General features: G+C 37.7%; 12 protein-coding genes and 1 non-coding gene across 27 annotated transcripts; 6 read left to right on the plus strand and 7 right to left on the minus strand.

Moving 5' to 3' along the window:
- Window positions 1-1,229: 1,229 nt before the first annotated feature.
- On the minus strand, window positions 1,230-5,759 carry LOC130997659 (protein REVEILLE 8-like). 3 transcript variants are annotated; one of them, XM_057923062.1, is made up of 8 exons: window positions 5,325-5,759; window positions 5,088-5,145; window positions 4,602-4,725; window positions 4,355-4,456; window positions 4,099-4,224; window positions 3,591-3,700; window positions 2,526-2,585; window positions 1,230-1,843 (listed from the first exon to the last, which is right to left on the minus strand). In XM_057923062.1, exons 1-8 carry the CDS (start codon window positions 5,465-5,467, stop codon window positions 1,766-1,768), a joined length of 801 nt encoding a protein of 266 aa, XP_057779045.1. In that variant the 5' UTR covers window positions 5,468-5,759; the 3' UTR covers window positions 1,230-1,765. The 3 variants fall into 3 exon arrangements, with proteins under 3 accessions (XP_057779045.1, XP_057779044.1, XP_057779042.1); XM_057923061.1 differs by having other exon boundaries at window positions 4,355-4,513; window positions 5,325-5,724; XM_057923059.1 differs by having other exon boundaries at window positions 1,230-2,585; window positions 4,355-4,513; window positions 5,325-5,666.
- A 10,379-nt stretch (window positions 5,760-16,138) lies between these two features.
- On the minus strand, window positions 16,139-17,687 carry LOC130998313 (uncharacterized). The gene is made up of 3 exons (XM_057923742.1): window positions 17,241-17,687; window positions 16,968-17,131; window positions 16,139-16,888 (listed from the first exon to the last, which is right to left on the minus strand). The coding sequence occupies exons 1-3, from the start codon at window positions 17,685-17,687 to the stop codon at window positions 16,261-16,263; spliced, it is 1,239 nt and encodes a 412-aa protein (XP_057779725.1). The 3' UTR covers window positions 16,139-16,260.
- A 14,573-nt stretch (window positions 17,688-32,260) lies between these two features.
- Window positions 32,261-36,722, plus strand: LOC130997660 (protein REVEILLE 8-like). 3 transcript variants are annotated; one of them, XM_057923065.1, is made up of 8 exons: window positions 32,261-32,619; window positions 32,799-32,856; window positions 33,219-33,342; window positions 33,488-33,589; window positions 33,722-33,847; window positions 34,246-34,355; window positions 35,361-35,420; window positions 36,103-36,722. In XM_057923065.1, the coding sequence occupies exons 1-8, from the start codon at window positions 32,477-32,479 to the stop codon at window positions 36,178-36,180; spliced, it is 801 nt and encodes a 266-aa protein (XP_057779048.1). In that variant the 5' UTR covers window positions 32,261-32,476; the 3' UTR covers window positions 36,181-36,722. The 3 variants fall into 3 exon arrangements, with proteins under 3 accessions (XP_057779048.1, XP_057779046.1, XP_057779047.1); XM_057923063.1 differs by having other exon boundaries at window positions 32,281-32,619; window positions 33,431-33,589; XM_057923064.1 differs by having other exon boundaries at window positions 32,291-32,619; window positions 35,361-36,722.
- Window positions 36,723-41,316: 4,594 nt separating this feature from the next.
- LOC130997639 (uncharacterized) lies at window positions 41,317-45,037 on the minus strand. Of its 2 annotated transcripts, XR_009093134.1 has the most exons (3): window positions 42,904-45,037; window positions 41,888-42,830; window positions 41,317-41,818 (listed from the first exon to the last, which is right to left on the minus strand). XR_009093134.1 is itself a non-coding variant. In XM_057923032.1 (2 exons), exons 1-2 carry the CDS (start codon window positions 43,675-43,677, stop codon window positions 42,048-42,050), a joined length of 1,557 nt encoding a protein of 518 aa, XP_057779015.1. In that variant the 5' UTR covers window positions 43,678-45,037; the 3' UTR covers window positions 41,317-42,047. The 2 variants fall into 2 exon arrangements, 1 of the variants encoding a protein (XP_057779015.1); XM_057923032.1 differs by having other exon boundaries at window positions 41,317-42,830.
- A 1,327-nt stretch (window positions 45,038-46,364) lies between these two features.
- On the plus strand, window positions 46,365-48,473 carry LOC130997643 (60S ribosomal protein L4-1-like). 2 transcript variants are annotated; one of them, XM_057923036.1, is made up of 3 exons: window positions 46,445-47,607; window positions 48,093-48,226; window positions 48,280-48,473. In XM_057923036.1, exons 1-2 carry the CDS (start codon window positions 46,492-46,494, stop codon window positions 48,204-48,206), a joined length of 1,230 nt encoding a protein of 409 aa, XP_057779019.1. In that variant the 5' UTR covers window positions 46,445-46,491; the 3' UTR covers window positions 48,207-48,226; window positions 48,280-48,473. The 2 variants fall into 2 exon arrangements, with proteins under 2 accessions (XP_057779020.1, XP_057779019.1); XM_057923037.1 differs by having other exon boundaries at window positions 46,365-47,607; window positions 48,093-48,473.
- Window positions 48,474-58,050: 9,577 nt separating this feature from the next.
- Window positions 58,051-61,618, minus strand: LOC130997651 (zinc finger CCCH domain-containing protein 11-like). 2 transcript variants are annotated; one of them, XM_057923046.1, is made up of 8 exons: window positions 61,451-61,618; window positions 61,231-61,315; window positions 60,853-60,993; window positions 60,648-60,745; window positions 59,688-59,876; window positions 59,410-59,540; window positions 59,203-59,302; window positions 58,051-58,547 (listed from the first exon to the last, which is right to left on the minus strand). In XM_057923046.1, exons 1-8 carry the CDS (start codon window positions 61,616-61,618, stop codon window positions 58,347-58,349), a joined length of 1,113 nt encoding a protein of 370 aa, XP_057779029.1. In that variant the 3' UTR covers window positions 58,051-58,346. The 2 variants fall into 2 exon arrangements, with proteins under 2 accessions (XP_057779029.1, XP_057779028.1); XM_057923045.1 differs by having other exon boundaries at window positions 59,200-59,302.
- A 164-nt stretch (window positions 61,619-61,782) lies between these two features.
- Window positions 61,783-66,343, minus strand: LOC130997624 (DEAD-box ATP-dependent RNA helicase 42-like). Of its 2 annotated transcripts, none has more exons than XM_057923009.1 (3): window positions 66,143-66,343; window positions 65,656-66,064; window positions 61,783-65,466 (listed from the first exon to the last, which is right to left on the minus strand). In XM_057923009.1, exon 3 carries the CDS (start codon window positions 65,384-65,386, stop codon window positions 61,943-61,945), a length of 3,444 nt encoding a protein of 1,147 aa, XP_057778992.1. In that variant the 5' UTR covers window positions 65,387-65,466; window positions 65,656-66,064; window positions 66,143-66,343; the 3' UTR covers window positions 61,783-61,942. The 2 variants fall into 2 exon arrangements, with proteins under 2 accessions (XP_057778992.1, XP_057778993.1); XM_057923010.1 differs by having other exon boundaries at window positions 65,656-65,970; window positions 66,143-66,302.
- An 8,565-nt stretch (window positions 66,344-74,908) lies between these two features.
- On the plus strand, window positions 74,909-77,221 carry LOC130997678 (uncharacterized). 2 transcript variants are annotated; one of them, XR_009093144.1, is made up of 3 exons: window positions 74,909-75,422; window positions 75,984-76,822; window positions 76,931-77,221. XR_009093144.1 is itself a non-coding variant. In XM_057923091.1 (3 exons), exons 2-3 carry the CDS (start codon window positions 76,310-76,312, stop codon window positions 76,938-76,940), a joined length of 390 nt encoding a protein of 129 aa, XP_057779074.1. In that variant the 5' UTR covers window positions 74,910-75,422; window positions 75,984-76,309; the 3' UTR covers window positions 76,941-77,221. The 2 variants fall into 2 exon arrangements, 1 of the variants encoding a protein (XP_057779074.1); XM_057923091.1 differs by having other exon boundaries at window positions 74,910-75,422; window positions 75,984-76,689.
- An 11,389-nt stretch (window positions 77,222-88,610) lies between these two features.
- LOC130997656 (uncharacterized) lies at window positions 88,611-91,971 on the plus strand. 2 transcript variants are annotated; one of them, XM_057923055.1, is made up of 4 exons: window positions 88,611-88,677; window positions 89,636-89,714; window positions 89,799-89,937; window positions 90,068-91,971. In XM_057923055.1, the coding sequence occupies exon 4, from the start codon at window positions 91,029-91,031 to the stop codon at window positions 91,929-91,931; it is 903 nt and encodes a 300-aa protein (XP_057779038.1). In that variant the 5' UTR covers window positions 88,611-88,677; window positions 89,636-89,714; window positions 89,799-89,937; window positions 90,068-91,028; the 3' UTR covers window positions 91,932-91,971. The 2 variants fall into 2 exon arrangements, with proteins under 2 accessions (XP_057779038.1, XP_057779037.1); XM_057923054.1 differs by lacking the exons at window positions 88,611-88,677; window positions 89,636-89,714 and having other exon boundaries at window positions 89,721-89,937.
- A 14,237-nt stretch (window positions 91,972-106,208) lies between these two features.
- Window positions 106,209-106,315, minus strand: LOC131002094 (small nucleolar RNA R71). The gene has a single exon (XR_009094172.1). It is a non-coding gene; the product is annotated as a small nucleolar RNA R71 (small nucleolar RNA).
- An 11,428-nt stretch (window positions 106,316-117,743) lies between these two features.
- LOC130998315 (uncharacterized) lies at window positions 117,744-118,997 on the minus strand. Its single transcript, XM_057923743.1, has one exon. The coding sequence runs from the start codon at window positions 118,995-118,997 to the stop codon at window positions 117,744-117,746; it is 1,254 nt and encodes a 417-aa protein (XP_057779726.1).
- Window positions 118,998-119,786: 789 nt separating this feature from the next.
- On the plus strand, window positions 119,787-122,597 carry LOC130997661 (L-ascorbate peroxidase 2, cytosolic). 5 transcript variants are annotated; one of them, XR_009093142.1, is made up of 8 exons: window positions 119,787-120,034; window positions 120,648-120,822; window positions 120,945-121,010; window positions 121,448-121,496; window positions 121,573-121,655; window positions 121,741-121,820; window positions 121,911-122,138; window positions 122,394-122,597. XR_009093142.1 is itself a non-coding variant. In XM_057923068.1 (8 exons), exons 1-8 carry the CDS (start codon window positions 119,916-119,918, stop codon window positions 122,115-122,117), a joined length of 717 nt encoding a protein of 238 aa, XP_057779051.1. In that variant the 5' UTR covers window positions 119,787-119,915; the 3' UTR covers window positions 122,118-122,597. The 5 variants fall into 5 exon arrangements, 3 of the variants coding, with proteins under 3 accessions (XP_057779051.1, XP_057779049.1, XP_057779050.1); XM_057923068.1 differs by having other exon boundaries at window positions 121,911-122,013; window positions 122,076-122,597; XR_009093141.1 differs by having other exon boundaries at window positions 121,741-122,138.
- A 9,823-nt stretch (window positions 122,598-132,420) lies between these two features.
- On the plus strand, window positions 132,421-140,343 carry LOC130997626 (probable LRR receptor-like serine/threonine-protein kinase At1g67720). The gene is made up of 15 exons (XM_057923012.1): window positions 132,421-132,868; window positions 134,054-134,585; window positions 134,676-135,181; window positions 135,495-135,627; window positions 135,832-135,903; window positions 135,997-136,065; window positions 136,146-136,217; window positions 136,511-136,579; window positions 137,530-137,681; window positions 137,777-138,015; window positions 138,586-138,712; window positions 138,780-138,848; window positions 139,017-139,203; window positions 139,434-139,569; window positions 139,716-140,343. The coding sequence occupies exons 1-15, from the start codon at window positions 132,790-132,792 to the stop codon at window positions 140,049-140,051; spliced, it is 2,778 nt and encodes a 925-aa protein (XP_057778995.1). The 5' UTR covers window positions 132,421-132,789; the 3' UTR covers window positions 140,052-140,343.
- Window positions 140,344-141,925: the final 1,582 nt, after the last annotated feature.

A 141,925-nucleotide genomic window follows, 5' to 3' on the forward strand; every position in this document is an offset into this window, starting at 1 on the left:
TCTAACCAATAGTGGATCAATACATTATTGCTAAACTCCACTACAAATTTAATTGTTTAGTACTGTTAAGAGATGATCTAAGCTGAGATTTGAGAGAGATGAAGATGAAATGCTGTAATTTGTAATTTCATTATCATAAAATTGAAAAACTGATTTTACAAAAGGTGTTCTAAGCTATATATACATCAGCTGAAGAGAAGAAAATACAAATGAAAAATATCTCTAACTGTTTCTATTCTAACGGTAACAAAGGAGAGAGAAACCGCTTCTTCAACAAACTGCAACTGACGTGGCATAACAACTTTCATAAATATTCCAATACACCCCCAAGAATCTAACGAGAATCAGCAGCTGTAAGATTTAAACGATCACGAAGAAGATGAAACCGTGTATCAGCGAGTGGCTTGGTGAAAATATCATCCACTTGATCAGCAGAGGGAACATGACCAACATCAACTGTGCCATCTTTGATTTTTTCACGAACGTAGTGCACATCCACCTCGATATGCTTTGTGCGGGCATGAAAAACGGGATTCCCGGCTAAGGCAAGAGCACTCACATTATCACACCATAACTGGTGAGGGGAGTGAAGAGATATACCTAGTTCAGTACACAGGCTGTATAACCAAACTATCTCCGTCGTAGCGTTGGCTAGGCTGCGGTATTCGGATTCGGCACTACTCTGAGAGACCACCTCCTGTTTCTTGGCAGACCATGTGATAAGATTGGATCCAAGATAAATGCAATGACCGCCGGTGGAGCGACGATCATCAGGGCAACTAGCCCAGTCCGCATCAGAGTATCCAACAAGCTGGGAAAATGATGGAGGATGAAACTGAAGTTGGAGAGAGGCTGTGCTTTTAATATACCGGAGTAAGCGTTTGCAGGCAGTCCAAGGTGTAGCAGTTGGAGCATGTAAGAACTAACTAAGCTTGTTGACACAAAAAGTAATATCGGGCCTGGTGAGTGTGAGGTATAGACGTATACTAGTTATATGAATTTTGCCAAATTTTGACAGATAAGGTGAAATTATCGGATAATTTATACATAGCTTGTGTCGATGATATTAAAAATTAGAAATAGCAATCCAGCAGCGTCGTCAGTTCAAGAGATTGCTATTCGAAGAAAAACATGACTCATAGATACATGAGTTTACCCAGTAAACACCAAGCATATAATTGATTGCAGATTTAGATGAAAAAGACATAATTAATATCCACGATTATAAGTTTGGTTGAGGCAATCATATAAACACAAAGTGCAGCACTCACCTTCGTGTTAAAATCAAGGCGCACTGTCAATACATGAAAGTTTACAGCAAGAACTGAACTACAATCTCACTTATCTACATGGGAAACTTGGAATGACACAGCACTACAGCCACTACTATGTCAAGGAATTAACCACAACAGCTGCTGCGGCACCAAAATTGGGAAAAAAAAATACAAGTTACAGGTGAGAAAGGTATCATGCTTTATACCTAAACAGATTTATACAACAGGGACAAAAAGGTGTGCTCTACATAGTGGTAGAGCAAGCACAAATCAAGTGGATGATTCTTGTCATCTCCGGTGTCATTTTGGCTGCTGCTTCTACCTTGTATATAAAGGTCTTGCTATTGGATTCTCTTGTACAGTGCCTTTGAAGAGAGAATCAGAGGACATATATATGCTTCAGTTATTGCTCGGGGTGATGATGGCGTGTGCTGCTTACTTACTTTATACGGATCAAAAATAAATCTGTCCTTTCTGAGAAGTGGTGAAGCTCATTCAGCACTGATCACAGTTCCGGGGGAAACTTGTACTTCCTTCACCTGGACATCATATGATGATAGGACCTCTTTCTGCAAACATACATGTAAACCGCTTCAGTAACCGGACATTTCGGGAATGCATGCAAGGGAACTTTATAATTTAGGCATATAATGCCTTATGTTCAAATAATAGGCCGGAACTCCAAAACTAGTGCAAAATGTAACTGGAAGAAGTGTAAAGGAATAGCAGGCTTCTATTAACAATACTTGCTTGGAAATGCAACAACAATCTAATGTTATGTGGAAACCATGGAAAATTAGATCATTGATGTGAAGACACAACAATGAGACGAGAGCAAAGGGAAACGGATGCAGATCCATGGCATGGAAAAATTAAAGAGTCACAGAATTAAAAGGTCATTGTTTGGTAAAGGAGTCAGAAACTAGTGATTTATGATTTGTCCATAAAATAGAACTTTCTCATTGGTGTTATTCTGTTCCATGAAGCCAAGGTGAAATCCGATGTTTGATCAAATCTTGTGTATCAAGTTAGACATTCCCAAGTTTGGTGGATGGGTACAAGCAAAGGTGCAAGATTACAAGTGGTCCGTCGTCGTTAGTAGTGGGATCAATCTACATATATTAATCTACAGAGGTTCTATTGCATTTACAGCGATCAATCAAACAGAAACCACACGAATGCACTTGCTGTAGGCAAGATAGAAAATTCAACACAAAATGTTGGGGCAACCAGATGAGGCAGAGCACTTACAATTGGCTCGAACTCAGGACTGGACAAATTTAAGGTCAGATTTCTCATCAATAACAAGACCTGCAAATCAATGTGAAGCAATCAATCTTTTATACATACATTTTTTCAATAAACATGATGCAAAGTGATTCTCCATCAATTGGTGCAAATCATAATACCAAATAATGAACACAAACCAAGCCTGGCTATAGCTATAAGCATCTGGGAGCAGACAACAGACCCAGCCCTCCCTCCCTCCCCACACACACCCCCACCCCGCATGAGGAAGAAAAGGAAAAATGATCTACCACATTATAAAGTTTGACAGATTACAATCTCCTTGATTATGTGAATTTTGTCACTGAGCCTGTTCTGAGGTAGAGAATTTAAATGCCTTATTACCAAAAACTAAGAAATCTATAACAAAATCAAATGTCTTGCCCTTGAAGTTGGTCAAATGAATCATATTTTCCCAAATAAAGACATTAATTGATATGAACATCCTGGTTCAAGAATGAAGTGATTCTCTTCTTTTCGTATCTATTAGTATGTCCATAATTTTACTTTGACTAGACGCTACTGTAATATCTTTACTATAGTATTGATCGTCTTCTCTTCCTATGTAAAATCACTGAAAAAGAAAAATTTAAGCTGAGTAAGGACATTTACAAGAAGGTTATTACATATCAGTGACTCAATTGAATTGGTTATGTATCTGCGTTAAATATCAAATTCATCTCAGAAAGAATACGCTGCCCATCTGTACACTTGGAAAGAATACACTCAACCAAAAGTTCAGGTTACTGAATGAGAAGGGAATGGGGAAAGGAGAACCACAGGAAACACGGCATAGTTAAAGTTTGTTTTATTTGTATATCATAGTAACATAGAATTAGTTGCACCTCTTGTTATAGGTATAGATGTCATAATTACACTTCTCAACCGTATATTTTCAGTGGTAAGTATCGTCATTTTGACATGGAATTTTATATATATTGCAAGTAGGAATACACGACCGTCTGACTTCATTATTCAAGAAGATAACTGCATCATTAGTTCACGAGAAAATGACCCATATGAGCTTACAGTTTCAAAATTAATGGGATCCATCTCCTTGAGTTTTTGCACATGATCTTTACTTTCTGGGTCAAAGACACTACCGATGAAGCCATAAACTTCAGAAAAATCTGGAATACCTGAAAAGACAAATACAAACCACAACCCATTAATCCCATATATCGATAAAACTACAGGCGGGTCATATGATACTGTATGATGCATTCATTTATCCATTTGTATGTTCACCAAATAAATATTTTTCTCTAGTATTGTATACCAAGAGCCCAAAGGTTGATTTGATTGAAAAAGGTAGCTGTACATATATGTTAGTATTAGATTCCCATATCCAAAATTTATCTAAACCTCCTATGAAGCAGTACTGACTAGAAATTTCTCACAACAAAAATAACCAACTGAAAGTGAATCGGTACTGTCCGCAACAAAGCATGAGTTGGGATAACGAAGTATAGAGGTAATTGAAACAAAACCCATGACAGCAACAAAAATCCGAAGGCCAAAAGGTCCTTAAGTTTACCATGAACAACAGAGTCTTGCTTTCCCTGATTTGGTAACTCGGAAGTTGGTGTTGTTCTTGGCGAACTTCCAAAGGCATTCATACTGCAGTTGCTAATAGTTGAAACCCCCTTTGATCCAATATCAGCTGAATCAGTAATGTTTATTTGTCATAATAAGAGCATAAAAATTCCCTTGATAAGTAAATAGCTATTTCCTTTTTTTTTTTTTTTTTTTGTTTTTGTAATCACACGCACATAAATAAATTATAGACAAACCTTCAACGCCAAGATAATTATATTCATTTTCAGATGGCATGCTTCCAGGCACCGCATTGTTCACAAGCACCGAAGCCTCTTCCCATGTCGGATATCCATGTGCTATAGAATTCACAGAAGAAGACTGATAAGCCACTGATGCTTGCAGGGGCACCAAAACTACCAAGAACAGTAATGAGAACAGGATTTCAGAAATACAAACTTCAGGCTCAGTAATACTCTCTTATCTTATCATATAGGAACCAACCATTTTTGGGTGCTTTCTGTGGATATGGATGAGAAGCTTTCCGCTTGGGACGAGGTGGAGGAACATGAGCCACTGTTCCGTTCTTCTGAACCTTCAGAAAGTACTTCTGAGCATGACTCCGAATCTGTCAAAAAAACATTTCATAATCCTTTTATGTGTGCAGAACATCAATGGAGAAAAACCCGCATAATATAATTCTCCACTAAAGCAAACAATGAGGTATAAGATTTCTTAGTTCAGATGAAGTCATGTTGAGCACCTAGAGCCCAGCCAATCAGCATTCAAACCAAAATTCTTAGATGTGTGATATCCAAAAGCTCAACCTCATACAGCAAGATGAGGCTACGAAATTCCAGAGATCTTATAAATTAATTTCAGAAAGATTACTATCTATTCTGAAATATCATAAGGATGTAACTAAATATAGAGAAGTACGGAATACAAAGAGACTGAAAATCTGCAAACTAGGGAAAACGAAATAGGCACCTGAATTACTGTCTTTGAGCCAACAAAATCTTCAATTTTCTTCCAATCACGGTCGAACCTGAATTTCACATTGGAAACAAATCACAAGCATGAACGTCGGTATATGGTGAACACGGCATGCGTTTTAGACATTAACTAATATCACTCGTACACAACCACATGCCGAAACTACTCTAACACCAAAGATGCGTAGATGACATACTAAAGCAAAATCGTGAGAGAGAGAGAGAGAGTTACAGTTGGAGTGCTTCGAGGAACTTGTCGTGCTCTTCTTCCGTCCAGCTTTCTCTGGACTTGGTAATGGTGTAGGGCTTTCGGATCTTCTTGCCGGAGGCGTCGGACAGCTGAGACTGAGGTGGAGGCGGCGGATTGGAATTCATCGTGTTTGGTGCGATTGATTATGGGTGAGATAAGCCAATCAACTTGGTAGGCGCACGATTAATCGGCTCATTGGTGGCCCCCCGTGTGAGATGAATCACATGCGCCCAGCCTTTTGGGTTCGATTATGTAGGTCCTTGATTAAAACTGCTTGAAAGTGACGACGCAGCAGGCAAGCCACATATTAAGTCGTACCCAGTTTCTCCAAACATTAAAACTTCAGTTTAATAAATCTATAGAGTTTTTGAGGTATACATTTTCCCACCATATTTTCTCTCTCCTCTTCTTATTTTTGGTTTTCATTCTTTCTAGATTTAATTTAATAAAATATTTTAACTTAATGATCCTAACAAGATCTTTAATTTAATGTAAAAATCATCAAAACAAATTTAAAACTAATAAATTATGATAAATTTAAATTTTAAAATATTTTATTTTTTTTCTCTACATTAAAATTTTAAAACTTTTTTCCCTTTCTTTCTCTTAATGTTGAACACACAGTCTTTGTTTCCTTTTCAATATTAGTTTTATATATGTTTTCTATACTTTTTTATGTTTTTTTTTTTTACATATGTTTTGAATTATGGAATTATAATTAGTACTGCAACTTAGAACAATGAGAACAATGGGATTATATTCGTTCATTTTAGTATTATTTATTTTTAAAAATAAAATTTGAAATAGTAGAATCTAAATTAATGTTAATACAAATTTGTAGATGAATAATCAATTATATATTTAAATAATAAAATTTCTTATTTGGCTTAAATTTATTTAATTTGCAATATGTCTATGAATCATTTATTTATTTATAGAAACATATTTCCTATTTTTTTATTTCAATTTAATTTTTAGTTGATATTTATATATATTGAAATAAAGATATGATTTACTTTTGCTTTTTTAATTTAAATTTTTCAGAGACATGTTAAATTTTGATACATGATCGAAATACTTGTGTGATATAATAATTATTTTACCGTTAGTTGCATATAAAATAGATTGTATACTGTAGAGGCTAAAATCTACAATTGAGGATGGCGTCTGCACGTCCGGATAGATTGAGCACTAGCAACCTGTCAACACAAGAACACGTAAGAGCCCTAGGTTGAGCACCGGAAAGGGGTGTCGACCGTAGAGCCTCCGACGCTCAAGTCGATAACGAAATAGCAAAATAGAATGACAAATGAATTGAAACAAGAGAGAAAGACAGGTTGGAATGCATGGTTATTCCAATGTGTCAGCGGCGTCGGAGGGTGGAACCGGTGATAGCGAGTTGTGATAATGGAAGGTGGGAGGCAGAGATATATGGGCCAAGTTGGCTATTTCCGACTTGAAAGAGCAATCAGCATGTTGACAGGATAGAGAGAATTCAAAAAGTAGAGAACAAGTAGGATTTTCCGTGTTATATAGAGAACATCCAGCCGCTAGGGTTTCTACAGTCTGGCCTCGTCAAAACCCTTATCTTCTAGGTTGTTGCGATTTTGACGGGATCATAAAAAATTTTCTTCTGACCGCGCCAGCTTGGTGCGAGACGTGTTTTAGGGTTTGACGACTGGGATACGTGTTTTAGGGTTTCACGGTTGGGCCTTGTAACTTCGTCAATCTAGGTTGACAACAACTCTTGGGCCGAATGTGATATATTCAGCTTGGTTGTCACTTCAAGCTTATCTATAGCTTTCTGGGCTGGATGGGCTAGTCTGTTCGACTATTTGGACTTTTCAGGGTCGCGCTAGATTGGCGAACTAACTTGTTGGACTAGTTTGATGGGCTCAGGCTGAATGAGAATTATTCAGCCTGACTGTTTAGACAAGTTGGACTTGAAGTGGGATAGTCAACCTGGGTTGGTCCAGGTTGATCTTACAATAAGTATAACTTAACTTATCGGGCTGGACCTCGTTATCGATCCAAGTTGGTTCGAAGTTTGTCGGGCTGGACTGACCGAGTTGTTTGGCTCATTGGTCCAGCTTGAAATGTTAATTAAGCTTGAGCCAAGTTGACAAATTTTGTCACGCCCCAATTCCTGAAGGAAGGCACGAATGCCGAAACGTGGCTAGGGGTTGGATTTAAGAAGCGGGGAAAGAAAGGAGATAATAATAATAATAATAATAATAATAATAATAATAATAATAATAATAATAATAATAATAATAATAATAATAATAATAATAATAATAATAATAATGGGTAACTTAATTAAGTAGCAACATATTTAATGTTAAAGTCGGAAAGTTTGGCTCAGCACGCTGGTGGTTTAGAATCAGTCTACAAATACGTGCGGCTAATTAGTCGGGCATTTAATAATTTAATAAAGCAGTAAATGATGGAGTAACCGAGTCTGGCTCGCCAAAAGGAATTGACCGACCAGCTCACTCATGAGGTTGTCATAGCACCAACATATTCATGAGGGCTTTGGTCAAGCGTCCAAGAGGGGCCGACTACATACACTCTCCATCGAACGATAAATAAATAAATGAATAAATTGTGTGCAAAGAAATAATAATATCATATGGAGTATTATATATATAATCTTTGACTAGCATTTTACATACTCAAAATATATAACATACTTTCTAATATATTAGCTATTTCAAAATATTGCGGCCAACCCGTCGTAGCTGCTTCCATCTCCACCATCTTACTAACCTGAAGAGATTGGAATGATTTGTGGGCTGAGTACTAGTGTACCCAGTGGGTCGTGTATTTTTAAAATTATCATTTTCATGTGATAGTCCATGCATATACGTGAATTATAGAAGGTTTTAAAAATAAACATTTAACTTCTCTAATCACAAAATATTTTCATTCATTTGCGCGCGCCATACCGTAGCACCACTGTTACCCTTATCCTTTTCATTCGTAGTCCCTGGGCGACCCCTGGGAAGTAATCATTCATTCATTCATTAACTAGATGGGACCCCGGGACTAACCCACGTCAGCTACACCATCTAGCCGGATTAAGGGCGAACCCAAAATCCTCCTTTCGTCTATAAGGCTCGTGGGGATCAATTCACTACCTTAAGACAGTGCGCACAACTTTTAATTGGTGTGTTAGACCCATTAAAAGCCATAATTGTTAACATAAAAGCATTAAATAGTGGGAGAACGTGAAAATATTTTATGGACATACCACGTTTCATTCAATAAGATCAGAGCTTAATATATAACTCAAACATATACTTCGGAAAATATAACCCACCTTAATCTTATGAGGCTCGTTTGTCACTTATTCGTGATTTTCCTCGAGAGTCAAGCCACTAATGACATACCACAAAATTTCTTGTGTCTTTTATCAAAAGCCTTAATATACTCTACTTTGATGACCGAAACAATACTCAAGTTCACCTATTTATACTATTCCTTAATTAGTGTCAATAGGTACGATGAGTCATACCACTAGAATAGGTATAGGTATGCTTAGTTTTTTTTTTTTACTTGGGGGAGTTGGGGAGGGAGAGTAGTGAGATTTGAATCTGGGACCTCACTGTTCACAAACATGAGATCGCACCGCTTGGTGTCCTCTTGGGGACTATAGGTATGCTTAGTTAATCACTTAATATTGCTACATATCTCTTTTTTTTTTTCCATGCATGCATTTTCCTTTGCATAATAATTTAACTATTTACTATTACATCTTATTTTAATTTATATATATATAAGGTAGGCACGTATGTCTATATATGTAATCAACCTATTTTCATTAGTTAACTATTTATATATATATAGGAAGAGGTTCTAATAAAAACCTCTGTTAAAATGAGAACTAGGAACCTAATCTTGACCTTTTAAATATTAGATCTAATGGTTAGGATTTAGTCAACAAAAGAAACTGTGCATCTATTATATTTTACTGTGCAATTAAAAAATATGCAATTTATGCAATTGAAACCAACAATGCAAAATACTCAAGCAAATCGAAATTGTGCAACTATGCAATTGAAACTGTGCATCTATGCAATCGAAATTGTGCATCTGTAGTTTAATCTCAGCCCTCTATTTTATTTAAATCAATGGTTTTAAATTGGTTCCTAGTTTTCATCTTAAGAGGGGTTTTTATATTAACCCTACCCTATATATATATATATATATATATATATATATATATATATATATAGGGTGCGGTTATAGTGAGAACCACACTTATCGTGAGAACATAAGAACCATTAAAATCAATGCATCTACTATATAAATTAATGCATTCGCTATTAAATTTAATGCATCCGAAAATAATAAATTTTTTGCTCCCTTCAGGATTCGAACCCAGGATCTGCATTCATCCACCAAGATGATGCATCCACCGTAGATCTTGATGATCGAATTGTTTAAAATGGTTCTCTGTTCTAATTTTATTTAGTGGTTCTTATTTGAACCTCTCCCTATATATATATATATATATATATATATATATATATGTTATACGCCTATACATATATATTTATTTGCATATGTACTATTACACACACGCATATATATATATATATATATATATATATATATATATATATATATATATATACATGGATATTTATTAACTAAAGCTTATTTATTAAGTATAGTTATATATATACGTACTGTTATATATACATATTTATATAAGAATTTTTTATAAGAATAGGTAATTATATATATATAATCCATAAATTCTAAATAGAGTTTTAGGTAAAATATATCTTCTAGTTAGAAAAAAAATAAAAATGACAATATAATGCAGTTGAGCTCATGTTATGAAAATGCCTAAGGGAGTATCAATGCAAATTTCTAAATATAACGAGAAGTGAGTAACGGTATATTATTCTCAAATCTAATTCATTCTAAATTTAAATAAATCCTAAATTCCTTCAAATATTCTAGAAAATAATCTAATATTATTCTTAAGAAAAATCGGGGTGCTACATTCCTCCATCCTTATAAAAATTTCGTCCTCAAAATTTGCGTACCTTGGTCATTCAACTCGGAGAACTGGGCTCATTGTTGTTTACTTCATTTTAACTATTTTCTATTGGTGCAATCTTTAACCATATGTCCCGGTCTTCCATATTTAAAGTAAACATTTGTCCCCATTCGACATTCTCCTAAGTGAGGTTTGTTACACTGGGGACACACAAGTTTTTGTCCCTGAAATCCCCACTGTTGAGGGTATTGTTGATTTTGCTGCTGCGGTTGTCGAAGTTGTTGCTGAAACTATGGTTGTTGTTGTTGTGATTGTTGTGGTGGTGGTTCTCTAAAAAATTTTCTTTTCGAATTTCCTTCTTCGAATGATTCGTCTTTCCATTTTCTCTTTTCCATATTTCCATCAAATTGTTGTATAGGTTTCTTCTCTCTTTCTTTTGGTAATAATGACCCAATGTTCAAAGCCCTTTTTAGTGATTGGGCATAGGTTAGTGTTCCTTGACTAACCAATGATATTGCAATATCAGGATGCAGTCCTTTTCTGAATTTGTCTGCTTTCTTTTCATTAGTATCCACTAGTTGTGGATAGTATCTTGACAATCGATTAAATTCACGATCATATTCTGTTACCGTATTCTTTCCCTGCCTTAAATTTTAAAACTCATTTTGGAATAAACTTTTCAAATAGCTTTTCCTTAAAGCTTTTCCAAGTCAAAGTGTCCCTTTGTGCCTGAGTCATAGTCCTTTCTACTGTCTCCCACCAGAAGTCAGCCTCATCGGTTATTTGGTATTTTGCACAAATTACCTTCTCTTTATCGTCACACCTTATATAGGCAAAAATTCTTTCTACTGTTCTAACCTATTTTTCGACGTCTACAGGATCACCTAGGCCATCAGAAGTCGGAGGGTGTTGTTTCCTGAACATATTTTCGGTATCACGAATTGGGATATGATTAACTAGTTCCTCATTCTCAGGGTTTCCGTTGTTTCTACCTCGGGTTCTAGTTGCCATCTGTCATAAAAGATATCCTTAATAAGTCTATCTATCAGCTAACACAACTAAGTCCAATGCAACACTTGGATTATTCAATGTCATCATTTCATTATATCATTTTCTTATCACTTTCTTTTGTCATAAAAGTAATCACATGTTTTCCAACCATTATGCATAGAAGAAATCATCCATGATATCGAAGCATATCTTGAATGCATAACAATATATGCATAATCCATTTCTTGTGAGAAACTCATATGAGAAACTCAAATAAAATATTCCATCAAATATTTCCCGAATAATCATTTTTGCGCGCATTTATGAATATGCAATTTAAACACATACAATTTTTAATTCATGCTTCTTATATAAATAACATACCTCAAAGGAGAGATAGCTAGCTGGGGGTTGCTGCATTTTAATAATTAATCACATATACCATAATTTATTCATTTATTGATTAATTCAAAGTCAAGAATATTACTTTGATACTAATCGGGTACCAAACTAGGAGCGTAGATCCGACAGGATCCTGCTCTGATACCACTCTGTCACGCCCAAATTCCCAAAGGAAGACACGAATGTCGAAACGTGACTAGGGGTTGGATTTAAGGAGCGGGGAAAGAAAGGAGATAATAATAATAATAATAATCATGATGACGATGACGATGACGATGACGATGACGATGATGATGATCATCATCATCATCATCATCATCATCATCATAATGATGGGTAACTTAATTAAGTAGCAACATATTTAATGTTAAAGTTGAAAAGCTTGGCTCAGCACGCTGGTGGTTTAGAACCAGTCTACAAATACGTGCGGCTAAACAGTCGGGTATTTAATAATTTAACAAAGCAGTAAATGTCACAGCCCGACCTAAGCTAGTGAATAGTTAAGTCGGGAAAAAGTGTGACTGAAAACAAAATAAGAAAATGAAAAAGAAAATAGATCTCAATAAAAATCATTAACCTGCTTAAACAATAACTTACCAAAATATTTGGTAATCATAAACAATCTTTTCGAAAACTCAAAAGCATACAACTCGCAATACATAACGACAAGTTGTCTAAGTATCAAGTGACATAATTCTGTAAGCTATTAGTTTGAAATCTTTGCAACACATCAATAAAGTAAAACGCACTAAGCGTTGCAACGGAATAGCTTAAGTGGATTACATGTATGAAGACATGGAGTCTTGAGCCTAATTTAGTACTCCCTCCGTCCGCCAAGATTATGACAATTTGCTTGGGCACGAGATTTAATAAAATTGGTGATGATTTTGATGTAGTGGAGAAAGGGTCCCACCACTTTATGAGATGAGTGGTTGAGATTGAATTTTGAGTGGTTTTTTTGTAAATAAAAAGTGTTAGTAAGGATAAAATATTAAAGAGGATGGTGGGACCATTGCCATAAAAGGAAAGTGACATAATCTTGGCGGACACCCGATATAGTAATTGTGACATAATCTTGGCGGACGGAGGGAGTACTTATATATCAAAAGCTTTGCTCTGCTGACATCCATCTGCATCATAGCTTAACCTGCACATTTAGAAAACATATGCAGGGCTGAGTACTCAAAAGCACTTAATGGTCACATGCCAAAATAACTTGAAAGCTTGCTCTTAGAGCTATATATTGAACTTGCCATTTCAAGCATCACACATGAGTTTTATTTAAATAACCTGTGCACGCCAAAACTGTAAAACTTCTATATATATCATCATAACATCATATACGTCTGTAGACAATTAACATGTATGTACCATAACTACGCATCGTGTAACCTTGTGTTGAGAAGTAGGCCTCCTTCTCAAACACAGTAATCGGCCCGAAGGCTCCCGATCACAGTGACCGGTCAACCCGCTCGATGACTCACGGTCACAACTATGTGCACAAACCCTTATTGACATCTCGCTTCAGCATAGGGCCGATATCAAACCCTTACTGACATCTCGCTTCAGCATAGGGCTGATATCGTCTATCTCTCGTAGATGGTAACATACAAGCTCATAAAATAATTTGGCAAGTCAATAACTTTAATATAACTTCATTCATATAATAACATAATTAAATAGTGCGCACGTCAAATTATGAGTTTAGAAAGCCCACCTGATACGCTTAATGAAGTAAAAGTCTGTGCTTGTTCACTTTATGTAGCCACACAAACCTTCATTATAATGAGGTTCCCAAGGTAAGATTGGATAAACAGCCAAAAAGAAATAGAAATGACATCCTATTTAAACCTTTAGTCTTTGGGAAGTTAGGATTGCATCAACTAAACTAAAATTAGCTCAATTACATCAGGAAGATATATAACTAATATTCTTTCTTAAAGGACTTTCTCTACTTGAGAAAGTTTAGTAATCAATAATCCTCAATAGGTAAATTAGAACAATAAAGCCTTAGCTCGAGTTTAGTAGTTTAAGATCTCAATTAACTACCAATCACAAGTCTAAGAAACATACACATTTGAATCATAACTTTGAAAAATCATATAAAATCAACCACTTTAAGGACAAATACGAGATTTACCTTTTTATAAAGCTATTAAAATCTATCTTTAATGGAAATTTACAAAAATGCAATATCTCAAGTGTACAAGAAATTATCTCACAAAAGGCAGAATCTGATATAGAACTTTGCTGCTTCACGCAGTACTTTTGAGGAAATTGTTTGACCTATCTAAAGGTTTCGGATTCAGTTGAAATTTTGTAGAGATCTAATACTCATAATGAAGTTATCACTGTAAAAATTTCAAGTGATTTGGACTATGGGATCATCATCAAAATCATCCCGCAAGACACTGTTCTGTTAAGTCAAAAATTGACAGCAATGTATTTAAATAAAGGATTAATGGCATGTAAATTACTAAACTATAGGCAAATTCTGGTTTAAATACCTAAATTCAAAGTGTATTAAGGAAATTTCTAAACAATTGATTTGATCTGATTTCGTAACTCCGGCCATATTGCCGGAGACTAAATGATCACATGGACCTCCGAAAAATCCTACGTGGTCACGGCGGGATTAAACCGAAACACAGTTGCTTTGTGTTTTAAAAATGTCGTCGTTTGGATTACCAAACGCAACAAGGTGTCAGCGCAACAAAAATAAGCCACATATGTACATTACCAAAAATACCCTTGTCGGAATATGGCCGAAGTTACGAAATCAGATCAAATCAATTGTTCAGGAATTTCTTTAATACACTTTGAATTTCGGTATTTAAATCAGAATTGGCCTATTGTTTAGTAATTTACATGCTATTAACCCTTAAAATAAATCTCACAGTTGAAATTTGAACTTTGAAAGATTAACTGTGAGAATTTCAAAGTTCATATCCTACCCGCGCCGCACCTAGTCAGTCAAATTCAAATAATATAAATGCCTAAATGTATTTGAAAATAATTTAATGCTTAGGGACTCATTAAAATCAAAAGCCCCAACATGAGTTTAAATTAAATAAATCATAGTCCAACTAAACAAAATTCAGCCCATTACTGAATTAAAGGCTTAGCCCATAACTGGAACCCAATTCCTTTCTCCCTAAAATTCACGTTCCATCACTATTTTCTTTTCACATTCTCTCTCAAATTCACGCTCCATCGCTCTGTTCTCTCTTTCTCTCCCTGAATCTGCAGTCGCAGCTGCCGCCTTCTTGTCCGGCGAATTCGCTGCCGGCCGCCGCCGACTCCTATCGGCGTCTCCCTCTCTGTCTTTCTCCTCTCTCTCTCTATTCTCACCCAATTTTAGAAAAGCATCTTCTTTCCCAAATCAAAATACAAAAACCCTAAAACATCTCCCTCCCTCTCAACTCCGGCGAGCAGCCGCCATGACCACAGCCGGCGTTGTCGCGCTTCCTCTCCTTCTTCTCCTCTCAACTCTCGCTCTCCCTTCCTGCCACTAACAGCCACGGCAGCAGCGTGACAACAGCAGCGCCACAACAGCAGCGCCACACTAACTGCCTCCCTCTCCGTCGGCCATCGTGGCGCAGGCGGCGCCGTCCAGCCGGCCCGGCTCCCTCTCTGTCTTTCCGGCTGTCCAGCAACCACTCACCCACTCTTTCCCCTTTTTCTTTCACTTCTTTTTATTCCTACTTTCCCTTTAATTACCCATGTAAAAGAGATAGACCATTGCAGAGTATAAAATAAAATAATTATGCTTGTGTATTTTCTTGAATCGCAGAAAATTGGGGTGCACTGACTTTGGTGATTGTTGGTTTGCTTTTATACTCCTACATAAAAGTGGATTAGAAGAAAATCTAGGAAGCACCGGTACGAATACGATACGAGATGAGTACGAAAATACGTCAATATCCCAAAAATCACAATACGAATACGTTAAAAATACGTTTTAGTTTTTTAAATTTTTTATAAATAATATTAGTATATATATATATATATATATATATAGGGTGTGGTTATAATGAGAACCACACTTATCATGAGAACATAAGAATCATTAAAATCAATGCATCTACTATATAAATTAATGCATTCGCTATTAAATTTAATGCATCTACTATATAAATTAATGCATTCGCTATTAAATTTAATGCATCCGAAAATAATAAAAATTTTGCTCCCTTCAGGATTCGAAATCAGGATCTGCATTCATCCACCAAGATGATGCATCCACCGTAGATCTTGATGATCGAATGGCTTAAAATAGTTCTCCGTTCTAATTTTATTTAGTGGTTCTTATTTGAACCTCTCCCTCTATATATATATATATATATATATATATATATATATATATATATATCATAGAAACTCATTCATAACCAAATAGAGCAAATAACTACTTAATTATTAAAACTTAGAAGTCAGTTCACAAATCCAAATAAAACACACAAATATTACTAAATAAAGTCTACTTCCAATTCAATACACACTAGCAAGCTACTAAGTCATGAAAGCTTCCTCATCCTCATCCTCTTCCCCATCTGGTATATCACCACCGCCCTCTTCAGTGAACACAACACTCTCTAACTCCGGCTCATCAAGTGATAACTCCGCAATCTCTAGATCTCCAACATCCTGAAGTGTACCAAAGTTGTCTCCTCCAATATCCCACAACTTTGTCTCTCCTTTAGAGTATTCAGGAGTTCTTCTAGATAGCAAACGAAGATTGCTATGAATGTAAACCAAATCTTCAGCACGTTGGGGAGCTAACTTGTTCCTTCTTAACGAGTGAATGAAAGAGTATGTGCTCCAATTCCTTTCGGCACATGAAGAAGATGAAGGTTGGACAAGGAGTTTCAAAGCTAACTTTTGAAGTGTCGGAGCACTTGGACCATATGTCACCCACCAACTCTTAGGGTCCAACTCGTAGCGTTGCTCAATTGAGTCAGAATCAGCAAAATCACCCGCCATGCTAGCAAAGTTAGCAAATTCCCTTATCACAATCCTCCTTTGAGCAATATCTGGAAAGTACTTCTTCAAACATTTCATTCTCTCCTTTGCAACTTCATTATCCCTATGTGGAGGGACTCGAGAGGTGTCTTCTGAAAGCCACTGATCACTATAATATCTAAGAAAGGAAAACTTTGTATTAATAAACTAATAATAAGACTAACTTAATTGTAGATAAACTAAATTACAGTTGATACCTTGGATTTAGCGAATGGGCCAAACAGTGGAGATAGGTGTTGTTTTTGTTCCATCGACTTACCAAGATGGTATGGACCACTTCATAGAAAGGAGATGAATCTTGAGCTTGGATTCTTTCATGCTTGTATATTGCAGCCTTCACTTTTTCTATCATTGTATTTTTCTATCATTGTATCCCACAAGTCGTAGACCAAGTGAAGACACGGCTTATCGGTGTCATATGCTCGAAGCATGTCATATATAGGAGCCGTAAAAGAAAGTATGTAATTAACCTTATCCCACCAAAGATCGTCTAATACTTTCATTTTCACTAAGCTTGCCTTCTCCACATCATCCTCTCGATAAGAATCCCATTGCTCACTTATCACCATGGTACTTAAGCTTCTCTTAAGAAGCTTAAGTCGCTTCAACATCACAATGATAGAAGCAAATCGAGTTGCAGCAATTGAAAGCAACTTGAGAGAGAAAAATTGATTAAAGATTGCTAACCTCATCCTATGATTCATGATGAAAATCTTGATCATACTAGCATCTGCTGCAACATCGGTGATCCAAGAACATAATGCATAAGTTTCTTGATTGTTCTCTATGTTCTTCGCAGCACATATATTTTGCAACGCTAAGTTGAGTGTGTGAACAACACACGACGTCCAAACAATGGTAGGGTACAATCCCTCCACTAGGGCTCCAGCAGCAGCACAATTCCTCGCATTATCCATGATTACTTGAACCACGTTATGGGGGCCAACTTCTTCGATGACTTCTATCATCAAATTAAAGATAAAGGTTTTATCTTTAATATCTCCTTAACAGTCAACAGCTTTCAAGAACATAGGTCCACTTTCTGTCACGGCCATGAAGTGGATCAATGGTCGTCTCTGTGAGTCACTCCATCCATCACTGACAATGCTAACTCCTTTCTCACGCCAAGTGCTTTTAATGGGTTGCAAGAGGCGCTCCACATTTGCCTTCTCTTGCTGGAGTAAGGATGTCCTCAAGAGGTTGTACCCAGGTGGCACAAATCCCGGCAAATTGTGATTGGCGGCGTAGGCGTAGCTAGCAGCGTAGTAAGGACTTCTTGCCAAATGAAATGGCAAGCCCGATGCATAAAAGAACCTTGCAATCAATGCATTCAAGGTATTGCGTCATTGAATGTTGAAAGCTTTGCCAAGAGAGGACGACGAATCATTGTCACTTCCCTTTCTCTTCTTTGACGATGACGAATCATCATGTCCCTTGTAAACATCCGACATAAATCTTGTAGCAGTAGGTGGCAATGGGATATTTTTGGGAGTGTTGACAATTTGTCTTTTCTCCTCTTCCTCTATCAGTTTACGCATCTCATCTATATCTTGTTGTGTTACTTCGGGACAAGCCTTGATCCCCCCCCACCTTGCTTCAATAAGTGTTTCACAACTCGGGTGTATGTTGTCTTCTTTTGCGTGTGGCAAAAATTACATTCCCAATTCACATCACCACTGTTGCCTCCTCCGGTATTAGATATTTTGACATATCTCCATAAAGGCTTACGTCCACGTTCGGAATTTGAACTCGAAGGTGATGGTGATGTAAGAGATGCCGATGATGAACTATTGGTGGCCATTATACTCACTGCCCAAGCAAATAAATAACAAAATTAAACTCTCTGCACATAATTAGCAATCTGCCTAATTCACCCCCAATATACCCACCGCCAACCTCATTCCAATTCACAAATAATCTGCCACCCACCTCCAATAAATAACAAAATTAAACTCTCTAGTCTCTACACAAAATTAGCCTAATTAGGCAATCTGTCACCCAGCCCAATATCAAACCAACCGCCAATATACCCCAATACCAATAAACAATCAATTATTAATTAACCCACTCACCCTACCTCACACAAATCAAAGATTCAATCCCAAAAAATACCCATTGTTGTCTTACGTTAAATACCCACAAAAATTAGATAATCTTAGCAATTCTAAACGTACCACGAATTGGTCCTAAAGCAGCGGCGGCGCGGCGGTCCACAATAGTTGCTGTCACGACGACAGTCCAGAAGGCGGCGGCGGCGGCGATCCAGACCGGTGGCGGAGAACGGCGCTGCCTTGTCTTCTTGCGCAGGGTGGGTGAAGGTTTACGCGAGAAATGAGAGTGAGTCTGTCTAATTCGTAACTGACGCAGGTTAGGGTTTTCTCTTTTTTTTTTAATATGGTCAAACGTATTTTTTTAGTCAAAAAACGTCTCCAAAACGTATTAAATACGTATTTCCCAACCCTAAAAGTAAGTCAAACAAAAAATATGAAATAAATGTATTAAATATGTCTTTTAGACGTATTTAAAACGTATTGGTATTTTGGAGTATTAATACCAGGACGCTGGAGCCACAAACGTACCGGTGCTTCGTAGAAGAAAATAGATGATGTATTTGAGTTGAAAGCAAGAATCTTTCTCTCCAAAAGTTATTTACTGTTTCCGTTCTAAATGAATGGAAAACAAGAGGGAATATACAATTGTTGTATTAAGAAAACAAAGCTGTAGGAATAGAGTCAGTAGTTATTACCATTTGATATACTGCAGTGAGAGGATAAAAACTTGGTCTGTGAATTACAGAGATGAGGAAATAAACTGAATGCACATAGGCTGTGGAAAGATAAAGAAAAGTATGGCGGTGTGATCCGTGTGAATATGGCGGTGGTAGATTTGGTGGCTTGGAGGCTACGTAAATATAATATCCGAATTGTTGATAAAATGTAAGATTTGAGAATTGCTCAGTACTCAAATCCTCTAAAGAAAAACAATTACTAGCAAATAGCAAAAATATTAATAACAGGTAAATAATTGATGTCTTCAAATATTTAAACTTAAATAGTTCTTCAAGGTCATCTCAAACAAAAATTTAAGCTCAACATTTCACTTGAAGTTAACTAGGCCCAATATAAAAAGAATCATGTAATTACCTTATTCATGACTCAATGAATATTTTCCATTGCAAAAAGCATAATTTATAATTCAAAATTACTCGTCTAACTAGAGGCGCGACTAGAAAATTCACAATCTTGACATAAGAATATTTCTCAATAACTTTATAATTTAAAATTTAAATGCTGAAATTTTAGATAATTAAAAATAAATAATTTGGATTCAAAATTCTATTTCCATAAAATAAACTCTAATTCTAAAATAAATCGCTAACTATCTTAACTTTCTTATTTAACTTAATGATGCAACCCTTATAATAAAGAATACTAGAGAAAATGGCGGGGTATTACAGTAAATGATGGGGTAACGAATCTAGCTCGCCAAAAGGAGTTGACCGACCAGCTCACTCATAGCACCAACATATTCATGAGGGCTTTGGTAAAGCGTCCAAGAGGGGCCGACTACATGCACTCTCCATCGAAAGATAAATAAATAAATGAATAAATTGTGTGCAAAGAAATAATAATATCATATATTATATATATAATCTTTGACTAGCATTTTACATACTCAAAATATATAACATACTTTATAATATATTAGCTATTTCAAAATATTGCGGCCAACCCGTCGTAGCTGCTTCCATCTCCACCATCTTACTAACCTGAAGAGATTGGAAAGATTTGTGGAATGGGTACTAGTTTATCCAGTGGGTTGTGCATTTTTGAAATTATCATTTCCATGTGATAGTCCATGCATATACGTGAATTATAGAAGGTTTTAAAAATTAACATTTAACTTCTATAATCACAAAATATTTTCATTCATTTGCGTTCGCCATACCGTAACACCATTGTTACACTTATCCTTTTCATTCGTAGTCCCTGGACGACCCCTGGGAAGTAATCATTCATTCATTAACAAGATGGGACCCCGGGATGAACCCACGTCAGCTACACCATCTAGCCGGATTAAGGACGAACCCAAAATCCTCCTTTAGTCTATAAGGCTCGTGGGGATCAATTCACTATCTTAAGACAATGCGCACAACTTTTAATAGGTGTGTTAGACCCATTAAAAGCCATAATTGTTAACATAAGAGCATTAAACAGTGGGAGAACGTGAAAATATTTTATGGACATACCACGTTTCATTCAATAAGATCATAGCTTAATATATAACTCAAACATATACTTTGGAAAATATAACCCACCTTAATCTTATGAGGCTCGTTTGTCACTTATTCGTGATTTTCCTTGAGAGTGAGTCAAGCCACTAATGACATACCACAAAATCTCTTGTGTCTTTTATCAAAAGCCTTAATATACTCTACTTTGATGACTGAAACAATACCCAAGTTCACCTGTTTATACTATTCCTTAATTAGTGTCAATAGGTACGATAAATCATACCACTAGAATAGGTATAGGTATGCTTAGTTTTTTTTTTTACTTGGGGGAGTTGGGGAGGGGGAGTAGTGGGGTTTGAATCCGGGACCTCATTGTTCACACACAGGAGGTCGCATCGCTTGGTGTCCCCTTGGGGACTATAGGTATGCTTAGTTAATCAGTTAATATTGCTATGTATCTCTTTTTTTTTCCATGCATGCATTTTCCTTTGCATAATAATTTAACTATTTACTATTACATCTTATTTTAATTTATATATATAAGGTAGGCACGTATGTCTATATACGTAATCAACCTATTTTCATTAGTTAACTATTTATATATATATGTTATACGTCTATACATATATACTATTACACACACACACATATATATATACATGGATATTTATTAACTAAAAGCTTATTTATTAAGTATAGTTATATATATGTACTGTTATATATACATATTTATATAAGAATTTTTTATAAGAATAGGTAATTATATATCTTATATATATATATATATATATATATATATATATATATATATATATATAAAATCCATAAATTCTAAATAGAGTTTTAGGTAAAATATATCTTCTAGTTAGAAAAAAAATAAAAATAAAAATGACAATATAATGCAGTTGAGCTCATGTTATGAAAATGCTTAAGGGAGTGTCAATGCAAATTTCTAAATATAACGAGAAGTGAGTAATGGTATATTATTCTCAAATCTAATTCATTCTAAATTTAAATAAATCCTAAATTCCTTCAAACATTCTAGAAAATAATCTAATATTATTCTTAAGAAAAATTGGGGTGCTACAAATTTTGCCCACTACATATACAATAAAAAAAATCTAAAATTTTGTTACTCTTATCACAGTTCTAATTTTTGCTTTATAATTTAATTATTTATATAGGATACTCATTGAATTTAATATTATACTCATGAGTTGATAATAATATATTATTATTATTATACAATACATCAAATAAAATAATATTTAAATAAGTAATTTTATTATTAATCGATCGAACTCATAAATGATGATATTTTTATATATTTTAAAATTTTAAAGAATTATGAAATCTAGCATGACTCATGCATCGAACGGGAGGGCATACTAGTTTTAGTAATTCGTTAGTACATTACATAAGCAAAGTTTTCCTTTTGCAACTTTTATAATGATGCAATTTTATACTTCATTCGTCTATGATGAGTGTAGTGTGAATAAGAGGATGCACGTTTTAAGCAAATATTGAGAGATGTGTATGAAGTAAAAGGGTAAAAAGTACACTTATTATAGACGAACGAAAATGACAAAAATACCACACTTATCGTGGACGGAGAAAGTAATACATATAATAGAAATGCCAGCTAATACATCTATTAATGTTGAAAGATATATATTTTAAAATCCTAAAAATAATCCTCAAAACGAGGTCCAAAACATAAGGTAACGTCTCACAAAATAATAAATAACGTAAAACTAGATATCCTTAAAATAAAACTAGTAAATGTCTTTAATTCCCAACTGAAGATTCTTAGTAAGGTTTCTTGCTATAAATTGGGTTGGAGCCTAGGCTTTCTTCCATGACCTTCTTCCCATAAAATACAGTTCTCAAGTTAGTGACGAGGATGTTTATGAAACGCTCAAATGAAATTTGTTAGATGTACTTCCCAGAGTTATCAAAACTCGCTTCAAAGACCTCCAAAACAAATTATTTCAATCAAACATCAATAATTTCTACCACTTTGTTCATTGCTTCCAAATCACTGGACACTCATCCCTCGGAAACGTAATCATCCCACAACAACATGGTTCAAAGGTTATCTTCAACACCTTCGTTATGCTCCCATTGATACGAAGAGAATCAGCGTCCCAACTTTTACATATGTGTTGGCACCGTTGTGCTTATCTTAACCATCTAAACAAGTAATCTCCAAGACATGAGAATTACAAATCTAACTTCATCATGAAAAAAAAATTAAAACATCATAAATATACTTTTGACTTTTTACCTTACTCGAAAGCAATGCAGCGGTTGCGATGATGGTCATTTTTCTTTTAAAAAAAAATGCTCCATCCGTCCACCAATTCGTGTCCTACTTATTTTTAGTAACTATTTTCTCAACAAATAAATCATTTTTTCTTAAAAGACGTGCCCTTTTTTCCATTCAACAAATAAACAATACATTTTTTCTTAAAACTCGTGTCCCCTTCTCCTAAGACACGAATTGGTGGACGAAGGGAGTATTTTATTCCATGTCTACAAAAACGTAGACCTGCTCTGATACCATATTGTAATGCCTCAATTTTCTTATTAAGTAATAAAAGGTGCATTGAATGAAATAATAAGATTCTAACATTAGAATAACTTAAGTAGGACTGTAAACGAGTCAAGCTACTCGTGAGCTATTCGACGTTTGACTCGATAAAAGTTCAATCGATAATTTAATGAACAACTCGTTTAGCAAAACAAGCCAAGCTTGAGCATGACGATAATTTAATGAACAACTCGTTTAGCTAAATAAACCAACTTGGATCGATAACGAGGCCCAGCCCGATAAGTCAAGTTATACTTATTGCAAGATCAACCTGGACCGACCCAGGTTGACTATCCCACTTCAAGTCCAACTTGTCTAAACAGTCAGGCTGAATAATTCTGTTAGGTCCGGAGGGTCTCGAATAGGTGTATGGGGGGGGGAATACACCTATAGGCTATTTTTGTCAAGATCTCAATATAGAGATCAAAATGAAACTTTAAACACAAACTCAGACACCTGTTTACTGAAAAGAGTTTTGACCAAAACAGGGTTGACGACTAATATTGAAAGATTCTTCAGTAAGGAGTTATCAGTTAAGTCACAAGAACTTAACTGATGCACGTAAGACTTCAGTCGAGTTTGATAAACAGAGATGTTATAAATCTCACTGACTATCAGAAGATAGATCAGTCAGACTGATAACACACGCAGCAGAAATCTTTTGTTTCGCAATAGCCTTTTGAGTTGAGCACGTTGTTAGTCTTAAGTTTCTCTTTGCAATTAATCAGTTTTCAGTTTAAGAAAGGAAGAGCACAAGTAATAATTAAATACTGAAAGCTGTAAATAACACAGAGATTTTTACGTGGTTCGGAAAATACTTCCTACATCCACAGTCGGTTGATCAGACCAACAACTTCACTCTGCAAGTGCTTACGGGTGCACTGCAAACTGATGCTAGTGCTTACGGATGCACAGCAAACCGAACTGTGTGCTTGCGGGTGCACACAACCGAAACAACTGAAGATCCAATCTTCAGTACCAACACACCTTGTTGGATTTCTCACTCGTAGCATGAACTGGCACTAGAACCTCACGGAGACAGAGTACCTTCCTGAACTCCTTTGCAACTCAAACACTCGATTCTATCGGTCGAAGGGAGGTTTGAAATCTTGCCAACTAAACTTCAAAGAACAAGTTCTTTGGAGTTAGTTTGACCTAGGCTTTGGATAACCAAGGTTTGCCTAAGGTCTAAGAGAATTTATGTAATCAGCAGTGACTGATTTTTGGCTTTGAGATTCTCTTCTTCGATTCAAGCTTTGGAGAGTTTAAGCTTATGTCGTTGAATCGGTGAAGATTGAAGTGATCCACGAGCGCTATTTATAGATGAAGTCTTGAATAGATCCATTGGCGGAGAAGGTCTTCAAGATTTCTTCCGTTAGAGAGTAATTTGAATTTGGGCTGAGGCTTCAATCTTCGAGGTTCCTTGTTTGGTGAGAACGGCTATGTTGAAGAGCAGGAGATGCGACGTCTCTGATAAAGTAGTCACCAAATAGGAATGACCTCTGCAGAGAAAGGACAATCCTGAGGTCTCTACATTTAATGCGGTTGTACTTTTTGAGTACGTGACTTCTTTTAAACGTTGGAGGTTCAGTCCGAGGAAGAATGTTTAACTGATACTTGACTTTAGTATCAGTCCGTTGTTTCCACGTGGCACGCATTAAGTAATCAGTTCAAGATAGATACTTCAGTCGGCAACTTCAGTCTTCAGTCTTCAGTCCTTCGTTCTTCAGTCTTCAGTCTTCAGAACAGCAACTAAACTAGAAATGAACTCTAACACTTGAGTTCGAACAGTTCTAGTCTATTACAAACAAAGCCTAAGGATTTTGATATCATCAAAACAAGGATTATGATATTCCATTAAGTTCTCAACAAATTCTCATTCAGCTTGAACCCATCAAACTAGTCCAACAAGTTAGTTCGCCAATCTAACGCGACCCTGAAAAGTCCAAATAGTAGAACAGACTAGCCCATCCAGCCCAGAAAGCTATAGATAAGCTTGAAGTGACAACCAAGCTGAATATATCACATTCGGCCCAAGAGTTGTTGTCAACCTAGATTGACGAAGTTACAAGGCCCAACCGTGAAACCCTAAAACACGTATCCCAGTCGTCAAACCCTAAAACACGTCTCGCACCAAGCTGGCGCGGTCAGAAGAAAAATAATTTATGATCCCGTCAAAATCGCAACAACCTGGAAGATAAGGGTTTTGACGAGGCCAGACTGTAGAAACCCTAGCGGCTGGATGTTCTCTATATAACACGGAAAATCCTACTTGTTCTCTACTTTTTGAATTCTCTCTATCCTGTCAACACGCTGATTGCTCTTTCAAGTCGGAAATAGCCAACTTGGCCTATATATCTCTGCCTCCCACCTTCCATTATCACAACCCGCTATCACCGGTTCCACCCTCCGACGCCGCTGACACATTGGAATAACCACGCATTCCAATCTGTCTTTCTCTCTTGTTTTAATTCATTTGTCATTCTATTTTGCTATTTCGTTATTGACTTGAGCGTCGGAGGCTCTACGGTCGACACCCCTTTCCGGTGCTCAACCTAGGGCTCTCACGTGTTCTTGTGTTGACAGGTTGCTAGTGCCCAATCTATCCAGACGTGCAGACGTCATCCTCAATTGTAGATTTTAGCCTCTACAGTATACAGTCTATTTTATATGCAACTAACGGTAAAATAATTATTATATCACACAAGTATTTCGATCATGTATCAAAATTTAACATGTCTCTGAAAAATTTAAATTAAAAAAGCAAATGTAAATCATATCTTTATTTCAATATATATATAAATATCAACTAAAAATTAAATTGAAATAAAAAAATAGGAAATATGTTTCTATAAATAAATAAATGATTCATAGACATATTGCAAATTAAATAAATTTAAGCCAAATAAGAAATTTTATTATTTAAATATATAATTGATTGTTCATCTACAAATTTGTATTAACATTAATTTAGATTCTACTATTTCAAATTTTATTTTTAAAAATAAATATGGTTAATAGCCAAAAAATACATGAACTATCATCAAATTTGCAAATTGCACACGACCTTCAAAATTAGCCCCAGAATACACCACCTTTCGATTTAATTGTAATTTGCACATGCGTTGACCATCATCTTAAACGTTGTTGACGTGGCAACCAGAAATTGCAGACGTGGACTAACCGCCGAGCACGTAAAACGACGTCGTTTTATAAAGTTTTTCTAAATAAAAAAAATAAAAATAAAAAGGAAAAAAAAAGTTGCTGCGTCCCGCCTCCTTTCTGCTCTCTCTCTCTCTCCACACAGAGACGTCACTCCCTTCTTCCTCACCGGCGTTGCCGGCGTCGTCACCGGAGTCGTCGCCTCTCCTTTCTCTCGTCTCTCACCCTCCCTCTGTAACACACGCACAACCCAAAAAGACAAGGAATTCAAACGAAAATCAGCCCAACAAAACCCTAGATCTGTGCAAACTAAAATAAACCACCGCAATCCCGATGAGGTTGCGCCTCGCCTCCGATGCCACTCACACTTTGAGGCATGAGTCGAGCCCTAGCCCTCTCGGCTATGGTGAAATCGATGCCCTGGTTCAAGGCCGCCGTGCCGTTCTTGACCAGAGGTCTCCGCTCTGCTGAGTCCGTCTTCATCTTCGTTCGCGAGTGGGAAACTCGCTGGTCGCCGTCGTTGCTCTGGTCCTCGCTGTGGTTCGCCTGAGGCGAAGGGAGAAGCTATGTTCATGGGAAATTCGGCGGGGAAGAAATCCACCCCAATCCATCGCCTGATACTCAATCACCCCAATCCACCGCCTCGACACCGCCAGATCTGCAATCCACCGCCTCGCTACCGCCAGATCTGCAATCCTCCTCTGCCTCTGAAGCCTCTCGGTTCGCGTGGAGGATGAAGGCTGCGTTGAGGGAAGAGGACACAGAGGCGACTTGGCGGAGGAAGATGGAGTAGGTGAGATGGGGGGAGGTGGCGGCGTCGATGAGGAATGGCGCCCCAGATCCGCCGACGGTGGTGGAAAGCTTGAGGAATGGCGCCCCAGATCCCCAGATCCGCCGGCGGTGGTGGATGAGGAATGGGGAGAGGAATGGCTTGGTGGAAAGCCTCTGATTTTTTGTTTTTTTTTTTAAAAAAAAAAAATTAATAAAAATGACATGTGTATTGCCAAATCAATTAAATTGCCACGCGTATTGCCACATACAATAAAATGCCACGCGTATAGTCCACGTCATTGCCGGTCAACTTTAATTATGGCCGGAGTTCTCGCCGTGTGCAAATTACAACAAAATCAATAGCTCATGTATTCTTGGGCTATTTTTGAAGGTCATGTGCAAAATGCAAATTTGGTGAAACTTCGTGTATTTTTTGGCTATTAACCCAAATAAATAATACTAAAATGAACGAATATAATCCCATTGTTCTAAGTTGCAGTACTAATTATAATTCCATAATTTAAAGCATATGTAAATAAAAAAAACATAAAAAGTATAGAAAACATATATAAAACTAATATTGAAAAGCAAACAAAGACTGTGTGTTCAACATTAAGAGAAAGAAAGGGAAAAAAGTTTTAAAATTTAAATTTATCATAATTTATTAGTTTTAAATTTGTTTTGATGATTTTTACATTAAATTAAAGATGTTACGATCATTAAGTTAAGATATTTTATTAAATTAAATCTAATGATGTTTAGAAAGAATGAAAACCAAAAATAAGAAGAGAGAGAAAATATGGTGGGAAAATGTGTACCTCAAAAACTCTCTAGATTTATTAAGGGTTAATAGCCGCTAAATCCTTCAACTATTTTCATTTTCGCGTTTTGCATCGTTCTCAGATATTCTGCCTCAGTATCTCACAACTAATTAAGGAATCGCGATTTGCACCATGCGAAGTTTTCCGGCAAAATTGAAGATGACTTGGCAGCCGGACTAATCTACGTGGCATAGAATTCCGATAGGCAAAATGACGTCATTTTGCCTTACGTTTATTTAATTTTATCAATATCAAAACGATGTCATTTTTCTTCTTATAATTTTGGATTGAAGCTCATAATTTTAGAGTTGAAATTAGGGTTCATAAGATTGTTTGAAATGGCGAATTCATCGTCATCCTCGCAATCATCCCGAAAGATTCTTCGTAAATCCGGCAACACTAATAATCCTGACGGTGAGTTGAGATGCGACCATAATCTTCCCGTAGAGTATTTCACATCGAAGACCGAGTTGAACCCTTTTCGAAGGTTTTACTGCTGCCGATTTCATCATCGATGGGATGATTGTGGTGTTTGGCAGTGGATAGATCCGGAGCTCACTTCGCACTACAAGGCTTGTTTTCACAATATGCTGGTTCAAAGGAACAAAGCTCGTGAGCTTGTTGACTTAAATGGCATGAAGGCACAAGTTGAATCTTTGATGTTGGAAGCTTCTACGTTGAAGGAAGAACTTGCCCTTCAAATTGAAGCTTTTAGAGATCTCCAGAAGGCGAATGCTGCAATGGAGGTGACGATGACCAATCTACAGTGGAAGAATAGGATTTTGTTGATTTTCATGGTGTTGTTGAGTGTGTGGATTTTCTTTTGAAGTTGATTCTTGCATTATTAGGATTTGTATATGGTATTAAGCATTGGGCTTTTTGTATCTCAAGTTTGATGTAATCAGTTTTCTATGTTCATTTCAATGAACAATTTTTTCTTAGAACAATGAAAATTAAGAGTTCAAATGACAATAAAAAACATATCTTCTTCATATATCTTCACCAAAAGGCATGTTTCAAACATCCACAAAACATGTAATAAAGTTCAACACCATAATAAAAGTCATAATATTGAGGCAGTCAGTTTACAAAACAAAGTTCAAATCTTGCAAAGCCTACATCTAAGTGTTGGTTGATTCTTGAGTGTTGCCCACTTCTTGCACAACTTCACTTGTTGCATCATGGCTAGCAGCCGTCTTTCTTGCACCTCCACCTCTTCTTGGAGCTTTGAATTTGGCATAAGAACCTCTTCCAGCTGTGTATACTCCACTTCTCAGTCCAGATCTTGTTGCTTCAGACACAGTAGGTACAACACTAGTTGAAGTCCCTGCAGCTTCTCCAGTTGTTTCAGACCTTGCTTTCTTTGGCCGACCCCTTTGCTTCTGAAATACAAAGTTAAAACATACAATCCTCTAAGCAAGTGTTCATTAAAGAATAAAGTACAATGCAGAGACTCTAACCTTCTCTGGAACCTTGCTTTGGTCATTGGATGGCAATGTCAAGTTTTGGCAATTCCTCATATTGTGGCCTTCTGTGCTCAGCCCTTGGTGCAATGGAGTGCACTGCATTCTCAAGTCCCTACAAGTTGGATGAAAATTCACATTAGTATGGTATTATGTTAACAGAAAATTAACTGAAAGTAATGCATTACCTTCTGTTGGTCCGATATGAAGCTCCACCCCTCACCTTCTCCAATTTCAAGATCTTCACAGAGTATCTTCAAAAACCATCTCCAGCATGATTCATTCTCTTGTTCCACTACAGCCCATGCCACATGAAACATTTGATTGTTTCCATCATTTCATGTGGCACAAAGTAAGATACCACCTAGATAGGTCTTGAGGAAACACCCATCTAACCCAAGAATAGGTCTACAACTCTTCTTGAAACCAATTCTCAAAGATGAAAACCCAACATACAATCCTCTGAAAACATTACCCTCTTTCACAATTAATTGAAACTTACCCTGAGGATCAACTCTTTCCAGTTCAGCAAGATACTTAGGAATTGTTCCATAATGTACCTCTATAGACCCCCTCGCCATCTCTTGAGCCTTCTTCTTAGCTTTATACAGCCTATCTCTATACACATCTGTCTTAAATCTTACCAAAATGTCATCCCTCAACTCCTTGATACTCATATCATATTTAACCCTGAAAACATTAAGGTACCTAGCAGCAATCCAGTTGGATGACACCATCTTGTTCCTGGTCTGCCTATTACAAGTGTGATCACCTGCATATTTTGTAATTCTGAATATTCTCTCTTTCCTCTGCATACTACCCAACACCCTCCATGGACAGGGAAGAGTACACTTAGCTAGGCAACACTTCTTACTCACCTTTCTAAAATGAATAAACCTGCTTGTTTCTATGGCCACATTGGTCAATGCACTCCTACATTGTATGCCATCTTCAAATTGCATCCCTAAAATAATTTGCATGTCAGCATGGCAACACCTAGGGTCATAGATTACCCTTTTCTTCCTGTGCCTCTCACCCTCTAACTCCTCATTAGTTTCAGATGATTGCACATCATCCTCACTGCCCTCATATTCAGAAACCTTCTCTACACCAGTGTCAAAGTCTTCTATAGCCTCTGCAGTGTTAGCAAGATCAAACAAGTTTTCTAAATCTGCTAGATTAACCCTTGATTGGATAAATTCTTCATCTGAGATATAATCTAAGTCATCTAGACTAACCTCGGAGTCCACATTACCCTCAACTTCTGCATTCCACTCAGTCTCATCACTATCATCCTCCTCACTACCCTCTGCCCCTTCCTCATTACCTTTTGCCCCTGCCTCATTATCCACAACACCAACATCATTAGCCCCTGCCTCATTATTCACAGCACCACCATCATTAACCCCTGCCCCAGCATCATCTCCCCTACCAATGACATCAGCTTCTGTAAGTTGATCTAATGTCACAACACCTTCCACATAAATGCCTATAACCCTCATTTTCTGATGCAACATATCTAACATTGCCATCACTTCCCTATCTCCATTTATGTCCATGTAAACATCTGTCTCTGGGATTCTATAGGTTATTATACTCCATTTGTGTATCCCCAAGCTCTTAATTTCATGTTCTAAGTCGAAGTACCCAAACCTATCTGCATCTAGGGGCATCCTAAGATTAAAGGCACCTCCACAATACAAATACCTTCCATTCTGTTTTGTCTCAAACTTACCACCCCAACTAATATTAATGGCGAATTGGGTACTGCAAAAAATAAAATAAAAAAGCTATTAAGAACTGACACCAACAATAAACTAATGTCTAACACTACCCAACACTTCGGAAAACACAACAACAGGTCCTACCACATACAATATACTATACATACACAAGACCCTATGGAATAACACATGCACCAGTGACAACATATATTAAAGAACACAAGAAATATTAAATAAAGCAAAAGACCTACCACCGAGGCGCCATTAAAAGCACCAACTCCTGCGAATGCGACAACTCTTGGAAGAAATGGTAGGGCCAAGAACAGTAGAAGTCAATGGATTGAAAGAGGGGAGACCAGACGAAGAAATGGTGAAAGTGAAAGTGAAAGTGAAGAAATTTCTGTTTAACCCTAATTATCGACTAGTTTTACCGCCAAGTGAAACGGCGTCGTTTTGTGCAACACAAAACGACGTCGTTTCAATACACGTCATTTAAAAATAATAATTAACAAATAACTAATTGCCATGTAGATAATACTCACCCTTGTCAGCAAATAAAATGCCACATAGATTAATTTATGTTGTCGGAAAAATTCGCCGAATGCAAATCGCGATTCCTTAATTAGTTGTGATATACTGAGGCAGAATTTCTGAGAACGATGCAAAACGCAAAAATGAAAATAGTTGAAGGATTTAGCGGCTATTAACCCATTTATTAAACTGAAGTTATAATGTTTGGAGAAACTAGGTACGACTTAATATGTGGCTTGCCTGCGTCGTCACTTTCAAGCAGTTTTAATCAAGGACCTACATTAACGAACCCAAAAGGCTGGGCGCATGTGATTCATCTCACACGGGGGGCCACCAATGAGCCGATTAATCGTGCGCCTACCAAGTTGATTGGCTTATCTCACCCATAATCAATCGCACCAAACACGATGAATTCCAATCCGCCGCCTCCACCTCAGTCTCAGCTGTCCGACGCCTCCGGCAAGAAGATCCGAAAGCCCTACACCATTACCAAGTCCAGAGAAAGCTGGACGGAAGAAGAGCACGACAAGTTCCTCGAAGCACTCCAACTGTAACTCTCTCTCTCTCTCTCACGATTTTGCTTTAGTATGTCATCTACGCATCTTTGGTGTTAGAGTAGTTTCGGCATGTGGTTGTGTACGAGTGATATTAGTTAATGTCTAAAACGCATGCCGTGTTCACCATATACCGACGTTCATGCTTGTGATTTGTTTCCAATGTGAAATTCAGGTTCGACCGTGATTGGAAGAAAATTGAAGATTTTGTTGGCTCAAAGACAGTAATTCAGGTGCCTATTTCGTTTTCCCTAGTTTGCAGATTTTCAGTCTCTTTGTATTCCGTACTTCTCTATATTTAGTTACATCCTTATGATATTTCAGAATAGATAGTAATCTTTCTGAAATTAATTTATAAGATCTCTGGAATTTCGTAGCCTCATCTTGCTGTATGAGGTTGAGCTTTTGGATATCACACATCTAAGAATTTTGGTTTGAATGCTGATTGGCTGGGCTCTAGGTGCTCAACATGACTTCATCTGAACTAAGAAATCTTATACCTCATTGTTTGCTTTAGTGGAGAATTATATTATGCGGGTTTTTCTCCATTGATGTTCTGCACACATAAAAGGATTATGAAATGTTTTTTTGACAGATTCGGAGTCATGCTCAGAAGTACTTTCTGAAGGTTCAGAAGAACGGAACAGTGGCTCATGTTCCTCCACCTCGTCCCAAGCGGAAAGCTTCTCATCCATATCCACAGAAAGCACCCAAAAATGGTTGGTTCCTATATGATAAGATAAGAGAGTATTACTGAGCCTGAAGTTTGTATTTCTGAAATCCTGTTCTCATTACTGTTCTTGGTAGTTTTGGTGCCCCTGCAAGCATCAGTGGCTTATCAGTCTTCTTCTGTGAATTCTATAGCACATGGATATCCGACATGGGAAGAGGCTTCGGTGCTTGTGAACAATGCGGTGCCTGGAAGCATGCCATCTGAAAATGAATATAATTATCTTGGCGTTGAAGGTTTGTCTATAATTTATTTATGTGCGTGTGATTACAAAAACAAAAAAGAAAAAAAAGAAAAAGGAAATAGCTATTTACTTATCAAGGGAATTTTTATGCTCTTATTATGACAAATAAACATTACTGATTCAGCTGATATTGGATCAAAGGGGGTTTCAACTATTAGCAACTGCAGTATGAATGCCTTTGGAAGTTCGCCAAGAACAACACCAACTTCCGAGTTACCAAATCAGGGAAAGCAAGACTCTGTTGTTCATGGTAAACTTAAGGACCTTTTGGCCTTCGGATTTTTGTTGCTGTCATGGGTTTTGTTTCAATTACCTCTATACTTCGTTATCCCAACTCATGCTTTGTTGCGGACAGTACCGATTCACTTTCAGTTGGTTATTTTTGTTGTGAGAAATTTCTAGTCAGTACTGCTTCATAGGAGGTTTAGATAAATTTTGGATATGGGAATCTAATACTAACATATATGTACAGCTACCTTTTTCAATCAAATCAACCTTTGGGCTCTTGGTATACAATACTAGAGAAAAATATTTATTTGGTGAACATACAAATGGATAAATGAATGCATCATACAGTATCATATGACCCGCCTGTAGTTTTATCGATATATGGGATTAATGGGTTGTGGTTTGTATTTGTCTTTTCAGGTATTCCAGATTTTTCTGAAGTTTATGGCTTCATCGGTAGTGTCTTTGACCCAGAAAGTAAAGATCATGTGCAAAAACTCAAGGAGATGGATCCCATTAATTTTGAAACTGTAAGCTCATATGGGTCATTTTCTCGTGAACTAATGATGCAGTTATCTTCTTGAATAATGAAGTCAGACGGTCGTGTATTCCTACTTGCAATATATATAAAATTCCATGTCAAAATGACGATACTTACCACTGAAAATATACGGTTGAGAAGTGTAATTATGACATCTATACCTATAACAAGAGGTGCAACTAATTCTATGTTACTATGATATACAAATAAAACAAACTTTAACTATGCCGTGTTTCCTGTGGTTCTCCTTTCCCCATTCCCTTCTCATTCAGTAACCTGAACTTTTGGTTGAGTGTATTCTTTCCAAGTGTACAGATGGGCAGCGTATTCTTGCTGAGATAAATTTGATATTTAACGCAGATGCATAACCAATTCAATTGAGTCACTGATATGTAATAACCTTCTTGTAAATGTCCTTACTCAGGCTAAATTTTTATTTTTCAGTGATTTTACATAGGAAGAGAAGACGATCAATACTATAGTAAAGATATTACAGTAGCGTCTAGTCAAAGTAAAATTATGGACATACTGATAGATACGAAAAGAAGAGAATCAATTCATTCTTGAACCAGGATGTTCATATCAATTAATGTCTTTATTTGGGAAAATATGATTCATTTGACCAACTTCATGGGCAAGACATTTGATTTTGTTATAGATTTCTTTGTTTTTGGTAATAAGGCATTTAAATTCTCTACCTCAGAACAGGCTCAGTGACAAAATTCACATAATTAAGGAGATTGTAATCTGTCAAACTTTATAATGTGGTAGATCATTTTTCCTTTTCTTCCTCATGCGGGGTAGGGGTGTGTGTGGGGAGGGAGGGAGGGCTGGGTCTGTTGTCTGCTCCCAGATGCTTATAGCTATAGCCAGGCTTGGTTTGTGTTCATTATTTGGTATTATGATTTGCACCATTTGATGGAGAATCACTTTGCATCATATTTATTGAAAAAATGTATGTATAAAAGATTGATTGCTTCACATTGATTTGCAGGTCTTGTTATTGATGAGAAATCTGACCTTAAATTTGTCCAGTCCTGAGTTCGAGCCAATTGTAAGTGCTCTGCCTCATCTGGTTGCCCCAACATTTTGTGTTGAATTTTCTATCTTGCCTACAGCAAGTGCATTCGTGTGGTTTCTGTTTGATTGATCGCTGTAAATGCAATAGAACCTCTGTAGATTAATATATGTAGATTGATCCCACTACTAACGACGCACCACTTGTAATCTTGCACCTTTGCTTGTACCTATCCACCAAACTTGGGAATGTCTAACTTGATACACAAGACTTGATCAAACATCGGATTTCACCTTGGCTTCATGGGACAGAATAACACCAATGAGAAAGTTCTATTTTATACACAAATCATAAATCACTAGTTTCTGACTCCTTTACCAAACAATGACCTTTTAATGCTGTGACTCTAATTTTTCGATGCCATGGATCTGCATCCGTTTCCCTTTGCTCTCGTCTCATTGTTGTGTCTTCACATCAATGATCTAATTTTCCATGGTTTCCACATAACGTTAGATTGTTGTTGCATTTCCAAGCCAGTATTGTTAGTAGAAGCCTGCTATTCCTTTACCCTTCTTCCAGGTACATTTGCACTAGTTTTGGAGTTCCGGCATTAACCAGCCTATTATTTAAACATAAAGCATTATATGCCTAAATTATAAAGCTCTCTTGCATTCCTGAAATGTCTGGTTACTGAAGCGGTTTACATGTATGTTTGCAGAAAGAGGTCCTATCATCATATGATGTCCAGGTGAAGGAAGTACAAGTTTCCCCCGGGACTGTGATCAGTGCTGAATGAGCTTCACCACTTCTCAGAAAGGACAGATTTATTTTTGATCCGTATATAGTAAGTAAGCAGGGCGCGCCATCATCACCCCGAGCAATAACTGAAGCATATATATGTCCTCTGATTCTCACTTCAAAGGCACTGTACAAGAGAATCCAATAGCAAGACCTTTATATACAAGGTAGAAGCGGCAGCCAAAATGACACCGGAGATGACAAGAATCATCCACTTGATTTGTGCTTGCTCTACCACTATGTAGAGCACACCTTTTTGTCCCTGTTGTATAAATCTGTTTAGGTATAAAGCATGACACCTTTCTCACCTGTAACTTGTATTTTTTTTTCCAATTTTGGTGCCGCAGCAGCTGTTGTGGTTGATTCCTTGACATAGTAGTGGCTGTAGTGCTGTGTCATTCCAAGTTTCCCATGTAGATAAGTGAGATTGTAGCTCAGTTCTTGCTGTAAACTTTCATGTATTGACAGTGCGCCTTGATTTTAACACAAAGGTGAGTGCTGCACTTTGTGTTTATATGATTGCCTCAACCAAACATATAATCGTGGATATTAATTATGTTTTTTTGATCTAAATCTGCAATCAACTATATGCTTGGTGTTTACTGGGTAAACTCATGTATCTATGAATCATGTTTTTCTTCGAATAGCAATCTCTTGAACTATGTATAAATTATCCAATAATTTCACCTTATCTGTCAAATTTGGCAAAATTGCCAAATTCATATAACTAGTATACATCCTTTGCTTGTTACTTCTGTTTTTAATACTCTTCATGAGAAATTCTCTGTCAAAAACATTGGCAATGTTCGTTATTTTTTGGGCATCTCTGCAGGTATTTTTCTCTTGGGCCAACACAAATATATCCATGAGTTACTTTCCAAAACCAAGATACTTGATTGCAAAAACTGCTCCACTCCTATGACACAAGCTACAAAGTTGTCTCGAGATATGGGTGTTCCTTTTGATGATCCCACACTGTACCGCAGCACAGTAGGGTCCTTGCAATACCTCACACTCACCAGGCCCGATATTACTTTCAGTGTCAACAAGCTTAGTCAGTTCTTACATGCTCCAACTGCTACACATTGGACTGCCTGCAAACGCTTACTCCGGTATCTTACAAGCACAACCTCTCTCCAACTTCAGTTTCATCCTTCACCATCTTCCCAGCTTGTTGGATACTCTGATGCGGACTGGGCTAGTTGCCCTGATGATCGTCGCTCCACCGGCGGTCATTGCATTTATCTTGGATCCAATCTTATCACATGGTCTGCCAAGAAACAAGAAATGGTCTCTCAGAGTAGTGCCGAGTCCGAGTACCACAACCTAGCCAACGCTACAACGAAGATAGTTTGGTTACACAGCCTGTGTACTGAACTAGGTATATCTCTTCACTCCCTTCACCAGTTATGGTGTGATAATGTGAGTGCTCTTGCCTTAGCCGAGAATCCCGTTTTTCATGCCCGCATAAAGCATATCGAGGTGGATGTGTACTACGTTCGTGAAAAAAAAATCAAAGATGGCACTGTTGATGTTGGTCATATTCCCTCTGCTGATCAAGTGGCTGATATTTTCACCAAACCACTCGCTGAAATTCGCCTCAATCAGTCGACCTATACTCTAGCTGATCATATGGCTCACTATGTGCAACGAGGAGGTCGCAGCGGCAGAGGTCGCGGTATGATTGGCAGAGGTGTCAAGTTCACTGGCACATCTCCCATTATTTGTCAGCTATGCGGTCGTCCTGGTCATGTAGCACTCAAATGCTACAAGCGGTTTGATGTTCACTTCACTGGAGATGATAATCAATCTGGAAATTCATCACCTCAAGCCTATCTTACTGATTTTCAACTGGTACCTGAGTTTGAGTATGATGAAGATAAAAGTGCGTGGTATGTTGATAGTGGAGCAACAAATCACATCACCAACAATATGAACAATCTTCAGCTTCATTCACCCTATGATGGAACGAAATATCTAACAGTTGGTAATGGTAAGTCCATCCCTATCTCATCTGTTGGTACTGCTGTCATTCCTTCTTCTCAAACCTTAAATAGCCAATTATCTCTTCTTCTAAATCAAATCCTTTTTGTACCTCAAATAACAAAGAACCTAACCAGCATCTCCCAATTTACTAAAGATAATGATGTACTCTTTGAATTTCATGACTCATGTTGTCTTGTGAAGGACAAGGGGACACATCAAGTTCTGCTGCAAGGGAATCTCCACAAAGGTCTGTACAAACTTGATCTCTCCAAGTTGTGCAAACATTCTGCTACTACTACTTCTAAATCTGTTCTGCCATGTACTTCTTCTACTGCTTGCTATACCATCTCATCTATTTCATGTAATGTTTCCTCTGTGAACAATACTAATACTCCAGAATGTACTGTATGTGGTCATTTACTCAATAAAATGGATCTTTGGCATCAGCGTTTGGGCCATCCTCATACTTCTGTTCTTAATCATGTTCTTAAAACAATGAACGTATCTGCACAAGACTCTGTACTTAGTTTCTGTAGTGCTTGTAAGCTAGGCAAACTAAACCAGATCCCACACATCTCTCAACCTCAGAAAACAACAAAGCCCTTTCAACTAATACACTCTGACCTCTGGGGTCCAGCCCACACTGCTACACCTCAAGGATATATGTATTATATACACTTTATAGATGATTTCAGTTGCTTTACATGGATATATCCCTTAACAGTAAAATCTGACACTCCAAAAATAGTTCAACAATTCTTTGCTATGGTCCAATGTCAGTACTCTACTTCTATTAAAGCGTTTCAGTCAGATTGGGGTGGTGAATATAGGAAACTTGTTCCATTTTTTCAAAGTCTAGGAGTACACTTCCAGCACCCATGCCCACACATTCATACACAAAATGGTAGGGCTGAAAGAAAACACCAACACATCACAGATGTAGGTCTCACCTTACTAAGCCAAGCTACACTTCCTCTTAAATTCTGGTGGTATGCTTTTATAGCTGCTACTTACCTAATCAATAGACTACCTACACTTACCCTGTCCATGAAATCACCTTTTCAAACTCTAAATGATAAATTACCTGACTACCCTCTTCTTCATGTGTTTGGCTGCACTTGCTATCCCTACCTAAAACCTTATAACACTCATAAGCTAGCTTTTAGATCTCAACAGTGTGTGTTCTTAGGATATAGCACTAATCATAAAGGTTATCTGTGTCTTAGCTCTACTGGCAGAATCTATGTTGCAGATATAGTCAGTTTTAATGAATATGAATTCCCATACATGACACTTTTCCCACAACTACCTGATATTCCATCACCTTCATATGTATCTGTTCCTCCGCTCTCTCTACCTGCAGTACCTGCACCTCCAGTTCTTCCATCACTATAAGGTCAGTCCCTCCCCCTCTATCACTCCATCAGCCACATCATCTACCACCCCACCATTAGAAGATTCTCCAGTCCCTTCTGCACCAACTTCCTCTTCTCATCCCAATCCACCTGTAAATCCAATCAATACACATGCCATGAGAACTAGATCTAAACAAGGTATCTTTAAACCAAAAGTATATATGGCTATTCTTGATGGCCCTCCCATCCAAACATCTAATTCTGAAATCCCTCCCTTACCATTATCACTTGAAGATGCACTGTCCCATCCAGAGTGGCTTGATGCTATGACCAAGGAATTTAATGTTATACTTGGGAAAGGCACATGGCATTTGATACCACCTGATCCCAGTCAAAAGGTAATATCAAACAAATGGATTTTTCGAGTAAAGCTCAATCTAGACTACACCTTGGATAAACTCAAAGCAAGACTCGTTGCTCGTGGCTTCGAGTAATTAGTTGATGCCACGTCAGTTGCAATTTGTTGAAGAAGCGGTTTCTCTCTCCTTTGTTACCGTTAGAATAGAAACAGTTAGAGATATTTTTCATTTGTATTTTCTTCTCTTCAGCTGATGTATATATAGCGTAGAACACCTTTTGTAAAATCAATTTTTCAATTTTATGATAATGAAATTACAAATTAGAGCATTTCATCTTCATCTCTCTCAAATCTCAGCTTAGATCATCTCTTAACAGTACTAAACAACTAAATTTGTAGTGGAGTTTAGCAATAATGTATTGATCCACTATTGGTTAGATGGACTGAAATTGGTAGGATCGATCTACCTAAATGTCCATTTATAGGGAATTATAGAATATTTTAGTTTAGGGTAAATTCTCTTTATAGCCCCGTATTTAATTATTAATTAAAAATAATTAAAATTTTACTATTTTGCCCTATGCTTCATAGCCCCTAAATTGAATTAATTCACCCTAAGCCAGCCCTCAGCTTCATCGCCGCTGGAGTCCTTCTTACGACAACAACCAACTAGAAGAATAACCACAAGAAGAACAACAACTCTGACTCCAACCCCTCTTCTGATGGCTGCTCTGTGATATTTTGAGGGCCGTTTATTTGAAGGATCGAATTTTGGGGCAAGAGAGAGGGATTTGATTTGGGTTCGTTGTTCCCAAATCTGGTGACATTCAGCAAGGAAATTCCGAATCTCAATCGCGGTGACGCTACTAGTGATGGATGCATTATTACCAAATTTTGTATTGATCGCAGTGCCGCTACTGCCGAGAAGATGCAGCATGAAACTACTCAGATTTTTCAAGTAAATTAATTTAATTTGGGGCTATGAAGTATAGGATAAACTAGTAAAATTTTAATTATTTGTAATTGTTAATTAAATAGAGGGATATGAAAAGTAAATGGGGCTATAAATAGAAGGGTTATTGGCTTCTAAATACATGAACTTTAGGCCCATTTTAGTTTTTCCCACAAACTTTAAAAATTGTCAAAAAATACACGAACTTTATTATTGTAGTAATTTTCCCACAATTTCAAATTGTGCCCAGATTTAACCCGACGTGGCATACCAAAAATCTGACGTGGCATGCCGGAAATTTGACATGGACAAATCATAAACAATAAAAAATCAAAAATCAGGAATTTCATTCGACAAAAAGGAAAAATACGAACCATTGAAAGGTACTTAAATGGCATTGAAAATCCAAATAGTAAGAGCATAGCAGAGACGTAGCAATACGTACCAAAGAGAAGGTTAAATGTTAAAATACCCAAAGTCAAAATGGACCCCATATTTGTTTATCAACTTACAATTAGAACAATACGTACCAAAGACATAGCTAACAAGAGCATCTAACAAAAAACAATAGCATTTCTAACAAAATCATGAGTTGCCTAACATCCAAAGACATAGTAGTTTAGATGCATCTTAATGTATTGCATTACATTATCGATAAAAAATCTTGCACAAGCTGAGCTCTTTAGTTTTTGCTTTCTTGAGTTGACGTGCCAGCATTTAGGCTCGAAGCACATTTCCTTGAAGTCATTCCGAGTGAGGTAGGGGGGTTGACAAATGTGGATTTTGTTTGTGTTGACATTCTCGTATAAATGTTTCCACTGTCACAAATTAATACACCACAACCTTGTCCAGCTTTCTTTTTTTCTTGTACAAGTACAGCTTTGTCTGTTCGTGGCCTTGAATTTGGAGTAGATGCTCTGGCTTTTTCAGCACTTAACAAACCACTTTCTGGTGCTTGTACTTTGCGAGGTCTGTCTCGTTTTCCCTTCAACCAAAAAGAATGAATTGATAGTCAAGTAGATAAAGAATATAACAGTTATAAAAGAATATTTACCTGTGTCGCGGTCGGCTTCTCAATAGGTTGATTTTTGCATCCTCGGCTATTATGCCCTTGTTGGAAACACTTTTGACATGTCATTTTACAAATTTTCCTAAGTCTGTTTGAATTTGAAGGGTTCGTTTCTAACGGGTCTCTTTTTCTCTTTTTCTTTGGCCTACCTAGGCATCTTCTTCACCAAAGGTGGTTTGACAGGATACCCCTCTGCTCTTGGCCACATCTTCTCACCATTCAATGGTGGCAACCCATATGCATAAGCATCCTTATATTTAGCCAAAGAGTAATACTCATGCACATAACCAGCAACATCTTCTTTGAGAAAATTAATCATAGCACATCCATGAGGACAAGGAATGCCTGTTATATCCCATTGTCTACAAGTACATGACCTAGTCCCAACATCAACTACAAATCGATCCTCATTTAAATCTACCTCAAATTTTCCCCCTAAAGCAGGATGTGTGATACAAAATCGACTATCCATATTCAACTTATCAAGTTTCTTTCGAATAGATGGACATAGTAAATCATTGTTGCCCCTGACCTCTTCCAATTTCCTATATTGCCTGTCCATTAGAGATGTTCTAATCTCCTCCAACATGTGAATCAAATGCTTTCCTCTGGCATTAAGTATATAACCATTGAAGGTTTCACTAACATTATTCAGAATCATATCACAAACTACAGCAGGTTCAATGAATGCCTTACAAAATTTCTTAGGATCTCTTCCTATGAAATCTTCATGAGCTACAGCATTTTCCTTCTCCATTTCTTGTAATGCCAAATTATACTCCTCCAAGTATGTAGCCCTAACCACTTTCCAAAGGATATTCTTCAATGTTGCCCCTTTGTGGGTTTTTTTCCAATTAGAATAGACATGACGGGCACAATTTCTGTGTGTAGCAAATGGGGCTAAATCTTGAATTGCATTAATAAGTCCCTGCAAAATAATAGAAATTTATGAGTTAAACATTTAAATTGTGCATAAGATTTGTTTTAGTTTAGCAATGTACCTTTTGTTGATCACTTATAAAAGTGATCCCAAGACCATCTCGCAGGCCCAATTCCTCCATCAAAATCTGCAAAAACCATTTCCAACAGGCTTCATTTTCCACTTCTACCACGGCCCAAGCAATAGGAAACATCTGATTGTTTCCATCTTTCCCAATAGCACATAACAACACTTCTCCCAAATAAGTTTTTAGGAATGCCCCATCCAGTCCAATCACTCTCCTACATCCAACATTAAAGCCCTTTTTCAGTGTACTAAACCCAATATAAATTCCCTTGAAAATAGCCCCAACATCCAACTTTAGTTCAAATCTTCCTTCTCTGTCCACCCTAAGTAACTCTAGTATGTAACTCCTAAGTTTAGCATAGTGTTGCTCCACCGAGCCTCTTAACTGTTCAATTGCCTTATCTTTTGCTTTATACAATTTCCAGATTGTTGTATGGCAAGCATATCTTTCCAGAATGTCCTTCCCTAACTCTTTCACTGTGATCTCCGGCCTAACTCGAAAGACATTGAGATATTTTTTAGCTATCCAACTAGAACTCACCTGTTTATTTCTCATAGCTCTAGGACAAGTATGAACCCCCTCAACAATCTTAATAATAAAAGAGTCATCTAATGTCACCAAGCTCCCATAACACCTCCACTTGCAAGGTGATGTGCAATATGCTTCCATTTGATTCTTAGTTACCCTTTTGAAGTGAATTTGCCATCCATTCTCAATTGCATTAGTTTTTAAAGCCTCTCTAGCTTGATATCCATCCTGAAACTTCATCCCAATTGTGATTCGAAGATTTTTATGATCACATTTGGGATCATAAACAATCCTCTTGATTTTTTGTCTAAACCTTTCTCCTTCGTCATCAGTTGAAGATGAATATATATCTTCATCAGAGTTCTCATAATCAGAGAAACCCCCTTCACCTGTAGAAAATCCTAATACATCATCCAAAAGGAGTTAATGGGCTCAATTAGCCGTTCTTGTATAAGAAAAGGAAAAAATGTCCACCCAAATAAAAATATGGAAAAACTAGTCTTTTCTAACGTAAATGTACAATTATACCCTTAATATTGTTACACACTTTTTCGCAAAAGTGTGTAATAACATAAAGTGTGTAACTGCGAAAAGTGTGTAACAGTGTATTTTACACTGTTACACACTTTTTCACAAAAGTGTGTAATAATGTAAAAGTGTGGGGTTGCGAAAAAGTGTGTAACAATGTAAAATACACTATTACACATGTAATAGTATATTTTATATTGTTACACACTAAAAGGGTATTTTAGTCAGAAATGCTATTATTTCCATATTTTTATTTGTATGGCTAGAATTTCCTATGACTAAAAGGTTTTGGCTAGACTAGGGTGCTGCCTCCATCCAAAATGCCCTTCGTAGAATTACCCCTCACACTTTTAATTGCTTCTAGGTATTCATCATCTTCCGAATAAAGCACTTCTGCACTCATATTATCATCAGTAACTTCTTCGCCATCAGAAAACACATACTCTGAGTCATTCTCTTCCCCACCATTAGATTCATTTTGCAGTTTATTGTCATCTACATTACCCTCAACTTTTTTCCCACCATCAACATATATATCAAGCACTTCATTTCCATTAGAAACATGTGATGGCATTTGCATCACATCTTTATCATCCTTAAGGCTTTTAAACACTTCAAGTCTTGGTACTTTGTAGACTAATCGTTTCCAAGAAACATACCCCAGCTTTTGGATTTCCTCTTCTAAATCTAGAAATCCAAATCTATCTTGATCAAAGTCAAATCGACCAACAAAATTGCCCCCAGCGTACAATTTTGTTGGGCCTAAATCAATTAAAGTCCCTCCATGATGAATGTACAGAGCGAAAAAAGGACTGTGAATGCACAAATTAATCTCGTATCAGCATGTTATTAAAACCACATAAACCCTATTAATACCACATAAACCATCGCTTTAAAAAATTCGAGGATCAAATACAAATTAAAAAAGCATATACCTGTCAACCATTAGTCCACGTTGAGTCTATTTTCCCTCCCCTTGAATAATCCAAAAGCTTGACTATTTCTTGAAGAATCCAAAAGCTTGTCTGCGTGCTTGTGTTTTTTTATGTCTAGTGTGTTTAGTTTAACTAAAGAATTTTGTGGAGTTTGTTTATTTGGTGTATGTGCGATTTGTTTATTTATGCTTTATATAATTTCCATCTCAACAATATGTCAATATATACTTTTGCTTTTTTTCCTGTTTCATTTTAATTTTTCCACGTAATTGACAATTCATCTAATTTTTGCCACGCGGGATGCTATGTCAGCTATAATTTCGCCGGAAATTAAATTGTGGGAAAATTACTACGGCGATAAAGTTCGTGTATTTTTTGACAATTTTTAAAGTTTATGGGAAAAACCAAAATGGGCCTAAAGTTCATGTATTTAGAAGCCAATAACCCTAAGGGTGATTCTATATATAGCCCCATTTTTACTCATTATAGCCACCTAATTAAAAATAATAATAAAAATATTAATAGAATTACTGTTTTATCCCCATAGCCCTAAACTAAAGGGGGCTACGTATACGAAGAAGATTCAAAAAAGAAAATTTGTTCAGGGAAAAATATATACTGAAATTTGAGTTGAACAAGAAATCTTTAATAATAATCTCATTGATATTGCTGCAACTAAAAAAGAAGGGAAAAAAGCGATTCTGCTATGTTTTGTTATGCCGACTCAAATGTGAAATTTATGTGGATTTCTGTTTACCCATATTTTAGTTTCGTAGTAATTGTGATGTTGCTACTATATACAATGCTTTGGGATTCTAAATATGTAATTTTGTATTGAATTGGATGGTTGGAATTCGATCGACCTTGTGAATTCTAACATTCATTGATGAGATATTGGTGGCTGGCTAAGGTTTGTGTAGAATTGGGGTTTTGATTGCTGTTTCCGTGCATTAAGTGATTTTTGTACAAATTGTGGCCATCTAATTTGTGAGAAAACTTGGATGTTTTTGCAAAAAATATTATATTTGGTTGTTCAATTATCTCATGAAATACATTACTATCTCTTGAAACACAATTATTGCCTCTGTGCAGGATCAGAATTTTCATTATCTCAACTTTCGATGTCCTAGACGATTTGATTTATTGAAGAAATGAAATCGTATTTGTAGATTGTATTGTTTGTATATTATAATATTAAAAGTAAATTTATTGATGCCTATGATAGAAGCAGCAAATATATTATCTCATTAACCTTTGATTCAACTCCATCGTAGAAGTTATTTGTTCAAATTTTGGGACTATGATGATTGCAGACGCTACAAGGCTAAAATAGTGATTTTATAAATATTCTTCTTATTATTTTTTATTTAGGGGGCTATAAGGAGAAAAAATGGGGCTATATATAGAATTACCCTAACCCTAAATAGAATCACCTAACTGAACAAGTATGTAAGCCCAATAAAATGGGCCCATATGCCCATTAACGCAGGCCCAATAATAATAATGCAGAATGTCCACTATAAATTTCTCCCTCTCTGCAAACCCTATTTTTTCACTCTTAGTTGTTTTCCCGTATCCAGCCCCCGGGAAAATGGCCGCCGCCGCCGCCCGCCCCCTCGTCACCGTGCAGTCCCTGGAGAACGATATGGCCACCGACGGAGGAGCCGCAGCCAACTGCCTGCCTCTTCCTGACGTAATGAAAGCCGCTATCCGCCCCGACATCGTCACGTTCGTGCACGGCCAGATCTCCAACAACGCCCGGCAGCCTTACGCCGTCTCCAAACGCGCCGGCCACCAGACCTCTGCCGAGTCCTGGGGTACCGGCCGTGCAGTCTCCCGTATCCCCCGTGTACCCGGCGGTGGTACCCACCGCGCCGGGCAGGGAGCCTTCGGGAACATGTGTCGCGGCGGACGAATGTTCGCTCCGACGAAGATCTGGCGCCGCTGGCACAGAGCTGTCAATGTCACGCAGAAGCGCCACGCCGTCGTTTCGGCGATCGCGGCTTCCGCTGTACCTTCTTTGGTCCTTGCTCGCGGACACAAAATCGAGGAGGTTCCTGAATTGCCTCTTGTTGTTTCCGATTCCGCTGAGGCTGTAGAGAAAACTAGCGCCGCGCTGAAAATCCTCAAGCAAATCGGAGCATTGGCCGATGCCGAGAAGGCGAAGGATAGCCAAGGTATCCGCGCCGGAAAGGGGAAAATGCGCAATCGCCGCTACATTTCGAGGAAAGGACCGCTGATTGTCTACGGAAATGAAGGATCGAAGCTGGTGAAGGCCTTCCGCAATATCCCTGGCGTAGACATCGCGCATGTTTCGCGCCTCAATCTGCTGAAGCTTGCTCCCGGTGGCCATCTCGGGAGGTTTATTGTTTGGACCAAATCTGCTTTCGAGAAGCTTGATGAGGTTTATGGCACTTTCGACAAGCCTTCGGAGAAGAAGAGTGGGTATGTGCTTCCCAGGGCTAAGATGGTGAATGCTGATCTTGCTAGGATTATCAACTCTGATGAATTGCAATCTGTGGTGAGGCCGATCAAGAAGGAGGTGAATAGAGCTCAATTGAAGAAGAATCCGCTGAAGAATCTAAATGTAATGTTGAAGCTCAACCCGTACGCCAAGGCTGCCAAGAGAATGGCGCTTCTGGCTGAGGCGCAGAGAGTTAAGGCCAAGCAGGAGAAACTTGACAAGAAAAGGAAACCAATCACCAAGGTACTATTGTCTATGCTCTTGCTTTTTCGGATGGATTCTTACTTATTTGTTGTTGATATTATTGTATTTATATGCTGAATGTTAGATAATCATTGCATGTAATGCTTAGTTTTTCGGTATTCCAAAGTTGAATTGAATTCGTGAGTTCTATTTGCTTGTAGTTACTTGGGCCTGATGGGAAGGCTGATACTTGAATTTTGTCTGTAACAATATGATTGCCTTCTGAAATAGCTGAAATTGAACTACCATAGATTTCCATTGCCTTATTGTTAACTAAATTTGTCACCATCCTCCTCTATTACCATTGCCCATTTCATTGTGACATTTGTATATAATTTTACTCAGTTTATCTAATGAATTGCTGTATATATACCAGTGTATTTGACATTCCTCTCGTGATTAAAATGTATATTCGTCTTACCTTTTCACTTGCATCCAAGCAATGTCTAATCCTTAGTCTGCATTTCCCCCCTTGATCCTAACAGGAGGAAGCAGCCGCAATCAAGAGCGCTAGCAAGGGATGGTACAAGACAATGATCTCCGATAGCGACTACACTGAATTTGAGAACTTCACAAAATGGTTGGGCGTATCTCAGTGAGGGGTTTTTGAGCTTACATTTATGTTTTTTTGAAGCTTAAATGGAGAGTTTTTGTTTAGACTTTTACTTAGAATATGTTTTTTTGAAGCTTAAATGGAGAGTTTTTGTTTAGACTTTTACTTAGAATAATTTCATGTTGCCTTCACACACTCTGGTTGTTTTGAGTTGGATGTATTTGTCATTCGCGAATGAGGTTTCAGTGCAAATCCTAGTTAGTCAGAGAATTAATCTTTAATTTTGGGTAATCCCAATTTTTAGTTTCAAAAATTTTCGGAACAACCCTACTTATGCCTTTTTCTTTATACGTCGCATATCTAACATTTTCCAATCACCATAACTCGTATGCGGCAATAATTAGGTTAAACAACTATTGATTAATTTGCCCCTTGAAAAATCATTAATTAATTAGAGATTTAATTAACTTTAAATTAGAGTTATAAGTTTTCAATAAAGACTAATAAATCTCCACTTCATCCATTTAAATTTAATCATTCGCGAAATAATTATAAAGTGTTTAAGAATTTACTCACTCTGTTCCATTAAAATTCACTTGTATTCCATTTTGGATCGTCCCACTATAAGTGACCTATTTCCATAAATAAAAAAATTTAACACTAAAAAAGATGTAGGCCTTACAACTTTTAATCAATTTACGAGACTTATTTCCATAAATAAAAAAATTTAACACTAAAAAAGATGTAGGATTTACAACTTTTAATCAATTTACGACCTATCACGGAGGGAGTATAAGTTTCTGCAAAGTATCTGTGTTTGGCAAAATAAATGTTTAAATACTTATAAGCTATAAAAATAAGCTTAAAAAACTTATTTACTATAATTTACTTTTTCATAATCTTATATGCAATATAATTATTTAACATGAAATGTTAAACTATGATTTGTCATTTTCATTATATACCCTTTAAAGTTTTTATTTTTTTATTTTTTTCTTTTTAGTAAGAATTTTTTTATTTCTAGTTCAAAGTTTTTTCTCTAGCTTATAAACTCAATTATCCTAACATTATAACATCTTATAAATTCTTGAAATATGTTATTAGAGCATCCACATTGGTGAGGCTTATCGTCTGGCTCGAGTCGACCTTGGTGATGAGCCTCCCCGATGCAGATGGAGGGAGCTCGAGTTGTGGGGTGATGACATGAGCCTGGCTCATGAGAGCAAAAAGTAAGACGCGTATTGCACGTACACTAAATAAAAATAAAAAATAAATTTTTTTGAAAAAGTGTTCCAACGGCAAAAACCGACTAGTCACCCATTTCTTAATTTTTTTCCCCTTTTTTCATCTATAAATAATACCACTCCCCTACATCATTTCTACATCATTTTCTCTCCAATTCACCTTCATTTCTCATTTCATATCTCATTTTACCACATATATAGCAAAATGACTTCATTTTACTCTTCTTCTTCTTCTTCTTGGTCCGATGGAGAAATCAAGAGAATAACGGAAATGGTTGTCAATATGAAAAAGGTTATCACAGAAAATTTGATCAACTAAGCACCCAAAATTATTTTCGATGTTTTGGACGGAACGACGTCATCGGTGATATTTAAAGCAAACTGCAACTATTATCAGATGTGCTACTACATGTGTGACGACATCTACTCTAGGCCAACATTTTTCAAGAGCCCACAAATGGTGAGAAACGAGAAAGATGTGAGGTTCAAGAAGATGCAGGAGGCGGCCCGAAGGATGTTGAACGAGCTTTCAGAGTGCTTCATGCTCAGTGGGGAGCCATCAGAGGTCTGGCCCGTCCTTGGTTTATAAAGCATCTCAGAGAGATCATGATGGCATGTATCATCATGCACAAAATGATTGTAGAGCATGAAAGAGAATGTGTTGTGAACTGGAGACATGGCGACCTAGCAAATGGGGCGTCTAGCAGTAGCTCCGCCGATGCTCGTCAATCATTCTCGCCTTGTTTCGAAGGCTATTTGACGAGAGATTTAACTCTCAGAGATAGACATATGGTTGCAACGCATCAAAACAATTTGATCGAGCACATTTCGGTATGATTTGGACCATTAGGGCCGGAATAGTTATTTCTATGTTTATTTAAAATTTATGTGCGATTTTTTTAATTGATGTATTTTTCTTAATGTAATTTCATGGCATTTTAATTATTATAATTTTGAAATTTAAATTAAATCATAATTTAAAAATTCAAAATTAATTCATATAAGTTAACACGATGTGCCAAATTAATGCAGTAATTGACTCATAAGTGGACTCGGAACATGAATTAGTCAATTAAAGGCTCAACCAATATTGATACTCTTAAAATTTATAAGTTCTTTACAATAAATTTACCCAAACATCCCAAGTTTTGTAAGTTGCTAATTGTTTATGCCTATTAGAATAGGGTGAATAGGGTGCTTAATTAAGTTGATTGGATTAATTACTGTAACTTGCTAATATAAGAAGCTCGACTTGCACTACTGACTTTATTGAGTTTGGATCATGATTATGCCTTCCTACTTTATGTTTCCTTTTTCTTATAAGATATTGAGATGTGTACCTAATCTATATTTTTTATATAAAAAAAATAAATAAAAATATTTCTATACGCACTCATGTGCCTTCATATTTGATGTTTTATGGGAGTGAATGTTTACTATTTAGTTTACAAGTAATAATATCTCATTTATATGAAATAGAGATGGAACACCGAAGTCTCATTTAAAATTGAATTATCATTTTGGATGTCACGGCATCAAAAAAATAAGTATTTAGTGTTATTCTTCCTTTATATGAAGATTTGAAAATATGAATTCCGATCCTCCTTTCCTAATTTGAAAATGAGAATTACATGGGCGAGGATTCCAAACAATCAATGACAGTGGAAGTCAATTATTTTTAGTATTTCTACCGACCAAATGTGACGTCAAATCACCATGTAAATTACAAACAAACAATCACACGCGTCTTTCCAGTTGACTAACACTAGTATGCGCTACAACATCCTAAACACATGTAAAAAATCAATTAACGCAACAAATATATAGAAAAAGAAAAATGATGGAATTCAACTTTCAACCTCATTGTTTTACATAAAAGAATCTATTGTTTGAATTTCCTAAAATTTCTTTCAAATTAAGTTATGAATATATAATAAATTAAATTTTGTATACAGTTTGAATATATTATACATATATACAATTTATTTTCTCCATATACCAGTTTTAATAATCTTTCACATTACATGAATAAACACATGTATTTTTATATGTGAAAAGGGAAAGGAAATATGTGGATTTGCAGGTAAATGAATAAAGCAAACAGCCTCAAAAATCATTTTGCCGTACGAATAAATAATTTATGGAGTAGATGGCACGTTATTTAATGGCGGACAAAGGAAATGTAACCAATGTTTTTTGTATCCAATTATATGGACAAATTTCATGTCACTACTTGAAATTTATTCCCATGAACTCCATGGTCAATGAAATGCTTATTTGTCTAGCAACTACCTTCCAATATTGTTTTGCTCTCAGAATTAGTATATGTTTTCCATTTTTTGAAGTTTTATTCTGTTGAGTTGCATATTTGATTTTCGTTGTGAGAGAAACATTTCAACAACTTTTAGTGAACGTGATTCAATTATTAATAATTGTTAAAAAAAATTATTTAGGGACACTCTAGATACAAGAAACGAAAATGTTTTAACGTTCACTTTTCACCCTTCCCCTTCTTTTTAACTGAAAAATGAAGTCTTCATATTTCCAAATATCTTTCTTTAAAAAAAAAAATGACTTGGGGGAGTTGGGGAGGGGGAGCAGTGGAGTTTGAACCCGGAACCTCACTGTTCACACATAGGAGGTCGCACCGCTTGGTCGTAAAGTTTTTATTTTTGAGCATGAAATTTTTACTAACGCTACAAAGGTCACAAAGAAGTCTCAAGATACAAAGTCAATAATAATAATAATAATTGTTGAAATTTGATTAATGGTTTTTAACGCAACAAAGAAATTAAGTGCATTGGAGATATGGATGCAATGGTAATATGGAAGTAAGTAAAGCAAGCATTGGGCTTCAAAGAATTTGAGGGCTGAAGCCTACGAAGGCCTTTGAGAAAATGCTGATAAACTATTCTGGCACAAGACCATATGGACAAGGGAGGTTAAAAACAGTGTATCGACCAGACAGAGTATCTTAGCATCAGCCAGCACGTGCAATTAAAAGATATTTGCAGTGGAAAGTAGGAATTGATTTTCCTTATTATTAAAACATTGTGTTGCATTCTCTCACTCAAGTTATTGCTTTTATACATATAAATATAAATATATATATATATATATTAAAAAACTTTTGGTATACGCCACTGATAGCATCAATAAAACCTGTCATTTTAGTCTTACAAAACACTATCAAATAAAATGCACTAACGCAATATTCCTCGTTGTTTGGCATGAAATTCACGTAGAACAGGTACAGTTTAGCGGACATTAATAACAAAATATTTGATTTTCCACAGCAACTACATTTTGGAATTCTTCATGCTCCAACCGATTGGTGCGGCGACGCTGCGATATCGGCGGCCCCCGAGCTCGGATACAACAATTGCCGATGATTCCAAGAACTCCTAAAGTTTCAGAAGCTACGAAAATACTGCTCCAAAAAGCAAAACACAATCGCAAGAGAGTAGATTCAAACCAAGAATAAATAAATTAGACGAACTCCAAATTAATCGAAACTTAGAAAACAAATTAGATTTCAGATTTCCAAAAACCTTCTATCGATTTTCAATTTCCTTTATTCACAACTTCCAACAGATGTGCAAATGCAATTCCAAAAAAGCTAAAGTTAACATAGAATTAGGATTCCAAATTGACAACAACGACAACAAAAATCGAAATGAGAGATGTGTGCTAGGGTTACGATTTGTTAAAGAAAGATGTCCGTATCTATATCCTTTCGCTGTGTGTGTGTGTTTAATGTGTATAGGTGTTGCATATACATGTAGTGATGTTTATGTATAGAGAGAGAAATGTAGAGAGAAAGAGAGGGTTTCAGAAATGGAGACGGAGGTATGGTGCAGATAACGGGAGAAGAACAGTTGGTGCTCTGATTTGGTGTAGAGGGGGCGGTCCTGGTTCTTCCGGCACAGCTCGTTGGCTTTGTCCATGGCAAAGTCTAGGTAGGAGTTGAGCACAAGGTGTTTATTTTTTTTCCTGACACAGAGGGTGAAGCCGCGCTTCTACCTGTCCCTCTCGGTCTCTCCTCTATCGCTCGCCGCTCCTCCTCCGGTCTCTCCGCTGCCACAGTCCCCCCGTACGCAGCGTCGCCGCCGCAGCACGCAGCAGTCACCCAGCGCAGACTGCAACGCGCGGCTCGCACCATCTCCGCCTCTCCCAGCCTCCGCCCGGAGACGGAACCCCCCCACCCCCATTGCTCAGTCTCAGCTGCTCCGACCATTAAAAATATTAAAATAAATAATTAACGGTGTTAACTCTCCGTTAAGTCGAAGGGCTTAATTGGAGGAAAATAGGTACTTCAGGGGCTTAGTTGACACACCCCTGCCCGTAGGGTGCTAAACGTTCCAAGGGCCTCCACGTTATGGGTGAAATTGATACTTAACCCTAAAATCTATATAAATTTAATCTATAACAATAAAATGATGCAAATTGAATCTCATATTGATTTATGATACTTTTTTCAGTTCATAACCTAAATGAAAGTGTGTATTTCATGCCATTTTTATTAAACAAATTTTGAATCCCTGGTCTTTTTTTTTTCATAAAGCTTTAGAAAAATTAAAAATATAAATTGAATAATATATTTTGTAATCTTCTAATCAGATTAAATGATGCAATTTGAATCTCACATAGTATATAAGTTTGCATAAAACAAATCAATATTTGTATGCGTGTTCTATCAATGATAGGCATATTAAAATTTATATATAAGAAAAATTAAATTTATTAGTTCATTGTTAATTTATGGACTTCTATTGTTTGAAAACATAGTTATTGGCTGAATTATTATTAGTTAAATTAAATTAATTTTTTTTTAAAAAAATTAACTATTTATTTGGCCAACTAATTAATTAATTAGTCAAGTTATCTTATTGTAAAGAAGATGTTTAGTTGGCCAATAAATAGTTATATTTAAAGTAGATCAAATAAATAAGTTTTGTTATTTACTCCCTCCGTCCCAGCTTTTAGTATCCAACTTTCCTTTTTTGAAAGTTCCACATTTTAGTATCCATTTCTATTTTAAATAAAAGTAGGTGGGACCCTTACTCTACTTTAATTATTTTAACATTCACATAAAAGGTGAGACATCTATTCCACTCACAACACACACAATCACTTTATTAAAACTTGTGTCACTCTCAAATGTATACTAAAAGTCGGGACGGAGGGAGTATTATACAATCAAATCAACCAACTACAATACGAATTATTGATTTTTTTAGAACTAAATATATTACTTTGTTTAACTGGATTAACTAATAATCAGATTAAAAAATTCAATATTTGATGTAGGTTCGAGGGAAATTCAGTTTGGCGTAAATGTGGAAACTCTAAATGTTAGTTATCTAACTCAATTTTAAAAAACAGACGAGTTTACCACAATACTAACATTGAGAAACCTGGAAATCCTAATTGTCTGTTAAACATAAGATGATTTTCTAAATACTAACATTTATATATAAAATAAATTAAAATATAGTAAAACTTGGCTTAATATATTTAAAACTAATTCATCTTGATATGTCTGCATAATTTTTTTTATTTATTCAACGTTGCAAAATTATCTTTTGTATTAAAGTAATGACAATACAAATTAACCAATTGATTCATAAGCTTTTCCTCTAGGTATATGTTTTTTTTTTATAGTTGTAGACGAGATGATTCTCAAAATTAACTTTTGATATTTCAAACTCTAGACGAGATAATGTTAAAAAGTCAGAGATGTTCTATCGAGCTTCATACGAGATGTACTTAAAAGTCGATTTTGCTCCAAACAATATGATGTTCATAGGTTAGAATTGGTTCGCGAAACTCCAAACGAGATGATGCTTATAACTAAATTCCGGTCCTTTAAGCTTCAAATGAGATACTAATTAGCTGCAGTCTTCAAACTCCAAATGAGTGATGCTTAGAACTCAGCTCTGATCTATCAAACTATGGACAAGATGATGCTTACAAGTCAGTTATAGTCTTTCAAGTTCCACACGAGATAATGCTTACAAGTCAGTTATGATCTTACGAGTATTTTGGCTCTAAACAATATGATGCTCAGAAATTAGAAGTGGTTTGTCAAGCTCCAAATAGGGATGGCAACGGGCCGGATCTGGATCGGGTCTGGCTAATACTAGATCCAGATCCATTTTTATATACCAGATCCAAATCCAGATCCGTGGATTTGAAAATTTTGGAACCAGATCCAGATCCGTCAGATCCGCAGGTCCACGGGTCCAGATCCATGGATCTACTATTTTTAAATTAAATTAAAAAAATTTCACAAAATCAACAACATCTAACTTCCATCATGAAAAATATAACACAAAATACTTTTATCTAATTACTTTTAGTTTTTATTCTTTTGAATATAATTTATTTATTATTTTTAATTTAGTTAATATTATTAGTAAACTAATATATAAAATATAAAAAATATATATAAAATAAAACGGATCCTCGGGTCGGATCTGGGCCGGATCCGGATCTAAAATTTTAAGATCCAGATCCAGATCCGTTTTCAAAACTGAGATCCAAATCCGTCGTGTCCAAACAATTGAGATCCAGATCCGTAAAAACAGATCTGGATCTACGGATCTGGACCGGGTCCAAGATCCACTGCCATCCCTAGCTCCAAACGAGATGATGCTCATAACTTAATTTCGGCCTTTGAAGCTTCAAATGAGATAATGCTTAGCACTCAGCTCCGATCATACAAGCTCCAAATGAGCGATGCTTAGAACTCAACTCCGATCTATCGAATTATAGACGAGGTGATGCTCACAAGTCAGTTATAGTCTTCAAGCTCCACGCGAAATGATGCTCACAAGTCAGTTATAGTCTTGCAAGCTCTAAATGAGATGCTGCTCGCAAGTCGGGTTTTATCTTTCAAGTTGAAGATGAGATGGTACTTGTAAGCCAAATCTCATATAACAAGCTTCAGATAAGATAATGATATTTCAAGTTACAGACAAGATGATGCTTAAAATCTTGTAAGGTTCGAATGAGACGATGTTCACATATAAGATGAATTTTCTATACACGATTAACAAAAAATACGATGCGCCAATCCTTCATCATATCCTATGTTAAATATACCTAAATATTTTTCTTCTTATTATTCTAAAATCTCCAACATAACATCAACTTTTGATAAAATTTCATCAAATAAAAATTTATATAAAAAGACAATCTATTTCAAATCTCAACAAAAAATTAACACTGATCAAAATCGTTGAGATTATTATAACTTGAACTGTACCAACAATTTATTTTAATCAAAGAAAATTAAAATTTAAAAATAATTTATATAAATATCATTTCATACGCTATAATGAAAAATAAAGTACAAAATTTCCCGTCGAAATTCGACGTGTTACACACTAGTTCTTCTATTAAAAGATATTTGCAGTGGAAAGTAGGAATTGATTTTCCTTATTATTAAAACATTGTGTTACATTCTCTCACTCAAGTTATTGCTTTTATACATATATATATATATATATATATATATATATATATATATATATAGTAATGTGCAGGAGGCTGGGGAATGGACGGAGGAAGGATGGGTGTGGGATCTCAAGTGGCGAAGGGAGCTGAGGGAGAGGGAGAAGGAGATGGAGGAAAATTTGAGGTCAGTCATTGGGGCAATTTCTCCTTGCCTAGAACTTATGGACGGCTGGAGCTGGAAGAACGCAGCGGGGGGGAACTTCTCGACTAAAGCGGCCTATGAGGAGTGCGCAAAGGCGGAAGGTGATCATTTTGGGAGACACATTGTAGCTAGTGCCCAAATGTGGACGGCACCGGCTCCTCACAAAGCCAGAGTGACAGCTTGGAGAAGCATTTGTAACAGGCTGCCAACCTGCGAAAACCTTCTCAAAAGGAATGTCCTCATCCCAGCCGAAGAACAGTGGTGCAATGCATGTGTGTGGAGGGAGGAAACAGCTGAACATTCTTTTCTCCATTGTCCGAAAGTCGATCGCGTGTGGGACAAAATCAATCAATGGATTGGAATGGAAACGGCTAAACCACAAAAAGTCGAAGATCATTTCATATCTTTCATTGGAGGAGGAAGAGGTAAAAGAAACAAGAACTTCCTTAAAGCTCTTTGGATTGGGACTGTTTGGCTGATCTGGAAGTATAGGAATGAGAGTAGGTTTGAGAACAAGAATTGGGAGGTGTCCAATCTTGTTAATGAGGTCAAAGGGAGGCTTTGGAGTTGGAACAAAATCTTCCATGTTGTCGAGTTCAATGTTTCTTTTACTTTGTGGTGCTCTAACGAGTTCGCACCACTTGTTTGATGTTTTTGGTACTCCTAGTACCACCCCAGTTTTTTAATGAATTTTTTATTGATCAAAAAAAAAATATATATATATATATATATATATATATATATATATTCATCCACCAAAATGATGCATCCACCGTAGATCTTGATGATCGAATGACTTAAAATGGTTCTCCGTTCTAATTTTATTTAGTGGTTCTTATTTGAACCTCTCCCTATATATATATATATTAAAAAACTTTTGGTATACGCCACTGATAGCATCAATAAAACCTGTCATTTTAGTCTTACAAAACACTATCAAATAAAATGCACTAACGCAATATTCCTCGTTGTTTGGCATGAAATTCACGTAGAACAGGTACAGTTTAGCGGACATTAATAACAAAATATTTGATTTTCCACAGCAACTACATTTTGGAATTCTTCATGCTCCAATCTTCCCACGCAGGAATAATTGACTGCAAATAATTCTAGTCTCTAAACATACAAAACTTAGTGTAATTGATGTCTGCAATGAAAAATCCTCATCTACTTTCACAAAATTGCTTCAGCAGTCACCGAGATCAAATAATACATTCATTCAGATAATTAGTCAAAAATCCGATCGATTTCTCACTTTTTTTCGGGAATAATAAGATGATCATGCGCTGCCGCCGGGTTCTTTGATTTGTAATGTTGTTCTCGATAGGCTAGCTTCCAGTTCATCTAGCTCATCCATGTCAAGATCATCGTCATCGTCCTCATCCTCGTCGTTATCATCAACATGATTAGAAATATCTTCTGCATTTCGTGCAGTTGATGAAGACGAACTTGGCCCGTCAATAGCAGGACTGTTATCAGTCTGAATATAAGAGAGTCAAAACATCAGTGACTGCCATCAAAATGTACAGGATAACAAGATATATGAAGCTCTACAAACTAATAAGAGCAAAAGCATCATCCTGGCCGGGAAAATATTTCTGCCACTATGATCAGCTCAGAAAGTAGGAAAGATCTCCGTGATACACACTTGTACCTAAATATACAGTATATTGTATGTACCTTTTTACGATCCAAGATTGGACCAGACAACTCTTTGGACGCTTCACATTTGATAAAAAGATGTAAAGAGAACAACCGACAACATTAAGTAGGGTCTTTCACTACTATGAGGTGATTCATATAGACTGTAACTTACTAGAGAACCAAATTATTAATGATTTTTGGAGTATGTTTATTTTTTTCTATGGGTGTGGAAGACTTCTCAAGAGCTATAAGATTCCATGCTGGTTCGACAAACAGCTAGATATAGTTAAGGGGAATCATATCTGATAGGAGAACTTTTTACCGCTTGACAATGCTAAAAACATTTTAATCCTTACGTTGCTTCATGATTTTTGCAATTTCTATCCACTACATTTTCTCATTTTGAAAACCAGGCAATATTTCAGCGAGAAAGAAACCTATCAGATCTTCAACTAAAAGATAAGAGTAGTAGGACAGAGACAACGTACTACATTCTGCGCGACATCTGGTTCCTCTTCTCTCTGGTACTTGTCGTACGCCTCAGCATCATCAACAAACAAGCTTGCATCTAAGAGGAACAGCTCACGGCCACTGGTAAATAAGAAAGCAAATATTAAGACTATACTTTATTATCCAGCAGGCACACGAGGACAAGAATACCAAAACATGAATATGAGAAGTCCCTGCAGAAGAATTACCTCATGCGGTCATTCTTGGCTCTCTCTGCCCTTTGAGCAGCCAATCCAGCTTCTCTCTCATCCACCTTTTTCTTCTTCCATTGCATGAACAAGTCTGTAGTCATAGGAGTACAGGTAGATACTTTTGCACGCTGAAAAAAAGAAGTACAAAACCTATTAGCACAATAAATTTACATTAGGGGCTCGAAGTTAGTGCAGAGAATAAACTAAAGAGGCAACACAATCCACAGAAATTCTAATCAATTAGAACATATATAACTCCACCAGGCAGAATTTACCTGGTTTTCTATCTCTTCCTCAATGGTAATCTTCTGAGCTTCCTCCTCCAAAAGGGCCTTCATTTGAGATTTTAGAATATATCCAGGTGGAAGTGCATGCCGGTAATGGCATTCTTTAATACCATTTGGGCAAACCCAAAACCAACCATATTGTTTTTTCTCCACTGCCTCCAAAAAGTATTTACATACCTGCAGCAAAGTGAGAAGAGAAACTTAGTGTTTTAATGACAAAGAAAGTTTTTTCATAAAATTCCAAATCGAATCAGGATGCCACTTAATATAATTGCACATAAACATTGTCACCAAGCCAATTCAAATAGACTCGCAATAGCTTATTTTTTGTTTATGAATCATTTTAAGTGGAAAAGAAGCGCAGCTCAGCATGTTTGTCGACTTGTAGTCATTTCTAACAGAATACTAACCCCAGTCCTTACTCATCAAAATGAGGTGTGTGAATTAAATTTGTTATAAACCGAGGCTCTTTGTCAAAGACACCAACAAAAACTTTTTTCTATTTACATATATCTAAAGGAAATTCTAAAATTTCCTTAAGCAGTTCAATGAATCCTATAAATTTTGTCTTGTATCACTATGACATGGTGACACCCATGATGATCCTCCATTGAGCTTCCAATAAGCATATGCTGTGCCACCAAACAAAAGAAGAGTTTCTACTGTCGTCATTACCAAATATTGTGTGTGGAAGCAACCAAAACAAACATTTTACTCAACATATGATTCAGAATCATTTTACTCATCCCTTTTTTCTTCTACAATTATGGCTTTGTGCTCACGAGAAGCTTAATGCTAACACCTAGAAAATCCTATGCATCGATTGAGATTTCCAATAAAGGAAAAAGAATAATACTAAAAATCCAGTTGAACAATGTCAATCAGTAACAATTTTAGACAACAAGATAAAAATTTATAGCTAAGCCAACTTAACAGACAAATGCTTACTATATCAGTAGGCTTATTCATGTTGTTGTACTCATTGCTCTTGGAGGCGACAACCTTCTCCAATTTTTCTTGATCCCAATCCTCCATGGTTCCTTGTTCTTTTTGTTTGGTGCAAAGATTAAACATTAAAAAAAATGCATTAGAATTTTTGGGTTAGACTTGAAGATGTTATTCAGAATGGTGATTAGACAGCCAAAGTATCAACCTTCCTCCCGTGTATCACTATAGATGTCTATCTTCTCTCCTTTCCTCTGCACATTCAAGTCATGGGAGAATTTGCACTTAAACCCTTTTGCACATTGCCCCACCTTGAAATGCTCGCATAGTATAGATTTTGGATCAACACCTGAACGCAGCATTATAAAGAGTATAATCTGGTTTTGCAAATGACCAAGCAAACATAATACCAAATTAAAGGCCAACAAGAAGATTCAAAGAATTCAACATAGCCTCTCACTAACAAACTGGTAAATAAGATTGTAAATATGGATTTAGCCATACGAATTAGAGAGAAATTGTCCTAATACATACTCCTAATAATACCTTTCTACATCAATAGATAAAATCTCTGAGAAAAACTCACCAACAGGCACTTTAGGCTGTTTTACAGCAACTTTAAACAACTCACTAGGCTCCTTCTCTCTAGCTTTCTCCTCCTCTTTCTTCTTCTGTACTTTTTTTTCCCCATAATTAAAAATAAGAAGAAAAATCAACCAGTGAGCAATTCCAATTTGCACACACAATACAAGCAATCATTGATAGCTCAAAACTAGGAAAAACAAAGTAGAATACTACAATTTGACCTGTGCTTGGAGTTTGCTGGGGTCGGGTTTGGGCTGTCCAGACTGCTTGAGAGACTGCACGTACTTCTGTACATTCTTAGATTTGTTCTTGTTCTTCAATCCGAAAGTTTTGTCCTCGACCACCTTCTGCTTCTTCGCTATATCCGCTTTCGATTGCTTGGGAGGCATTTTTCCCCTCTTTTATTTCTGCTTGACGAGTAAGTCTGTGCACTAAAATTACACTTCCCACAATACAAGATGAAAGCTTTGGGCTAAGCTTAAGTCATGGTCAAACAACGGGCATTATAATTTATAGCATAAACAATAAATGAAGATGAAGGGGCCAAAAGGTATGAGGGAACTATACAACAACAGAGATGGCACTCTAGAGCAATAGCGCAACAAAATCTTACATGTAATGTAATCCAAGATTGTTTGCAAAATATGGAGAAACGAAACAATATTTAGAGTAAAAAGGGAGAGTTGAAATGAAGGTAGCAAAAATGTAGGGTCCTAGACAACAGAGTATCGGCCAGGTTGCGCTGAACCTGGTAGCGATGAAGCTTGATTTGTAATCTCCTCCAAGACCCGCTTGAGATCCGCCTTGGCCCTCTTGACTGATTGCTCCGTCGGGCCCTCAATGAACAAGTAAAGCTTCCTCTCTCCCGGTCCTGCAATCTTCCCCGGTGGGTAGTACTGACCTCGAGTCGTGATGGCTGCTCCTGTCCATTCCGATATCGGACCCAGCGTTTCCTTGTGTGTCACCTTCCAACGAGCATTTTGAGGGAAATCATTTATTTCCAATTCTGCTTCATAGTGTTCAGGCATAGCATCAGCCTGAATCTTTGCCAAGTTATGCTGCAAATTCATCAGCGCTGCCAGAGCCGCTGCCTTGGCTGCTGCGTCGTTGCCACCTGTTTGCATTCCACCTCCAGGGACTACCGCTGATGCCACCCCGCCACCATTTTGAATGAGCTGCCCGGATGTCATGGGTGCCGTCACTGAAGCAGCAGCCGCACTTGCTTTGGTAGCAGAAGCCAAAGCTTGAGCAAGTGCTGCTTGGTGAGAAATGTCACCACCTGCTTTTCTAATTCCTTCGTCTTCATCTTCTGAATCTGATTTATCCTCCTCAAACCCATACTCCTTCGCCTGAGCTTTCTTCGCGGCTCTCCTGACTTCGTCCTCCTCTTCATTAAATTTGAAACCACTGCCACCGTAACCAGTCCCGTGGGCTTGCTCAAGCCCTTGATTCACCTTGGCCATGAAGCCATCAGCTAAGGCCTTGAGGTCTTCTGGAACACTCTGTTCCGATAATTCTAAGGCTTTAACGAGATCTGGTCCGTATCTTGCATCCTCCTCTGAGATGAATGTGATAGCACATCCCTTTTTACCAGCTCGGCCAGTTCTACCAACGCGATGGACGTAGTCCTCATAATGGTTAGGGACATCAAAATTAACGACTAGTTCAAGATCTTTGACATCTAAACCTCTAGCAGCAATACTTGTAGCAATCAATATATTGCAGACATTACTCTTAAAATCAGCTAATGTGGATTCACGGTCTGTTTGATCCTTTCCACCGTGAAGTGATACACACGGATATCCAGATTTAAGCAAATCCTTAAACAGTGCATCACACTTCTCTTGTGTATGGACAAAAATCAGTATCTTTCCCTTCTCATACCATTCTCCAAGTAGTTCTAAGAGTCTAAGGAACCTATCACTTTCAGGTCTTACCTCAACTAGTTGGGTAATGTCCTTGTTCACAACACTCCTACCACCTACCTGAAGTTCAACAGGTTTATTCAATACTTTACGTGCCAAAATCTCAACTTGGCGAGGGAAAGTCGCAGAAAATAGCACAGTTTGGCGATCAGGTCTTGTATTTTGGACGATTCTCGTGATTTGAGGTTCAAAACCCATATCAAACATCCGATCAGCTTCATCCATGACCAAGTAAGTAACACGACGCAGATTTGTAATTTTACCACCACTAGTACATAATATATCAATCATTCTACCTGGGGTGCAAACAACAATCTCAGTCCCTCGCTTCAATTCACTGATCTGCTGAGCAACCCCAGAACCTCCATATACAGGCACACAGCTGAGACCCAAAACCTTTGTAAACTTCTTTATATCACTATGGATTTGCTGAACAAGCTCTCTTGTGGGAGCCATAATAAGCCCAATGGGCCCATCACCTGACATCAAAGGAGGCTGATCCTTAATGTGTCGCAACATGGGCAGGACAAATGCTAAGGTTTTGCCAGATCCTGTTTTTGCAATACCAATGCAGTCCCGACCACTCATAATTACGGGCAAGGCTTGCGCTTGAATCGGCATTGGCTTCTCATAATTAAGCTTCTTAATAGTATCCAAAATTTTCGTGGCCAACCCTGTTTGGTGCCAGGTTTTGACTGGTTTAGGTACATCCTTTCCATGTATCTTCAATTCCAGTTGTTTCCTATGCGCAGCCACTTCCTCAGATGTCATCCTGGAAATTTCCTTCACTTCAGTGTAGAAATTCTTGCGGAAGGAAGGATAATCAATTTTTGAATGGTCAACTATTGAAAGCTTCTCCACCTTGGTCTTCTTCACCCGTTTCATGAATTCTTCATCATCTTCCTCCTCCAAAGGATCTTCCTCATTTTCAATTTCTCCATAGTCCGAATCAGAGTTATCTCCAGGAATAATTCTTCCCATAGATTTGCTCTTCCCCCTTTTAGTGTTCTCTGAGTTTATTTTACCATTTCTTTCAACTAATTCAGGACCAGAGTCATTTGAAGTCGGAGGCACAACATTGTTTAGTTTCTCAACTTCAGGTAAAACCATAGAATTCATAAACGCATCTAAGGGGTCAATTTCTTCATCATCAACAGCATTATCTCCAACACTTTGCGTGGTAGGAGCTGCCTCATTCACAGAGTCTATAGACATGCCATTTCCATCCTCTCCAACGGGCTTCACAGTTCCATCCTCATCCTCATCCACATCCATTGTTTCTCTTTCCTGAGGACCAGCTTCTTCATCATCAGATTCCCCTTCCAGTGTCCAAGTTTTGCCAGATTCAGGTTCATGAGTAACAGGCACCCCAAGTTTTTCTATCTCGGATTCCTCTTTCTTCCTTCTCAGCTCTTGCCACTCCTGAACTCTCCTTCTCCTTTTTTCCATCTCATCGTCCAATCGCTGTTGCTCTTCAGCTAAATCTCCTCCCCAACTCTTTTCTTTCTTATCTTCTGAATCTCCGTCTCCCTTCTTCCGTGAACTATTGTCTTCGCTGCCATCCCTATGCCGGTTGGCCTTACTATTTTGTTCTGAATCCCTGGTTTGATGATCCTCCTCTTTCTTGCGCTTTTTTCTCTCATGGTCTTTAACATCCTCATCACTACTGTGTGACCTATCCCTGTCTCGACGTTTTTCCTTTTCATGTTTCCTCTCTCTCTCCTTCCTTTCTCTCTCTCTGTCCCTAGCTCTTTCCCTTCTCTCCCTCTCCCTTTCCCTTTCTCGCTCCACATGCCTCTCCCGCTCCCTCTCTCTTTCCTTCTCCCTCTCTCTTTCTTTATCCCGCCCTCTATCTCTATCCCTTCCCCTTTCCTTCTCTTTTTCCCTGTCTTCCCGATCTCTATCTACCTCTCTATCATCCTTGTCCTTTTCTCTGCCTTTAGCCTTGTCTCTAGGCCTCTCATCATCATGGTTCCTGGCTCTCTCCTGTTCTTGTTCCTTGTCACGACGCTTCGACTTGTGTTTTTCTCTGTCCCTGTGCTTGTCATCAACACTCTTTTCTCTCTCGTGGCGACTATCGCGGTCCCTGTCCCTGTCCCTGTCCCTGTCCCTGTCCTTGTGCCTCTCACCATTCCTCTCTTTTTCACGCTTTCGATCCTCTCTATGGTGACTTACTTTCACTTCCTCATTTTCAGAGCCCTCCCTCCTAGACTTGCTTTTAGGTTCTTCCATGGATCCGGTCAATATGAAAATGGTGGCAGTCTATCTCTAAGCTCTCTAGAGACTGGCTTACGCCTCAATCGGGATGAACGCTGTAAAAAATAGGGGGAACAGCTATATCTTAAAATTCTTGAATCCAAAAAAATATTACGATAAATTATTCGGCGACAAGCATGAAAACAATCGCATTATGGGCAGAAATTATAGATACTTCCCAGAGATCCATTGATAAAATTTCAAATCGAAGAAATATGTGAAACCCTAAAATGGCAAAAGCTTACCTTGTCCTCCTTTCGTATTCCTGTAAGAAGCGACAAATTGAGTGAAATCAGGTGTTCACCGGCGGGCCAACTTGCACGAGTATAAATGCACAACACCGGCGAAGAACACGCTGGTGGCTATTTGGAGTAGAGAGGGTCGTCAGACGCCGTGAAATTGGAGGGAGCTGGTTAATTGGTCCAACTATGGCGGTTGCTATCGCCACAACGGCAGAAAGCGGAGATCAACGGCGGAGGACGCCGGCGTTCTACTCACGGGCGGTTTAGGGTTCCGTTTAAAAGGAAAACTATGCTTCTCTCTTTTCTTTATAACTAGACCTAAACAGAGACCAATTGAATATCACTGAAGCTCGTTCTCTCACAGAAACAGAGCAAAAAACACACACAAAACGCGCACGCGTGCGTATTCTCCCTGCGAATTCACACCGAAAAAAACTTAAAGGTTTTTTCTAAGCACTAGTGAATACAGAAGGCGGGCGGATTTGCAAACCTCATTTGGGGCGGGAGGCGCCATGACAGTCATGTGAGGAGAAGTCGAGTAGAATTTGAGGCAGAATTAAACCTAGATTGGATTGGATTGGATTTTGATGGGAATTTTGCAGATGTTTTCAGGTTTAGGAAAATGGAAGTCAGGGTGCAAAGGGGGTAAAAGGTCATTTTTTTATTTTTTCAATTGCCCATTAAAGTAATTATTTTTATAATATTCGAAAACTTTTAGGGTGTGTTTGATATAAAAATGAGATAAAGGGTGATAAATAAAACTTAGATAAATAATATCTAGATAAATAATACCAGGGGGAGGAGATATTAAATTTCTTAGTGAAACAGTAGATTTGTTGTTATTTGTTGCGGGCCTTCTCACAATTGCGGGCTTCTCTTGTAATTGAAATATTGCATCAAACATAATATTAGGTGAGTTAAATAAGTAATATAGGGCTTATGGCCCCTATCAAAAGGTACTATTAATATACATTGTTGTTCTTATGTTTCATTTGAGACAAAACTTGGCTACATTTGCCTATTTTATAATTTTTCCCTTTCATTGTGAGGAGAAATCTGCATTCAAGTGAACAATATCTTGGATATTAGTTAAATAAATATATTTGGTGCACGTGTGTTGGTCTAATAGTAGAGTAGCTAATATGAACTCGAATCTAAAATTTTACTTCTCAAATATAAATAATTTGTAGTATTTTTTTAACTAAAAGGGTGCCATCTTATAACGTAAAATCGGAAAAAAAGCAATATCTAGAAGCCAATTCGGAAAATCGATCTTCCAGATCATAACATCAGAAAAAGAAAAAGAGTGTCGGGCAAGCTCATAGGCTGCACGGTTCGCCTTCACAGCGCATATGAAGAAAATCCACCACCCCATGCTGACGAGAGCGATAAAAAAACCTCCCCCAAATCATCGCACAACGACTCCGCTCTTTGACTCCGATCCGAGAGAACATGAGTAGCTAACAATGAATCAGTGTACACCACAACCGGGCCAAAATCATTCTCTAAGCAATGTCCCACAGAAAAGCATAATAGCGTGGAGTTCACCCATAAGAACTGTAGCGGTGAAGCTGATGGTTTGACACCCAGCCAAAATAACTTTTCCTTTAAAGTCACGAATAATAAACTCAACCCAGACTGCATACCCTGCTATCGGAACACAACTCGCACTGTCAACTCCCTCAAGGCTCAATGACTTCATCTAGGCCACACGTAATCACCGTCTATTTGTTGTTTTCACTATTTCCCAAGCTTTCTGTCGTCCAACGATAGTCGCCCCCAGTCCTCACCGGCTCGCCTCATCTCCTTCAATCGACGCCAAAAGTGCAGTAAGGTGGCAGCCTATTAGGGTGTATTCGAAGTTTGATTTTTCTTTTTCGACTTACTGTAATAAATGAATAAGGAAGCACTTATCAAAGTAGATTTGCAGAACAGATTGTGTGTTCACTTTTCAAAATACATTTTTATTTCAAATAAATATATTTTTTTTAAACAAACTAAAGTTTTCAGTAAGAATTTAGAAGAATACTACCATTCAAAAACTATTGAAGATTTTATCAAAGAAATAAAAAAGTTTTAAAGATATAAAAGAGAATTACAGTTGTAAAATGGAGTATAACAATATGAATGTAACACCCCAATTTTCATAAACTTTTCAATATAAAATCTTTGAAAACTAATAGATAAAAATAAAATTTCTTGAATTATAAAAGTTTAAACCAATTTAAAATCAACTTGTCAAAACTAAAGTAGTAACATGAAATAAAATGATAAACTAAAAAGTAACATGTTTCAACTTAAATTTCTATGGAAATACTAAATCTCTAGTCATTCTCGACTTTCATGGCCACCTCGACTCCAGAACTGCAAAACTGAGAAGATAAGGGGTGAGCATATTAAAAATATACTCAGTGAGGAACATAACAAATATCCATATAGGTCACATATATAATCAAATCACGTTATCATACTTGCAAACATACGCCAAGAGACCGGAGCCCCTTGACAAACATAACCATAGTTTGAGTCGATGGCTTAAGTCCCATGACCAAACACATACATAGATCAATGGCTTAGGTCCCATGATCAACTTATCAACATAGATCAATGGCTTAGGTCCCATGATCACACATAACAACATAGATCAATGGCTTAGGTCCCATGATCACACATAACAACATAGATCAATGGCTTAGGTCACATGATCGCACATAACATAGATCAATGGCTTAGGTCCCATGATCGCACATAACATAGATCATGGCTTAGGTCCCATGATCACACATAACATAGATCAATGGCTTAGGTCCCATGATCACACATAACAACATAGATCAATGGCTTAGGTCCCATGATCGCACATAACATCATAGTCATAAGATGCACGTAAACAAGTAATCAAGCGTGATAATAAAAACATATATAACTATACGAATAAGTGTAAAATCCCCCACCTTAAAGTCGAAGCTAAATAAATCAAATCCGGAATGAAGGTCTTAATAGCGCCGCACCAGAAGAATTCGTCAAAATCGCAGCTGAATAGACCAGTCAACTTCAAGCCTTCGTTTGAAGCCTCAAACGTCCTCAAATCGTATTTTACTCAGAAATACGACTTCTTCGTCTTCGAGAGATCTTTCCGTGGCCGCCTGTTTCGCTTGAATCGGAGTTCTGTGGAGGAAGTTATGGCCGTTCTCCCGAAACTGCCAGAACTTGATTTCCTGCGAAAATCTGACTCCACACGTTTCTGGCCCTCTCTGCTCTCTAAAACCCTAATTAATTAGTGTGTCCGTCTCTTTCAGGGTTTGAAAATAGATCCCATATTTATACTAGTTTCTAAAGAGCTTTTGATAAATATAAAAAAAATATTTTCTATGTATATCTCCTACTAAGATAATGAATAAAGATGATAAAAGGAGTTCTAATTCTAATAGGAATCATTAATAATAATAATAATAATAATAATAATAATAATAATAATAATAATAATAATAATAATAATAAGCTATACAAGAAAAATACTATTAATTAAACTTATAAAATAAATCTAAATTATCGGGGTGTTACAATGAAGATGGAAAAATTAGGAACTAAGTATCCTCTATAGAGGATCAACAATTAGCTGATTCAAATTTCGAATTTGAGCTCCACAAATTGGAGCCAAAACTCAGCCTTTGAAGTTACTAGTACAGCCATCCGTGCGATGCACGACGAAATCGAAATTAAATGATATGTTGAAATAAAAATATATAAATATTAAACAGAAATAAAATATAATATATAAATGCAAAATATGATTTAAAAATAAAATACTAATTACTCAATAAAATTTTGATTTTAAAAACGTAATTTTCAATTATGTATAAAGTGTAATGATAATTATAGTTATTAAATTATTTTAAATTATTTGATAATGAAAATTAATATTACACATTATCATTATAGAGTATTTCACATAATAATAATAAATAAATATTTTTATTCACAAACATAAATAAAAAGTTGAAAAATTTTAACAAAGAAAAAGAAAATAAAATATTTAAAAAATTTAGTAACCTATTCGTTTGAAATTCATTTTTGATAATTTTTATACCATATTAAAAATTTAGTAACAGAAGATCTGACGAATTTAAGTTTAAAATGCACATTGAATATTTTTTTATAAATTAAATTTGATCATGTTTAGAAAAGAATTAAAATTATAAAAAAAAGAGAAAAAAAATAGTTAAAAATTGATGGGAGAAGAGAGATAAAAAGTAAAGGGAGAAAACTCATCTTCTATATATTATATAGATTACCTAATAGATAAAACAATTTTTAATAACCATTGGATAATTGGATGCTAATTTATTATCTTTGGGTAATAGGTAAGTAAGTAATCTCAGCTAAGGGGTTTCTCTCAAACCCTAGTTCTGTCGCCTTTGTTCTCGGCGCCGGTTTCCGCTTTGGCGATGACGGGCATCTCAGATCGATCAGCTCTCAACCTTCCTCCAATCTACAATAACTTTCAGACGTCTGCTGTTGTGGTTTCTCCTCTTTCGCAAGACAAAAACCCTACTGGTATTCCCTTAACTACACCACAGAATATCGTTGCTTCTAGTTCGACCTCTGCTGCGGTTTTATCGACGACTGGGTTCCCTTCTCTCCCCTTGCGGGAAAAGGCTTCAAGCCCTAATGCTGCATGTTCGAGCCCTAGGAGGCAAGGCCTGCATGGGTCGGCTGTTGCTGTTGCTATCGACAAAGGGAATGATCTGGCTGTGCTTGATGTTAAGGCTGGCGAAGGCAATCGACAGTTAACAGATGGGAATAGACGCTCTTATGCCACGATTACGGCTCCTGTTCTTGCTAAGCAGCCGGAGGTTCCCGCTCATCGATTCACCGCTCTTCGTGCTTATGATTCTGGACACGGGTATGTGTTGTCTTTGCCTTCGGATTTCTGCAAAACTCGTGTTGAGGAATACAAGTTCGCTTTGATTGGAAGATTGCTTCTCAAAAAAGGAGACATGCCGCGCTCGACTTTGGATTTGAAACAAGAACTTCAAGGTTTTTGGAAAATTTCTTCAGAGTGGAAACTAATCCCTATGTGTAAGGGTTTCTATGTGCTCAAATTTCAGAATATGGAGGACAAAAAAATGGCTCGAGCTCGGACCATCTGGAATTTGTCGCAGGGAACTTTCCGTATGCGTGAGTGGACTAAAGGATTTAATCCCTACAAGGAAGTTTCTTCGCTTTGCCATGTTTGGGTTTGAATTTATTATCTCCCTGTGGAGTTCTGGCATCATGAAGTCATTACGGCGATCGACAATGTGGTTGGAACGACGATTAAAATTGATGGAGCTTCTGCTTATGGCGATGTTGGACATTTCGCCCGTTTGCTTGTGGAAGTTGATCTTGCGCTTCCTTTACAGGAATCTATGCATGTGCAAGGAGATGATGGTTCTTATTATGTTGAGTTTTATTATGAGCAACTTCCGTTTTTCTGTTCTCACTGCAAGATCACAGGTCATACCGTCGAAAAATATAGGAAGTTTAACAAGCCGGATGAGAAAAAGGAGGACGTGGAGAAGGCGGCTGAAGTTGAGATCATGCCTGAGGGGGAAGGTCAGTTGAAAACTTTTGATGAGACGAATGATGATGGTTTCAGGAGGGCAAAGAAAGTCTCGCACTAGAAGCCTAGAGGAACGTATGATGTACCTGCGGATAATGGATTTGCCGCGCTCGCTGAGGAGGAGAATGTGATGGCAAGGATTTCAGGACCGGACTTACTCCATGCTGTTATTAAACCTTGCGGGAAGGAGAGCGAGGGATTTGTTTAGGATTGTTCTTCAGACGAGGAGGATGGCCAACAGGAGGCGGAAGCTCACCCTGCTGTCTTCGATCGGCAGCGGTTGCCGTCCCCGGTTTCGGGATAGCACACACCGAATGGCACTTTACACCAGGACTTTGACGTTCAGGCCGAGCAACTTGTGATTACCAGCGAGAGGAATCATGATAGGCAACAACCGAGGGAGGAGAGGCAGTGGACTTGGGTGAACAACATTAATTCTTCCTTGGATAAGCAGCAGCCGAGCATGGAGATGCAGCAGCAGCAATGTAATCTCGATCTGGCTTTGGTTGTGACGCCAGAAAAGACGACGTTGGAGGATCCCCCCATTTCTCGAGGCCGAGGGCGACCAAAGGGGGCTACTAAGAAGGGAAAGGTTTATGATTCCTCTATCAAGCATCGACTCCGGCGTATTATCAAGAATGGTATGTCTTCGAATTTCCAAAAGGCAGCAGGCTGTGCTGCTGGTGCAGTTTTACAGAGGGCCGTTCTTGATGCTCCGTCACCGGTGGAGTTCTTGAATAAAGTGCAGCATGCTCAGTCTACAGGGGCGACTCTGCAAAAATTTGTGATATACTCCTCTTCAGACGCAGCCCGAGCTATGTCGGCAGTGGCCTCTACAAAAAGAAACAATGGGGAGATATGTTGGACGATGAAGATATTGGAGACGAGGACTTGAATTTCTCTTCCTAGTTTTCGTTCTTTTGACTTCCTGTGGTCCTTTTACGGTTGCTTTTTCGCTGTTTTTGCTTTGCTTGTAGACGGATCCTTTGTGATCCGGCCTTTTGTTACCGTCTGTGCTCTCAGGGGTTTGTTGGTCCTTTTTCTCTCTTTTTAATAAACTTTCTATTTCAGCAGGTAAGTAATCTCAGCTAAATTTGTAGATAAATAATTTTATATATATATATATATCTTAAAAATAGAATTTCTAATATGATTTACATTTATTAAATTTTTAGTACGTTTTTTGTATGAATTTATTATTATTATTATTATTATTATTATTATTATTATTATTATTATTATTATTATTATTATTATTATTATTATCTAGTGTAGACGAAATTGATAAAAAAAATAGAAACAAAAAATTATTCCTAAAAATAGTAAGGTGATTTTTGGCAGGAAAACATAACTTACTATTTTTGAAAGTGATTGAGCTTATTGTCAAATCATTCAATCTCTCTACGGACATTGACGATCTCAAATACGTTTTGAACGATTTTAAAATTGAGCAGCTCCTTTTAGTATAACAGTAAGACACAGTAACTGGCACTGTCAGCATAATTTTATATTTCGATTTGAACTTTGAAGATTTTATATAATATAAATTTGACAATAAGTTATATTGCCCAATATTTTTTTAGTATATATAAAGTCTATAATTAATGAGATATATTCAAAATTTTGGGCCCTCAAAATTATGTTACAAAATTATCATCAAATTAATTTGAAATTGATTTTAAATTGAATTTTGAATTTTTGACAATAAATTATGTTATCTAAATTTTTTAGTATACATAAAACCTATAATTAATGGGATACTAGAACACCCACTCGTGCGATGCACGGCAATCATAAAAATTAATCGATATTTTTTAGTAAAAAAATATAAATATAAAACATAAATTAACCAATAACCTTCCTTCTCCTTAATTGCATTAAAAGTTATTAAAAATAAAAAAAATATGTAAATAAAAAATACAAAAAATTATTTTTAGCAAAAAAGTAGAAAATAAATAAAACAATTATTGGAATAGAAATCAAAGAAAAAATAATGTATGGTCAATTTTAAGAATATAGGAGAGCGGAGTTTGAAAAAAAAACATTTATTATTTTGATAATCTGTACTCAAAATTAAAGATTTTGTTATGATTTTTAATATAAAATCCATATTAAATGTATTTTTCATCAATCAAATTTAATAATTTTAAGAAAAGATTCAATACAAAAACAAAATGCAGAGAAGAGAGATAAAAAGATAAGAAAAGAAAGATAAATTAAATGGAAAAGGTTACACTTAAAACTCTTTTTAATATTATATGTAAATAAAATATATTGAAGATACTTCTTAAATTCAAAAATTATTCTTACATTCTTAATTAAGAAACGTGTGTAATTATTTTATTTTAATAATATTTTATAATATAACAATGAACAAAAGAATATTTAATAGTGGATAAGTTAGTGGGTATGTGATAAAAAACTAAATAATTGTTGTTTACATATTGTCGTTATTTTAGAATTATAATTACAAATCTGACACTAATTTGGCGGCAAAAAAATTGTTGTAAAACTGATCTTTTATATATATATAGACTAGTGCCGCCCCCGTGCGTTAAGAATCGTACAAATATTATTATTTAAATTAATATATTTCAACTATTAAAAACTAAAAATAAGTTAAATATTGCTTAACTATTTATAATTTTCAAAATTTACATTTCTTCACGATGATGTTTACTTTTATTCATGAGTACTTTTACTTTTAGCATAAGTTATACATTTATTCGCACAAATGCATACTTATGCTAAAAGTAAAAATTCTTATGAATAAAAGTAAATATTATTGTGAAGAAATGTAAACTTTGAAACCCGGTCGCATAGTATGCGGCCGGGTGTATGGAAGACCAACTCTTTATAATTTAGATTATACATCTAGTGCCGCGCCCAATAAAAAATATATTTGTAAATATTTATAAACACTTCATACGATTGTAACTCTAGTGTGGCACCCGTGCGATGCATGGAATGTGGATAGTACGAATATTATCAATAAAATTATAATATTATAATTATTAAAATTCAAATATAGATTAAAGTATAACATACAAAAAAGTATATATTAATTATCTATATAGCATATCTAATTACGAAATTATGAACACTCCTTAAAACGTGCTAACACAGTCACATTCACACTTAAATATTAGGGTTATATTTTTTTCTCTATTCTCTATGTAGAAACATTCATTAACTTTATTTTTTTTTTCCAAAAATTCACTACAGTTGGTTCAAAAAAAATCTATAAAATTTCATATTGTGAGAAAGAAGTGTATATAGTTTCAACAGCTATAACAAATTTTTGCTTGAATAAGCGAAAAAAAGAGAATAGCAAGAAATAATTACTCCCTCCGTTCCACCTATAATGAGACTCTTTCCTTGGACACGGGAATTAAGAAATGTGTGTTTTGTGTGTAGGTAAAAAAAAGTGAAAAGGTGATTTTACGTAAATAATGTATTTTTAAATTTACAATAATTCCAAATGTACAAAAACACACTTAATAGATTATTCTAAATAAACTTTCAGTTTTTTTCACTGTAATCCTTCATTTGAGAATAAAAAAGAATAGAGTGCCACTTAAACTATTCTATTCTATTTATCATTCCATAATTTAAAGTGGAGGCCCAAAACAAAATAAATAAATAAGGCCCAATCTCATTTTCTCATCAAACATGTTCACACTCCATCTCTATATCAAAACACGCTACACAGAAAACTCACACACATGGCTCATCTCTCTCGCCCCACCTCTGGCCGACGTCGGCTGCCGCCGCGCCTAATCCGGCGAGGCCGCCTGAGTCCCTCTCATCTTCTCTTATTCTACTCCCTTACCAATTTCTGTATTCGTGAATCACCAAGCCGAGCTTTAGTTTTTCCCCTAAAATTTAAATTACGGCCAGTTCCAGCCCTCTCATCCGTCCGATTCTGCTACCGGCGCCGCGTTGCCTACTCCTCCGGCAATTGGCGGTCGCCTATCTGTTGGCCCCGCCGTTCTAAGCCTCACATTCCCCCTCATCTCTCAATTCCACGCTCGAGGGGAAAAAAAGGGGCGAGCCCTAATCGTCTCTTTCTCTGCTTGAATCTGGCGATGTCACCGTTCCAAGGTGGAGACGTTCAGTTCCGTCTCTAAGCCTCACGTTCTTAGGAGTAATGATTCTTAATTTGGTGAGGTTTTTTAATTTGCAAGATTTGTTTGTAAGATATAAACCATTTTATTTGGTGAGATTTTCAATTTCTGAAATTGAATTGCTGATTTTGAATGTTCAATTGTGGTTGAGCTTTGAATTGAAAAAAATGCAGATTTTTTTTTCTTTTTTTTTCTTTCGAATGGTATTCTTTCTGGTCTTGATTTTTTTTTTCCTGATTTTGAATGTTCAAAATTTCTTTGAATGCAGATTTTCGAATGTTCAATTTCTTTCATTTTGAATGCAGATTTTGAATGTTCAATTTCTTTCTGATTTTCAATTGTGGTTGTTCATTTTTTTTTCCTGATTTTGAATGTTCAATTTCTTTCATTTTTTCAACGTTCAATTGTGGTTGAAACCTTTTGCTATTTGTCTAATTAAAACTAAATTGTGGTTGAAACCTTTTGCTATTTGTCTAATTTGAACTATGTTCTTGTTAGCTTTAATTCTCCTCTATTTAATGTTAAACTTGTTGTCAACTTTTAAAGTATCGGAAGTTTTTTTTTACTATTAGTTACCGATTGAGCTTATTTGTGGTTAGGCTTAATTCTCCTAGTCAGAACTCCGTCTGCACTTCTCTGGATCTCTGCTCTGATCTGGAGGCCAGCTCAACTCTGGCGTCTTCTCTGCTCAGCTCAGAAGGTTGTTCTGCTCTGAAGGTCGGCCCTGCTGTGCCCTCTGGAGGTCACCTCTACGCTGCTCTGGAGGTCCTCTGGAGCCCTGCTCTGCTCTGGAAAACTCCTCTGCTCTGGAGGACAGCTCTGCTCTGGAGGACTTCTCTGCCCTGGAAGTCTGCTCTGCTCTGGAGGACAGCTCTGCTCGGGAGGTGATGTTTCTCCGCTGCTCTGCTCTGGAGATTACACGCTGATGTTGGACCGCTTTGGCTCTGGAGAACGGGCGTTGGCTGCTCTGGAGTTTCCTGCTCTGACGTTGCCTGCTCTGTCACTTTTGTGCTCTGGCTCGGCTGCTCTGCCCTGCTGCACAGCTATGCCGGCTCTGGCTCTGGTCTGCCTGCTCTGCTCTGGAGCTTGCTCTTCTGTTTATTTCTCTGGCTCCGCTGCTCTGCTCTGGAGCTCCCTAGTTTTGGCGGTGTCTGCTTTGGAGTCGACTGCTCTGGCGTTGTCTGCAAGAGTGCGCTTCTGCTCTGACTCCGCTTCTCTGGTGTTGGCTGCTCTGGGACTTTTGTACGCGGGCTTGGCTGCTCTGCTCTGCTCTGCTGCACCACTCGGTGCAGCCTTCCCGCAGGAGTAGCTTGCTCTTCCTTTGTTGTTTTGGCTTTTGCGTTGTTTGCTCTCTCTTTTGGTTTGGATTTTGTTGTTTTTTCCATTTTTTTGGGCTTTCCTTTGAGGCCCCCTCCTTGTTTGCGCCTGTGCTCTCAAGGTTTTTCAATCTTCTTTTTTCAATAAAATTTTCATTTCAGCAGCATTCCCTTTTTAAAAAAATCTCATTTGCAATCATAGTTCGGTCACAATTTCTCTTATTTTGTAGGTTGCCATAAGGAATATTAGAACAGGCGCCATCAAATCTTATGAGATAAGTATCATCAAAGCTAAGTATTGATTATTGTTTTCTCATATCTTTGTTTGTTTATGTTTTTTTTTTCATATTTTTCTAGTAAAAAACATGGTGCAGATTTTGAGAGTTACAGATAAGTATTAGCAAAACTAAGTATTGATTATTGTTTTATCATATGTTTCTGTTTTCTTCGTATTTCTTTAGAAAAAAATTACTGTTTTGGCAGCTAGGTAGCTTATCTTAATGTCTTTTGATAAACTTAAATAAATACTCCCTCCGTCCCGCCCAAGATGCTACATATTCCTTTTTGGGCCGTCCCAACGAAGATGCTACATTTCTATATTTGGCAAAAATAAAAAATTTTAAACACTTAATTAACACTAATTAAGTATTTCTTTATTACATTCTCTTTCCTACTTTATCACTTTATTATCTTCTCTTTCTTACTTTATCACTTTCTCTTTCCTACTTTATCACTTTATTACCTTCTCTTTCTTACTTTATCACTTTCTCTCTCCTACTTTATCACTTTATTATTACACACTTAAAACATTAATCTACAACTCCTTAAATCTCGTGCCGAAAGGTAAATGTAGCGTCTTGGCCGGGACAGAGGGAGTATGATTTTGAATTATTTTAGTTTTTTTAAAATAAAAAATGTATAATTTTAAGTTGTGATGATTTACTTTGTTCTGTATAGTTGATAGTATTTTTTACTTTGGTCTGCAAGCTTGAATAGTATACTTTTTTGTAGTAATAATTTACCTTCTAAGTTATGAATAGACTTCTAATCATTTAGAATAAAAAATTGCCTGAAAAAATCGCATTATACAAAACAGAAATAGAAGTTCTCATTTTTCATTTGACTTCTGACTAATGTATACAACTTGTGCTACTAAAAATGGCTGTTGTATGAGATTTTGTACAAAAAATTGCCTGACTAATGTATACAACGTATTCAGTATAAGTTTTGCACTTTCATCATTATCATAAACTTGTCTGCTGTATAGATTCTAATAATTATGTTTAGCTCTGTTTTTGCTTAGAAGTGCAGAAAATAGGTAAAAAACAATCTAAAAATATGTAGTGTAAGAAACGCATAAAATAAGAAGAAAAAAAAGAAATAAATGAAATAATCTAAAGAGTAATAAAACATAAAGAGACACATAAAATAGGAAGAAAAAAAGCTTAAGATTTGAAAAAGAAATAAAAAAAGAATCTAATGATGTAGTAAAACAAAAAGAAACACATAAAATAGTTATATAAAGACAGAGCAAAAAGATGCAGAAATACAAAGCAAAAAGATACACATAAAATAGGTACAGAAACACATAAAGAGAGAGAAGAAATAAAATGATGTAAGATGCTATTATAAACCAAAGTATAGATACAGAAAGTCAAAAAGATGCAGAAATTGATGCAAGCTTTTATGAAGAAATGAAAAAACGAAAGCTAGAAGCTTAGAGAAAAGAAATTGTAGACATTCAAGCAAGAATTTGCCAACATTAAAGATAGAAAAGAAGCTTCTTGAATCTGCTGACAAAAAATAGAACGTGCAGATACTGAATCAAGAAGTTGCCAAAGAAAAGAAGAGGAGCAAAAAAGAAAGTGAGCTGCTGCACACATATAAGCAAGAAACTGCTGAAAAAGAAAGAGAGCTGCTGCACACATTGAAGAAAGAAAAAAAGAAAGAGAAGCATACAGAGAAAAATGGAAGCTGCCGAAAACAGAAGAAAAAAGGAAGAGAAGCATGAAGAGAAAAATGGCTCGTGAGAGGGGAAATATAAAGAAGATATCTTGGAGGCTAAGTTTTGTATCAATGGTGCTCTGCAATACTTGTCTTGAGCCCCTCAATTTATAGTTTTAAATGTATACTTGTATATTATATATTTATATTATATAAGGTATGGCAGCAATTGTAAAAAAAAAAGCTGAAAAAGATATGTTGAATAGTGTAAACATTAAATGCACCCATGTGGAATAGTAAAAATATTTATTGATCGGATCATAAATGAGAAGCATAAAAACATCCAGAAAGCACATGCAGCACATAATATACATTGCACGCAAAACGAAAAAAAATGTAAGGCTGAAGCAAAAAAATGCGGGAATCTGTGTTGCATTTTTGCACTGGAGTAGTGTGCATTTTTGCCAAAACTATCCTGGCTTTAGATAATAAATAGATATGAAGATTTTGAACACTTCTTCCTGAATGGCAACCCACGGTGTTAAAACGCTCAAATCTAATAATCTCCTACGGACTAATTTCTTATTTCTTTGCTCTAATTCTTAATTTTAATTCTATTATTTCTTTTTTTGCTTGAATTTTAATTCAATAATTTGTTTATACACAGTTACTTAGGAGTACTATCTTTTCGAATAGATAGTAATATAAAGGATAAATAGTGTATAAATATATGAACTTTACTCACTTTTTGGTATTTAATACTCCCTTCGTCCCGTTATTAACGGCTCAAAAGGAGAGTAAAAGTAAGGGAAAAAAGTGAGTGTGGTCCACACAATTAACACTAATTGTAACTTTATTATGGTAGCTAATAAAGTGATAAGAATCTGCTTTTTCATTTCTTTTGTTTCATAATTTCGTTTAATTTAATGCAATATTTTTTAATTCAATTAAATTTAATGCTATATTTTCAGCCCAATAACTATTTGATCTGTTGACCGAATTCTAAATGACAAATGACAAATTGGAATAAAATAAAAAAGGCGCCAAGTGGGAAGCTAAAGTCAGATTGCATTAAAAATTTGAGGAAATTTCAAATTTCCCTCTAACATCAAATGTACACAGAAATTCTCAAAGCTTTAAATACATTCATTTCAGCCTCTTTCTTGAAGCAGAACCTAAACTACACAAAAAAAGACCAAATGAGGAAGAATGATTTATCCCTCTTTGAAAGAGCATCTATGCTTCAATTTCTTCAAGAAGACAACAAAAATGGCAAACCGGCCTATGGTAAAATGCAAGTAGCAGTTCAGAAATTCTCTAGCTCGAGACGGACTATTAGTTGCTTGTGGGTTGCATCAAAGAAACAACAAGAGCAAGGTACTATGGTTAGTTACACAAGTGGCAAAATCAATGCTCCAAGAAGAAAAAGAATTGAAATAGATTTAGAGTTGATATCATCTTTAGAGTTATGCAAGAGATCAACTATACGAAGGCTTGCAAATGGAATTCGGTGTAGTAAGAGCACTATGGGCAGATGGATAACTAAAGGTTGATCAAAGCTCACACTAGTGCTATAAAGCCTGATCTAACAGCTCCTAATAAGCTGCTAAGACTATGGTTTTCACTCGAGGCATTAGAATATGATCGTATTATGAGGACCTTGAAGTTCAAGAGTATGCAAAACGTTATCCACATAGACGAGAAGTAGTTCTATATTACAAAAAGCTCACACAGATTCTACATGACTCCAGGTGAAGCCGAACCCCATAGAATATGCAAGAGCAAAAAATTCATCACTAAGGTGATGTTTATGTGCGTTGTGTGCAGGCCATTGCTTGACCCCGATGGAGAGGTTTTGTGATGGAAAAATAGGGATATTTCCCTTCACTGAATGGGTTCCAGCTAAGAGAAGTAGCAAAAATAGAGAGGCTGGTACTCTAGAGTATAAACCAATTGCTTCCATAACTAAAGAAGTCATCAAAGACTGTTTGATAAGAAAGGTACTACAAGGAGTTATGATCTATTCTAAATGTAATGTATTTTTTATTTACAGCTACTAATTAATGAAGTAAACATTCTATTTTTACTGAACTGCCACAGATCATATCAGCCATCAAGGCAAAGTGGCCTGCATTTGCAAGTACAAATATATACATTCAGCAAGATAATGCTAGGCCACATATAAAGGATCACAACCCTGATTTCAGGGCGGCAGCCAGTGGTGATGGCTTCAACATACATCAACCACCTAACTCGCCGGATACCAATATAAATGACTTGGGCTGGTTTCGGGCAATACAAAGCTTACAAACTGAATCTGTGTGTTTCAACGTGGATTCACTTGTCAAAGCAGTTGAGAAATCTTTTGAGGAACTTTCTGCTCAAACTTTGAACAAAGTGTTCTTGAGCCTACATGGGTGTATGATTGGAACGATGAAGGTTAAGGGGCAAAATTGCTACAAGATACCCCATATGAAGAAGGATTCACTTACTAGACAGGGTAATCTTCCCTTAAGTTTGGAAGTTTCCCCTGATCTAGCAAAGGAATGTATTGACTACCTTATTGACCAAGGATTTCAGGGGATGACTGAACTTCCAGAGCTCTCTCATCACGGCTAGGACTGATTGGAGGGGAAGCAAGAAATGAAGACCTTGAAGCAATGGCAGGAGTCTAAGATGATGGTAGGGTATATTTTTATTGGAAACCTAATGAAATATCCTAATCCTAGTTTTGATGATACCAAAATCCTTAGGTTTCAATTGTAATAGACTAGAACTGCTCGAACTCAATTGTTAGAGCTTTTTTTTCTAGTTTAGTTATTGTTTTGAAGACTGAAGACTGAAGCCGGAGGACTGAAGACTGAAGACTGAAGTTGCCGACTGATGTAACGATGAAAGGCAGAGTCAAATACTGATATTTGACTAACCAGTCCAAGAATCAGCTACGACTGATTACTTAATGCAAGCCACGTGGATTTAGCGGACTGATACTAAAGTCAAGTATCAGTTAAACATTCTTCCTCGGACTGAAGCTCCAAAGCTTAAAGGAAGCCACGCACTCCAGAAGTACAGCCGCATTAAATGCAGAGATTTCGAGGATCGTCCTTTCTCTGTAGAGCCTTCCTTTTTGGTGATTACCTTTTCAGAGAAGTCATATCTCTTGCTCTCAAAGTAGCTGTTCTCACCAAACAAAGGGACCTCGAAGATTGGATCCTCAGCAAAGTTCAAATCTATCTCCACCGAATGAATTCTTGAACACCATTTCAGCCAACGGATCTATTCAAGACATCTCCTATAAATAGAGCTCGAGGATCACTTCAATCTACACCAATTCAACTACACAAGCTGAAACCGATCCAACTACACAAGCTGAAACACTGCCGAATTTGTTACTCAGCAATTCAAAGCCATTCCAAAGTTTGAATCGAAGAAGAGAACCACAAAGCCAAAAATCAGTCACTACTGATTACATACATTCTCTTAGAACTTAGGTAAATATTTTTTATCCAAAGCCTATGTATAACTGATTACAGAGAACTTGTTCTTTGTAATCTAGTTGGCAAGTTTTCGAACCTCTTTTCAACCAACCGAATTAAGAGTTTGAGCCGAGAGAAGTTCAGACCAGTGTTCTGACTCCAAGAGATCTTTAGTCTTTGCAGAAAGGCATAGTTTTGTCTCAGTGAAGCTAAGAGTGAGAAATCCAACCCAGTGTATTGGTACTGAAGATTGGATCTTCGGTTGTTTAGGTTTGCTGTGCACCCGTAAGCACAAGCCCAGTGAAGTTGTCAGTCTGATCAACTGACCGTGGATGTAGGAAGTATTTTCCGAACCATGTAAAAATCTCTTTGTTGTTTATCGCTTTCAGTATTTACTTTCCTTATCTGTGCACAAATGTTTTATCAACTGAAACTTATTAATAGCAAAGTGAAACTCAAATCTTGACAACTTGCTTAATTACAAAGGCTATTTCGAAAGAAAAGTTTTCCGCTGCCAGTAATATTAATCGAACTGATATATCTCCGGATAGTCAGTAAGATTCATATTACTCCTCTGTTTTACAAACTCGGCTGAAGCTTAACGTGGATAAGTTAAAGTCTTTGACTTAACTGATATCTCTTTACTGAAGAGTGTTCAGTATCAGTCGCCAACCAAAGTTTCACTAATCTCTTTTAACTGAAAAAGGTTGTGTCAGTTTGTTTTCGTTTGAAAAATAGCCTACAGGTGTATTCCCCCGCTCTCATACACCTATTCGAGACCCCAAGGGACCTAACAATTGGTATTAGAGCAGGTTGTTCGCAAGAACAATTTCGCTTTGACCTTGTTCTAACTGAACTAGATCCCACTCAAAAGGGTTGTCAAGAGTTTTCAAAAGGATTTCAAAACTTCTGCTTTCTTCTTTGTGCTAAGTGCTCCTTCTCTGCTTTCTCTCTGTTTTTTCTTATTTTTGCTATGTCTTCTAACCCCTGCAGTTCATTCTCTCTTCCTCACTCCGAAGGGAATGAAGACAAGCAGCTTGATAAAGGAAAAGCAATTGTTGAAGAAGAACTTGAAGATTTGAGCTCATCACCAGATTCCACTACTTCAGAACAAGATCTTCTTGAAATCAAAGAAGTTGAACAAGCTTTAACTCTCTACAGTGATCAAAGGATAATTCTTGAGAATGAACTTGTGTGAAAACAAAGATTGGAGATATCCATCGCCAAGACAGCCTTAATGATGAAGGAAATCTCCCTGATCACAGCTGAAGAAGAAGATGAAGTAGAACTGGCTATTGAGTATGCCAGATTGGAAAGCTTGATGCAGACAAGTCAGAATGAGAGAGATCAACTCATACAACTTCCCAGAGACGTAGATGCAAATCTCATTTGGACGAGAAGAGAACTTGACATGGCATTGATCAAAATGTCAAATACGAGAGTCAAGAAAAAGGAATGGGTTGAATTCGGCATGAAGAGAGTCAAAGTAAAACTCTTTCCATCTATTTCAAGAGAAGGTTATCTTGAAATGAAACAAATTGAAGACGACAAGGGAAAGAGAACTCTGACTGCAAGTTCCTCACTGACGACTGAGCATCAAGAAACTCTGACTAATGACTCTTCATCACAAGAAAGAAGATCAGTCACCTATCCTGAAGCAGACTTATCAACTCGACTGATGGAACTTTCACTCAAGTTTCTTCAAGACTCCACATCAGACGAAGATGATGAAGAAAGAAAGAAGGATAATGAAGAAAAGACTGAAAAAGAAGAATCAGAAGATTCTATGCGTCAGAACATCAGTCAAAGAACTGAAGACTCAACTGGAGTTTGCGAAAAAGGCATAAGTCAAGGGGGAACTTCATCAACTAAAGATTCATGACTGACGCCACCAGCCAACAACTAAAGAGGGACTAAACCTCATATCAATCATCATCATGAAATCAACTGGTTTGTTTAATCAGTTGACTTGTAAGCATCCTTCTCAGTTCTTAGAAAAGTTTGACTGAAATGCTTTATCTATTTATTAGGAATAGTTTAAGTTATCTGCTATGTGAATACTGAGCTTTTGAGTTTTAATGAAAAAAAATTTATTTTATTTTAAAGCAGTTAACTCCACGTTCGCACGATCCCGCCCTTTTTACTAACAAGCACGATCCCGCCCTTTTTACTAACAAGCGGAATCCACGACATGTGTTGATCCCCTATTTGTCCGGATTTCAAAAGATCATTGAAATCGCCTTGGACACGTCTTTCCATAATACCTTCAAAATTGATTCATCTTCTACAAGGATCCTCTCAATCCCTCAACTCCCACTTTCTCTCTTCTATTCGATAATTTCTAACTCTGTTTACTCTTGTGAGAAAAGGGATCCAAAGTTTTGCAGAAAATCCTCATGATTCATCATGATGAAATCAACACTGTGTCACTGCCACATTTCCCAAGATCTTGGCCAATGAAAATTCAGAAAAATTTCAAGATCTTGCTAGCTATTTCTTTTACACATTTGTCAAGACTACACCAAGGTCCAAGTTTCAAGGAATCGATGAAGTCTTGACTCATGATGAAATGGAAGCTCTCGAGGATGATATTTTTGAGAAATTTGATGTCACCAATCTATGGGATGCCATTCATGATTGGTCACCAAACTTCAGGTATTATCTGATCTCCAGAGGACTTCTCAAAGAAGATCTCAACAGCGATGATGAAATCCCTTATGAGATTCCTACATCCCGAGCTCCTCCATTTGCTGATGACAAAAGAACAGAGCAACCAACTGAAGAAATACTTTCGGCCACAAACCTGTCAACAAATGAAGAGATCCAACTGATGAAGGACAAACTACAAGCACAAGAAAATGAGATATACGAACTAAAGGTTAAGTTTGTCTTTCTTAAATCAGCAGTCATGGATCTTCAGCATCAATGCGGAATTCAAGCCACAAGTGTTGCAGCAACTGAACCTCATAGTAGTATGGAGGAAAACGTAAAGGAGAAAGAGAAAGGGAAAGAAAAAGAAGAAACAGAGACTATCATGAACCCTAAAGAAAGAACCAACAAAAGACTTCGCGTTGGTTAAGACCAAGTGAAGGGGTAAGAAGGTGAAGATAGTTAAACTTTTGTTTGTTGCTTTTGAATGGAAGAATTATTGAAAAGATTCTGTTTTTTTTTTTGTTTGATGTTTCGTGTGTTCCCTATCGCGATGTTGGTTTATCATGTTTTAGCAATTGATAGCTTATCAGTTATAGGTTTGGTTTGTAACTGATGAATTATCAGTTAATGAGTTATCTTTGAATGAATTAAGTATCTTTGTACTTAGACAAATCCTCATTGTCTCACTCCTTATTATTGACTACTACTTTTACGCAACTATGATTAGTTTTGAGATTTGTTCTGTCATATTTTTTAGGGGGAACTAATTTTAACTTTTCAATTGAAGTCGTGGAACTGACTGATTGCAACGATCAGTCAACCAGTGAATAACTCTATTTTTGTTGTGCACTAAAAGGAATTTATCAGTTAAATCAGTTATGAACTCTCACTTTCACAATTTTCCTTAACTTAACTGATACTTGTTTTTATCTTAACTGATTGTTGGGAACTGACTAAAATAATATTGTTGGACAAGTCATATTCAAATTACATTTAAAAATTACTTTAACTTGTCCCGCCTTTGATATGATTTCATGCACAACCCTTTCCATACTAGAGATTATGCCAAATATTCTTTATCTCTTAAATCTCTTATTTTAAGGAATTTCTCTTACGGGCATTTAATGCGGATTTCAAAAATCATTAAATTCAACTCGACGCACGGATTTCAAACCACCGACATCTTTTCAATTGCCCTAAGTAACTGTTCTTCTTCCATGATCACACGACATCATTGCTTTCTCTCTCACCCCTACCAACTCTTTTGTCTATCTTTTCTCTCTTGCATGCAAACTAACCCCTGTTCCACAACAATCTACTGTGAGACTTTTTCGTTCAAAATTGTGCTCTCTTTCAGAAATCTCAGATATGGCAAAACAAGGTGACAAAAAGAAACATGTTGATTGCAACATAAAGGATGTTCGATATGAACACTCAGTGGATACTCCATCCTTTCAATTGCAACAAGGATCCGTCGAAGCCGAAGAAATTTTGTCACAACATCAATGGCATTCGTTTGTCGAGAAAGAGCCAACCTCTCTTCTGTCATCACCAATCCAACAGTTCTATCAAGAACTGAAGTTCAATGAGTCCGGTGGACTTTTCACCAAAGTTCAGGTTTTCACTTCTCCGGACTTCACAACGCAAGAAGAAGTACCCATCAATGTTACTAAAGTTGTTCGAGAACTGTTCGCTCTGTAAACATTGGTCCAAATCCATCCTCCATCACTGATGCAGAGGCCAACAAAACTCTCAAGGAATGAATAAGACTGATGAGTCCACTGAAGGGACGCTCAGGATATCTCTCCTCAAACCTAGTCATCGTCTACTGGCTAAGATCATTCAGAAATGTTGGATCGGAGCCACAAGAACTCCAGACAAAGCATCCTAGCCACAGAAGAATATTTTGGCTGCTCTGATGAAGTCTGGTCCTTTCAATTGGGAGCAACCCTATCTTGATCTGCTGTGCGGAGAACCTCAGAACTCAAAGCCTGCAAATCTACTCCGACAAGGCAACAGAGTCTCCCAGATCATCATCCATGGAACTTGTCATCTTCCTCAAATCTACTGGCCAGAAACTCTAAAGGTAACAGATCACATCCGCCTATTCAAAGTTGCAAAGGGAGGACCAAAGAAACCAAAGGTGATTGAAATCTCATCACCTCAATCTGGTGAGACTGATCCCTGTGAATCTCCAACTGATCCACTTCAGAGACCACCCAGACCTTTCGGTGGAGATTCTTCAACCCCTACCCAAACTCCTTCCAAAGCTCCACCTGTCTCCATCTCAAATGTGCCTCGCCATCCACGATCCACATCCTCAAAGGTTTCAGCCAAATCATCCTCCCAGTCAAATACCAAACTCCCCATCAAATCCCTCACCAAAACACTGCCTAAACATAAATCCAAGGGCAAAGCAGTCCAACAATCATCCTCTGTGCCAACTCTGTATGGCACCTTTGAACAAATCAAGGTTGTTGAAACAATGCAAGTCACAGCCAAGAAAGATGCTTCTCAACACTTGAAACACCTCCTCGGTGGACTAGATACCTCTCTAGAAGTCTACAAGAACCTTCATAGACTTCTCGCCTTCACAATCCTCAAAACTGCTCATTGCTCACAAGTCAATGAACTTCAACTGCTTGAGACTGATAATGTTTTCGCTATTGAAGAAGTAAAATTATACAGCATCTTTAACTTCCCCAGATTGTGGGATGCCATTTATGGATTCGACAAATTCGCCTTGGACTACCTTGAGTCGCAAGGGTACACCCGAGGTCCTCGGATCATCTCTATCGATGCAGGAGCCTCCACTTCTAAAGTTGCTGCAGAGACAACTGATGTTGCTCCTTTGATCTTTGACGCAGTTGATCATGTGTTTCCTGATCAACAAAGTCTGGTTACTGCAGCCAACATCCAAGAAACTCCTGTACCTGAATCTGCTCCTTAGGAAAGCCCCGTTTCTGTGCCTGCTTCACAGGACACTCCGGTCTCCACAACATCCAATCGGCAGGTGACTGAATCCTATCCGTCATCCAACTGCAGATGAAACAACTGCTACTCCAGTTCCGAATCAGCAATCACCCCAGACGACTGAACCCATCAGTTGTCCTTCCTTTGAAGAAACACAGCTCATAGATACTGATCAGACTGGATTCCCCACTGTCTGTCCAGTGTTGGACAATCCAACAGTTACTGTTGAAGATCCCTCTACTCTGAAAGGACTTGTAGAGGACATCAGTGAAGATTCTTTGCCGTCGTCATTTCCACGGGAATCATCTGATGATCCTACTTAAACAGAGAATGTCAACTTCAGACCTTCTTTTTGTGACAGCCCGAAACCAAATTATTTATTAAATATATTTATTTTAAATTTCAGTTATTGTGAAAGCATTTAAATGGTGAAGTCATTGAAAATTTTATTATAAGCAAGTTTATAAATTGTCTAGTCGCGCCCCTAGTTAGGAGTATGACTTTGAACTATAGGTTATACCTATAGAAATAGAAATTTATATTCACAAATATATTTATATAAATTTGGGCTTAAATACAAATTACTTGCTTGAGCCTATTTAGACTGGGCTTATAATTAATTTTGGATTATAAACGAAATATTATGTATTGGGCCTTTCATTTAAGTTTCAAGAATTTGAATTTGTTTTTAGCTTGAGCCAAATTGACAGACCCAGTCCATAATTGGATATGTTTATATTTTCGTATCCTCCACGCATCAATCATACAACCGCCATACTTTTATTTTTGATCCACCGCCATACTTTTCTATATATATATATATATATATATATCAGATTCAATCACCTCTGTATATCCCCTTTTCCACATCTATAATTTGCAAACACAAACTTGTCCAGCAAGGACTCAAGTTCGTTCCTTCCACCGTAGAGGTAAAATCTATTACTATCTGATCTCAATACAGAAAATGTTTCCTTCTATTTTTTCTTTTATGGAGAGAAACAAAACCAATAAGCTTCCACATAAATTATCATACGAGGACCCAAATACCCAACACTTTGATTCACAAAATCAGATGCCCAAATAAATGAACTTATTTAAGCTAAAACAAATAAAATGAAATCAGCAGACTGAAATTAGAAGAGGAATTAGAGATGAATTTGTATGAGCAGCAGCGCCGGATCTGGGATGGTGGGAGGCGGCTTGACCAACCGCTGCTCTCTGTCTCGGGGCGGCGAGGGTGGCCACGCTGTCGGCTGAAGAGGGAGAAGGTGAGGGCGGTGTCAGGTAGGAACAGGCGGCGGCTGGCGGAGAATGACGTCGGAGAAGGAGGCGGCCGCGGCTGGGCGCTGTTGTGGCAGGAGAAACAGAGGGAGAACGACAGAGAGGGAGAGAGGTCGAAGGGGGCAAGAGATGAGGGAAGAAGGGGGAAGGGAGAGGAGGCAGGGCCGCCGGCTCCGGTGACGGCGTTGCCGTCTGATGGCGGTGGCAGGAGGAAGACCGAGGAAGGGAGAGAGAGGGAGGAGAGAGGCGAGCTGCTGTGAGGGAGTGTTGGCTGCGTGAGTGGTGTTTGGAGTTGTGTGGGTGTGAGTTTAAATTAGGGAATTGTTAAGTGGGCTTGGGTTGTTTTAATTGTAATGGGCTTGAGTTTATTAAAAATAATTGGGCTCAGATTTTAATCATCTTATGGGCTACAGTTTTATTAAATAATTGGATTTCATTTAAATTACTTATGGGCTTGAATAAATAGCCAATTAATCATAATTATAATAGCAATGATTTTCATATGAGCTCAACTTGATATTAAGTTAGGCACATTAAGTTTAAATTATTTTTCTAATAAAGTTCAGTTAGGCCCTTATGTTTTATTATTTGAATTTAACTGACTAGGTGCGGCGCGACTAGCACATGAATTTTCATTGAATTGTTCAAGTCAGTTATCAAGTTCAAACTTAAGTTAAAGTTTCAGGTGTGGGATTTATTGCAGTACATGCTGTGGTTAATTGTTGTTCATTTTAATATTATGTGTTTGTCATATGTGTTGTAAATTCAGTTATATCGCTAGGGGCCCGCTCAATGGGTCCAGGACTTCACCGTCCTTGGTATGCCACAATGCGATTTCATGTTACAGTTAAGGTTGCAACCTATTCGCCAGGGGCCCGCTCAATGGGTCCAGGACATTAAAGTCCTTGGTATGCCACCGTGCGAAATTCATTTATCAGTACAGTGCAGTGCGTATGTGTTGACCATTTTATTAACGTGGACAATGATTGCATGTTCCCACACTGAGTATATTTCATATGCTCATCCCATATTTAACAGTTTCAGGTAATTGACGTTGGAGACGCGTGGAGGGTCGAATGGGCACATCAAGTCATTTCGCAAATAGTTAATTTTAATTGCAATGGCATCTAAGCATCTAATGCTTTACTTAGTAAAGTTTTGTGTTTTAAATTGATTTCAAATTATGATTGAATTAATAGTTAAATATCTTCATGGCTTGTTTATGTCATGATTTGGGACAATGTGTTGATTGTTGACTTTAAATCAAAGTTAGTATTTGAGTATATTATTTAAAAGTTAGTATTTTCTTAAAATCGTTTTAAAAAGTGTTTTAAATTTATTTAAAAGTGTTTTAAAGATTTATATCGTTTAAAGGTTTACATTATTTAAATTATTTTTTTGAATATATATGTACACATATATACATATAGACTTCCGCATTAAATATTTATTTAAAAATTTAGAATAACACCTTAATTAGATTAGGGTGTTACACTTTTGCTCCTTATTTTCCAACAAATGATGAGCAGCTCATTCCCTCGGCTCCAGCCACTAAAGCTGATCATTCCACTTCTCATCAAGGAGCTTCTTCTTCACAGAGGCAACACAGGGCACTGCATGTTCCTCCAGAGCTCCCTGTTGAATTTATTGAGAACCCACGCAAGCCCAGAATCGTCAGGTACGATTCTGATGAAGAAACTGATAGCTGGATCACTGAATGGAAAGGAAGACAACCTCACAAGGTTACCTTCAAGATTCCAGAAGGCACAAAAGATCCGATCCAAGCGTTATTGGATGTCATCTCTGATCAGCAACTGGAGATTGCGACACTCAAGCATGAGCGAGAACGTCAAGACATTTATGGCACAAAATTTCTCAAGCAACTGATCGCAGTTGAAAAATAGGCGACTACCGACATGATTGACCACGATGTTCGCCTAAAAATCTTGCCCACAGGATTAACGAATAACGTATCAAGCACCTCAGATATGTTGAAGAAATGATCCCTACTCAGACCATTGTGCCGATATTGCAAAAGAACTTCAATGATCTTCACAGGCACGTGTTGGATGATGAAGTCCAATCTAAACAACAGATTCTGGACACTCAACATCGCCTTGATAGTCTCCGCATCAAATTTCTCAAGGAATTCATGACTACCACTGATGCTAAACTTCTTGTTGCCGAAGAGCTCCGTCCTCTCACTATCAAAATTGCTCAACTGGAAGGCGAGATCAACAATGTTCATAATTCATCCGATTCTGCTCTCATCCAGATGATGCTCACTGATATCCAGGAGCTCCAACGGAAAGTTAGCTCTATCCCTGGTGATGATGCCAAAAAGGGGGAAGAGTATTTGGATGATCGTGCTTCTACTGATCTCCCAGCTGAACTTGCACAGGCCTTTGCCAAATCCAAGTCTCTCGTTTTACATACGGCTCATGCTCCCTCAGTATCAGGGGAGTACAGCAGAAAGATGCCTAGAGAAGAAAGTTCATCCAGAGTTCCTGAACCTAAAGCCAAGAAAGCTCTCAACCTTGGTGACAATGCTCCTCATCCACCTCCCACTCTCAGTCTGCAAGAGGAACAACGAATGAGACACTATGTTCAAGAAGGTCTTCTAGTATCCTATCTGGACAGATTTGAAGGAAAAGATCTTTGGGTACCCGCTGATTTAAATGATTGGTGGGAAAAGCTAAAGGAATGTTATACCAAGTGGATAGTCTTTGCTAATCTGAATCGGTCTCCTGATGTTCAAAGAGAAGCCTGGAGATACTTCCTAGTCAACTGGGTCGAAAGAGGAATGATCGAAAGAATTCAAGCTGCTCAGAAAAAAAGCAAGGATACAAACGATTCCCTATCCACTGAAGAAGATTGTCTGCCCTCCAAGAGTCAAGAATAGTGTCAATCGAGACATAATTAAGAGGAAAGCCAGAGCTGTGTGCAAGGTTTGGGACATAACCAAGGACAGTAACTCAAAAGCCTTTTATGATATCTGGAATACTGTCTTTAGGTTGTATGATCAGAGACCTTAGATTGTAAGGGTTGTTTTCTTTTGTTCTTGTTTGTAATGTAACTAATTTCTCATGAGTTTTCAAGAAATGAAATGACTTCCCTTTTGATCTCAACCTGAAGACAATACCTTTTTGTCCAGGCTCTGATTATTTACTTCAGTTATGTCTTCGTTTTGTTCATTTTGAACTGTTGTGTTTTTTCTTCGAATGTAAGTTAATAGGTTATCTTGTTAAGGGGGAATAGTATTCACCCTGTTTAGTAACTTGTTGTTCTTGTTCAGTCTTTTCTTGTCTTAGAACTGATGTGTGGTTTTAGCATCATCAAAAAAGGAGAAATTGTTGGGAACCTAATGAAATATCCTAATCCTAGTTTTGATGATACCAAAATCCTTAGGTTTCAATTGTAATAGACTAGAACTGCTCAAACTCAACTGTTAGAGTTCTTTTTCTAGTTTAGTTGTTGTTCTGAAGACTGAAGCCGGAGGACTGAAGACTGAAGTTGCCGACTGATGTAACGATGAAAGGCAGAGTCAAATACTGATATTTGACTAACCAGTCCAAGAATTAGTTACGACTGATTACTTAATGTGAGCCACGTGGATTCAGCGGACTGATACTAAAGTCAAGTATCAGTTAAACATTCTTCCTCGGACTGAAGCTCCAAAGCTTAAAGGAAGCCACGCACTCCAGAAGTACAGCCGCATTAACTGCAGAGATTTCGAGGATCGTCTGTTCTCTACAGAGCCTTCCTTTTTGGTGATTACCTTTTCAGAGACGCCACATCTCTTGCTCTCAAAGTAGCCGTTCTCACCAAACAAAGGAACCTCGAAGATTGAAGCCTCAGCAAAGTTCAAATCTATCTCCAACGGATGAATTCTTGAAGACCATTTTAGCCAACGGATCTATTCAAGACCTCTTTTATAAATAGAGCTCGAGGATCACTTCAATCTACACCGATTCAACTACACAAGCTGAAACGCTGCTGAATTCGTTACTCAGCAATTCAAAGTCATTCCAAAGTAATCGAAGAAGAGAATCACAAAGCCAAAAATCAGTCACTACTGTTTACATACATTCTCTTAGAACTTAGGCAAATATTGTTTATCCAAAGCCCAGGTATAACTGATTACAGAGAACTTGTTCTTTGTAATCTAGTTGGTAATTTTTCAAACCTTTTTTCAACCGACCGAATCGAGAGTTTGAGCCGAGAGGAGTTCAGACCAGTGTTCTGACTCCAAGAGATCTTAGTCTTTGCAGAAAGGCATAGTTTTGACTCAGTGAAGCTAAGAGTGAGAAATCCAACCCAGTGTGTTGGTACTGGAGATTGGATTTTCGGTTCTTTAGGTTTGATGTGCCCCCGTAAGCACAAGTCCAGTGAAGTTGTCAGTCTGATCAACTGACCGTGGATGTAGGAAGTGTTACCCGAACCACGTAAAAATTCCTTTGTTGTTTATCGCTTTCAGTATTTACTTTCCTTATCTGTGCACAAACGTTTTATCAATTGAAACTGATTAATAGCAAAGTGAAACTCAAATCTTGACAACTTGCTTAATCACAAAGGCTATTTCGAAAGAAAAGTTTTCCGCTGCCAGTAATATTAATCGAACTGATATATCTCCGGATAGTCAGTAAGATTCATATTACTCCTCTATTTTACAAACTCGACTGAAGCCTAACGTGGATCAGTTAAAGTCTTTGACTTAACTGATATCTCTTTACTGAAGAGTGTTCAGTATCAGTCGTCAACCAAAGTTTCACTAATCTCTTTTAACTGAAAAAGGTTGTGTCAGTTTGTTTTCGTTTGAAAAATAGCCTATAGGTGTATTCCCCCCATACACCTATTCGAGACCCTAAGGGACCTAACAATTTTGTTAAAAATATTTTGTGTTTTACACCTCAAAAACATATGTAGACTGAATATTAAGGTGTAAACTTCTAAATTAGCAGGTTTATATGCAATGATATTACCAAGCACAACACACAACCAACACATAATTGCCCCACACGGCTCTATCACTATCACAACACAGATACTAACAAGTAATAACATCTCATACATTAATGTAATCATCGTTCTGGGAAGGGGGGGGAAAGCACCTAGGTGAGCACAATTTCATCATTTCAAAGCCCAGTTCATCACTATCACACAGTGCACTACTCACAGAAGGAATTCCACCATCAATAAAACATAATCGGACAGATATTACCACAAATAATTGAGGCTAAAAGGTATATCTCACCCAATTAAAATTAAGTAGCAGAATCCTCAACATACGGAGTATGGCTGGTGTCCACACTACCGCAGGGGTGGCTTCCGGCTCTGCCACCAATCTCCGGCCACCAATCATTTCACTTTCCACTACAGTTGTCATAGATTTAGGGCTAGGAGTCATTTCCCTCACAGGAGGCAGCGGCGGCGGATGGCCATAGGGAGGGGGCCGACGGTGGATCAGTAGCCGAGAGGGGCGGCGGTAGATCGGCCGCCGACACGCGTGCTGGTAGTCGGAGTCGTGCCCCTTCAAATCTCCATTCGTCGGCAGTAGATCGACCTCCATAGTGCGAATCGACCCCACCTCCGAGTTCTCCGCACTTGAGTAGTCAATAGACCATGGGAACTCAACCTCCAGCGGCGCCGACCATTGGGAACAATCGTCTTCAGTATCAGGTATCTCCTCATCGCTCAGATACTTCTCCCATTTGGACTTCATTACCGCGGTGGGAGAGGGAAGGGTATCAGTGGTCGACGGCGCCGCACAGTGGTAAGATTTGCGTCGGTCAAAAGGTTTCAATGGGCGAGAGCAATCGGGAGAGAGAGAGAGAGTCGCCGATCTAGGGTTTGAGATGAATAGAGGCTATTGCAGCGCAAGTGAGAGAGAAGAGTGTTGGAAGGAATTGTTTTGTTTTAGGGTTAGGGGCCGATTTAGATTAGGAGTAATTTGACCATTTTTTAATTAATTAGTGTAACTAATTACACCCTTATTACGTCTGAAATAGGAAATAGGCCGTTATATATGGGACAGCCTAGAAAGGAAAACAGGCCATTAATAATGGGACGGAGAGAATATGAAATTTAAATCCTAGTTTTAAATATATGAATTTTACTCAATTTCGATATTTAATATGAACTTTTCAACATAATTATAAATGCATGAACTTTAAACGTATTCAATTTTTTACTAATCTAGCTATAAAAATTAATCTTCATCGTTCAATTTTTTATCCGTTTTTTATATTATGAATTTCTGAATATGTCTTTCTCAATCACAAAATTAACATTCTGAAATCCTCAAATATTAAAGATGAAATTGGCTTTCTGAATTTGTGAAATTTGTCTACAAATTTCTATAGTTCATTTTCATATTTTAGTTTTTGGTTATTTTCCTCTAACCAAAAACGACGTCGTCGTATCTTATCGCCAAATTGTCCACGTCAAGGTTCAGGCATTCCAAGTCAGCTTTAATTTGGAAAAAAAATGAAAAACGAGTCAAAAATTGAATAAATTTAGAGTTCATGTATTTATAACTATGTTTCAAAATTCATGCTAAATACAAAAAAAAAAAAAAAATAGTAAAGTTCATGTATTTATAACTAGGATTTAAAATTCATGTTAAATAACAAAAAGTGAGTAAAGTTCATGTATTTATACACCAATTACCCTACTATAAATAATTAAATATAATATAGTTATAAAAAACATGGTTTACTAATTCTAAAATAATTTGAATGATACTTTTTTTTTTATTATAAATACAAAAGGTAAATATTTTTAAATAGTATATAATTAAATTATTCGTCATTTATCCGAGATGAATTACATATCGAAATCTCCAACAACACATTCATCATGAAATATTTAGTTAAATCTAAAATTTGACCGATGTAGCAATATATGATGAGGCAAGACACACACACATATATATCCCAAAATATACCAAGTGCTAACTTTATTTCCCCTTATCTTTTTCTGAGCACACATTCACATCACACAAACACAAACCAAAATAATAATAATAATAATAATAATAATAATAATAATAATAATAATAATAAGGGTAAATATCACTTTTTGACCCATCGTTTGAGCGTTTTCTCAAAAATATCTCACCCTAAGGATAATTACAAAATAATACCCATCGTTCTATCTTTTTCTTATTTGTGACCCGCAAATATATTCCGGTGACTGCAAAATGACGTGGTGCGGCGAACAGCCATGTGTCAATGCACATGGAATTTTAAAAAAAACAAAAAAAAAAAAACACGCACATAAAATCACTTTCCTCCTCATTTACACGTCATGCGTTCCCCCCTCCCCCAATCCCACACATGCACACAAAAATTCTCACTTTCCTTCCTCATTCAGACTTTCTTCCCCGCCATCTCCACCACCACCTCCTCAGCACTGCGAACAAGCCTGTGGTAGTAGCAACTAGGATTTGAGGCTCTCACTGCAGTTATTTCAAGATCCGTTTATTTCCCACCATCACAATGAGCAATGACCGCAGCCACAGCCTTAATCAGCTAGGATTAATTTGAGGCTCCATTTGATTGTTCTACTGAGTATTTTAAGTTTTTCTGCTGATTATCTAAATCGATCGCTCAAAATTGAAGAACATCTCTATTTCTCTCTCTCTCTCGTCAGTGAGTACCAAATGTGGAGCAGTTCTTTGCAACTAGTTCTTCCACAACTAGGAAGGTTCATTTTTTTCTTTGCTGGAGCTTTTCACGGCATCTGCAACCTATGCTGAAATGGGCAGCAAAGTTTAGATAATTAAGTTGAATTTATGGGGTGTGTAGAGCTGTTAGGAAAAGAGAAGATTATCGGAGGAAACACGGTGATGAGCGTTGGGACTTGGGAACCGACGGTGGCGGCAAACGGCGGGTCGGAGAGAATGAAGGAGAAGAAGATCATGGAGGTTCCAATTACCGAGCTGCAACATGATTTGTGTGTGTGATTACTGATTTTTGTGTGTACAATTTTTTTTTAATTCTATGTGTATTGACATATGTTGTTCGCTGGAACACATCATTTTGCAGTCATCGAATTATTTTTGCGGGTCACAAACAAGAAATAAATGAAACGATGGGTATTATTTTGTAATTACCCCTAGGGTCGGATAGTTTTGAGAAAACGCTAAAACGATGGGCCAAAAAGTGATATTTACCTAATAATAATAATAAGGGCAAAGGTGCACATTAGCCCCTAAACATGACACCCCTATAGCTTTTACCCCCCCAGAATCGGTCAAAGCGCGTTGACCTCCCTGAACTCTCGAAAGAAGGGTGCAAATAAAACCCCGCGTTAAACGGCTGTTTAACGCCGTTTTCTTTAATTATTATTATTATTATTATTATTATTATTATTATTATTATTATTATTATTATTATTATTATTATTATTATTATTATTATTATATTTTTCTAGTCATCTTCTTTGGCTGAATTCCTTCAATTTTCCGGCGACATTCATCTATCGAAAAACACCATCCCCATCGCATACATCTCCTTCCACGAATCCACACTCTTCCACGACGAAATCACTATTCACTGACCGCCGCGGGGAAATCGGTGGCGAATTTTTCGAGGAGAAGCCTCGATCCTGGCACGTGGACGCCGCGGTGGGTGGTGTTCTGGAGCGACGCCACCGTGGATCCGCGGCGGAGGAATTCATCGTCATCGTCGTCGGATAGGTACATCGACATGTCGAGATCCGAACTTTAAATCGAAATCAAAATCGAAATCAAAATCTAGGAGAAGTTGAGATTGCCGACAACAATGGCGTCGCCCGAGGTGTGGCTGTTGGAGAACGAGAACATCAAGGTTTTGAGCAAGGAGATGCGAAATGGTTGTACGACTCACAATGTGTCGTCTGCCTCGCTCCGAAAGAAATCGAATCGGTCGTTGCTCGCTGGTATTTGATGCGTCTTCGACTTTTGGGCCATTTGGCCCTATTTTTCTCTTTCTTTTGTTTTGTTTGAGTCGTCTTGGGGAGAAAACAGGTATTCAGGAGGAGGAAGCTCGGAAAAGGGCATATGCACGAAATGTGGTCAGAATGGGCATTACTGGAACAAAACTATCCAAACTTCCAGAAGTGAAACTTATCAGGAAGAGAGCTCGGCGAAGTACCCCTCAGAACCATTCGAGGCGCGGGAATCTCCGAAGTGTACCACCTGGTGTAAGGCTAACCGAAGGAAGCAGTTGGTAAGGCCATAACAACAGTCGCAGTCAGCACAGATGAGCTATACATGAACCAGGAAGAGAGCTCGATGAAGTACCCCTCAGAACCATTCGAGGCACGGGAACGTTCGAAGTGTACCACCTGGTATGAGGCCAACCGAAGAAAGAAGCTAGTATGACCATTCCCTTCAACAGCAGTCAGCAGCTGGAGCTATATATGGAAAGACGTGTGGAGGAGATTGCCCGGAAGATTCTGGCGAATTCTAGCAATGGAAGGATCTGGAAGAGTGTGGAATCAACCCCAAATCCGCTGGAGATCCACTATCTATCAAATCAAAGCAAGTATCAAGCTAAATATGGAAGGAAATAATTTGCCAGATTTGGTCTGCCGGCTAGGGTTTGACCACTACCGAACTGCTATTTAAAGACCAACATGTGTGGCTGCCAAAAGGGGGGATGAACGAATTTTTACACTTACACATCAGTTTTTAGTGCTCTTCTAGACTTAGACTTTTGTTAGTTCACCAAGAAAATAATTTACTTTGTCATTTTACATTTTTCGCACCAAACACTTTATTTGTTTTTCGTATTTCAATTCTGTTGTGACGAACAAAGCCAAAGTTGTTGCCTTAGGTATTTTTATATCAAGTATTTCAAATTTCCTTTCATTCATGTGTTCATTTTATTTTGCATTTATATTTTCCATTATGTGTGAGTAGTTCCCTTGGTGAGGTTTAAGGGGTGGAAATAATTGTTGTCAATATGTAAACATTCGTGAGGCATTTGTTCTTTCGGTTGAGCCTCGTGGTTCCAGACGGATTTGTGCCAAACCATGGACAGTAGGGGCCTAACGGGTGATCTCCGTTCAGTAAAACGCTGTTCGTGTTAAGCAAAGGCCAGAGCATACCAGGGCGTGACAACCGGTATACCCACGACCGAGTAGCTGAGCAGCGTCAACAAAAGGCGTTGTAGATCCGGAAGGTGAGGAAATGATTGATGGGATACATTGTCCTTCCTCAGTCTTGGGCTTCTCTAGAAACTACCCATCAACTGTGACGAGGCATAAAGCCATGGTTATCAAACGAGGAAGGTAACTTCTGCGCCGTAGCATGTCTATGACTGGTCGGCTAACAAGCCGGAAATGGTTGTGTCCAGGAGGCATGTGTCACTCAAAATGCAGAGTTGGGGACCTCGGGAGAGAAGGTTGGTGAGGGTCATACTTGGTGAGTAACGGGTATGACTACTATCTAAGGAGGAGTGAAGCACTGCCTTGTGACCGGGGATTGTGTGACCTTCGGACCAAGTGATCGCAAAGGACTTAACCATCCTAAATGTGAAGTATAGCCTCTTGAAACGCCCCAATGTCTTTGGGCCACGCCTTGAGTCTATACGGATCATGGACGGATCATCAGTATGCCTATGACCGAAATAAATATTGACAACAGTTATGACCTAACCGAAAACCTTACCCCTTGTTATATTTGATCTTTGTTTAAGTTTACTTGTGCAGATAAACAGGTTGAGACCGTGACAACTCAATTTGTGCACCCGAAGAGTAAAGTAGTTCCTCACTCTCCGTGGGATCGACCTTATACTTACTGCTAAGACTGTTCTTTGGTTGCGAGCAATAGGAGCGTGTACTGTCCGTCTGGGGCATACACAAATTATTTTGATACCACGCGCCGGGCGACGGGTGCACGCGTCCTATCAGTATTCGCGTCGAATTTCTGAGGAATTTCCTTGGCAATTTGCAGGAGGTTAGACTGGGGAAATCGGCAGCGAATTTCTCGAGGAGAAGCCTCGACGCCGCGGTGGTGGAGTTCTGGAGCGATGTCGCCGTGGATCGGTGACGGAGGAGCTCGAATTTGTTGTCGTCGCCGGATAGGTACATCGACATGTCGAGATTCGATTTGCCGGAGTGGGATGGTTTCGCCAAAAAATTGAAGAAATTCAGTCGGAGAAGATGACCAGAAAAAAAAAGTTAAATGACCGTTTAACGCGGGGTGTTATTTTCACCCTTCTTTCGAGAGTTCGGGGAGGTCGACGGGCCTTGACCGATTCTCGGGGGGTAAAAGCTATAGGGGTGCCATGTTTAGGGGCTAATGTGCACCTTTGCCCTAATAATAATAATAAACACTAACAACAATAACAAAAGTGTTAATAATCCTAAATAACCAATTTGTTTAAGAAAAAATTATTTTTTTTTTGTTCAAGCAATTTCATTAATCAAACCATTGTACCAACAGTACCAGAAATTACATCACTCGCGAGATTAAGTCCTCGGAGCTCCAAACAGAAAAGTTCAACTCCTTATCAAAACTACCAAAGGTTTTATACCAACACCAAGTTCTAGCTTTAATCTCTAGGATCACATCTTCAACCGCCCACTCCTTTCCTTCAAACCTTTTGTCGTTTCTCTTCTTCCAGATTATCCAGCAGCTACCAACCCACACCATCTTAAGGAACCTCCTTATCTTCTTTTCATTGCCACAAAAACAGAACATCACCCAGTGCGAAGTAATTGAGCGAGGACGAGCCGTGCAGACACCTAGCCACTTCTGGATGGCATCCCATATCTCTTGCGTTCTGGAGCATAGGGAGAATAGGTGGTTTGAAGACTCACCATGATCGTGGCAGAAAGGGCACTCAAGCTCCTCTTCTTCCAAAGTGATATTCCTCTTCCTTAAATTATCGTAGGTTGGCAGTCGATCTCGTAACAGTCTCCAGGCCGTGACCAGGGCTTTGTGCGGTGCGAGCGTCTTCCAAACCGCAGCCACGGATTTCGCAAATTCAGTCTCACTGAGGTCCTCGCCTTGTTTTGCTTTAATAACGTTGTATGCAGATTTGATGGTATATCTACCATCTGTATTCTCCCGCCAGATCCAGTCATCTTCGACACCTGCGGTCAATTTGCAGAAGGAAATATGGTCTGTAAGCAGGTTAACCATCTCCATCTCCCTTACCCTTAACTCCCTCCTCCACTTTAACTCCCACACCCAAGACTCGTCATCCCACCTCCCTGACTCGCCAACTTTAACCTCCTTGTTCTCACAGATACGATAAAGTCTAGGGAATAAAATTTTTAGCGGTTCCGAGCCCACCCACGTATGATCCCAAAACTTCGTCTCTAACCCGTTACCTAACCTCCGTTTGATATTCTCCATGAACCATCTCTCCGGCCCCCCTCCACCCGCTGCAATGACCTTCGACCACCAACTCGTTTTTGACCCTCTATTCCCGCTGAGCCTTATGCCTCCCTCCACCCAGTCGATATCACCATAAATGGATTTTACTACCCTTGCCCATAACAAACCCCTCCCCTCCCAGTACCTCCAGATCCACTTAACAACAGGTGTAAGATTTACCCACTCAATGTTTCGGAACCCCATCCCCCCTTCTTTTTTGCTAAGACACATATCTCTCCACTTCACCCACGTAATTCGGCCGTAATTCCCATTTCTTCCCCCCCCCCTCACAAGAATTTGCAGAACAGAGAATTCACGGAACGCACAGTGGCTTTAGGTATGATAGAGAATAAAAGCTGATAAATAGGTATAGCTTGCAGAATAGCCTTCACCAAAGTGATTCCTCCTGCCAAGGACAGCTTCGAGTTCTTCCAACATTCGATCATTTTCCTAACTTTTTCCTCCAGATACTTCCAGTCAACAGCACTCTTAAGCTTTCATCCAACCTTGATCCCTAAGAATTTGAAGGGAACTGTACCCACGTCGCACTGAAGCTGGCTGCCCACCTTTCCGTAGTTGCTTCATCAACGCCAATACCCACCAAACAACTCTTCCCAAAATTCACTTTTAGCCCTGACATGAATTGGAAAAGTTTCAGAATATTTCTCACCACCTCTACATTCTCCTCATGTTTGTCCAAAATAAAGATTGTATCATCTGCATATTGCAAATGGGAAATTTTCACCTTTTCTCTGCCAATCTCTGTAGGTTGTAGCAGTTTCATAGCCACTGCTCTATCCGTGAGGGATTGCAGCCCTTCGGCGGCTATGAGAAAAAGGAAAGGCGACAAAGGGTCTCCTTGTCGAAGACCTTTTTCGAGATAAAACTCACCTGACGGCGACCCATTTACCAACACATTCGCTGAAGCTGAGGATAAACACCCCTTGACCCACTTCCTCCAAATTGGGTGAAAGTTTAATCTCTCAAGCATGATATCGAGGTAATCCCATTCGATCGAGTCATAGGCCTTAGCAAAATCAATCTTGAACAATAATCTTCCAATGCCCTTCTTTCTTGCTTCATGCATAGCCTCATTCAACACAATAACCCCATCGAGAATGTATCTTCCACTAATAAACGCACTTTGGTTTTCTGAGATGATGGAGCCCATAACTACTTTTATTCGGCCCGCAAGCACCTTTGCAACAGCTTTATACACACTACCAATCAAGGATATCGGCCGAAAGTCGCCTATGGTTCCGCATTCCTCCTTCTTTGGTATAGGGACAATATAAGAGGAGTTGCCTCCTCTCGGTATCTTCCCATTCAAATGAAATTCATTCATCAGTGTGAACAAATCGTTCTTGATTATCTCCCAAGCCGATTTCCAGAATTTGAAATTGAACCCGTTCGGGCCCGGACTCTTGTTGGCATCACAGCTCCATGCAGCTTCTTTAATCTCCTCTTCAGAAAAGGTCTGATAAGCCACGCCTTGTCCTCTTCAGACAGCCTTCGAGCCGTAAAATCTGGTGGGGTAATTGGTAATACCCTCTTGTTTCTCCGAAAGAGTTGTTCGAAGGAATCCGCCACCTTTGCTTTGATCACCTCCGGTTCATCAATCCACTGCTCACCGAACCACAGCCCAACAATCTCGTTTCTCTTCCTTTGCCCAATGATGACTTTGTGGTAAAAGTGAGAGTTCTGGTCACCTTCTCTCACCCAACGATTCTTAGCTTTTTGCTGCAATATGATATTCTTGTTGCGTGTGTGAAGAATAATCTTGGCTCGGATTTCATTCTTTTTGGCGACTTCCATCTCGTCGAGCCCAAAGACATCATCTAACACGTCCCACTGATGAAGTTCCTTCTTGCCGCTTTTGATCTTTTGGTCCACAAAACCGAAGGATGTCTTATTCCACTCTTTCAAGGCCATTTTCACTGCCTTTAATTTTTCTTTGAAAACAAACCAGCCCCATCCTTCCACTGTAGTATCATTCCACACTTTCTGAACCAGATGGTAGAATTCCGAGTGTGTCGTCCACGCATTGATGAAGCGGAAAGGCTTTGGACCCCAGTCCACCCTCTTTGTAGAGAGAGTAATCGGGCAGTGTGATCCGAGACGGATCTCTGTAAGCACCTCCCGACAGTTGCCGGCCAAGTATCTAACCACAATTCATTAACTAGGAGTCTATCGAGCTTGCTTTTACATCCCCCATTGGCTTGATACCAAGTAAATCTCCTCCCCTGCGTTCTAATCTCCGTCAACTCACTTTCCCTGATAAAGGAGTCAAACCTCCTCATATCACCCATTCCGTAGTTATCTCATTTCCCAACCCTCTCCCCAGGCTCCCTAACTGCATTGAAGTCCCCCAAAATACACAAGCACCTGTCTCGGTTTTGCTCCACAATGGTCTTGAGCCTATCCCACAAATTATCCTTTTCTGAGGAAGCTATAGGTGCATAAACATTAATAAGGCAAAAACTGTGGTTACCTACCTTCCCTTCTCCGTTAATGATCACTGCTCCCTCCATCTCCCACGTGCTTAATGCTGTGAACTTGTCTTTGTTCCACGCACATAAAATTCCCCCGGACCTTCCTTCAGCATCCCTGCGAGTGATAAACACTCATTTTGCATGGTTTTTATGGTTTATATTCTGTAGTTTAAGTCGATTTTACACCCGTTTCATTATTGTTTGGAGTTCATTTACTATTATTTCGAGATTTCACGTTTGGGTGTAGTTTTGACTGTTTGGATGCAGAATTGAGTGATATTGGAGCATAGAGTGTAAGGAACATGTTGAAGAGAAGAGTTTTGAGAGAATCGAGCCCAAAAATCGAGAAAAGACGAAGATTCTGGAGTCGGGACGAAAAAGGAGCAACTCGGCGGTCAAAGGGCGTTGACCGCCGAATTTTGGAAGTTTAAAGGGTGAATTCGGCGACCAAAACGGCGATCGCCGGCCAGGTCGCCGAAAACCCTGGATGGATTTTGGCCTTCGGTGGAAAAAACGGCGACCGCCGTTTTCGTGTGTTAACTGGCCGGAATTCGGCGATCAATTCGGCGACCGCCGAACGGGTCGCCGAATTTGAGGCATGTTTTATTTCCCTTCCGCGTTTTTACGTTTTTTCAAGTTATTTTCGGTTTAGAACTTGGTTTTTCACCCTAAGACTATAAATAGGTCCTCTTTAGACCTATCTAGGGTTCCCAGCTTTAGTTTTTCAGTTCTCAATTTTCATATTTCAGTTTTATAGCTTTAGAACTTTTTAGCTTTCCAGTTTTCAAGGCTTGGATCAAGATTGAAGATTCAAGTCGCTACAATCGTTTTAATTCGGTTTTTATACAATTTGTTTTTACAATTGCGTTCAATTTAATTATGTTTATGTTTGATTTTATTATGTCTGGCTAGTTTTTTGATCTGAACCTAGGGTTTGTATATAGCTGATTGATTATGTGTTTTTGATTTATTGATATCAATTTGCCCTCCAACTTATGATTCATGATTCCTGGTTCTTAATCTCTTGTGAATTATCTGATCAATGATTTACATGTCTAGCTGTTCAGTTTGAGTCTTGAATGCGATAATTGTTCAGCCGATTCAGGAATGCATGATATAGTGTTAGCCTTGAGTCTTGAATGCGATAGGTGAAGCTATAGGAAGCTATTCTTTATGTGCTATTGGGAGTTAATTAATTCCTTGGAGTCTTGAATGTGAAAAGGGATTAATTAATCTACGTTCATAGGTGGTCGTTAGAGACGCTTGTGGATAGTATAGTGATCTTTCATCAGGGTTGGATTAAAATTGGTAATTGAATCAATAGGTTGAATGCATGTAGTTGATTGGTGAAAATACATCCCTAGGGTCAGAGTTTTCCATATTTGAATTTATCTACGTATTTTTATTAGTTTCTATTTGCGTTTTAATTTACGTCAACCAATCTCTACCTTTCGTTGCCTGAATATTACTATAGTTTAATTAGGATTACTTAGAGTAATTCGTTTTAATAGTCCCTGTGGATACGATACTCGGTTACTGATTTTGTGCTGCAATTGCACCGTGTTAGTTGCGGTAATTTGTTGCTAATAATTTAGTGATCAACTTTTTGGCGCCGTTGCCGGGGACTATTTAGAATTAACTTTAATATTTCTGATTAGACTTAAGCATTATTTCAGGCGTTATAAGTTTTAATTTTTTTTTTTTTTAGTTTTTAAATTTCTGTTTTTGTTTGTTGTCTCAGGCGTGCATGATCACGAGATCCAAAGGAAAGGAACATCTAGTACCTTTGAACTTGGAAATCGAAAAACAGTACAAAAGAGACAACCGCGAAAAGAAAAAGCAAGCAATGGCAGAGAATAACATGGACCTTCAAACTCTTGTGCAAGTCGTGACAAACCTTCAGAGGCAACTAGATGAAGAAAGAGAGCGCAACCGGGCTCCTCCAACAGAGCCACCACTGAATCACATGTATCAGCCTAGGGTTGATCAATTTCAAGGAGGCAGATGGGGACCAACTGTGCAGGCTACCACGTTCGAACTGAAGCCGGGATTGATAAACATGGTGCAAGCTGAACAGTTTAGTGGAATGGCTGATGAAAATCCGCATGTCCACATCACTCAGTTTCTAGATATCTGCGACACTATTAAGCAGAATGGAGTGCCACCAGATGCCATCAGAATGAAGATGTTTGGATTCTCTCTCAGAGATAGAGCAAAGGAATGGTTCAAGTGTTTGGACAGAGGTGCTATTACTGGATGGGAGGATTTGTGTAGAGCTTTCTTGGCAAAATACTTTCCTGCCTCTAAAGCTCAGAAAATCATTGCAGAGATTTCTCATTTTTCCCAGCTAGGAGATGAGACCATTCATGATGCCTGGGAAAGATTTCGTGAGCTGCTCAGGAAATGCCCACAACATGGTTTCACAGAGGATCAGCAAATCATTCACTTTTATAATGGTTTGACTGGTCTAACAAAGAGTATGGTGGATGCTACTGCAGGTGGATGTCTTCTCCATAGAAATACAAAGGAGGCGTATCGTGTGATAGAAGAGATGGCCTCCAACAGTTACCAATGGCCGAATGACAGAAATTCCACGAGAAGAATTGCAGCTGTGAATGAGGAGAGAGATGATTTTAAAGAGAAATATGAAGCTCTTCAAAAGCAGTATGAGTTGGAGAGAAAGACACTGCTAGCTAAAATTCCTCAGCAGCCGAGTTTACCTGATGTGTCACAGTTGGAAGATGCTAATTACATCCAACGGCAGTACCAATTCAATAGACCAAACTATCAAGGACATCAGGGCGGAAATCCACCGTATCATCTAAATAATAGGAATCATCCAAATTTTTCCTATTCAAATCCCAACAATGCTTTGCAGCCTCCACCTGGATTTTCTGTTTCTAGTGGGGGAGTCATCAATGAGCCAAAGAAAGATTCAATAGAGGAAATGATGAAGCAAGTTTTGGTGAAGGTCACCGGGATGGAGACAAACTCGGCAAACTTGGGAACCAAAATGTTCAACATGGAGCAAAACTTTTCAGCACTGTCCAAACAAGTGCAAATGTTAGAGAATCAAGTTGGTCAGATTGCCAACCAAGCAGCTGCGCAGCACACACCAGGAAAGTTCCCTAGCAACACTGAGATCAATCCTAAAAATCAGTGTAATGCAATTCATCTAAGGAGCGGGACTCAATATCAGAATCATCCAGAGCTGCAGGATGGCAAGGGAAAAGGTGTAGAGATTGTTGAGGAAGATGACTTGGAGACGACTGTTTGCGATTCGCCGCCTACTTCAAAGGCATCGAGTTCTGCTGCCGTTAAGGAGCCCATTCCTACTCCCACGTTTCCCAGGCCAGAGTACAAGCCTGTAGCGCCTTTCCCGAATCGCCTGGGAAAGCCAAAGATGGATGAGAAGTTAGCCAAGTTTATGGAGGTATTTTCAAAGCTGCACATCAATATTCCTTTACTTGATGCTTTGAGAGATATGCCAGGCTATGCCAAGTTCCTCAAGGATGCAGTCTCCAACAAGAAGAAGTTGGGGAAATATGAGACGATAAATCTTTCCGAGGAATGCAGTGCTGTGCTACAAAGAAAGCTACCATTGAAGCAGAAGGATCCTGGCAGCTTTACTATAGCTTGTGTGATTGGAGGGCAGAATTTCTCCCGTGTGCTTTGTGATTTAGGGGCAAGCATCAATTTGATGCCTCTCTCTATTTTCAAACGGTTGGAGATTGGAGAAATCAAGCCTACATCTATTGCTTTGCAGATGGCAGATCGTTCCCTTACTTATCCCAAGGGAGTTGTGGAGGATGTTCTAGTGCAGGTGGAGCAGTTTATCTTTCCTGCAGATTTCGTAGTATTGGACATGCCGGAGGACAAGAATACTCCATTGATCTTGGGGCGTCCGTTTCTAGCTACGGGCCGTGCATTGATAGATGTTCAGGAGGGAGATCTGACTTTCCGTGTCAATGATGAGAAGATGACGTTGTCTATCTATGATGCGATGAAGAAGCCAGCTGAGCCACAAGTTGAGGATTGCAACCTAATTGATACTATGGTGGATTTTCCTGCAGCTGTAGAGGATCCTTTGGAGGAGTGCATCACACAGTCATTATTTCCGTATTCCGATCTAGATGAGGCGTGTGATGAGATTTTAGATTATATTGCAGAGCTGGAGGCCGTTGAGAGCCATCCCATCGATCATGTGCCTTACATGGATATTCACAAACCTGTTGATGGGGGAAGCAAGTCCACGGAAAAGGGAGCTGATTTTCCTGCGCCAGCTGCAGCTGCAGCTACACCCAAACTTGAGCTAAAACCGCTTCCTGAGCACTTGAGATACCAATTTTTGGGTGAGAATGAAACGTTTCCTGTTATTGTATCTGCTTATTTATCTCCGTTGGAGTCGGAGAAGTTGATGCGAGTGTTGAGGAAATACAAGTCTGCTATAGGATGGTCTATTTCTGACATCAAAGGAATTAGTCCTTCTATTTGCATGCATCGTATTTTATTAGAGCAGGAATACAAGCCTAAGGTGCAGCCGCAACGACGTTTGAATCCGGCGATGCAAGAAGTTGTGAGAAAGGAGGTGCTCAAGTGGTTGGATGCAGGAATCATATATGCCATCTCTGATAGTGAGTGGGTGAGCCCAACTCAAGTTGTCTCCAAGAAGGGAGGCATGACTGTGGTTAAGGATGAGAGAGATGAGCTTATAGCTACGAGGCTAGTCACAGGATGGCGCGTGTGCATTGACTATCGAGCTTTGAATGCAGCCACACGTAAGGATCACTTTCCTTTGCCGTTTATTGATCAGATGCTTGACCGCTTGGCAGGATATGAGTACTATTGTTTCTTGGATGGGTACTCGGGCTACAATCAAATTATGATAGCCCCGGAGGATCAGCATAAGACCGCTTTTACTTGTCCCTATGGCGTTTTTGCTTTTAGGAGGATATCTTTTGGTCTCTGCAATGCTCCTGCCACGTTTCAACGCTGCATGATGGCGATTTTCCATGGGTTGATTGAAAACATTATGGAGGTATTCATGGATGACTTTTCTGTTTTTGGTTCCTCCTTTGATAATTGTTTGGACAATCTTGCTCAAGTGTTGCAGCGTTGTGAGGAGACGGCACTAGTGCTAAATTGGGAAAAATGCCACTTCATGGTTCGAGAAGGCATTGTTTTGGGGCATAAGGTTTCTGCCCAAGGTTTGGAGGTGGATCGTGCGAAGATTATGGCTATAGAGAAGTTGCCTCCTCCTACATCTGTGAAATCGGTGCGGAGCTTTCTTGGGCATGCAGGATTTTATAGGCGCTTCATCAAAGACTTCTCCAAGCTGTCCAAGCCACTTTGTGCTTTGCTAGAGAAGGATGTGAAGTTTGTCTTCACCGATGAGTGCCTCGTCTCCTTTGAGAAGTTGAAAGCTGCCTTGACCACTACGCCAGTTTTGATCACGCCGGATTGGAGTGCCCCGTTTGAGTTGATGTGCGATGCTAGCGATTGGGCCGTGGGAGCTGTGTTGGGGCAAAAGAGAGATAAGCTGTTCAAGGTAATTTACTACACAAGTAAAACTTTGGATTCTGCGCAGATGAACTACACTACCACGGAGAAGGAGCTGCTAGCTGTGGTGTATGCTTTTGATAAGTTCCGTTCTTATTTGATTGGAACTCATTCAATTGTCTACACTGATCATGCCGCCATCCGCTACTTGTTTACGAAGAAGGACTCTAAGCCCCGCTTAATTCGTTGGATCTTATTGCTGCAATAGTTTGATATGGAGATCCGAGATCGCAAGGGATGTGAGAATGTGGTAGCTGACCACTTGTCTCGATTGGAGAATCCGATTGAGGGGGATGATCCGAACATGGCCATAAATGAGTCTTTTCCCGATGAGCAGATTTGGGCGGTGTTATTTAAGGATCCATGGTATGCCGATTATAGCAACTACTTGGTTATTGGAGCTCTTCCCGAGGGGTTATCGCACTATCAAAAGAAGAAGTTCCTCCATGATGTCAAGTTCTATTATTGGGAGGATCCTTACGTATACCGGAGATGCGCCGATGGCTTTATTCGGCGATGTGTTAGGGAGCATGAATGGCCAAAGATCATTGAGGAGTGTCATAGCTCACCTAGTTGAGGTCACTTTGCAGCCAACCGCACTGCCATGAAGGTAAATCATAGTGGATTTTATTGGCCTTCAATTTTTGCAGACTGCCATGCTTTCGTGAAGTCTTGTGATCGATGCCAACGCATGGGCAACATCACCAAGCGGGATGAGATGCCGCAAAACATCATTGTTGAGGTAGAGCTATTTGATGTTTGGGGAATTGACTTCATGGGTCATTTCCCTCCTTCATGTGGTTTTTCCTATATATTGCTTGCGGTTGAGTATGTGTCTAGATGGGTGGAGGCAATCCCGACTGTCACCAATGATTCAAAGGTAGTCATTAAATTCTTGCAAAAGAATATTTTGACTCGATTCGGAGCACCGAGAGCGTTGCTTAGTGATGGGGGTTCGCACTTCAACAACAAGCTGCTAGCAAGCGTTTTGGCAAAGTATGGAGTAAAGCACAAGGTGACGACTCCATATCATCCTCAAGCTAATGGGCAGGCAGAGTTGGCAAATCGAGAAATCAAGCAAATTTTGGAGAAGAGCGTCGCCAACAAGAAAGATTGGGCCAAGCACTTGGATGATGCTCTTTGGGCGTATCGCACCGCCTACAAGACTCCAATTGGTATGTCTCCTTATCAACTTGTTTTTGGCAAATCCTGTCATTTACCTGTTGAGATAGAGCACAAGGCATATTGGGCGACGAGGAGAATCAATTTGGAGTTCAAGGAGGCCGGCCATACAAGGCGAGATATGTTGACAGAGTTGGATGAGTGGAGGAATGAAGCATATGAGAGTTCCCGTATTTACAAGGAAAGGGCAAAGAAGTTCCATGATTTGAGCATTCGCACAAAGGAATTCAAGCCGGGACATGAGGTACTCTTGTATGATTCTAAGCTTCGACTTTTTCCTGGCAAGCTGCAGTCTAGATGGAGAGGTCCATATGTGGTTCACAAGAGCAATTGGAATGGGACTTATGAGTTGCTTGCATCGAATGGGTCCACTTTCACTGTTAATGGACATCGCCTCAAACCGTACTTCAAAGCTGAATTGGACCACGACGTGGAAGTGGTCAATTTCATTGATCCGTGATTGGAGGTATCGTCAAGCTATAGACGTTAATTTTAGCACTTGTTGGGAGGTAACCCAATTTTTACTTGCTTTGTTAGTTTTTGCTTGTTTTTCTTTGTTTTCGTTTGTCGTTTCTTTCTTCTCGTTTTTACTTAGTTTCTTTTTGTTAGTTTATGTTCGTTTTTAATGTTTTTCCTAGTGTGTTTCGTTTTTGCAGTAAAAAAAAAAAAAGGGAAAAATCGAAAAACGGCGACTCGACTGGAAATTCGGCGACCCAGCTCTGAAAACGGCGACCAAAACGGCGATCGCCGTCCAGGTCGCCGAATTCCCTGGATGGAATTTACACTCAAGGCAGAAAAACGGCGGTCGCCGATTTCGTTCACAAAAATTCCAAAAAATGGCGACCAACTCGGCGATCGCCGAGTTGGTCGCCGAACTGCCCAGGTTTGTTTTAAGTTGCGTTTTTTTTCCTTTATTTCATACCCTACACCTAAAACACACACTCAGCACACATAGTAGTATAATTTTTGAAAATTCTTCATCCAATTACTCCCAAACGACTTTGAATCTTCACAATTCCTTCCATACATTCACTACCCACATCATTATCTTCCATTCCATCCGATTACTTCGGGTTTTCATCCACCAAATCGGGAGATTCACGAATTTGGGGTTTTTTGCTCAAGAACACTTGAATTTTCGAAAATCACTCCTAAATCCTCAAGGTATGTGCTTCTAACTCTTAATCTAGTGTTATTCCTATGCTACTACTATGTTTCTTTGGTTTGATTGTGAAATTTTTGATGGGTTAGTAGAGCTAGGGTTTATGCTAGAACTTTTTATGAGCTTAATTGTTTAGGGAGTTTGAATCAATTGCTTTGTGTTGATGTTTGAACTTATTGATAGATCATTGTTGGTGTTGATGAGTGATGGAATCCACAAGAGCATGCTAGTTCTATAATTGTTAAGTCTCAAGGGGATATTGTCTTTGCTTTGATTTTGATTGGTCTTTATTTGAAGACTATATGTGATGTTGATTGTGGCATTGATAATATTCATGAGGCTGTGTATCTTTTGAAAGACTTAGCATGATGTGGGGGATTATGATAGACACAAGAAGTTGATTTTTGTCAAAAGAGATGGAAAGGGGGTGCTAGTTGGCTTGTTTTGAAATCTTGTGGATGTTTACATGGTTTCTAACTAGCAATTAATCCAGGTACCATGGCCCCAAAGAAGCGTAGAACCGCCGGCGCCTCAAGCTCACGCCAACCGGGCGAAAGCTCACGCCAACCGGGCGAATATACACGGGAGGACCCCGAGTTTCATGGGGTAGTCCTGATATCCGATGATGATAGGGTTCGGTTTAAGAAGCTTGCCAAGAAGGGGATCGAAATCACACGGTATGCCGATCACGACCTTCTCCGAGAGATGGGAATTTATGACGACGTGAGAGACCTGTTCTACCATGTGGGGTGGGTCTACATCTTCAACGGTGGATGGCCCACCTATGAACGAGCAACGCTGGAGATTTTGAGCTCGTTGGATCAGTCGGTCTTCAAGGAAAACAGACCGAGAACCATCTATTTCCAACTCAATAATATTTGGGAGGCGGATACTTCGGTGAACGAGATCACCAATGCACTCAACTGCAGGATAGGGGGCTACACCGTGCATACAATTGGTACCGAGTTCAATGTTGGAGCATTTTGGAGAGAAATAGCCCTGCCGAGCGCTGGTGCATTCGAGTCGGGGACATCGAATGCGGCGGATATCAGAAATCCTGTCCTAAGGATGGCACACCGCATCTTGGCTTATACGGTGCTTGCACGGAAGGACAACACTCATGTGACGCAGCAGGAGCTGTTCATGATTTGGGGGATGCTCACACGCACCCCAATGGATTTGACTCAAATCCTCCTCAAGCAGTTGTTCAAGGCATCCAGCGCGACCAGAGGAGTGATTACAATTGGAGGAATGCTTACACCCCTTGCCCGACGTATTTGTCCCGCCGTTGCTCAATGGGATGCGTTGGCAGGTGATACGCTACTCAACGGTCGCCGATTGGTCCACATGCGATTCTTGACGAGCGCCCAGCCCCCGTTCAAGCTAGTGCAAAGTGATGGAGACCACTTCCCCCTGCCGAACCCGCCTCTCACCCGAGTGGGCGGACGCTTTGAGACGCAAAATTGGCTAATGAACACTGACGCCCATTTGAGGGTTATTGCAGGGCAGCGGGTTGATGAGCAGGTCTTTCAGCAGGAGCAGGTGCATGAGGAGGAAGAGGAGCAGGAGGAGCCCGCGGCAGAAGCAGCCGGAGAACAATGGGGACCGGGAGCCCATTTTGATGTGACTGACCTCACCGATCGGATGCAGCGGTTGCAGGGCTTCGTCGAGCAACAGGAGGCGCAGCTCACGGTGATGCGCACTGACGTCACAGCGGTTCGCCTGCAGCAGCAAGCGATGGATGCATATCAGCGCGAGCAATTTGCTCATTATGGCGCTTTTGAGACATACGCCCGGGAGGAGTTCAACCGGCAGGCGACCTTTGAGGCGTGGCAGCGGGCTGAGATGGCGAGACAGCAGCAAGAATATGCGAGGCAGATGGCTATGCAGGAGGAACTCCTACGACAGTTTCAGGAGTTCCAGAGGCGACAAGGAGGACCGCCATCTTGAGTGATTTGTAAGTATGCTAACCATAACTTTTATCTATTTTTCCCTCCAAACTTATTTTCGAACATTCGCTCCTTAATAAGTTTGGGGGAGGGGGATGGAGATTAGTTATGGTTTGCATTTTTAACCTAGCATATTTTTGATCTTTTTGATGTTTTTGAGGAGATTTGTTCCTTAGTCTTTTAATTCGTGGGCCTGTAATTAAATTGATATAATCTCTCAGACTTACTCCATAGTTTCTGTGCTATTTTGAATGGTTGTTGCTCCATTTAGTTGATTGGTAAGGTGCCTGTGACGATTTCTGCGAAAAAGAAGGTAATTCTCAATTTTTCTCGATATGATGACATGATTTGAACCGATGTGTGTGATTGATGAGTAGATTTTGCCTTGACTTTTGACATTGAACAAGCTAGTGAGGAATTGAGCCTTAACTGCCCATATTTGCAGTTTGTTCTTTGTTTTTGAGTGTTGTCATGCATGTAGTGCGCTTCTAGAACTTGCCATGAGTCTTGGTCGAGGTTGCTTGTTGTGTTCAAGAGTTTGAAATGATCTTAGGCCATTTTTCGTAAGCCACGTTATATCCCAAACACTGTCCTGAAAAACATTATTCCCTTGTTACCCGTGTTTGAGCCTTTTTAAGCTTTGATTCATTAACCGGATGATAGGGGGTGATGGAGTATATGGGGATCGTCGTATGATATTGATTGTGGGTTGATTGAAATAAGGGTGAAACATGATTCTAGTCATTCTTATAAGCTCTAGAAAACGAAAAAAAAAAGAGAAAAAAAAAAGAAATTTTGATGAAAGTTGATTGAGAAAGTCGAGTGATAATTGAAAAATTCATGGATAGTCGACTTTGTTGTTATGAGAAAAATGAGAGTATAAAAGAATGTCTAGTTTGATTTATGATGATTATATCCCTTGGTTTGTGATGATGTTGTTAGGTGGATGATGGAATTTATACCATGCTTGAATGGTGAAGTCATAAGGTTGGTGAGAGCAATTTAATTTGAGTCACTTAGCCAAATTTCCCTACCTAATCCAATGTCCCTACATTAGAACCCAAATTTAAGACCTATTTGATCTTACCCTTGACACACTTTTAGCGATGGAGATTTTGAGACAATTAGCAAGCATATGGTAAGTAATCTGCATTTCATGAGCTTCGATGAGTGATACACGTCCTTTTTCCATCAATTGAGAGTTGAGCGAAACACTTTTATCTTGAGAGTCAATTGTTGGAATGTCGAGGTTGAATTTGCCATTGATTATGCTTGTTGGTGATTATTGTGTTCATGTGTTGAGAATTTGAGGGAATTCAAAAGTTTTATTTTTCTGAGGCATCGATGATCCAATCATCTTACCCATTCGTGTTTATTGTTTTGTTCTTCTCGTTGTTCGAGGACGAGCAACATCTTAAGTTTGGGGGAGTTGATAAACACTCATTTTGCATGGTTTTTATGGTTTATATTCTGTAGTTTAAGTCGATTTTACACCCGTTTCATTATTGTTTGGAGTTCATTTACTATTATTTCGAGATTTCACGTTTGGGTGTAGTCTTGACTGTTTGGATGCAGAATTGAGTGATATTGGAGCATAGAGTGTAAGGAACATGTTGAAGAGAAGAGTTTTGAGAGAATCGAGCCCAAAAATCGAGAAAAGACGAAGATTCTGGAGTCGGGACGAAAAAGGAGCAACTCGGCGGTCAAAGGGCGTTGACCGCCGAATTTTGGAAGTTTAAAGGGTGAATTCGGCGACCAAAACGGCGATCGCCGGCCAGGTCGCCGAAAACCCTGGATGGATTTTGGCCTTCGGTGGAAAAAACGGCGACCGCCGTTTTCGTGTGTTAACTGGCCGGAATTCGGCGATCAATTCGGCGACCGCCGAACGGGTCGCCGAATTTGAGGCGTGTTTTATTTCCCTTCCGCGTTTTTACGTTTTTTCAAGTTATTTTCGGTTTAGAACTTGGTTTTTCACCCTAAGACTATAAATAGGTCCTCTTTAGACCTATCTAGGGTTCCCAGCTTTAGTTTTTCAGTTCTCAATTTTCATATTTCAGTTTTATAGCTTTAGAACTTTTTAGCTTTCCAGTTTTCAAGGCTTGGATCAAGATTGAAGATTCAAGTCGCTACAATCGTTTTAATTCGGTTTTTATACAATTTGTTTTTACAATTGCGTTCAATTTAATTATGTTTATGTTTGATTTTATTATGTCTGGCTAGTTTTTTAATCTGAACCTAGGGTTTGTATATAGCTAATTGATTATGTGTTTTTGATTTATTGATATCAATTTGCCCTCCAACTTATGATTCATGATTCCTGGTGCTTAATCTCTTGTGAATTATCTGATCAATGATTTACATGTCTAGCTGTTCAGTTTGAGTCTTGAATGCGATAATTGTTCAGCCGATTCAGGAATGCATGATATAGTGTTAGCCTTGAGTCTTGAATGCGATAGGTGAAGCTATAGGAAGCTATTCTTTATGTGCTATTGGGAGTTAATTAATTCCTTGGAGTCTTGAATGTGAAAAGGGATTAATTAATCTACGTTCATAGGTGGTCGTTAGAGACGCTTGTGGATAATATAGTGATCTTTCATCAGGGTTGGATTAAAATTGGTAATTGAATCAATAGGTTGAATGCATGTAGTTGATTGGTGAAAATACATCCCTAGGGTCAGAGTTTTCCATATTTGAATTTATCTACGTATTTTTATTAGTTTCTATTTGCGTTTTAATTTACGTCAACCAATCTCTACCTTTCGTTGCCTGAATATTACTATAGTTTAATTAGGATTACTTAGAGTAATTCGTTTTAATAGTCCCTGTGGATACGATACTCGGTTACTGATTTTGTGCTGCAATTGCACCGTGTTAGTTGCGGTAATTTGTTGCTAATAATTTAGTGATCAGCGAGCCAAGTCAAAATTATTCCTTCCCCACCAACCGAAACAGATCGATTCCTCCCAGTTTTCCAGTTTGGTCTTCTGAATGAAACACACATCAATTCTCTGCTGCCGGATGATATCTTGCACGTCTCTTTTCTTCGCCGAGCTTCCCAAACCTCTTATATTATATGATAAGAAGTTCATCATAACCAACAGTTTCCCCTCCCAGCGAAACTACCGGTTTATTTTGCATCCCGATTTGTGACCCCATTACCGAATCATCGGCATTACTTGACAAGCCTATCTTCTTACCGAATTCCCAGATGGCTCTGCCCTCCTCGACCATCTTATCGTCTTGATAGGTCTGAAGTTCCCCACTCCCCCTTTCCTCGTAATTCTGAACCTTCCCTTCAGTTTCATTACCCAGCTCCAATTGGGAGATAAAATTTCTCCAATTCTCCTTATCATTAACCTTTGATTGCCTTTTTTGGAGCTTCTTTTGTCTCTTGGCCAACGTTTTCTCTGCATACTACCTTATTCCCCCCTTCTTCCTCCCCTTCGATTCAAATTGATCCTCTGCCCTCTCCTTCCCCTTTTGGATTTGTGAAGCCTCCACTCTCTCCACATCTTCTTCGATCCAACCCCTTTGCTTTTCAAAGTGTGGATTTAGACTTTCTTCAGGGGTATTGGTGATGCTTGGGGAAACCACTCCCGACGAAGAGTCTCTCTCTATCCTACCGTCATCACCCTTTGAGTGAGCTTCGAGGATATCCTTTCTAATAAGGGGTTGCGGTTCCTGCGGAATAACCTTTTTTTTCTTTTGTCGCCTCATCAGTTAATTGAGCGCTAGAGACCTCTCCCTGATGGGCCGTGGCCCGCAGCAAAGCAGAGGAGTTATCCAATTTCTCACGTGGGCTGAAAGGCCCAACTCTAGATGGGCCCTCCAGAATAGGGACAAACGTAGGTAGGCAAAGATCTGGTGCAAAATTTGAATTATTTGGCGCACGCTCAGCCGCCAAGGCACCAAGGTTTTTTGTATTTCTGAGATTCTCGTTACCAACGGTCATAGGAATCGAAGAGGCGCCATCAAAGTTCACCGCTCCATCTTCCTCCTATTCCTCAACTTCTGAGCTAATTCCGATGATGGCATCCACCGGAGAAAGAGACCACTCAGATTCGGAATCCCCCTTCATTCTGTCTTCGTTAGTCGGAGACTCGTCAAGGTATCTCACTTCTTCTATCCTGATTTTGAAAGCAACACCATTGATCCTACAGTTGAGTACTCTATCCACCGACTGTAGACCTGTTGAGATTTGGATTCTCGCTTCATCCAGCTTCTCTCTGTACCTTGTTCCTTCTTCCAATTTGAGCACTAGACCGAATTTGGAGCAAGCTAAGTTGAAGAACCTAGGGTTCCAGGCATTCAAAGGGACACCCAACCACCTTGTCCAGATGATGCGTTGAGGATTAACGTCAATATTCCTCCATGGTCTACACCATTGGAACCAGAACACTCGCCACTCGTCGAAGTCTTTCAGCACCTCGTCAACGGATTGCTCGCAAAAACTTTGAACCAGGACCATGTTACTGCCAAGTGTAGTCACCTTGATTCTACCTGCGCATTCACAGTTGATCTCGTCCTTAACCTCTTCCCAGACAAAATCTGTTTTTAAATAACCCGTAAAAGCATCTTGAAGCCATTCTACTTCATCCACCATGGGTTGAAATATCAGTTGTTCATCAAAGATATCCTCACCACAATTCTCCCCTCTGTCTTCATTTTCACCCAACAGCGCCTCTCTGAACGAGACGCCGGCCTTCCTAGTTCCAGCCGAGATTCCAACGTTCATTTTATTAGCCGAAGGTATGTCGTTTTCCTTGTCAGTTCTTCCTCCCCAAACAACATCACTCGCTCTATTAAACCTAGGTTTGTAAACCCTAATTTTATAGCTGCCAATCCAAAGCTGGTTGAGATCAGCCAAGAGTTCCTCCGGATCCGAAACTCCTTCGAATCTGAAAAAATCGAAAGGTTTTCCTTTGAGATCACGCTTTGTCGGGCAGAAAACATCCAAGGCTTTTCTAACGGATCCAAACTTACTTTTGAGAAACTCAACACTACAATCTTCAGGGATGTTATTGAAGAAGTAAGTGGTCACCTCATTTTTATCTTCTCGTCGGAAGTGCCGCATGCAAGGATGTGAGTCACGGTTCCATGCGTCTGCTTCGCCATACCTTTTATCAGTTTTCACATGGTAAGGTTTTGGGTAGAACCTATGGCTGGGATGATTTAGCTGCCTCACCGGTGGTCTCTCGGAATAGGTCGACGCTACCCCTCTCCTCTTCACTTCTCTCCACTCGCTCTCCATTTTTAAGAAAAAATTAATTATATCCACAAAAATTAAAATATATTATTTCAAACCATTTTTTATGCAAATAGACTATTTTTATATTTGGAACCATGATGTATGTGAAATTATGCGGGAATTAATAGACTAAAGTGGCTTATTTGACCGTCACTGGCATATTATTGCTTGTGGAATCATTTTGAAATTTTCGACACAGGTAAATCGACTCTAATGTCAACTTACATATTATAACTACTCGATTTTTTATTTTAGAATCTAAAGATTTTAAAAGGTATTGCAATTTTCAATTTTTGGTGTTGTCGTGGTTGTAGTTTTCAAAATATGTACTCCCTCCGTCCGCCAAGATTATGTAAAAATTACTATATTTGGCGTCCGCCAAGATTATGTCACTTTCTTTTTATGGCAATGGTCCCACCATCCTCTTTAATATTTTAGCCTTACTAACACTCTTTATTTACAAAAAACCACTCAAAATTCAATCTCAACCACACATCTCATAAAGTGGTGGGACCCTTTCTCCACTACATCAAAATCATCACCAAATTTATTAAATCTCGTGCCCAAGCAATTTTACATAATTTTGGCGGATGGAGGGAGTACTTATTTTAAAATCCAGCCCGCAAAACACAAGGTAAGTGCAAATCCTCTCATGCCATAAGCAATCTTATACGTGTATACATGCAAGTGGCTAGTCCTCGAGTTTGGGCCCCACGAGACCACCAATCAGACGGCAGGCCATGATCAGACACATCACCATTTCCAAACCCCTGGAATTCGATGGAACTTTCTCGTTCAATGTCGCGCTCCCCCTACCTGCATATACACCTTCGATCACTCTCATCTTTCTTCACTTGAATTGCATTGCTAGCTATTCTTCAGCCATTTTTTTTGCTGTGGAGTTTCAGCGCATTTGTAGCAATGGTGAAGAAGTATCCGGCGATGAGCAAGGAGTACCAGGCGGCGCTGGAGAAATGCAAGAAGAAGCTCAGAGGTTTGATCGCCGAGAAGAACTGTGCTCCGATCATGCTGCGTTTGGCGTAAGCTCATCTCCTCAATTCTTCTTCCTTTTGTTTTTTTAAGCTATTTTGTGCTTGTTTGAATTGTGATCGACTGATTGATCGATGATCATGAATGTACTCCTTGAATTTATGTGCTAAACGCATTTTTGTGCGTAAGTAGTTAATGTATATGCTTCGTTGCGTAGATGTTGCACTTGCACCTAATGAACTACACATAATACATGATTGTCTTTTTTTTTGGGTGCAAATCTACCACATAATTTCCATGTTTAGAGTCTCGAATTAGCATGGTGTATTTTCATGCTTATTAAGATCAGAGATTGGCATCACCTGTGAATCGTATAATTTTAAATTATTTCTGAATTGCGATTCTAACTTCTAGTTGAGGTCGGATTCAATCAGTGTTGTGTTGCTCGGTCCATTAGTGTTAATGAGAAATTCTCCATTAATGTTGTTAGATCGCCTCTTCAACTTGATGGACTCAGGTTGAATTTTTTGGATTTAGTTGCACTTGCTCTAAGATTGTCGATTTAATCACTTGTTACACTGTATGTATTGTTCATTAATTTTAGCATCTTTCCATTCTACAATGTGTCAACCATGCATGGTGGTAAATTATGTGGTCTTCCAGATGGCACTCAGCTGGAACATATGATTGGAAAACAAAAACAGGAGGGCCATTTGGGACAATCAGGAACCATGAAGAGCTTGCTCATGGAGCTAACAATGGCCTCGACATTGCTGTTAGGCTGCTGGAGCCAATCAAGGAACAATTCCCTATTCTTAGCTATGCTGATTTTTACCAGGTGCTTTTTTATTGTTTTTGGTCATGATTTTCAGTACAACGTAGTACTATTTTCACCCATATATATCTCAAACACGATATTTTTTTTTCTAACAAGACATTTTGCTCACTCAATGTACGTAGCTAGCTGGTGTTGTTGCAGTTGAAGTAACCGGAGGGCCGAAGATTCCTTTTCATCCTAGAAGACCAGTAAGTCTAATGAATCGGATAAGCAGTAGTAGTTACTATTATTCCTATGTGAAATTGGTATGTCTAATGGTATTAGTTTGAAGTAATCAGAAGCAAACTTTAAAACCTATTGGCAGGTAAAGTTTAATCATGTTGAACTCTGTGCTTATAAATTCTCTCGCTAAACAATGATGTTTCCTTATGGTTCTATTTGCATGCTTTTATATTGTTAACGATCAAGTAAGATGCATTGTAGCATTCTTCAAATTTTGACTTGATTGCAAAATTAGTATCTCCTATGTATGCATGATCAAGTCAATTTAAGTTTCAGCTTGTAGTCTCATTCTTTGACAAGTCCGATTAGATATTGAGTTGGTGACTGAAAAATACTTTTGAAATTTGATGAACTGTTCCTCTAGACTTTTTAGTTTTTACTGAAGCACTATCGATGATTTCAGGATAAACATGAATCACCACCGGAAGGTCGCTTGCCTGATGCCACCAAAGGTAATTTGTTACCTTCTGTGTAATCTGAAATTTGTTGGTGAAATTGTTTTTCAAAATATTCATCATTCTCTCTCAGGCACTGACCATTTGAGGGAAGTTTTCGGGCACATGGGATTGAGTGATAAAGACATTGTCGCTCTATCTGGTGGACACACTCTGGTACTCTACAATACGACCACCAAACTAAACTAGTATTTAGCTGATCACACTGATTCTTGAAAACTTGGCATTGAGAAATTTTCAGGGTAGGTGCCATAAAGAGAGGTCAGGTTTTGAGGGACCGTGGACATCTAATCCCCTTATATTCGACAACTTTTACTTCAAGTATAAGCTATTCATACTCTTGATTTTTGAATTGTTTGCATCATTCTATTTCATTGTCATTGATGAGCTGCACCGCCTTGCTGAATATAGGGAACTTGTGAGTGGGGAAAAACAAGGTCTGATCCAGCTGCCATCTGACAAAGCTCTGCTGGAGGATCCCGTCTTCCGCTCTTATATCAAAAAATATGCTGCAGTAAGATGACTGTTAAGTTGTACGCGTTTAGGTTTCGCTGATTGTATGTACATTTGGACTAGGATGAGGATGCTTTCTTTCAAGACTATGCAGAAGCTCATTAATTTGAAGCTCTCTGAGCTCGGGTAAGTTTTTGCCCCGTTTGAATAAATTGGGGCGGGCGGAATGCAAAACGGATCCTGATATCTTCTTAATGAGCATATGGATCATATGCATATTGAGTCATTGACTAAATATTATGAATATTAGTAGTACTAAAATTTTGGTTGGTTGATGATCCAAAAAGGCCCATATTCGAGATTTGATGATTGTTTTGAATTACATCTGATGGCAAAAATGATATTATTATATATGTAATTACTCTTTTATTTGTTCACCAGTAGATTCGCGGATGCCGAGTAGGCGAGTAAAGTGTATGATGGAGGATTGGCTGGTCTGCCTATGACTTTTGCAATAGTCAAATTAAGGTTACTTTTTCGTTGGGTATATTAGATTGTCTGTTTTCTTAAGTTGAGTCAATGCATGGCTTCGCTTGCTGTCTGTACATGTAAACATTCCACATTAATAAATAATTGTACAACAATTATTTGGTTGTGGTTCATGCTCCTGTAGAATTGAAGATCCTTTAGTTCACAATTGGTGTCTTAATCTGTGTCTTATTTCATGTGTTGCCAATTTTCGAATGATTGATATAGATTCTTATATATAAATTATTTTTCTGTAATTATCAAGTTTTTGAATACAAAATAAAACTTGAATTTAGACACTAATTATGATCAAAACATCTCGACTACTTTTGTAATACTCACTTAAATTTTAAGCCTTCCGTGATTTGCAGTTTTCATGTTTGTTTGGTTAAAAGTTTTTGTTCATATTTTGCAAATATTAAAATAGCCATTTTAATTAAGTAAAAGTTGATTATAGCCACAAAAATAATACAATAATATATTAATTTTAAACACTCTTACCAAAATATCATTATTATTTTATTTAAAAATTTATCAATAATTAAAATGTGACTGATTTAAATTTATTAATTACAATAATTAAAATAAGAAAGATTCAACTCAACCCCCAATTTCACCGTCACCTTTCCCCGGCGTATCTCTGCGGCCTAGACCTTGCACTGCCAACTTCTTCATCGCCGTCGCCACTAAAACCAATTGTATGCATCCAATAATTTTCACAACAATAATTAAGACGAACAGAAGGAATGAATATAATAGGAGTAATTTTCCTCTACTTGCAAAGAAGAAGAAGTTTAACAAGGATTTGAGGCTGGGCCGGCGGATTGGGATGGGAAATTGGGTAAGGGGATGTGAAGGTAGACGAAGGGAATTTGTGGGGGGGTGGGGGTGGGGGGGGGGGGGGGGTGGGGCGCTTGGAAGGGGGGCGGCAGAAGGGAATGGGTGGGGAGAGGTTTGAGTTAATTTTATTTAGTTGTTAGGTTTTTTTTTTCAAAATTTTAGTTATATTTTTTAATTCTATTTATGTTATATATTCATTAAGGGTAAAGTCGTATATTTGCATAAAAAATATTATAAATAATATTAATTTTTTGTTAAGAAAATTGATTTTTAAGAGATATTAACACTTTTGAAAATGTTTGGTTAAAAGTATTTGGTAGAAAAATGTTCACAATTGCTTTGTACTTAATTTAGTAACAATGCTTAACGAGGTTACCTTTTGGATTTGTTTTTGTAACGGAATGAAAATTATTTTGATAGAAAAGATAAGGGATGTCACAAAAGTTCGAAATTGAACGGGTCAATTCGAATAGACCGATAAAAAAGTGGATTATGGCTGAAAATTTTTAGCTCCAATTTTTTTTTAACTCGAATGGCCTGAACCAAAAATGGGGTTGGCCCGAAAATCAAGTGGATTGGCTCGATTAACCGAACACTTTCTTGATAATTAATTTTTAAACTTTAATACATTTATTTTTTAATTTGATAATAAAATTTTGATGTTTGTAGATGTGTTTTGATTTTTTCCAACCGTTAATAATAAATATTTATGACATAAAAATCAAAGAAAGATAGTCATTTATATTAAATGTATATCTAATTATTATCGGAAACGAAGTTAACATTAGTTATTAATTTATTATGTAAACTTATGTTAAAATAATACTAATCCTTGTATTTAAAACAAGGTGAAATGTTTTGATGTGAAAAACACGGTATATTTTTTTATTATGAGAATATGATTATCTATAAAAAAATTAAATATATAATTTTTTTTTTGTAAATTTGCAGGTCCGACGGGTTAGCCCCCGTAATTGAGTGAGTTAGGATTAGGGTCAAAACATTTTAACCCGAAAAATAAGAAAATCGATTAGCTCGAATCGAAATTGACTGACCCAAAATTGAATGAATTGACCCGATTAACATCCTAAAAAAAGATACAAGTCTAAATTTTATGGACATTTTTGAAGTATAGCTTGTCACAGTGTACTTTCTAGCACATTTAAATTTGATATGTAACTGAGTGAAAGTGATTAGTTACTTCTTCTATAAAAAACTACTCTTAGAAAGTCAACTCCAGGCAAGCCAAAAATGAAAGAAAAAAACTACCATCATATCGGAAAAGCTGGAATTACTTAAAGGCTAAGCAATGGTGCACGCAGTAATCAAAGACAATTTGACGACCGTATTCCAAGACAGCGAAAATTAAGATTTTATAGTATAAATACAGAAATTGAGAAAGTATGTAGCGTTTGGATCCCACTAAAATGTACAACGAGAAAGAGATAAAGTGACAAATTACATACATTTCAAAGTGACGAAGAATCGGTACTAAAAAAATCATGAAGAATCCAACAACTCTTATTTCTTTCTTTCAAATTAAATAATAACGCACTTTTATATAAAGTAATGACACACTTTCTCTTACTTTAATCCCTATTATAAGTTTTCATCTAGAATATGCTCTACCAATAACTTTCTTTCTACATAAATAATACTAATTAATTATCATTTAAGACATGTTTTTACTAATGAGAATATTTCCTTTTTCTAAATAAACAACATGGAATTTAACAACACTCAATTGCTGCAATAAATAGGGTTAAATGCATTTAATATCATGAACTTAAACGGAAATTCAAATTTAGCACGACTTTTAAAAGTTTCAATTAATATAACTACCTTTGCTCCGTGTTCAATTTTAGCACCCCTTTTTGACGTGGCTTGCCGGCACACGCTTCGATCCTACGTGGCATGCCGGCATAAGCTTCCGGCCGGCGAGCAAAATGCTGCGTTTTGCTCGCCAAGCTTTCTCTCTCTCCCGCCGCCCCTCATCTTCTCCGATTAGCTTTCTTCGCAAAATCGGCATTCACCCGTTTCAGTTCCTAATCTCCACAGCCTCCCAAAAACCTTGTTTATCTTCCACAAAAAGTCCCCACCTCCGATCAAATCAGTCCACCATCTCTTTCAATTTTCCAGTTTCCGATGGGAGTGCCAGGCAATTTTCGGCAACCCCAAAAAGACAAAAACCCCAATCTCCACCAGGCGGCGGCGGTGGCCAGCGTGTCTGTCGCTCGCCGAACGAAAGCAGATGACGGAGATCAGCGGTGCGGCGATCTCTGGCCAACGAAGGCGCGGCGGCGTGCCGTCACCCGCGCTTTCAGGCGGAGAAGCTAGGGCTCGATCCCTTTTTCCCTCTCCCCCTTAATTGTGTGCTTCTGTTGAGAGTCGAGATGAGAGAAGGTGGAGGACAGAGCGGCGACCGTTCGCCGGGCCTTCAACGACGGCGACCTCACCTGGTCTGGATCAAAAAAATGGGGCTCGCGCCCTTTTAGCCCTGATTGTGTGTCTGAGAAAAGGGAGTGAAGAGGGAGAGAGAAAGGAAAATGAAGGTGACGCCGGGTGGAAGAGCGTCGGCCTCGCCGTGCGTCGTCCCAAGCGCCGGCTGACGAAGCTAAACCGCCGCGTCTCTTCTTCTTCTTCTCCGACCATGTTCGTCTCTCTCTCTCTCTCTATTCAATGCTAAAATTGAACAATGAGTAAAGTTAAACATTTAAATTAAATACGAAGTAAGTTACACATTAAAATTGGAGGTTCGTAAGTTACAGATTATGACGTGTCACTTGGAATACACGTCATTGCCACGTGGTTATGCCGGAAAATAAATCGGTGCTAAAATTGAACACGGAGCAAAGGTAGCCATATTAATTGGAACTTTTAAAAGTCGTGCTAAATTTGGATTTCGGCTTAAGTTCATGATATTACATGCATTTAACCCCAATAAATATTACTCCCTTCCTTTTTTTCACAAATGCCAAGAAAATGTATTTTATGTATTTGAATAAGTAAAATTACATATATTTATTAATTCAAAATGAAAATTGCGCAATGTTTGAGACATGAGATGAGTCTTGAATGTTCAACATTTTCTATTATATTTTCTACTTCAATTTTTTCTTTCTCTCGATTAGTATGAAGTGATACTTTCTTTTTTATTTTATAAAAATAAGCAGTATGTAAGACAAACTCCAACAATTTATAATGCTATAATAAATTTGATTTTTATAAAAATATTAATAAATATAATAATGAGATACGGTGATACAAAAAAAAATGTGGTATATCCCGTATATTGAATCTCAAGTGAATAAGAAGAGGTAAGGTTTTTGTATTCCCCACTTTTCTTTGTCACTTTCACGTTTTAGTTTAAGTTTCAAATAGCACAAATGAAAGAGTGGATTTTGAAAATAGCCACTTTTATATAGTAAAAATAAATTTTATCCACTAATATAAAAACTTAAAAAAATACCCACATTTACCATTTTACTCTTGCATATAAATTTTTTACAAATACCCACGAATTCACAACCAAAATAAATTTTGGTTGTGAATTCAAGCTTTAAAACTCGAATTCACAACTGAATAACAAGTATTGGTTGTGAATTCAAGTTTTAAAGTTTGAATTCACAACTATAAATAGTGTTAGTTGTGAATTCGCGTGAATTCACAACCCACACTATTTCAAGTTGAGAATTCACAACCGATAAAACTTGAATTCACAACCAACACTATTTCAATTGTGAATTCACAACCAACGCCGATAATTTAGTTGTGAATTCATAAACTTGGTTGTGAATTCAAGAACATTTGTACAAAATTGCGTGATTTTCATCAATTGAATTCAACTAAAGTCTCCATCCCAATCATTCTCATCTCTCTCTCATCATCAACAATCAACTCTCCCCCAATTCTCCCTCTCTCTCACAATCGAAAATTAGGTTTTAATTGAATTGAAATTAGGTTTTAATTTTAATTGAATCAACAACAGCAATTGTTATGCTGGAGATTGGCGACGAGGTTGAAGCGCAGCTGGTCATGGAGGAGGATCACGTCGCCGGTTGATTTACAGAGAGAGAGAGAGAGAAATCGAGATCCGGGGCGGCGCGGCGCTGAGGAGGTGGCGCGGTGAAGGACGGGGCGGCGCGACGGAGGCCAGGCTCCACTGGACGCGATCGGAAGCAGAAATCGAGAGAGAGTGAAGTCCTACGGCGGAGGAGACGGGCGCCAGAGCCAGGGAGACAGGGGAGTACACGGCGGAGAGGACGAAGGGGGCGGCCGACGCCGCTGCACAGAAGGCCGTAGAGACTAAGGATGCGACGGCGGAGAAGAGAGAGAAGAGAGAGAGCGTGCAGAGAGAGAGAGAGAAGAGAGCGGGTAGAGAGAGAGAGAGAAGAGAGAGAGAGAAATGAGAGAATGAAAGGAAATTAGGGTTTGCCCATTTATATAAAAGGGTAATTTAGTCCATTCAACAAAAAAGTGGGTAAAATTTTAAGTTTAAATTTGAGTGGGTAAAATTTATTTTTGTTATAAGAAAGTGGGTACTTTGATATATTAGCACCAAATGAAATGTATGCATAAGCTTGAGATATGTATATAATTATTTTTATTATATTTTAAGTAATCGTTTATAATCACGATCAATTTGTGAATGATGTAAAAATATGATAAACTAATCAAGACTCAGTTACATATAATTCACCCATTATTATTGAACTAGCATTTGCATCCCATGCAGTGCACGGAAAATATTTTTATATTTTTATATTTATATAAAATTGATACCAACTCAATTATTATATTTATAAATATAATAATAAATAATAATTTTAACTGAATATATTTGAGTTGAATATTAAAAAAAATTAAAAATTGGAGAAGAATTCACAATAATAAAAATTGATATCATGAATAGGTAAAAATAATAATTTAAAAAAATGAAAAAAAAAATATTCAAAAAAGATGAGAGAGAAGAGAGAATCTTTTAAAATTTTGAATCTTTAAATAAATATAACTTTTATATTTTAAATTTATAAATATTTACATAAAATATATAAAATTAAAGCTCTTATATTGATCTTTAATTTGATATGCATATATAAAATACTAAAAAATAAGAAGATAAATAAATCTTAAATACATGTGTTTTGTTATTTACAAATAAATCTTTGATTTTATTATAACTATAAAATTGCCACTCAATTTTGAAATTAATTTCAAATTAATTAGAAGTCGTGTTTTTAATATACTATAGATAGATGTATTGTTTCGACTAAATTTTCATATTTTTTAAAAATACTATCGTTTTGTACAGTCCATGTTAATTTTGATTGGATCTACAAATTGGCTGGTACTACATCCCAGTTTTTTTTGTTCAAGCAATTCATTAAGCAAACCATGGTACCAGCAGTACCAGAAGTTACATCACTCGCAAGATTAAGTCCTCGGAGCTCCAAACAGAAAAGTTCATCTCCTTATCAAAATTATAACACACTCTTTTTTATTTTCTTGCTTTTAGGTTGGACTTTTGGTGCTACTATGTTTCTTTCACTACTACTACTTCTTCTTCTTCTTCGCTTTTTATCTTTTTCAATCTTTGAATGGAAAAGATGGCTGCAACTGCAAGACTTTGGTTTTCACACGCAAATTGCTACATTACGGAATTATCATATTATGGCAACCTTCCTTTATTTCTTAAGTAGAATATTGTTTGGAAAGATGAAAAAGAGCTTATCAAAGTTAATTGTCTTTGTTAATAAACAAACAAGAAAACTTAGTGGAAATACTTTTGTTATTCAAATGTATATTCGGTTCTATCATCCATTTCCTTCCCAAATTTTTTTTTCACTTTAGCATTTTTTTTTGGTCAGAAAAATCACTTTAGCATTAATAGTCCTTTTAGAGTCTTTAGTTTTAGTCCAACAAATTCCCACTAACTTGGCGATGGGAGCATTCCGGATTTTAAATTGTTTAATACATATAAATAAATTGATAAATCGTTCATGAATAATACACGCACGAGTTCACGCAATTATAAATTGATAAGTCATAGATACGCATTTTGAAATCTTTAAAAAATCATATTTTTTGCTTCGATACATGATAATTTTCAATATAAAACTAGGTAAAATATTATCCTTACTCGTCATATAATACTCCCTTCCTTCAATTTTTCTTGTCTCATTTTTTTTCTGCATGGGAATTAAGATAAAGTAATTAATTATTATTCATTGTGTGGCCCATATGATTTAAACTATTTTTATATTGTATTATGAAATCATTAATTACTTCTTTATTTTTGTCATGTAAACTAAACTTTTTAATTAGATGTTAACTTATTATTTTAAAAATGAGATTAAAAAAATGAGACGGCCAAAAAAAAATGAGACGGAGGAAATAGTTAATAGCTAACGAAATTTTATCCTTACTAGCAGAAAGAACGTACGTTATACGTGTACTTAATATTATTTTAATTTTAATTGAAAATCTATTATTTAAAAAAAATATATTAATTCATTACTTTTATTAGATAGTTTATTGGATGAATATATTTATTTATAAGTCTTATCAATAGCTATAGATATAAAGTATTCTTTATAGATTTGGGTGACAAATAAATGTACATCAAAATAGATTTATATTTTATAAACATATAAAAATAATAAAATAAGTAATACACAAATTGTGCTTTAAACTGCCTTAGGCTCTTTTTCTATTAGTATATAGATTTTGGATCTATTGAATGGTAAAATTTAAGACTCCTGGGTGGTTGCTTTTTATCCCTCTAAATGGGATAACCAAAATTTATAGCTTTAAATGTCTCCTCAAAATAGAAGCTCACCATCTTCCCTTCCTTATTTTCACTTCAAAGAGGGATAATATTATACCTCAAAAAATGGAGGGATAATATTATCATTTTGAGGTATAATATTATCCCTCCTTGAAGTGAAAATAAGGAAGGAAAAATGGTTAGCTTCTATTTTGTGTAAAATGTGGGATAAAAAAAGATATATTTAAAGGCATAAATTTGTATTATCCCTCTTTTTTCCATCCATAAAAGTGAACGCACCCCTACTCTTTTTGCCTGCATTATTATCCACACTCTTCTTGCATTATTGGCATTTTTTAATAAGCGGCCATAAAAATATATAGGTGAGATCGTTTTCATATTATTTTAGGGTAAATATCACTTTAAACCTCAAACTATTTTTGCACTATCAATTATATCCTGAACTATCGAAAATAATTTTTTAAACCTTGAACAATCAATTTTGTATCAATTGTACCATTCGTTCATTTTTTTAGCTTCAAAAATTTGTCGTGGCTCACCGAATACCACAATGTATTTAGAATCATTCTTTTTTTGACCTATATTATATAAAACGACGTGATTCTATGCATTACTCATTAAAAATTAAAAGGATGAAAAATGGATAAAGGGCACAATTGATATAAAATTGATAGTTTAAGGTTTAAAAAAATATTTTCAATAGTTCAGAAAATAATTGATAGTGCGAAAATAGTTTGAGGTTTAAAGTGATATTTACCCATTATTTTATGCACATTTATTATGCCTGTATATATTATTGATGCACATTCCTTTAACAAAGAAATCATATGCTATGCGCCATGAGGCAACATCCAAGAATGACATGGATTCAATGTGGGCGGATCTTGTCTTTTCCACCTGCGTCAGATTATCCACTGTTGCGTTGCCACGTGGCATCAGTTTTGACTCTCTTTGACTTCATAAATTATTGACCGACCCGTTTCACGACTCAATTCCAATTTTGTTAATTAATCTTCCGTTAATCGCCCATATTTTTGTGGTGGAAATTATTACATATAGCCATTTTTAATAAAAATGTAAGTTTTATAGCCCTAGTTTATAATACATAAGTTATATAACCATTTTAGGCTTAAAAGACAAAAGACATTATAGATTTTTAAACCTAAAATGGCTATATAACTTATGTATTGGAAACTGGGGCTATAAAACTTATGTTATTTTAAAATAGGGCTATAATAAGATTTCCCTCTGTTTTTGTGGTTACACATTCATCTGATTTTTGTTTTTTTATTGAGTACAAAATGTTATCTATAGTCCGAGGCCGACCGTCATTTTCATGTATTATTGTTAGAACATTTTCAACCAGATATGATTAATTTTAATAATTTGAATAGTGACCTCACATTGTTTTTCTTTTCTTATTGTGGCCTATAAGTTCTGCCGTAACAATATTGTGATGTACAGATAATAAAAGTTTGAAGTTATTTTGAATACTGGAGTACTAATTAATCCTTCAAGAACATTAACATTTTTTTTTTCATGAATACATATAGACCATCGAGTATGAGTAAATTATCAATAATAGAATGAATATCAAATGATTTTTATAATAAAAAAGTGCCTCTTAGTTAAGGTGAGATGTTTCATTTTCACATAGTTGGTGGTCAGAGGTTGAGTCATTTGAGGAGATTAGTGAGTGTCAGAGGTTAGTTTGTGTGACTATAAAAAAGTTAAAGAAATTTATGAGATTAGCATATGAATGAGTTTCACGATCTAGCTCTAACTAATTCTTTTTGTCCCTTTTTTTTCGACGTCAGAATTAAGATGAATCAATTAATTACTTACTCAATCTTATAAAATATGAATATTTGTAAGTGATATAAATTTTAAAAAATATTAAATAAAAATACATTGTAAGTGCAAAAATAAGTTTTACTTTATGAAAAATAGAGATAACAAGTAAAGAGATTACGAGTTATCTAAGATCCCTACAAATCAGCTAATGAGATACAACACTTCATAAATGTGCTACCACCTATCAGCAAATCACTGTGTTCTGTCCATAAAATATTTACTTTTTATATTATTTTTATCAATTTATTAAGGATTAACAACTTACCGATTTTAATCGCTTATTTCATAAAATACCCCCGATATTCAACATCGTTCAATTAACTGTTTTTTTTTTTGTATAATATGAAAAAGAAAACAAACATCTTTCAATTATGAGACATAAGATTATTAAAGATAAAAGATACAAAGTATAATGTTCTAATTATATTAATTAATGATGAGAAAATAAATTTGTGACATTATAGAAAGAAATGAAAAAGTAGCAGCGACTGACCTTCAGTGTTGGAGTCCTTTCAACACCCCAGCTCCAGCAAAAAAGCTAAACCCTCTCTCTTTCTCTCTCTTATTTACTTCTTCTTTTGCAAAACCAGACTAGTTCGCATTTACTTATGCAAGAACATTCCTCTCTCACCAAGATTTCACTATAATTATTGCAGTTTGAAAAAAAAAACGAGAAGTAGGATCTTCCTCTCATTCATATATCTCCATCCACTTGTGCTCCAAATCTTTTTTATACAGTCACTTCATATCTGCTCACTCTTTTTAATCCTTTCTATGGCTTCAACTTCCTAGTACTCTTTCATATTTATATTTGAAGAGAGAGGAGAAATGGGGTCTATGAAAGTTCTCTTTGCTCTCTCTCTGTATGCTCTTATTCTCATGGATTCTTCCACAGCCCAGATGCCAGGTTCCTCGCTCTTTTTTTTATTCCTTATAGATTTGTTTCCGCTGCTGTTTTTGTTGCATTCCTTGAGTATTTTCCGTGGTGGGTTTTTGAGTTTTTCGTTTTCTTGTCATAATTTGGTTTATTTCACATTTCTCCATCTGTGCTGGATGGTTTCTTGATTGGCTTGTTTATTTATAACGGTGTTTGTTTGTTTGGAGTAAGTTGTCTCAGGTGGGACAATACAATCATAAGATTTATTTGTTAAGGTTGTTTGGAATATTTTAATTCTCTTGGATACCAAAGTGGTTTAGTAAGGACAAGAATACCTGCAGTAACTATCTGCATATGCTAATATGAAGTGACTATCAAAAGAAACGTGGTGTGTTATACATATTGTGGATGCATCTTAGTTTTGCAAAATTAGATCAGGATAAAATGTCATAATTGAGCAGTGGTGCAGGTGATGCAGATTTCTGAACTATTTTTGACTTCGAGTATTTAGATAAAAAGGGGCTGAATTGTCCACTGTGATAGTTATATAGCTTGCTATAATTTCTTAGATGAGGCTGTATTTTACAGCCATAGAGGGCTAAAATTTGTTATTAACTTATTGAAAGGAACTAAAGTGGTTTAGCAAGCCTCCAATCTTAATGATGAAACATTTAAAGAGATCTGCATCTAATAGCCTTTCCTCTCTTTTGTGAGAATATATATGTACACATGTATATGGATTGTATATATACATATGAGGTGATGCGCTTGATATGCAGAAAACCTATTGCCCTGATTATAGAGGCCATATTCACTTTATTATTAATGGATGTTTCTGAAACAAATTACTTTATGAAGCTGAGATTTCTCTATGGCTTGTGGCATGCCCCTGGGTTACTGCTTACTGTTCTGTATTTTGTTTTTCCTTTTCTTTCATATTTCTTTCACATGTTTTCTTTGAGTTGCAAAGCCCCTGCCACAGTTAATTGTAAATTGCTTCATATCCTTTTGTATGTGTGACGATGAAGTGCAGCGGTTTCAATCCATTATCACATTACAAAATTCTATTGAAACCAATAATTCATCTCACTTACTTAAGGTATCTGAAGTCTGATGACAACTTCGCAAAGAGGTTGCTGCATATAACTATATAAGTATAGATTGGGCCTGTTAAGTGATCGCATATACTGATATCCAATTGCTGCAACAATGCAGGTTTTGTAAGTCTGGATTGTGGTGGTTCCAATAATTTTACAGATAAGATTGGTCTTGAATGGAGTCCAGATAACAACATGTTAACTGGAGATATAGCCAACATATTCGTAGCCAATGAGACCAGAAAACAGTATAAGACACTAAGATACTTCCCAGCAGATGATAACAAGTATTGCTACACCTTCAATGTCATCAGTAGGACCAGATATCTCATAAGAGCGACCTTCTTGTATGGAAACTTTGATGACAATAATGTGTATCCCAAGTTTGACATTTCATTTGGGCCTACACATTGGGGTACTATAGTAATTTCAGATGCTAATACAATAGAGCTTCAGGAGTTAATATTTCTAGCTACAGATCCTACCATTAGCGTTTGTTTGTCCAATGCAACAACCGGCCAACCGTTTATATCCACCCTTGAGCTCCGACAGTTTAATGGTTCCATCTATTTCAATCAGTATGAGAGCCAATTTTTCCTCAGTATGTCAGCAAGAATAAATTTTGGTGCAGAGAGCGATGAACCAGTCAGGTACACCTGAAATTACAAAAGTTTGACTTGTTTTCATTTTGCCTATTGGAATTAAAAATCAGATAAGTTTCAGTTGCTTTTGTGCTGTAGGTATCCAGATGACCCATTTGATCGAATATGGCAGTCTGACTCAGTGAGAAAAGCCAATTACCTTGTTGATGTTGCCCCTGGAACTGAAAAAATATCAACAAAGATGCCAATTGATGTCAGCAGGGATGAATGGCCACCCCAGAAGGTAATGCAGACAGCTGTAGTTGGCAGAAATGGATCATTGACATACCGGTTGAATCTCGATGGTTTTCCTGCTCCTGGTTGGGCATTTTGTTACTTTGCCGAAATTGAAGAATTGGGTCCAAGTGATGCTAGAAAGTTTAGGTTTATACTCCCTGGCGCTCCTGATCTTAGCAAGGCTATTGTTAATATCCAAGAAAACGCCCAAGGACAGTATCGATTGTATGAGCCAGGATACTACAACATTTCTCTACCATTTGTTTTATCTTTCAGATTTGGGAGGACTTCTGATTCTACAATGGGTCCTCTGCTGAACGCCATGGAGGTCAATAAATATTTGAAAAAGAGTGATGGCTCTGCTGATGGTGAGCATGAACAAATTTTCTTAAACATGCAAACTATGCATTTTTGTTTTGACAGATTCATTACAATAAAAAAAGTAAAAATTAAAGAGCTTTCTTCTACTACACTACAATACTATGTAGAATTTTTCTGTTCTCCCTACGTACCCCATATTTTTTTGGGAAGTTGAGTCCTCTGAGCCAGGAGCATTTGTTCTTTTCTGTTTAGTAGGTTGAGGAGTTACTCTTTGTGTGAGGAAAGCGAAAGAGCTTCCTTTACTTACATTCCGTGCCTTCCTCCAGCTTGAAAATTGTCTCTAATTTATGTGAATTGCAGGACCAGTTTTGGCTGCAATAGCCATGTCTTATTCATCATCTAAGTGGGCAAATGAAGGTGGTGACCCTTGCCTCCCTGCTCCATGGTCATGGGTCCAGTGTAGTTCAGATCCTCGGCCAATGATAACATCAATGTAAATTCTGCTTCCTTCTTAGTTCAATGTTGTAGTGACTAATGAAAAATTGATAATACCATTACTGCCATTTAGTTAAAACTTAAAAGTTCAGAATGGATTATATTACATACAGATAGATATGTTTCTGTGCTGACCTTTATAACTTAACTTGCACCTGAAAATATGATCTGTATATTTTTTACCATTTATGTGGTTGTGCAGTAAACTGTCAGGGAAGAATTTGTCTGGAACCATTCCAGTAGAGTTCACAAAGTTGGGCGGCTTAGTTCAGTTGTAAGTTACTGACTCCACCGTTTATTATTCAATGCCACATCCTTATCCCTGTCCATGATCAAAATATAACGGTCGTGCGCCTATTCATTGCAGATGGCTTGATAATAACTCACTGAGTGGGCCAATTCCAGATTTTTCTGGATGCCCCAACTTAAAGATAATGTGTGTACTCCAATTGTTCTGTTTATTTATTTGCTTTTTATTTTTGTTAGAGCAACTGATTCATTGTCTCCCTGTGGCAGACATCTTGAGGATAACCAATTGAATGGTGAACTACCTCCTTCCTTGGCAGATTTGTCAAATTTGAGAGAATTGTAAGTTTGAAGAGCTCAAATAATATCCAAAATACTAGCCCGTTACATAGCCTTTGTCAGGATTATGGTGAAACTTTAATTTCTCAAAATTCCTCTCAAGAATTTAAATTATTCTTGGTTCTTTTTTGTCTGGAATTCTGACTTTTTACTGCACGAGTGTTGCACTTCCAAAAACATCCATTCTTCTGGCAAAATGGCTTGTTTGTATTGTTCAATGTATTTTGTTAGTATTTCGCTCTCAATTGTATACTTCTTACTAGAATTTTGTTGAGTCTTTGATTCATTTGTCGCAGGTATGTTCAGGACAATTTGTTAACTGGAAAAATTCCATCTGGTCTTCTTAATAAAGATCTGACTTTGAAGTGAGTATATATTATTTTTTTTTTTTTTTTATCTTGGGAGCTTATATGTCCGTCTGTTTACTTCGGAAACTAGGGTGCAAAACAAAATATTTTTTTGATCAATTGTGTGCATAAATGTATCAGTTATATTATAACTCAAGCTAAGAAATGGGATATCAAGCCATCTTTATATGGCTAACGAAATGTCTTGCAGTCTTGGGGATTTTTCGGCCTGGTTGCACTAGCAAATGCAAAATGGATCTTACCTTGGATTGAGTAGGAAAAAATATGCTGATTTCAAATTTCTGTAGTTATTTTGTGTTTTGGTCAAATACTCATAATCTATGTAAGAGGTTTTGCATCATAATTTAGCATGTGGGAAGGTCGTATGAATGCTCAACATAGTAGTTTGTGCATATCACTGATCACATGACTATTTTAAGATGCATATGAATTTGGTCAATATAATCTGGGTCATACCTGGTTGCATTTTGAAACATTTACATTCTTTATTGGGGCGCAATCCAGTACGTCTGCCCTAATTAAATCCTAATTGTGATTAATAAATCCTAATTAGGGATTGTAAACCCTGATTGATCAACCCTAATTCAATTAGGGTTGATACACTATACTTTGTTTTTCTCGTATCAATTTGGGATGTAAATTAGGCGATTACTTAAGACTATAAGTTTTCATTTGACATGTAATGTTTTGAGGTGTATAAATGAAAAGTAGGCTTGGTTTGTCATAATTTTCAGCAAAAGTCACTATGATTTCATGTGAAATCTGTGACCATGCTGACATCTTTTGAACTTGGCGAGCTTCCATTTTACTAGGTTGGAAGTTATTGGCTTTCTGGGTCTTACCTAATATAATTCTCAAAATGCATTCCAATCTTTCTCTTGAAAAGACTTCTAGTCAATATAATCGCTCAGCCTCTATCTAAAACATCTTAATCATCTGTGATTCAGCTACACTGGGAATGCAGACCTTCACAAGGAGAAGGGAGGGAGCCGTAAGAAAATTATTATCGGGACGTCAATCGGAGCTGCTGTTCTGCTTATTGCTACCATTACCTCCTGTTTCTTATTGCCCAAAGGAAAGAAGAAACCTCCTCGTAAAGGTTAGATTTAAACAATCAGAACCAGCGTTTCACTACGTGCATCAATCTTAGTTGGATTAACACGAGACTTTTATGTTATATTTAATTTTTGTTAGGAGAATCACACCATAGTTTACCTCCTCAAAAGCTCGCTTCTTCCCTTGGTGATACTGCCGAAGCTGCTCATTACTTCACATTATCTGAGATCAAGGATGCAACAAATAATTTTGAGAGAAAAATTGGGTCTGGAGGCTTCGGGGTTGTATATTATGGGAGACTGCCAGATGGAAAAGAAATTGCAGTCAAGCTTTTGACTAATGATTCCTTCCAGGGAAAGCGAGAGTTTTCCAATGAAGTACGTATTGACTACATAGTTGTTGGAATGATTTTATTGAGATAACTTTCATCTTTTTATTCGATTTTCTTGCTGTATTCAAATTTGCAACTGGCTTTCAATAAGATTGCTGATAGTGATTAAACATAATATGCATTAATTGTGATTGTCAAGATCCAAGAACCACTTTGATTCTTTACATTTTCTGTAGAAACCAAAGTTGGCCAGACTGTCTTGAACCAAAGACATTTGGTCTGTTTAAGAAAGACAAACTTTTACTATTTCCTAATATTTATTTTGCCGGTTACCAGTTAAGTATGTCTCCTTTACATGAAGCCCAGAATCTAACTTCGAGCTTGGAATCTTGAGGCCGTGCCTTTATTGCCATGCCAATGTAGGAAAACATATTTAATTGTATGATTGTGACATCTGTCACTGACCATTAGATTTATTTAAGCGACTTGAGCTGGTTAGTGGTTAGTTTTGTTCCTGAAATTCATATGGTTAGCTTTCGGAAAATTCAGTGAACTATTTCAGTAGTGTTTTATATTTCAGTCTGCTCTCGTACTGATATTTTTGACGCTTGAACAGGTTTCTCTTCTTTCAAGAATACATCATAGGAATCTTGTCCAGTTTCTTGGATATTGCCAAGAAGAGGGAAAAAGTATTCTTATGTACGAGTTCATGCACAATGGGACTCTTAAGGAACATCTTTATGGTAAGTATATATTTTCAGATATGATGGACTAACCGACAATAGCTAAAACGATCTAGTATTTTGACAGGGCCCTTAACACATGGAAGAGGAATTAATTGGATTAAACGCCTTGAGATTGCTGAGGATGCTGCCAAAGGTTGGTTAGCCAGATAAAATAAACTTTATGTCGAGTCTGTATTTTCCAATACTGAATAAACTCATTTTACTGCATAAAAATTGCAGAAGAGATTTTACCTAAATACATGTAAAATTGGGAAGTAGAAGAAGCAATTTTGATATGTTTTCTCTCCTCTTGCTTGTTCAGGGATCGAGTACCTCCACACTGGTTGTGTTCCTACAATCATTCATCGAGACTTGAAGACCAGCAATATTCTTCTTGACAAGAACATGAGAGCTAAGGTTTCCGATTTTGGCCTTTCAAAACTAGCAGTTGATGGAGCTTCACATGTGTCGAGCATAGTTCGAGGAACTGTTGGTTATCTTGATCCTGAGTATGTTCTTCTTCTTCAGGGTTTAGGGTTTAGACTATAAATGGAGGATATTACCATATATATTACCTGACAATCTTGAGCTAGGCTTTGAAACACCTAATACATGACATGAAGCTTAAAAGTAGGATGTCAAAGCAATGTGTACCAATTGGATTCAACAGCTGCTTAGTTTGCATTCTTCTTGTGCTTATTTTCACACAAACTCATTACTCTTCCTTCACATCATGCAGATATTACATCTCCCAGCAGCTGACGGACAAGAGCGACGTCTACAGTTTCGGGGTCATTCTCCTCGAGCTAATATCCGGTCAAGAAGCAATCTCTAACGAGAATTTCGGACATAACTGCCGAAATATAGTCCAATGGGTAAGATGTGACTTTCCTGCCAGAACGCCCTCTTTTATCTCGTTCGTCTCCAGATTGCATGTTACTCGTCGTGTACTTGGATAGAAAACGGGGGAAAATAAAATGAAAAGTAAAAATGATAGCACTATCCATATGTTTGTTGGCAGGCAAAGATGCACATTGAGAGTGGAGACTTGCAAGGGATCATCGACCCTGCATTGCACGAATACGACATACAGTCGATGTGGAAGATAGCGGAGAAGGCGCTGATGTGCGTGCAGCCGCACGGGAGCATGAGGCCGTGGATGTCTGAAGTTATAAAGGAGATCCAAGATGCACTGGCCATTGAAAAGGGCGCAGAGGCAGTGAGGGAAGGCAGCTCCGACGAGATATCAAGGCGTTCGGCTCACTCGTCCCTCAACTTGGGCTCGTTGGACATCGGCGCCAGCGACCACCACTACTTGTCCATCGATGAATCCATTGCACGCCCAACTGCTCGGTAGAACTCTTGTCAACATATTTTTATTGGCTTTGCCTTTTGCTGCTATATTTGGTCACACTGCCTGCTGCTGGGGTAACCAAAACAGTTGGTATAGATTAACTGTAAATTCCAGCCCTTTTTATTTTTATTATTATTATTATTATTATTATTATTATTGAAAGGATTGGTCTATATTGTTCTTCATCATTTTTTACCATCTTTCGAATTTTTTCTTGGAAATATACTGTGCATTCTGTAAAACTATAATACCCATTGTTTTTTGCTTTGTTTTTTATGTGATTATTGGAGTGAATGTTTTTGTTACCTTTCCTATTAAAAATAAGGTATCCCTTCTATCATTCTATTGTTTTGATGTTTCAGCACTCTTTTACCTCTAGGCTGTAGCCCAAACTTTTTCTCGTTTAGACACACATATTTTGTATAGATTTTCTCTGGTTTTATCAATTATTTTCGAGAATCATTTTAACAAGAATATATCATAAAACTAAAAGTTATCATTATGACAAAATTTGGACATGTATTTGAAACGATCTAATGTGACGCTATATGGATATTTTTGTATAGGCTTACATAATAAAGTTTTTAAAAATTATTTTAATTGAAAATTCTAAGGGCATCTACATCGGGCTGACTTATCAGCGGACTTGAGTCAGCTGATGTAGGGTGGGGTGGTTTGAGGCGCGACTCATATGGATAAGCCTGACTCGTAATTTTTTTATGTGTGGCGCGTGCAATGCACGCGTTTGGCTCAAGTCGGCTTAGCTAATGAGTTATTGATGCAACATAGGTAGGGTTGTCAATCCAGCATGAAACTCATGTACTGGTCCGATTAACCCGCTAATCTGAGAGGGTTAAGGTTGGAAATTTTCAACCCGATTAGCCTGCACCCGAATAACCCATAACCTAATAGGGCTAACCTGAAATTCGGTAGGTTGGTCCGGTTGACATTCCTAAGCATAGGAGTGACTCACCCCAATTAATTTATACTCCCTCTGTTTCATTACAGATGTTCCACTTTCCATAATGAGATGTCTCATTACAAATGTTCTATTTATTTTTTGGCAATATATTATCTCTCTATACTTAATATTTAAATAATTTCCACCAATTTACTTTATTTACTTTCTACACAATTCTTAATCTCCGTGCCCAAAAGTAATGAGACATTTGTAATGAGACGGAAGGAGTATGAGTCAACCCAATGCAGCACGTGACTCATAAGTGAGTCCGAAATATATGGATGAGTCAAGTATTGACTCAACCAATGTGGATGTTCTACACTTTAAAATAAGGGCTAGTTGCCTGTAAATCCAAAATGTATTTTGAAATTTGGAAATTATACCTATTCTTTTAAAATTTCCTCAGAATCCAAAAAAACTGACACATACTTATAGCAGCTAGATTTTTCCCAAGAGCAGTCAAGTAGATTATGTTTTAGAAACATGGACTAAGAAATCATCCCGAATTTATAATTCTTGCATCACAAAAGCTATGACAATTTCTCAAATTGATTTAAACCCCCAACACATGTTTCAGAAATGGGAGCAGCCCAAGTCTGACAGTCTGAGGCAAGTGGGAGCAGCCCACATTGCTCCCACAAGTTCACATAATAGGTGAAGCACCAGTAGGGAGAAGACTGAAAATGGATCCACAATTTATTTTATGTATGCATAGAATGCTTTCAAATATTTCTATGTTATACTGTTCATAGCATGGATTATTATTTTAAATGGATTTTTCAAATGTTTTCAAATGGCTAAACCTACTGAGCATACTAGTACTCAGCCATGCAATTGTTTTCAAAACCTTTTGCAGGTTGAGCGAAAGATGGTGTTGTGCGAAGCTGAGGAAGGGTGTTGGTGTATTTCCAAATAA

This window comes from Salvia miltiorrhiza, chromosome 8 (genome assembly GCF_028751815.1).
Source record: "Salvia miltiorrhiza cultivar Shanhuang (shh) chromosome 8, IMPLAD_Smil_shh, whole genome shotgun sequence".
In the NCBI taxonomy this organism is placed as follows: Eukaryota; Viridiplantae; Streptophyta; class Magnoliopsida; order Lamiales; family Lamiaceae; genus Salvia; species Salvia miltiorrhiza.

Bases quoted from the DNA above. Each gene is read 5' to 3' on its own strand.
- LOC130997651 (XM_057923045.1), bottom strand. From the start codon at position 61,618: ATGCCTCCCAAGCAATCGAAAGCGGATATAGCGAAGAAGCAGAAGGTG. The intron at 60,994-61,230 runs GTGAGTTTTTCT...TGCTGCGTTCAG, and splicing joins ACAGCCTAAAGTGCCTGTTG to GTGTTGATCCAAAATCTATA. The intron at 59,303-59,409 runs GTAATTCTTCTG...CTTATTTACCAG, and splicing joins GCCAAGAATGACCGCATGAG to TGGCCGTGAGCTGTTCCTCT.
- LOC130997661 (XM_057923066.1), top strand. From the start codon at position 119,916: ATGGTGAAGAAGTATCCGGCGATGAGCAAGGAGTACCAGGCGGCGCTG. The intron at 120,823-120,944 runs GTGCTTTTTTAT...CAATGTACGTAG, and splicing joins GCTATGCTGATTTTTACCAG to CTAGCTGGTGTTGTTGCAGT. The intron at 121,497-121,572 runs GTAATTTGTTAC...ATTCTCTCTCAG, and splicing joins CTTGCCTGATGCCACCAAAG to GCACTGACCATTTGAGGGAA.
- LOC130997656 (XM_057923055.1), top strand. From the start codon at position 91,029: ATGATCCCTACTCAGACCATTGTGCCGATATTGCAAAAGAACTTCAAT.
- LOC130997659 (XM_057923059.1), bottom strand. From the start codon at position 5,467: ATGAATTCCAATCCGCCGCCTCCACCTCAGTCTCAGCTGTCCGACGCC. The intron at 5,146-5,324 runs GTAACTCTCTCT...TGTGAAATTCAG, and splicing joins TTCCTCGAAGCACTCCAACT to GTTCGACCGTGATTGGAAGA. The intron at 4,225-4,354 runs GTTTGTCTATAA...TTACTGATTCAG, and splicing joins TAATTATCTTGGCGTTGAAG to CTGATATTGGATCAAAGGGG.
- LOC130998315 (XM_057923743.1), bottom strand. From the start codon at position 118,997: ATGGAGAGCGAGTGGAGAGAAGTGAAGAGGAGAGGGGTAGCGTCGACC.
- LOC130997639 (XM_057923032.1), bottom strand. From the start codon at position 43,677: ATGAAGTTTCAGGATGGATATCAAGCTAGAGAGGCTTTAAAAACTAAT. The intron at 42,831-42,903 runs GTACATTGCTAA...ATTATTTTGCAG, and splicing joins TTATAAGTGATCAACAAAAG to GGACTTATTAATGCAATTCA.
- LOC130997624 (XM_057923009.1), bottom strand. From the start codon at position 65,386: ATGGAAGAACCTAAAAGCAAGTCTAGGAGGGAGGGCTCTGAAAATGAG.
- LOC130998313 (XM_057923742.1), bottom strand. From the start codon at position 17,687: ATGGATAATGCGAGGAATTGTGCTGCTGCTGGAGCCCTAGTGGAGGGA. The intron at 17,132-17,240 runs GTTAATTACATA...ATACAATGATAG, and splicing joins ACGATCTTTGGTGGGATAAG to AAAAATACAATGATAGAAAA. The intron at 16,889-16,967 runs GTATCAACTGTA...TTCCTTTCTTAG, and splicing joins GCCCATTCGCTAAATCCAAG to ATATTATAGTGATCAGTGGC.
- LOC130997626 (XM_057923012.1), top strand. From the start codon at position 132,790: ATGGGGTCTATGAAAGTTCTCTTTGCTCTCTCTCTGTATGCTCTTATT. The intron at 136,218-136,510 runs GTAAGTTTGAAG...CATTTGTCGCAG, and splicing joins TTGTCAAATTTGAGAGAATT to GTATGTTCAGGACAATTTGT. The intron at 138,713-138,779 runs GTAAGTATATAT...GTATTTTGACAG, and splicing joins TCTTAAGGAACATCTTTATG to GGCCCTTAACACATGGAAGA.
- LOC130997643 (XM_057923037.1), top strand. From the start codon at position 46,411: ATGTCCACTATAAATTTCTCCCTCTCTGCAAACCCTATTTTTTCACTC. The intron at 47,608-48,092 runs GTACTATTGTCT...TGATCCTAACAG, and splicing joins AAAGGAAACCAATCACCAAG to GAGGAAGCAGCCGCAATCAA.
- LOC130997678 (XM_057923091.1), top strand. From the start codon at position 76,310: ATGTTGGACCGCTTTGGCTCTGGAGAACGGGCGTTGGCTGCTCTGGAG.
- LOC130997660 (XM_057923063.1), top strand. From the start codon at position 32,477: ATGAATTCCAATCCGCCGCCTCCACCTCAGTCTCAGCTGTCCGACGCC. The intron at 32,857-33,218 runs GTGCCTATTTCG...TTTTTTTGACAG, and splicing joins GCTCAAAGACAGTAATTCAG to ATTCGGAGTCATGCTCAGAA. The intron at 35,421-36,102 runs GTAAGTGCTCTG...GTATGTTTGCAG, and splicing joins GTCCTGAGTTCGAGCCAATT to AAAGAGGTCCTATCATCATA.